The following is a 138,327-nucleotide window of genomic DNA, read 5'->3' as shown; positions in this document are numbered from 1 at the left end:
CTCGGGAAGATGGCCAGTTTTTCTGTCTTTTATCTTAGACTCATATATAATCAGCTCAGAGCACAAATCAAAATAAACTGGCCTAAATAACTGAATTCTAGGAAGCAAAGCTACATCTTTTTTCATATGCCAAAGCTTCTGTTTCCTCATGTTGTTCTTACTTTTTAAATAATAAATGGCTCTCGGCATCTTAGGAACTAGATGGGGTCCCATCTAGGTAGAACCTGCTATAATTTTTAGAATCATTCTTATAATTCTTACCTCACTTAAAATATTAGGAAACACAGTAATAGAAAAAGACAGGCAGAACTCGTCAGCAGGTTTTCACAGTGAAATTTGTCTTCCAGTGAATTGCTATTATTTTCAAATTGCCTGTAGTCAAAAAGCTTTTCCACTGATGGAGGTTTACTTTTTTTTTTTTTTTTTTTTTGAGACAGAGTCTTGCTCTGTCACCCAGGCTGGGGTGCAGTGGCCGGATCTCAGCTCACTGCAAGCTCCGCCTCCCGGGTTTAGACCATTCTCCTGCCTCAGCCTCCCGAGTAGCTGGGACTACAGGCGCCCGCCACCTCGCCCGGCTAGTTTTTTTTTTTTTTTTTTTTTTTTGTATTTTTTAGTAGAGACGGGGTTTCACCGTGTTAGCCAGGATGGTCTCGATCTCCTGACCTCGTGATCCGCCCGTCTCGGCCTCCCAAAGTGCTGGGATTACAGGCTTGAGCCACCGCGCCCGGCCTGGAGGTTTACTTTCAAATGAGCTTTTGTTGAATTCAACACTCTAGATTCTCTCTGACATTTTCCTGTTTTTTTGGGGGAAAAAAAAAGCAGATATTCCAAAAATGGCAGAAATCTGAGTTTTGTAAACTTTTTCATCTATGTTTTTCATCTTCAAAAAACATACATAAAGAAAGGTACCATCTCATTCTGTTATTAAAGATAGCTACTTCTGAAATGTCTTAACAGAGTTTCAAGATTGCAAAGTAGTATTGCACAGCTGGTTTTCTTACATGTGATGATAGAGGAGAGAGGAAGACTCAGACTTAGGCATGTAGTAAAATATGTACAGTTTCTAGCATCAGGGTACTATTTATAGTCTATAGCCTACATTACTTGCAAATGGGAAAAATATTTTATAATTATTTTTGTACCTCAAAATAATTATTATATTCTATTGTATTATTCAAATTAAAGTTTATTATTTGGTTCTTAGTATGATATTCTGTTGAGTGTGATGAGGGTGGGACCTAAGTACGTCATGTGCCTTCTATCCTTTTTTTCCTAGCCCTAGAATGAAAGGAGAGAAATAAAGTTTTGGACCCCATAAGTTACTCTTTAAAAGAGAGGAAAGTACATATTCCCCAAGAAACCCTTTCCACTAAGAGGCTGGTGGTTCTTGCTGAATCATACTAGGCTTGGCTTTTTGCTGAATTACAGCCCATTCATGCTGAATTATAACCCATTCAGAAGTTAAATCACCAGTGCATAGTGTAGGACATCACATATAGAAAGCTCTCAAATACTTGTTGACTGAATAATTAAACATACAGTAACTGGTAGAGCAAGTGACTTCTGAGGTCTAACCTCATATATTCAGTTCCCGTCTAATTATTATGTTATTGTGTGCTAAGCATATGCCAGGTACTTAGGATGCAAAGATACATAATGCACAGGCCTGGCTCTTAAGGAACTCTAACAGAAGTATACACAACTAAACACAATAATGTGATTGATGTCATCAGTGGAAATAAAGTACTAAGCAATAAAAGAAGGCAATGGAATGTTTGTATCCATGTGAATGAGATGTTTCCTGCCTCATTTGGGAGAAGCAATCAGAATGGATCCCAAAGCTCAACAGCTAGCAAGATGCCCACGGCTCTGCCACGTGTGCCACACACATCACATGCATCCAAGTAGATGGAAGCCAAGGGACTGCTTTCCTCCTCTATGGCTTAGTGCACTTTCAGAAAGGTGCTAGCAAACAGGCATGATATCACAATAGTTGATATTGTGATAACAGGCATGATATCACAATCTTCTTTCTAATGGCAAAAATGAAATAGTGATTAGTTCCTGTATTAAGAACATCTCTCTCTTAGATGAATAGTCATCTTGTCTCTCTTTTCTTCATCCTATAAAATTCTAGGCTGGCACGGTGGCTTATGCTTGTAATCCCAACACTTTGGGAGGCTGAGGTGGGAGGATCACTTGATGCCAGGAGTTTGAGACCAGCCTGAGCAACATACCAAAACCCTGTCTCTACAAAAAAAAAAAAAAAATTTTTTTAATTAGCCAGCTGTAGTGGCACATTCCTGTCATCCAGCTACTTGGGAGGCTGAGAAGGGAGGATCACTTGAGACCAAGGGTTCAAGGTTACAGTATGTACTTTATGATAATGTTCAAACAGTACTCCTGGCTATTAAGATGGTCTCAGAGCAGCAGAGCAAGGGACTTAGTGACGTGCCTGTAAACTACCTTAACATGGAGCTTCAGGAGTATGAGAAGAATATAAGACAGCACACAACAAAATGAATGTCATCAGTTGAGTGTGGAGTGTGTAGAGAAGTTTGCACATTTGTTGCCATCAAAACTTTTTCTTTAAATGAAATCTGAATACCAAATACACCTAGGGGCTGATTTGGTGGTTGTGGTGAAGGAGGAAGGAGATGGCCGGTCATGGTGGCTCACGCCTATAATCCCAGCACTTTGGGAGGTGGAGGCGGGCGGATCATGAGGTCAGTAGTTCGAGACCAGCCTGCCCAACATGGTGAAACTCTGTCTCTACTAAAAAATACAGAAATTAGCCAGGCGTGATGGCAGGCACCTATAATCTCAGCTACTCGGGAGGCTGAGGCACAAGAATCACTTGAACCCAGGAGGTAGAGGTTGCAGTGAGCTGAGATCGCACCATTGCACTGTAGCCTGGGCAAAAGAGCAAATCTCCATCTCAAAAAAAAAAAAAAAAAGAAAACCCTAGGCTAAGGACATAAATAGACAATTCTCAAAAGAAGATATACAAACCGCCAACAAACATGAAAAAATGCTCAATATCACTAATGATCAAGGAAATGCAAACCAAAACCACAATGTGATGCCACCTCACTCCTGCAAGAATGGCCATAATTTAAAAATCAAAAAATAATAGATGTTAGTGTGGATGCAGTAAAAAGGGAACACTTCTACACTGCTGGTGAGAATGTAAACTAGTCCAACCACTATGGAAAACCGTGGAGATCCCTTAAAGAACTAAAAGTACAACTACCATTTGATCCAGCAATCCCACTACTGGGTATCTACCCAGAGGAAAAGAAGTCATTGTATGAAAAAGACACTTGCACACGCATGTTTATAGCAGCACAAATCATAATTGCAAAAATGTGGAACCAACCCAAATGCCCATCAATCAACAGGCGGATAAAGAAACTGTGGTATCATAGAATACTACTCTGCCATGAAAAGGAATTAATTAATGGCATTTGGAGCAACCTGGATGGGATTGGAGATGATTATTCTAAGTGAAGTAATTCAGGAATGGAAAACCAAATATCATATGTTCTCACTCATAAGTGGGGGCTAAGCTATGAGGATGCAAAAGGCATAAGAATGACACAATAGACCTTGGGGACTCAGGGGGAAAGGGTGGGAAGGGGGTGAGGGATAAAAGACCACAAATTGAGTATATACTGTTCAGGAGAAGGGTGCACCAAAATCTCACAAATCACAACTAAAGAACTTACTCATGTAACTAAACACCACCTGTTCCTCAAAAACCTATGGAAATAAAAAGAAAAGGTGGCATATGGCATGGAAGTAGTGTATCTTAAGATGAAATTTGAAGTATGAAATTTAACTACCTGTCAGAACTGTTCCCAGGAAAACCTAGAAACAACCCAAATATCCGTTCACAGGAGAATGGATAAATAAATTGTAGTAAAGCCACAAAGGAATATTATATAGAATAAATGAACTACAGTTTCTTGCAACAATATATTTCTTAGAGCAGTAACCTTTTATAAGTAAAAGACAGCTAACATATACACTCAGAAGGAAAGCAGGGGAATGATGAACTCTAGTCAGCATGGTGGTTACCAAGTTGGGGAGGAGCGGCTGAGATGGAGAGGAGGCCACATAGATAATCATCAGGATTCATCATACCATATTAGATTATTATCAGATTCTAGTTTTCATGTAGATGATGAGCCACAGGGGTTTATTCCTTAATAAACTATAAATAAACATACAATTTAAAAAAACTATAAATAGTTAAATAAAAGAGGGCCACTGGTGAGAGAGTGTCATCTTGAGCCAGAGAGTATGACCAACCCAATCCTGTGCAACTGAGGTAAAACAAAACTAAGTTTATAAATATGTAACTAGAAGGAAACGCTCCTAAATATAAGAACAATGATTATCTTCAAATGATGGAACTGGGTATTGTATATTCTTCTTTCTGTATTCTGTATTTTCTGATTTTTCTACAATCAACACGTTATTTGTATCATCAAAAAAATTTGTTTTGTTTTGTTTTGTTTTGTTTTTGAGACAGGGTCTCGTTCTGTTGCCCAGGCTGGAGTGCAGTTACACAATCTTGGGTCACTGAAACTTCCGCCTCCCAGGCCCAAACGATCCTGCCACCTCTACCTCCGGAGTAGCTGGGACTATGGACATGTGCCACCACACCTGGCTAATTTTTGTTACTTTTTTTGGTAGAACCATGTTGCCCAGGCTGCAAAAAAAAAAAAAGAAATCTTTATATCTAGCAAAATAATTTCTTCATATCATCTAATACCTAGTCTTTATTCACATTTTTCCAATTGTCTCCAAAATGGTTTACTAGAATTAGGATTCAAACTAAGTACAACACTACATTTAGCTATTGTATCCCTTACACTTTTTTTTTTAAGTTGGAGATGAGATCTCGCTGTGTTGGCCAGTGTGGTCTTAAACTCCTGGCTGCAAGTGATCCTCCCCGCCTCAGCCTCCCAGTGTGCTGGCGTTATAGGTGTGAGCCACTGTACCTGGCCTACACTTTTTTTTTTTTTCCGAAACAGAATCTCGCACTGTTGCCCAGGCCAGAGGTGCAATGGTGTGATCTTGGCTCACTGCAACCTCCACCTCCCAGGTTCAAGCAAGTCTCCTGCCTCAGCCTCCCGAGTAGCTGGGATTACAGGCACCCACCACCACGCCCAGCTAATTTTTTGTATTTTTAGTGGGGACGAGGTTTCACCATGTTGGCCAGGCTGGTCTCGAACTCCTAACCTCGTGATTTGTCTGCTTCAGCCTCCTAAAGTGCTGGGATTACAGGCATGAGGCACCACACCCGGCCCACTTATTTTTTTAATGGCTATACTTTCCCCACTGTTCTCCCAAGCCATTGATTTGTTGGAGAAACTGAGTCATTTGTGTTGTAGAATGCTCCATGTTACAAATTTGGTTGGCTGATACCATGTAGGATTGTTGAACATGTTCCTATGTAACTCAAATTGCCTTTACACTGGTAATTAGATGTAAAGGCTGAGTAGACTCAAGTTCAGTTACTTTATGCTTCTTAGGTGGTGCTAAGAATCAGTCGGCTCCCTCTGATCCCTCCATTGCAAAGCTCGCCTTCAACCTTTCATTTAACTGTTGGAGCAGCTGTGATCATCATGCTGAGAGGCCTTCTTTTATTTAGGGTTGCAAAATAGTTCCTAATTCTGCCATTCGTTATCTGTTTTTTGACTGAAATTCTGTAAAGAAGAACTTTCTCATTGAACTATTTGATTACTCTCAAAATCAGTTTATACAGGGAAGGTGAGAGGAAGAAAAATTCTTTTATCAGTTTTCAAAAAAATAAACAAGGGCCCTAGCAACCTTCTATAGTAACCAACAAGGTTTTCTTTTTTTTTTTTTTTAAGTATCATGAAACCATGGAGATTTTTTAAATTTGTATTTATTTATTTTTAATTTTAAAATTGTATTTAAAATTTTTTATCTATTTATTTATTTTGAGACTGGGTTATGAAACTGGCTAATTTTGGTATTTTTGGTAGAGACAGGGTTTCACCATGTTGCCCAGGCTGGTCTGGAACTCCTAGGCTCAAACAATCTGCCTGCTTGCTGGGATTATGAGCCTTGAAACCATGGCGTGTTACATATTTTATATGTATCAATTAATTGCAAACATTATTTATTTTGATGTTTGAGCTGTCCGGCAAGAGTTCCTTTAAACTGGCTCCTGTGAACTGTAAAAAAATGTTTTAAATTGTGCTAAAATACACATAACATAAAAGTTACCATCTTAACCATTATTTGCAACAAATTATTTTTATTGTAAATTAACAATTTATAATTGTATAAGTTTATGGGTCACAGAGCGATGTCATAATTGTTGGGTACAATGTGGAATAACAAAATCAAGCTAGTTAACATAACCATCACTTCAAATACTTAATATTTTTGTGATGAGAACATTTGAAATTTACTCTTTGCAACTGTGAAATGTATAACACTCTATTATTAGGCCAGGCACGGTGGCTCACACCTGTAATCCCAGCACTTTGGGAGGCCGAGGTGGGCGGATCACCTGAGGTTGGGAGTTCGAGACCAGCCTGACCAAAATGGAGAAACCCCATCTCTACTAAAAAATACAAAATCAGCCGGGCATGGTGGTGCATGCCTGTAATCCCAGCTACTTGGGAGGCTGATGCAGGAGAATCGCTTGAACCCGGGAGTCAGAGGTTGCGGTGAGCCGAGATTGCGCCATTGTACTTTAGCCTGGGCAACAAGAGCAAAACTCCGTCTCAAAAAAAAAAAAAAAAAAAACACTCTATTATTAACTGTATTCACCATACTGTACAACAGAACTCAAAGTATAAAACGTATCCTTCCTGAGATTTTGTACCTTGACTATCATTTAAATTTTTTTTTTTTTTTTGGAGACAGGGTTTCACACTTGTTGCCCAGGCTGGAGTGCGATGGTATGATCTCGGCTCACTGCAACCTCTGCCACCTGGGTTCAAGTGATTCTCCTGCCTCAGCCTCCCGAGTAGCTGAGATTACAGGCACCTGCCACCACCTCCGGCTAATTTTTTGTATTTTTAGTAGAGACAGGGTTTCACCATGTTGGCCAGGCTGGTCTCAAACTCCCGACCTCAAGTGATCCAACTACCTTGGCCTCCCAAAGTGCTGGGATTACAGGTGTGAGCCACTGCACCCAGCCTTAAAATTTTTAAATGAGACAAAATATCAATTTCAAAGCAGCATAAAAAAAAGTGAGCATAATTATTCATACTCAGCTCATAATAGAGCAAATGGGTTAATAGAATAATAATTCATGCTATTACATGTTCAATGAACTGGCAGCAAGAGAAAAGTGGTCAAAGAAAGGCAGAGGAAACTGGTAACAAGAGGAAAATTGGTCAAAGAAAGGCAGGGAGGGCCCTGGAGCAGCACCAGCCCCAGAGTGTGGGCCTGGGACTTGGGCCAGAACTGAGCCCTCCTGCAGGCATTTGGCTGCCCTGGGGGCCTGCTGCCTAAGGAAGAGGACAGGTGGGGCCCAGCACCTTGTGCCACCTCCCGCTCCACATACACTCTCCTTTCCCCTCACTTTGGAAAGAGTATTTTTCTAGCGCCTGAACTGGACAGTTGTTTCTAAAACTATTTTGGTACCTGCTCCTGGGCCAGTCCCCAGCCTGTCATGAGTGTGTATGTGTGGACATGGATGTGACTGGGAGCTCTGCTGGGCACCCACAACTGGGGCCTAGTCAGGTCTGTGTGTTGCGGGGGGTGGGGGCGTCAAGATGAGTTTCCCTGTAGATTGTACCTTGGGGTTTTTTTCTGCCATTTTGTTAAAATTAGCGCCATTTTAATATTTAAAATACTGATTTTTAATATTGAAAATAAAAGCATTTAATATCTCTTAAAAAAAAAAGAAAAGAAAAGAAAGGCAGGGAAACTTTGTCTTGTAAGAATTAGAACCCAGGGACTTCATAATCATCTAGCATTCATTGGATGTTGTATCTATGGTTAGAAATGTACATGATTGGAACTCCTGGAATCTTGGAGATTCTTCTTTTAAGGTCCTGGTCAACCGTGGCCACAATGCAACATTTGTGCTGAGTTTCTCTCTGTACTAAGCAGTCATCTGCATCGGTTCCTTTGTGTGTGCATGGTAATCATTCAAACCTTGGATCCGTGGAGATCTCTTAGAGCCACTCAATACTTCTGCCCCAATTTCTCAATTTCAGCCATTACACAATCAGTTATATAAGGGATACACTTGGCCTACAGACAGTTCATCATTGACTGCACTGAGTCTGATTTGGCTTTAATGGAAAAGTTGATAAAGTTGGTGTCAACAAGGATGTGGTAAGGTGGCCCAGCTGTGTATTATATTGGAAAAATAAGCAGGAAGGGTGTTGAGGAACTTCTCTTTCCTTTAGTATGTTGGATTCTTTCTTTTCTTCCTTTTTAGGTTTTAATCGATCCCTTTCTTTAAGCCTCTGATGTCTGAGACTAAGCATTGGCTTCATGGTTGCATAATTCCTTGATTTCTTTTGCCTCTGCACACTCACATCACACTCTTATTTCTTCCAGAATCCCATCTTAGCCTTTTTTTTTTTTTTTTTTTTTTTTGAGACAGAATCTCGCTCTGTCACCCAGGCTGGAGTGCAGTGGCATGATCTTGGCTTGCTGCAACCTCTGCCTCCTGGGTTCAAGTGATTCTTCTGCCTCAGCCTCCCGAGTAGATGGGGCTATAGGCACGTGACACCACGCCTGGCTAATGTTTGTATTTTTAGTAGAGACAGGGTTTCACCATATTGGCCAGGCTGGTCTTGAACTCCTGACCTCAGGTGATCTGCCCGCCTTGGATTCCCAAAGTGCTGGGATTACAGGCATGAGCCCGGCCCATCTTAGCCATTTTTAAGTATACAGTTCAGTGGTGTAAAGTACATTCACATTGGGTTTTTAAATATAATGTTTTTATCTGCCCTTCATTTGTGTTTAGCGCATGTTGTAAAACTGCATAAGGCTATCAAGTAACCTGAGGAGTTATAGGCCAGGCGCGGTGGCTCACAACTGTAATTCCCAGCACTTTGGGAAGCCCAGGTAGGAGGACTGCTTGAGCCCAGGAATTTGAGGCTACAATGAGCTATGATGGCACCACTGCACTCTAGCATGGGTAAACAGACAAAAACCTTGTCTTAAAAAAATGAAGAAGTTAGGCCAGGAGCAGCGGCTCACACCCGTAATCCCAGCACTTTGGAAGGCGGAGGCAGGTGGATCATCTGAGGTCGGGAGTTCGAGACCAGCCTGGTCAACGTGGCGAAACCCTGTCTCTACTAAAAATACAATAATTAGCTGGGGATGGTTGTGGGTGCCTATAATCTCAGCTACTTGGGAGGCTGAGGCGGGAGAATGGCTTGAACCCAGGAGGCGAAGGTTGCAGTGAGCTGAGATCGCACCACTGCACTCCAGCCTGGGTGACAAGAGCGCAACTCCATCTCAAAAAAAAAAAAAAAAAAAAAAAAGGCCGGGCGCGGTGGCTCAAGCCTGTAATCCCAGCACTTTGGGAGGCCGAGACGGGTGGATCACGAGGTCAGGAGATCGAGACCATCCTGGTGAACACAGTGAAACCCCGTCTCTACTAAAACTACAAAAAACTAGCCGGGCGAGGTGGCGGGTGCCTGTAGTCCCAGCTACTCGGGAGGCTGAGGCAGGAGAATGGCGTGAACCCGGGAGGCGGAGCTTGCAGTGAGCTGAGATCAGGCCACTGCACTCCAGCCTGGGCGACAGAGCGAGACTCCGTCTCAAAAAAAAAAAAAAAAAAAAAAAAAAGAAAAAAAGTTACAATAAGAAGTAGCTCTTAATGAAGACTTTTTAAGGTTATTAATTTTTCTTTCACCATATTCTTTTTTCCCCTAGCTTTATGAGGTATAATTGACAAATACAATTGTATAAAACTAAGGTGTACAAAGTGATTATGTTATATATGTCTATATTGTGAAATAATTACCACAATCAAGTTAGTTAACACATCTATTGCCTTACCTAGTTACCAGGTGTGTGTGTCTCTGTGATGAGAATGCTTGAGATCTAGTCTCTTAGCAAATTTCAAGTATACATTATTATCAAATAATGTCACTATGCTACATTAAATCTCCAGAACTTACTCATCTTATGACAAAGTTTTTATCCTTTGACCAACATCTCCCCATATCCCCTACCTCTTAGCCCCTGCAGCCACTATTTTACTCTTTCTGTGAGTTCATCTTTTTTAAATTTGACATATAAGTAAGATTATATAGTATTTGTCTTTCTCTGTCTGACATATCTCACTTAGCATCATGCCCTCAAGGTTTATTCTTGGCTATTACGAATAATGTAATTGCAAATAGCAAGATTTTCTTTTTGTGACTGAATAATAGTCTATTGTGTCTCTATATGTACATGTGTGCATGTGTATATGTATATATATAACAATGTATCCATTCATCTACCAATGGACACTTAGGTTGTTTCCGTGTCTTGGCTATTGTGAATAATGCTGCCAATGAACATGGGAGTGCAGATGCCTTTTTGACATACTGATTTCATTTCTTTCAGATATATACCCAGAAATGGGCTTGCTGGATTATATGGCAGTTCTATTATTAATTTGTGGAGCAATCTCCATAATGTTTTCCATAATGGCTTCTAGCAACAGTGTACAAAGGTTCCCTTTTGCCCATATCCTTGCCAACACGTATTATCTCTTGTCTTTTTGATAGTAGCCATCTTAACAGGCATGAGGTTATATCTCCTTGTTGTTTTAATAAAGTCACATTGTCGTGCAACTAATTTCCAGAACTCTTTTCCTCTTGCCAAACAATCTTCACACCCACTCCTGTCCTGTGAACTTTGTTTTTAGAGAATGGAGTCTTGCTGTGTTGCCCAGGCTGGACTCTAACTCCTGGATGCGAAGTTTCCTCCCACGCCAGCCTCCTGAGTAGCTGGGACCACAGGTGCGCACCCCCATGCCTGCTGGGACCACAGATGCGCACCCCCATGCCTGCTGGAACCACAGGTGCGCACCCCCTGCCTGCTGGGACCACAGGTGCGCACCCCCGTGCCTGCTGGGACCACAGGTGCGCACCCCCGTGCCTGCTGGGACCACAGGTGCGCACCCCCGTGCCTGCTGGGACCACAGGTGCGCACCCCCGTGCCTGCTGGGACCACAGGTGCGCACCCCCGTGCCTGGCTCCACATTGTTGTTGTTTTTGTTTGTTTGTTTGTATTTTGAGACAGAGTCTCGCTCTGTCACCCAGGCTGGAGTGCAGTGGCATGATCTTGGCTCACTGCAACCTCCACCTCCTGGGTTCAAGCAATTCTTCTGCCTCAGCCTCCCGAGTGGCTGGGACTGCAGGCATATGCCACCACACCCAGCTAATTTTTGTATGTTTAGTAGAGATGGGGTTTCACCATGTTGGCCAGGCTGGTCACAAACTCTTGACCTCAGGTGATCTGCCCACCTCGGCCTCCCAAAGTGCTGGGATTACAGGCATGAGCCACTGTGTCCGGCCTACATTGTACTTTTTAATGTAACCTAAGAACAAAGGAATCTTTAATATTCCTTTACCAGCCAGACACAGTGGCTCATGCCTGTAACCCAGGGCTTTGAAAGACTGAGGTGGGAGGATCACTTGAGCCCAGGAATTCAAGACCATCCTGGGCAGCATAGCAAAATGCCATCTCTAAAAAAAAAAAAGAAATAAAAATTATTGCCCTTACATGGTGGCAGATGTGTGTAGTCCTAGCTACTCAGGAGGCTGCGATGGGAGGATCGCTTGAGCCCAGGAGTTCGAGGCTACTACAAGCTATGATCATGCCACTGCACTCCTGCTTGGGTGACAGAGCAAGACTCTGTCTCAAGAAGAAAAGAATAATTCTTTACCCTGATCATTTTATTTCAGTGAGAAAAAGATAAGGATGTGTTTAGATGGAATCATTCAAATGCCTTCCAAAGCAGGTACCCAACAGCAGCCACCGTGCCTGGCTTCCTATGACTTTTGACATGACTCCATCAGTCTGATAATTTCCTTGCTCTCTGACGCAAGTTGTCTCTGACTCATCTTGTTCCTTTTCTACCCTAGACTTGGAATCATTCATTCTTCTGAGGAAAGCTAGGGTCCATATTGATTTTTAAAATCTTTCTTTCTTTCTTTCTTTTGTTATTTCTGTCTTTTCTTTTCTTTTTTTTTTTTTTTTTTTTTTTTTTTTGAGACGAAGTCTGGCTCTGTCACCCAGGCTGGAGTGCAGTGGCACAGTCATGGCTCACTGCAACCTCTGCCTCCTGGGCTCAAACCATCCACCCACCTTAGCCTCCTGAGTAGCTGGGACCGCAGGTGTGTGCCACCATGCCTGGCTAATTTTTGTATTTTTGGTAGAGATGGGGTTTCACCATGTTGCCCAGGCTAGTCTTGAACTCCTCAAGCAATCCTCCTGCCTCAGCCTTCCGAAGTGCTAGGATTACAGGCATGAGCCACCACTCCTGGCCTTAAAATGTTTCTTATAAGTGCCTCTTCCTTCTTGTATGACTAAGGCATTTGTACCTAGGAATTTACTTAAAATTTTTGATAAACATATGACAAAATATTCAATCTCCAGGATAAGGATGATATTTTTAAAATATAGTCAGTCTCACTAGAAAGCAAAGATATGCAACTATAAATTTTGTCACTTCTGTACTGGGTAAATGTTAAAAATTTGAGAATAACCAGCGGGAAAAGAGTAGAGAAAACTCTCATGCACCAAGTATTAGAAAATAAATAGATACTACCTTTGCTTGGCAAGCAGTATGACAAATGTATCAAAATGTAGACTATCCTTTGATCCATCATTTCCAAATCTAGGAATGTATTCTAAGGAAATAGTTGGAGATATATGCATAAAGATATAGGCACAAACCTGATGATTAAAATATTGTTTATAGTAGTGTAAAAGGGAAACAACATAAATGATTGTTCCCAAATATATCCCTAGCATCTAACATGCAATATGGTAGGTATCCAGTGAATATTTGTTAGGTGAACTAATATGTGAATATCCAGCTACAAGATGTTGGTTACATAAATACAGGTGCATCTATAAAATATAATATTTTGCAATCATAAGCTGGGCACAATGGCTCATGCCTGTGATCCCAACACTTTGAGAGGTCAAGGCAGGAGGATTGCCTGAGCCCAGGAATTCAAAACCAGTCTGGGCAACATAGTGAGACTCTATTGCTACAAAAACATTAAAAATTAGCTGGGCATGGTGGCCCAGGCTTGTAGTCCTGGTTACTCAGAGGGCTGAGGTGGGAGGATTGCTTGAGTCCAGGAAGTCAAGGCTGCAGTGAGATCTGTGATCACACCACTGCCCTCCAGACTGGGTGACAGAGTGAGACCCTATTTCAAAAAATAATAATACTTTGCAATCATTAAAAAATGGTGAGGTAGATTTACATTTAATGACTGTGTTAGGCAGAATAATGGTCCCACAAATATGTCCATATGCAAATCCCTGGAACCTTAAAATACATGCAACTACATGGCAAGGGGGAATTAAGGTTTCAGACAGAACTAAAGTTGCTAATAAACTGGCCTTAAAATGGGACAGTTATCCTGGGTTATCCAGGCAGACGTGGTGTAATCACAGAGGTCCTCGGAAGAGGGAGAACCAAAGTCATGGCAGCATGAGAATGACTCAGCTGAAGCTGCTGGCTTTGAAGATGGAGGAAGAAAGCCATGAACCAAGCAATGTAGGCTTCCTCTAGAAGCTGGAAAGGGAAAGGAAGTGGATTCTCCCCTGGAGTTTCCAGAAAGGACTGCAGTCCTGCCAACAATATGACTTTGGCCCAGTTAGACCCATTTTCAGACTTCTGACCTATAGAACTGTAAGATAAATTTGTGTTGTTTTAAGCCACTAAATTTGTGATAACTTGTCACAGCAACAATAGGAAACTAAAAACACTTTAGAAACATTTATAAGACATACTGATAAGTCTTAAAAGTAGGTTACAAAATAACTTTGTGTTGTTGTTATAGTTTGAATATATCCTCCAAAACTCTTATGTTGGAAACTTAATCTCCACTGCAACATTGTTAAAAGGTAGGATCTTTTGGGAGGTGTGTAGATTATGAGGGTTCAGCCCCCACGAATGGATTAATGCCACTATGAAAAGGGCTTTGGAGAGCGGGTTTGCTCTGTCTTGCTCTTCTGCCTTCCTTCATGGGAGAACTCAGCAAGATTTTTGTCTTCCCAGCCTTCAGAACTGTGAGATAATAACTTTCTGTTCATTATAAATTACCCAATCACAGGTATTCTGTTATAGCAGAACAAAATGGACTAAGACACATGTGATTTCATTTGTGCATATACATTTGTCTGTATATGCATAAAGACATCAAGAAGGATGCTCATGAAAAGTTAAATTTAGACTTTTATTAATAATCATTATACATCTATCTAAGAGTAGCTGAAGAAAAGATATTTTCTTCTGGTATAACCAAAAGACTGGAAGTAGGTGATTACTGGCATAGGTTCCTGGAAGGAGAAATGACCACCCAATGGTCTTGGGGACCCAGTGAATCCACAGTAAGATGAACTTTGGCCAGGACTGCATTTATTACCTCGTCCGCCAACTCCAACAAAGGAAACCAGGATGACATTTGGGTCTCTGTGTATAAATATTAACTAAAACCCTGTGTCTCATAATCCTCAAAATAGTTGGGTATTCCCTAGTGTACTGTCCCTGAGTAAATGGTGATAGGTCCTTTTGGGAAAGGACTGAGGATATCATTAATGTACATGTATTTGGTAGTCATTACATGACTGTATACATTTGCCAACTCTCATAGCAATGTACATTTTAAATAGGTGGGTTTCTTTGTATAATAAAGCTATTTTTGAGGGAGTGGAGTGAGGGTTGAAAAATTACTATTGGGTACAATATTCACTATTCAGGTGATGGGTACATTAAAAGCTCAGATGTCCCCACTACGTAATATATGCAGGTAAGAAACCTGGACTTGAAATTCAGAGGATCATAGAGGCTACTGTGAGCAACAAGCCAAAAAACCTAAAGAAATTGACAAATTCCTAGATGCATATGACCTACCAAAATTGAACCAGGAAGAAATCCAAAACCTAAACAGACCAATAATAAGTAACAGAATCGAAGCCATAATAAAAATTCTCCTAGCAAAGAAAAGCCCAGGACCCAATAGCTTCACTACTAAATTTTACCAAATATTTAAAGAAGAAATAATACCAGTCCTATTCAAACTATTTCAAAAAAGAGAAGAGGAGGGAATCTTTCCAAACTCATTCTATGAGGCCAGTATTACCTTGATACCAAAACCAGACAAAGACACATCAAAAAAAGAAAACTACAGGCCAATATCTCTGATGAACATGGATGGAAAAATCCTCAACCAAATACCAGTAAACAAAATTTAACAACACATTGAAAAGATCATTCATTATGACCAAGTGGGATTTATCCCAGGAATGCAAGGATGGTTCAATAGATGCAAATCAATCAATGGGATACATCATATCAACAGAATGAAGGACAAAAACCATGTGACTACTTCAACTGACAGTGAAAAGAATTTCATAAAATTCAATATCCCTTCATGATTAAAAAAAAAAAACTAAAAAAACTGGGTATAGAAGGAACACACCTCAACACAATAAAAGCTATATATGACAGACCCACAGCTAGTATCATATTGAATGGCTAAAATGGAAAACCTTTCCTCTACGATCTAGAACAAGACAAGGATGCCCACTTTCACCAGTTTTTCGACATAGTACTGGAATACCTAGCTAGAACAATCAGATAAGAGAGAAATAAAGGGCATCCAAAGTAGAAAAGAATAAGTCAAATCATCCTTGTCTGCAGATGATATGCTCTTATATTTGGAAAAACCTAAAGACTCCACCAAAAAAAAAAAAAACTGTTAGAACTCATAAATTCAATAAAGTTGCACCAGTACCATTTCTACATGCCAACAGCAAGCAAACTGAAAATGAAATCAAAAAAGTAATTCCATTAACTACAAATAAAATGAAATACCTAGGAATTAAGTAGTGAAATATCTCTACAATAAAACCTATAAAACATTGATGCAAGAAATTGAAGAGGACACGCACAAAAATGGAAAGATATGCCATGTTCATTGGTTCGAGGAATCAATATTGTTAAAATGTCCAAACTACCCAAAGTAATCTACAAATTCAATGCAGTCCCTAGCAAAATACTAATGACATTCTGCACAGAAATAGAAAAAAAAAATCCTTAAATTTATGTGGAACTACAAAAGACCCAGAATGGCCAAAGCTATCTTGAGAGAAAAGAACAAAACTGGAGGACTCGCAGTACCTGGCCTCTAAATATACCCCAGAGCTATAGTAACCAAAACAGCATGGTACTGGCATAAAAACAGACATGTAGACCAATGGAGCACAATAGAGAACCCAGAAATAAATCCATACATCTACAGTGAACTCATTTTTGGCAAAAGTGCCAAGAACATCTACTGGGGAAAGGACAGTCTCTTTAAAAACTGGTACTGGGAAAACTGGATATCCACATGCAGAAGAATGAAACTAGATTCCCATCTCTCACCTTATACAAAAATCAAATCAAAATGGATTAAAGACTTAAATCTAAGACCTCAGACAAAGAAACTACTACAAGAAAACATTGGGGAAACTCTCCAGGACATTGGTGTGGGCAAAGATTTCTTGAGTAAAAACCATAAGCACAGGCAACTGAAGCAAAAATGGACAAATGGGATCACATCAAGTGAAAAAAGCTTCTGCACAGCAAAGGAAACAATCAACAAAGAGAAGTGACAACCTACAGAACAGAGAAGATATTTGCCAACTACCCATCTGACAAGGGATTAATAACCAGAATATAGAAGGAGTTCAGGTCCAGGCTTGGTGGCTCATGCCTGTAATCCCAGCAATTCGGGAGACTGAGGTGGGTGGATCATGAGGTCAGGAGTTTGAGACCAGCCTGGTCAATATGGTGAAACCCCATGTAGCAGGACAAGCCGCAGACAAAACCCCTCAGACATGGAGTTAAAGAAGGAAGGGGTTTATTTGGCCGGGAGCATCAGCAAGAGTCCTGTCTCAAGAGCCAAGCTCCCTGAGTGAGCAATTCCTGTTCCTTTTAAGGGCTCACAACTCTAATGGGGCTCCGCATGAGAGGGTCGTGATCAATTGAGCAAGCTGGAGGTACATGACTGGGGGCTGCATGCACTGGTAATTAGAACAAAACAGAATAGGACAGGGATTTTCACAGTGCTTTTCTATACAATGTCTGTAATCTATAGATAACATAACTGATTAGGTCAGGGATTAGTCTTTAACTACCAGGCCCAGGGTGTGGCACCGGGCTGTCTGCTTGTGGATTTCACTTCTGCCTTTTAGTTTTTACATCTTCTTTCTTTGGAGGCAGAAATTGGGCATAAGACAATATGAGGGGTGGTCTCCTCCCTTACCCGTATCTACTAAAAATACAAAAATTAGCGGGGGGTGGTGGCACATGCCTATAGTCCCAGCTACTCGGGAGGCTGAGGCAGAAGAATCACTTGCACCTGGGAGGCAGAGGTTGCAGTGAGCCAAGATGGTGCCACTGCACTCTAGCCTGGGCAACAGAGCATGACTCCATCTCAAAAAAAAAAAAAAAAAAAAAAAAAGAAGGCGCTCAAACAACTCGATAGGGAAAAAAAGTAATAATCCAATTTGAAAATGGGCAAAAGATCTGAATAGATATTTCTTAAAAGAAGACATACAAATGACCAATGGGTATAAGAAAAGGTGCTCAACATCATTGATCATCAGAGAAATGCAAATTAAAATTAGAGTGAGAGATCATCTCACCCCCTTAAAGTGGCTTTTATGCAAAAGACAGGCAACAACGAATGCTGGAGAGGATATGGAGAAAAAGGACCCTCGTACACTGTTGGTGGGAATGTAAATTATCACAACCACTATGGAGAACAGTTTGGAAGTTCCTCAAAATACTAAAAATAGGATGACCATGTGATCCAGCAATCTCACTGCTAGGTATATGCCCAAAAGAAAGGAAATCAGTTTATCAAAGAGACATCTGCACACTTCTGTTAATTGAAGCACTATTTACAATAGCCGAAATTTGAAAGCAGCCTAAGTGTCCATCAGCAGACAAATGGATAAAGAAAATGTGGTACATACGCACAATAGAGGACAATTTAGCCTTAAAAAGAATGAGATCCTGTCATTTGCAACAGCACGGATGGAACTGGAGGTCATTATGTTAAGTGAAATAAGCCAGGCACAGGAAGACAAACTTCACATGTTCTTACTTATTTGTGGGAGCTAGAAGTTAAAACACTTGAACTCATGGAGATAGAGAGTAGAATGATGGTTTACTAGAGGCTAGAAAGGATACGGGTGGGGCATGCTGTGGGGGTGGTTAATGGGTACAAGAAAATAGAAAGAATGAATAAGGTCTAGTGTTTGATAGCACAACAGATGCTAAAAATAAAAATAGCCAGGCACAGCGTTGCAGGGCTGTAGTTCCAGCTACTCAGAAGACAAACAGGAGGATCCCTTGAGCCCTGGAGTTCAAGACTACAGTGAGCTGTGATCATATTACTACACTCCAGCCTGGGCAATAGAGCAAGACCCTGTCTCAAAAAATAAAAAAAGAATAATGATAATTTAGTTGTACATTTTAAAATAACAAAAAATATAACTGGATTGTTTTTAACATGAAGGATAAATGCTCAAGGTGATGACTATCCCCATTTACCCTGATGTGATTATTACACATTGTATCCCTGTGTATGAGATATCATGTGCCCCATAAATATATATACCTACTATGTACCCACAAAAATTAAACATTATAAAAAAGAAACCTGTACTTATACTCCCTAAATATATAAAAAATTGAAAAAAACAAACAGTAAAGCTATTTTTTAAATCTCAGGTTTATTTTTTCCAGTCTCAGTAGTGCTCACTCTCCATGGTCACAACTACTAACCAGAGACTAGAATTAGACCTGGGTATCATTCCAGGGTGTCAATGAAATTGGAAAAGAAAATTATAGGAACACCAGAGACAAAGAGAACTCAATCATTGGGGGAGGTGGGCACAAGCTGCAAACAATCAAAAATCACATCGACAAACAACATCGGACTTTTTTTTTTTTTTTTGAGACATTTTGTTCTTGTTGCCCAGGCTGGAGTGCAATGGCATGAGCTCGGCTCACTGCAACCTCCGTCTCCCGGATTCAAGCGATTCTCCTGCCTCAACCTCCTGAGTAGCAGGGATTACAGGCACCCACCACCACACCTGGCTAGTTTTTTGTATTTTTAGTAGAGACAGGGTTTCACCATGTTGGACAGCCTGGTCTTGAACTCCTGACCTCAGGTGATCTACCTGCCTCAGCCTGGGATTACAGGCATGAGCCACCGTGCCTGGCCGACATCAGACTTCTTAGTAGCAACTCTGGACACTAAAATAATGATGTGATGCCTTAAGAATTCTGAGGAAAATATATTTCCAACTAAAAACTGTCATTCAAATATGTAGTAGAACAAATATCTTTTCAGACATGTATATAGCATAAAATTATTTGCTGAATAATGTACTCCCTCAAAAATATGGGAACAAATTCAGGGAAAAAGACATGGTGGTATAAGAAACAAGGGCTCCAACTTGAGTACAAGAGAGATGAAGGGGGCTGGGCACAGTGGCTCACACCTGTAATCCCAGCACTTTGGGAGGCCAAGGCGGGCAGATCATGAAGTCAGGAGTTTGAGGCCAGCCTGGCCAATATGGTGAAACCCCATCTCTACTAAAAAAAAATACAAAAATTAGCCGAGCGTGGTGGCACGTGCCTGTAGTCCCAGCTACTCAGAAGGCTGAGACAGAAGAATCACTTGAACCAGGGAGGTGGAGGTCACAGTGAGCTGAGATCGTGCCACTGCACTCCAGCCTGGGTGACAGAACGAGAGTGTCTCAAAAAAAAAAAAAAAAAAAAAAGAGAGAGATGAAGGGAATACTCTGACTAATGGTGGGGACATATTTCAAGACAGGTCAGAAGCAGGTCAGAAGGCTCCAAGATAGGCTCAAGCAAGATTAAATACACAAATACCTCATTTATCAACACATCAATAACATGTTTATTAACACTGTGAGAATTCAGAGATGAGTTACATAGAAAACTAAGCAAATGAGAAGACAATTAGAAGGTGTACAAGAAAGGAAAAGTATTAATAAGATACTTCGGCCGGGCGCGGTGGCTCAAGCCTGTAATCCCAGCACTTTGGGAGGCCGAGACGGGTGGATCACGAGGTCAGAAGATCGAGACCATCCTGGCGAACACGGTGAAACCCCGTCTCTACTAAAAAATACAAAAAACTAGCCGGGCGAGATGGCGGGCGCCTGTAGTCCCAGTTACTTGGGAGGCTGAGGCAGGAGAATGGCGTAAACCCGGGAGGCGGAGCTTGCAGTGAGCTGAGATCCGGTCACTGCACTCCAGCCTGGGCGACAGAGCGAGACTCCGTCTCAAAAAAAAAAAAAAAGATACTTCATGGATCAGTCATAAAAACTATTTATTTGGTCCTAAAACTGAACACTCATTCAACCAAAAATTGACCCAACTGTATTAGGAGGATGGGGAGATAGGAACTATCCATGTGTGGGGGGTATGTGTGTGTGAGAGAGAGTGTGTGGGCACCAGATCCTCATATTTCATTGCAATATGATAAATGCAATGCATTTAGACGGAAACTCTCATATTTAGTTCTGAGAAGCAGAGGAAGCTGAGCAAAGCAAAGAATCAAAGAGACAAGCCGTATTTGTAGGAAGCACTTTGCCCTGCAGAAGAGAAGACATCATTGTGAACAGTTCCACAGCTGCCCATCAAATAAGATGGAGAAGAGTCAATGCAAAATTTGGAGTCAGGTAAATGCCTGCTAAATAGGTGGGCACATGGCTGTGGGGTCCCCCTACATGTATATTCATCAGAATAGCTGGTCCAGGAAAACTCTTCCTTAAAGAAGAGCAACCACACAGACAACACAGCTGAGAGTCTATAGAAAATTAACAGAAGAGGAAAAAAAAAAAAAACAGAAGGGAAAGGAACAAAAAAATCACATGGTGGACAGAATATTAATAGAAAATAGATAACTAGGATATTCATGTATAGGAAAGCTATCACCAAACATTTTACTCTGACAGTGTATTAGTCTGTTCTCACATTGCTATAAAGAAATACCTGAGACTGGGTAATTTATAAAGAAAAGAGGTTTAATTGGCTCACGATTCTGCAGGCTGTAGAGGAAGGCAGCATCTGCTGGACTTCCGAGGAACCCTCAGAAAACTTACAATTATGGTGGAAGGCGAAGGGGGAAGGGGGAAGCAGGCTCATCTGATATGGCCACAGCAGGAGGAAGAGAAGCAGGGGAGGTGGCATACACATTTAAACAACCAGATCTTGTGAGAACTCAGTCACCACACAGTGCCAAGCAGGGGATGATGTTAACCATTCATGAGAACTCAGTCCCCATGAGCCAGTCACCTCCCTTCATGCCCTACCTCCAGTAGTAGGGATGACATTTCAACATGAGATTTGGGTGGGGACGCAGATCCAAACCATATTGGATAGAAAGGTAGAAAGTAGTATTAGTACATTGATACTAGCTCGGTGCAAAAGTAATTGCGGTTTTTGCCATTACTTTCACTGACAAAAAATGCAATGACTTTTGCACCAACTTAATACATTTAAGACAAATCAAATAGTAGGACTGAGTGTATTTTGCAATACCAAGTTAAACACAAAATGTAGGAAAAAACCACTAATTTCATAATTGAATTATAGTGTGAAATGATAGATGTGTTTCCAAAAATTAAAGGTTAAGGGCATAGAGTAAGACCCTGTCTCAAAAAAATTAATAATAATGTAATTGTACATTTTAAAATAACAAAAAGAATATAATTGGATTGTTTGTAACATGAAGGATAAATGCTAGAACAAAAATATAAACCTTCCAAAATGTTGGAAGTAACATACACAAAATAAAGCAAATGGATAAACTCATGGAGGATTTTTTTTTAAGGTTTAAAGGAGAGAGAATGACATAAAATAATGTGATAGATGTATGCTCAAACATACCTCTGGTGTCAAAAATGCAAATAGGCTTAACTCACCTATTAAAAGAAAAAGATTGGCAGATTGGACCACAAAGCAAAATCTAACTCTGTGCTGTTACTTCTACTCAGAACAAAGTGATGCATAAAGGTTGATAATAAAAAGATGGGCACTAGTACAATTAGGCAAATGCAAATAAAAAGAAAGCAGGTGTCACAATCAAACAAGGTTGAATCCAGGTCAAAATCATTAAGCAAGTCAAAGAAACACACTTTGAATGATAAAGGATCCATTTCTCAATGAAGATATAACAGTTATGAATATGCAGCAAAGAAACTGGCATCAATATTCAAAAACAAAAATGGTAAGAGTCACAAGGACAGTAGAAACGGAAGATTACAGGTCATGAGAGTTGACATGAAAAAGGAGTAAAGCTTATAGGCAATCTAAATATCACAAATAATAAAGAATAGATTGTAAATATAGCTTACGCCTTGAAAACAAAGAATAGGATCCATAGCATGTTCAATAAAACTGACTGTACCTTAGGTCACAAAGAAAACAACACTAAACACTTACACGGGTGCTTACTATGCCCCAGCCATCCTTCTAAGCAATTCATGTATGTTAACTCACTTAATTCCAACAACTTTGAAAAGTACATATATTATGATTCCCATTTTGCGGATGAGGAGACTAAGGCACAGAATGGTTACATCACTTTTGCCAAGATTGCAGAGAGCATGCTAGTGAGCAGCAGAGCTGGAGTTTAACCCAGGCAGCCTGACTCCCAATCTGTGCTCTTAACCACTAGGCCAGAGACTTTTTTCAATAAGGTCTCAAAAGTAGAACCACTGCAGATAGTTTCTAATCACAATGCCCTAAAAGCAGAAGTTAATAGTAAAAACAAAAAAGCTTAAGAACTCTGCCACCTAAAATTTAAAAAGAAAAAAATAAATGAACGAACCAACCAATCAACGAAAGAAACAAACAGTTAGCAAACAAAAACTACCTTTTTTTTTTTTTTTTTTTTGAGACGGAGTCTGGCTCTGTCGCCCGGGCTGGAGTGCAGTGGCCGGTTCTCAGCTCACTGCAAGCTCCGCCCCCCGGGTTTATGCCATTCTCCTGCCTCAGCCTCCCGAGTAGCTGGGACTACAGGCGCCCGCCGCCTCGCCCGGCTAGTTTTTTGTATTTTTTAGTAGAGACGGGGTTTCACCGTGTTAGCCAGGATGGTCTCGATCTCCTGACCTCGTGATCCGCCCGTCTCGGCCTCCCAAAGTGCTGGGATTACAGGCTTGAGCCACCGCGCCCGGCCGAAAACTACCTTTTTAAGTTCTGGGTAAAAGACAATCCAAACTGGACTAGAGTTAAAGCTCAGAAAACAAGGTCTTTAATTTTTATATTAATAAACAAAAAGATGAGTGACTTAAGGATCTTATCAAGAAGTTATAAAAACATAATTGAAATAAAAATAAGGAATCCACAAAGAAAAATGAAATTAATGAATTTATGAATAGAAAAAACTGTACTACCAATAAATAAGTGAAAGAGCTGGTTCTTTGAAAAAAAGGTAAACCAATAAAACAGAAGAGCCTTTAAAACAAGCAAAAGAAATGAAAACATACAAAATATTATAGATCTTAGATAAATTCACAGAAGTGGAAAATCCTGGTTACAGATTATGAACATTAATAATTTTGACAGATATTGCTGATATGCCATATACAAAAGATTTTGCCAATTTCCATCTCCACCAGCAATGAATGGAACCGATTGTTTCCTCACATGTTCAGCAACATAGTATTAGCCATTTTTAAAATGTGTCAACCTAAAAGATGAAAAGTAGTGCCTCTGTATAGTATTATAGATAAATGTCTATTTTTTTTGTTTTGTTTTGTGGTTATAGTCTTTGCCAGAATTGGAATCTGTTTTGCTTGAGTCATGATAAGAAGTTGGAAATTTTTCTCCTATTATGTATGCTATATTACTTTAAATAATATTAAACCTATTTTTCTATAAGTGCTTTGTTGGATTCCTCTATGAAACTGTCTGGTCCTAGTTTTTTTGTTTTGTTTTGTTTTGTTTTGTCTTTGAGACAGGATCTCACTCTGTCGCCCAGGCTGGAGTGCTGAGGCATGATCACGGCTCACGGCAGCCTTGAACTCCTGGGCTCAAGTGATCCTCCCACCTCAGACTCCCAGGTAGTTAGGACTACAGGCATGCACCACCATGCCTGGATAGTTAAAAAATTTTTTTTTGTAGAGACAGGGTCTTGCTATGTTGCCCAGATTGCTCTTGAACTCCTGGCCTCAAGCAATCCTCCTGCCTTGGCCTCCCAAAGTGCTGGGAATACAGGGCAACATTCTTGATTTCTTCTGTAGTAACTGGTCTGGATTTTCTGTCCTTTCTGAAACCAGTTTTGTTATCCTTTTTTATGGATAAACCATCACTGTAATTCACATTTTTTACAACAAAGCATCCTGCATCTTTTTTTTTCTTTTTTTTTTTTGAGATGGAGTCTCGCTCTGTCGCCCAGGCTGGAGTGCAGTGGCGCAATCTTGGCTCACTGCAACCTCTGCCTCCCAGGTTCAAGCCATTCTCCTGCCTCAGCCTCCCGAGTAGCTGGGATTATAGGTGTTTGCCACCATGCCTGGCTAATTTTTGTATTTTTAGTAGAGACAGGATTTCACCATGTTGGCCAGGCTGGTCTCACACTCCTGACCTCGTGATCCGCCTGCCTTGGCCTCCCAAAGTGTTGGGATTACAAGCATGAGCCACTGCACCTGGCCCTTTTTTTTTCTTTTTGAAACAGAGGTTCGCTCTGTCCCCCAGGCTGGAGTGCAATGGAATCTTGGCTCACTGCAACCTCCACCCCCGGGGTTCAAGCAATTCTCCTGCCTCAGTCTCCCGAGTTGCTGGGATTACGGGTGCCTGCCACCAGGCCCGGCTAATTTTCTTTTGTAGTTTTAGTTGGCTAGTCTGGTCTAGAACTCCTGACCTCTAGTGATCTGCCCCCCTTGGCCTCCCAAAGTGCTGGGATTACAGGCGTGAGCCACTGCGCCCTGCCCATCCTGCATTGTTTTGTTCTGCTATCTCATGTTGTAAACATCAGGTGGATTGCCTGACAGGCCCCTTACCCTTTCTTGGAGTGGCATCCTGCCCCCTATGCCACTTCCACCTAATCAGAAGCTCCTGGTAGCCATACCTTTCCTCACAGTTGTTTGACCTAGGGATGAGCACCTGTCCCAAAATAGGTCAATCACAGATCCTTCCCTAGAATTTTGGAGGTAGGTGTAAGGGTTTCCAGTCTTAGTCTGGACTGGTCTCTTCAGTAAAGAAGGTATTTTTAAAAATTGCTAATTATAACAAGGCCATATTTTTAACCATGTAACTTGGGGAGTGGAGAAAACTAATCCACAGAAAGGGGAACAGAATGAAGTAGATCTGAGATACATAAATGAGACAGAGACAAAATTGCCTGGAATCCATGTGACTTTTTAGTTCCTGATTCTGGTTCCATCTTCTTGGGACCTGACTGCAATCCTTCCCTTGGATTCTGGGAGTTATCCCGACCTCTGCTGTACAAACTCTTCTGTTTAAACTAGCTTAAGTTGATTTATAGTGCATGTAACCAAAAATTCTAACATATTCTTCAGTTCTAATTCCCACTGCCCCTCTTCTGGCTCTGTGCTGTCAGGGCAGCTCACTCCACCTTCCCAGGCTGTTAGAGTTCATCTCTAACACTATAGTCATGCCTGCCTTTTTCTTTCTTTCTCTTTTTTTTTTTTTTTTTTTTTTTTTTTGAGAGAGTCTCGCTCTGTCACCCAGGCTGGAGTGCAGTGGCATTGTCTCAGCTCACTGCAACTCTGCCTCCTATGTTCAAGCAATTCTCCTGCCTCAGCCTCCTGAGTAGCTGGGACTACAGGCATGTGCCACTATGCCCAGCTAATTTTTGTATTTTTAGTAGAGGCGAGGTTTCACCATGTTGGCCAGGCTGGTCTCAAACTCCTGACCTCAGGTAATCCACCAGCCTCGCCCTCCCAAAGTGCTGGGATTACAGGTGTGAGCCACTGTGCCTGGCCATGCCTGACCTTTTCTATTTATCCATATTCTCATCAAGTCCCTGTTTCCTCCACCAAATTTTCCCTGACTATTCTAAATTTCATTGATTTCTCCCTCCTCTGAATTTCCATGTTGCATTTATATATTGGAAGAGCTGAAAAATGTTACCCCCGCTATGCCAAATCACTCTCAAAGCTTTTTTAAATCTCAAGCCTCTGAGTGAATTTCACATGGAATCTTTTAGTCCTCCTGCTTCTGCAGTGAAATTCCCACAGCTTTGACCCATGGTTACAACCTCATGAACCTATTCAAGACTAAATCGGCTGGGTGCGGTGGCCCATGCCTGTAATCCCAGCACTTTGGGAGGCTGAAGCAGGTGGATCACCTGAGGTCAAGAGTTCAAGACCAGCCTGGCCAACATGGTGAAACTCTGTCTCCACTAAATATACAAAAAAAAAAAAAGATAGGTGGGCGTGGTGGCAGCCACCTGTAATCTCAGCTACTGGGGAGGCTGAGGCAGGAGAATCACTTGAACCTGGGAGGCAGAGGTTGCAGTGAGCCAAGATCGTGCCATTGCACTCCAGCCTGGGTGACAAGAGTGAAACTCCATCTCAAAAAAAACAAAACAAACAAACAAAAAGGACTAAATCTACTATTAATTTATTATTTCACTAATTCCAGCACAATTTGCAACAAAACAAGTTTTGCTCGAGGGAACTGTTCAACATTAATTAAAAAACAAAATTATTATACTTTATAAGCATAAAACCCGAATAGTACATAAAATGTCCATTATAAGTTCACAGTATAAACAAATGGTGGTATATTCATAAATGGAATACTATACAGCAGGAAAAAGGATAAACGACTGATGATATGCAGTAACATGGATGAATTCAAAACCATTGTGTTGAGAGAAAGAAGCCAGACATAATATATAAATACATACTGCAATGATTCCATGCACATAAGGTTCAAGAACAGGCAAAACTTATCTGTGGTGATGGATGTCAGACTGGAGGTTACCTCTGGGAGCATATGGAACACAAAGGGGAAAGATGGACCTTTAGAAGTAATGGAAATCTTATACATCTTGAATGGATAGTGGTTAAAGGAATGTGTGCAAAGGGTAAAATTCACCAAGTGGTGTGCATCTTTCTGTATGTCTAGAATCCCTTAATTTTTTTTTTTTTTTTTTTTTTTTTTTTTTTTTTTTTTTTTTGAGACGGAGTCTCGCTCTGTCGCCCAGGCTGGAGTGCAGTGGCCGGATCTCAGCTCACTGCAAGCTCCGCCTCCCGGGTTCACGCCATTCTCCTGCCTCAGCCTCCCGAGTAGCTGGGACTACAGGCGCCCACAACCGCGCCCGGCTAATTTTTTTGTATTTTTAGTAGAGACGGGGTTTCACCGTGGTCTCGATCTCCTGACCTTGTGATCCGCCCGCCTCGGCCTCCCAAAGTGCTGGGATTACAGGCGTGAGCCACCGCGCCCGGCCCCAATTTTTTTTTTTTCAGACAGAGTCTCACTGTGTCACCCAGGCCTGGAGGGCACAATCTCCACCCAACCAATTCTCCTGCCTCAGTCTCCCAAGTAGCTGGGACTACAGGTGCAAGCCACCATGCCAGGCTTTTTTTTTTTTTTTTTTTTTTTTTTGAGATGAAGTCTCACTCTGTCACCCAGGCTGGAGTGCAGTGATGCAATCTCGGCTCACTGCCAGCTCCACCTCCCAGGTTCATGCCATTCTCCTGCCTCAGCCTCCTGAGTAGCTGGAACTACAGGTGCCCACCACCATGCTCGGCGAATTTTTTGTATTTTTAGTAGAGATGGGGTTTCATCGTGTTAGCCAGGATGGTCTCAATCTCCTGACCTCGTGATCCACCTGCCTCAGCCTCCCAAAGTGCTGGGATTACAGATGTGAGCCACAGCACGAAGTTTTTTTATTTTTATTTTTTTTGTGTGTGTGTATTAACTAGTTATGGGGTTTCACCATATTGGCCAGGCTGGTCTCGAACTCCTGACCACAGGTGATCCTCCTGTCTTGGCCTCCCAAAGTATGGGGATTACAGGCATGAGCCACTGCGCCTGCCTAAAAATTTTAAAAGATGCAAATGTGCTGCTATGAGAGTTTGCCCCAAGGCTAAACAAGCACAACTGGGCTGTCTCCATAGTTAAATCTGTGGGTCTGTCTTCTGTTTCTAAAACTGGGCCACGTAATATCCCTTTTGAGATCAGTTCTCAGTGTTGTGAATATACATGAAGAGATTTTTAAAAATAAATTCTTATATACATACACATACATACATGCATATACAAATAATACAGTAGTTCTCCCTTTTAACAAAATGTTCCTCTTTCTATCCTAATGGTAGTATATTAAATAATAGTCTGCATATTCCTTTTTTCACTTAAGAATAGATTTTGGTAATCAACTTTTTAAAAGATTGCATAGAATTTGATTGCATGGATTTACTCAAAATAAGAGAAATGTACAACAAAATCATTTTTTGAAATTTATGCCGGCCGGGTGCGGTGGCTCAAGCCTGTAATCCCAGCACTTTGGGAGGCTGAGACGGGCGGATCACAAGGTCAGGAGATCGAGACCATCCTGGCTAACACAATGAAACCCTGTCTCTACTAAAAAAAAATACAAAAAACTAGCCGGGCGAGGTGGCAGGCGCCTGTAGTCCCAGCTACTTGGGAAGCTGAGGCAGGAGAATGGCGTAAACCCGGGAGGCAGAGCTTGCAGTGAGCTGAGATCCGGCCACTGCACTCCAGCCCGGGCGACAGAGCGAGACTCCGTCTCAACAAAAAAAAAAAAAAAAAAGAAAGAAAGAAATTTATTAGTTTTTGGCAAAGATTAAAACATTTGATAACATAAGTTGCCAAGGATATTGAGAAATAGAGACCCTCATGTATTGCCAGTGGAATATAAATCAGTACTTTCTATGGAAGGCAATTTATCAAAGTTGGAAATACACATATTATTTGGTTCGGCAATTGAGTTAGGTTGAACATATTTCACTGGTTTAAGAGCCTTATATTTCCCTTCCTGTGAACTATTTGTTCATATCTTTTGCCATTTTTTCTAAGATGTTATTGTTGTTTCTATGATCTGTAGGAGTTCTTTATAGATTAGGGAAATTTACTCTTTGTGAAATGTATTGTAAATTTTTTTTCCAGTTTCATCATTAGTCTTTTGATTAATGCTGTTTAAGCTGTTGAAATTATCAATCATACTTGGAAAGGCCTTTCTTAGTCTATGTTTTTTTAATCTCAGCCAATTTCTTCTAGAAATATTATGACTTCTTTTTTATATTTAAAACATTTATTCACTAGAAATTTATCCTTTTGTAAGGTGTGAGATACAATTTTATTCTAGTCTAGATAATTATCTGTTTGTCTTAAACCATTTTTATTCTAGTCTAGATAATTATCTGTTTGTCTTAAACCATTTATTGAATAATCTAAACTTTCCTCACTGATTTGAGATCCTTGCATATTCAACCAGAAAAAGACAGGAACCATAATGGAAATATGAATGATGATTATAAACAGGCAATTTACACAGGAAGAAACTTAAAAGACTAGCAGATATATGAAGAGATGCTCAAATTCCTTAGTCATCAGAGCAGTGCAAATTAAAATAATAATGAATGGCAGAAATTAAACTGTATTTATTTGTAGCAATACGGTGGGAGAAGAGGAGGTGATACAGGAACCCTAACACCACTGGCGTGACCATTTTGGAGAATAGTCTCTTAATGTGTACACATGCCTGAAGATCCAGTGGTTCTTTCCTGGGTCTGTGTCCAAAGTAAATTCTCATATAGACTCAAAGAGCACATGACTGAGGATGTTCATAGTTGCACTGTGGTGGTGGTGGGGCTAGGGGGTAGTTGGAGGCAATCCAAGCATCCATCACTGAGGAAGTAAACAGGCAAAATATGCAATTGCAGATTACTACTCAAAAGTTGTAAAAAAAAAAAAAGTTGTAAACTGAATATATTATACACAGCAGCATGAGTGGATATTCAAAATATGGTGTTGAGCAAAAAAGGAAACAGAATGAGATATATAACACAATAACAAACTTACAAATTTAAAATATATACATGTAAAATAATAATATATACAAGGTCACATACAAAAAGTTAAAATTGGCCGGGCACGGAGGCTCACATCTGTAATTCCAGCACTTTGAGAGGCCGAGGTGGGCGGATCACCTGAGGTTAGGAGTTCAAGACCAGCCTGGTCAACATGGCAAAAACTCATCTCTACTAAAAATACAAAAATTAGCCAGGCATGGTGGCAAATGCCTATAATCCCAGCTACTCGGGAGTCTGAGGCAGGAGAATCGCTTGAACCAAGGAGGCAGAGGTTGCAGTGGGCCAAGATTGCGCCACTGCACTGCAGCCTGGGCGACAGAGTGAGACTCTGTCTCAAAAAAAAAAAAAAAAAAAAAGTTGAAATTGTAGAATTTTTGCCATTGGAGGCAATGAATGAAAATAAAGAGGAATTTCAAAGAGAGAGAAAAAGACTGATGATGATAATGTGCCACAAACTGTGAAATATGATTAATTCAACCTTCTTTGCCTGAAGTGAAAATTAAAAATAAAAAGCTCATTAAGGTTACCAATCTCTCTGCTCTCATCTTACTAGAATTCTTGGTAGCATTCAACAGTTAGTTGGCTACTCCTACTTTCTTGAAATGTGTTTGTTGTAAGATCATGTCACTTTTCTACTGAAAATTTTCCCAATGGCTTCTGGTTTCATTTACAGTAAGATCCAAACTTTTTGTTTTTGTTTTTATTTTTGAGACAGGGTCTTGCTCTGTTGCCCAGACTGGATTGCAATGTTACGATCACAGCTCATTGTAGCCTCAACCTCCTGGGCTCAAGCAATCCTCCCACCTCAGCCTCCTGAGTAGCTGGGACTACAGGTGTGTGCCACCAAGCCTGGCTAATTTTTTTATTTTTAGAGACAGGTCTCATTATGTTGCTCAGTCTGGTTTCGAACTTCAGGGCTCAAGTGATCCTCCTGCCTCGGCCTTCCAAAGCGCTAGGATTATAGGTGTGAGCCACCATACCTGGCCAGATCCAATCTGTGCCATTCCATGACCTGGCCCTTCGCTCCCTCTCAGATTCCATCTTTGCCCACCCTGCTCACTGCACTTTGGTCACCCTCACCTTTCTTCCAACTCACCAAATCACTCCCTCCATAGGCTTTGTGCTTGCTTTTCTTTCTCTCTGATACTCTTCCTTTGGATCTTCACAGGGCATTTTGGTCTTTAAACTTAAATGTTGTCAAGAAGGGATAAGTAACTTGATCTCACAGGGTATTTTATTATGTATTTATTTATTTGCTAAACAAAACAAGAGTGCCTGATCTGACCTTACAGCATTACAGTTAAATAATATTAAAGGTATTTTGGCCGGGCGCGGTGGCTCACGCCTGTAATCCCAGCACTTTGGGAGGCCGAGGCGGGCGGATCACAAGGTCAGGAGATCGAGACCATCCTGGCTAACACTGTGAAACCCCGTCTCTACTAAAAATGCAAAAAATTAGCCGGGCGAGGCGGCGGGCGCCTGTAGTCCCAGCTACTCGGGAGGCTGAGGCAGGAGAATGGCGTGAACCCAGGAGGCGGAGCTTGCAGTGAGCCGAGATCGCGCCACTGCACTCCAGTCTGGGCGACTAAGCGAGACTCTGTCTCAAAAAAAAAAAAAAAAAAATAATAATAATAATAATAATATTAAAGGTATTTTGACTTTGTATTCTACAGGAATTGACTTTGACCTCTTCTCAGCTTCCTTGAAGGGCCCCCACTACCCAACAAAAGCATTTTGGATTTTCCAAATTTACATGGAAATGCATAAGTAGGTGTGCTCTATTCCTAGTCCCCAGTAACAAAATTACTTTCTCATCACCTGCTCAGTCTCTACTGGAAGAGACCGAACTAACTTTCAAATTGGTAATTGCAGCCAATTAGAAGTTTGTGAAACAGTTTTGAGAGTCACAAGCAGCATTTTAAAAACATGCAATATATTACCGTAGAATCTCATGGAAAATGTCAGTGTACCACACTGATCCTTATCCAGGAATACAGACACTTTAACTGCTGATGAAGAGAAGGACAGGGAGGGAAGGGTGACTGCAGTCACTGGAACTCCTAGGTTCCTTTGTTGGACAGGTAACATTGTACAGCCTAATTTTAGGTTATCACAACTATCCGTGACTTATGAAATGAAGTAAAGGAGAATTTCATTCGGTGATTAAAAAAACTCATAATTTTCAACTGGGATACACTGAAGAGCTTTAGGTATGTTTTTGGGAAAACACCATCATGTGTGTTGTGTGTGTGACGTGTGTGTGAACTATGAGATATTAATCAAACTAGTATAAATTGCTCTCAAATAGATTGCTTTATTATTAGAAGAAAAAGGAATAAGAAAGTGAAAAATACAGAAACATATTCCAATTTAGCTGCTGGGTCTGGAATTATAGTGGAAATATTGAGAAAATGTTAACTCTATCATCAAACATTGACTTTACATCTCATTCTAAAAAGAAAAAGCACTTTTCCTGCAAATAAAAGCTTAATACCTTCAAAATTAAAAGGACATCTAAGGCTGGGCGTGGTGGCTCACACCTGTAATCCCAGCACTTTGGGAGGTCGAGGTGGGCGGATCATGAGGTCAGGAGTTCGAGACCAGTCTGGCCAACACACTGAAACCCTGTCTCTAAAAATACAAAAATACAGAATTTTCTAAAAATTTCTAAAAATACAAAAATTAGCTGGGCGTGGCGGTGCGTGCCTGTAATCCCAGCTACTCAGGAGGTGGAGGCAGGAGAATTGCTTGAACTTAGGAGGCGGAGGTTGCAGTGAGCCAAGATAGCACCACTGCACTCTAGCCTGGGCAACAGAGCAAAAAGAATCCATCTGGGGAAAAAAATAAAAGGATATCTGAAAATTTAGCATGATGAACTTGTCGATAAACCCCTCCTATATGTTCCTAAAAAAGGAGGGGGGTAGAGTTATTGACACAATTTCTCAGTTTTTCCACAAATCTTTTTAATTTTTTTTGTTACATAAATTAACCCATTTATTATAGGCTAGTGATGTCTCAAAGAGTAGAGGAGCGTCTACTGGTCTTTCAATTGCTTCAGTTCTTTACCTTGATAGCGGAAGTGGTATTGTAGGTCCAGACAATGTGGTTCCTGCATGAAGACACCGCTACTGTCTTCATACAGGAACCACAGTGCCAGATCCCCACAGCTCATCTCTGCATCTTGGTTTTGCCACAGAAAAGAGCAAATGTACTTGGAGTGCTGGCTGATTTCAATTTTCTTCACCATTTTCCGGAGGGAGGCCCCACAGCGGGTCCTATATTTACCAACGATTCCAACTTCTTGGTTCAGCCATGTCACCGTGAACTATGACCCAGCTCAGAGAGCTATTCCACAAATCTTAAGGAGAAAGACAATCAGTGTGCAAAAGAAATATGGGTCATAGTAAGTGCTGAAAAACTGCATCCGGTATTTATGGGTATGGTGCACATGCTTTCAGTGACAAATCAGCTGATAAATGAAAAACTATACTTCTTGGCAAAAACACAGTATCAGTGTATTACCTACCACAGAATATTTACAGCAACAATAACTATGATGTAGTAACAGTCCAACTTGCTAAGAGTACTAATACTGAAAGTTGCATAATATTTTTATGCCAGATATGTGTAGCAAGATAATTTTATAGAGGAATTATTGACTGTATAGAGAAAAATATATTCAGAATTTTAAAATAGTTCCCTTGGCCTCCATCACGGCAAGTAGTAGCAGCATCAGGGCGGCAGCAGTGATCAGAATGCGGTGAGGGAGATCGTGGACATTCTGTTTGTAGTCCCAGTTACTCCGGAGGCTGAGGCAGGAGAATGGCGTGAACCCGGAAGGCGGAGCTTGCAGTGAGCCGAGATCCTGCCACTGCACTCCAGCCTGGGCGACAGAGCAAGACTCCATCTCAAAAAAAAAAAAAAAAAAAAAAAAAAAGAAAAAGAAAAAAGAAAAAAAAGAAAAAAAGAGAGATTTCAAAAATTCTGAATATTGGCTTACTGGAAACTCTGGCTATTTGTGTACAGCTTTGTGAGCAAGAACTTAACCCAGAATTAATTAATAATCAAGGAAATATCACTGGTTATTAAGGAGCTTCGAAAGACTACCAAAGCACTAAAGGCTGCTGAAAACATGACAAGCTAACTTTCTGGAGAAATCCTGATATGTCGAGCTCTTCAAGAGGATTTGAAGACTGCGTTGTAATCAAGAATGTACAGTGAAACTACTGCATGCAGCAGTGTAGAAAAATTGTCCTTTTTAAAAGAATTATAGAATCATAGCTTTATAAATCAGTGGGAAAGTGGCTTATAGAGCGAACTATCAGGTGTGTTCACATTGCATCTTACTCACTTTTTAAAATGGCACCAATGTATTGGCATTGCTATGTTTATATTTAGCATTCCTTATTTATAGCTCTAATAGCTTTAATTTTCTGAGCAGTTTATTACATGTTTATATCTGCTATGCCTGGCTGAAGTATGGTGGAACCCATTAGTAATACGGTGTGGTGGTTATATGACTTGACGTTTCCTTTATAAACTAATTTTGAATTGTTTATGCACAATAACTATGGATTTATGTTGTACTCTAACAGGATTTCAGCCACCATTTGTGAATTTTGATTTAGGTTCATTATATCAGAATCTTGTGTTTTAAATTAAGAACATGGAAAACACTTCTTGTAATCTGCCCTTTAACAAAGAACATAGAGTTTTCAGTTTGTTGGGCAGTTAATAGGGTGAACCAGATCATTTTTATTGATTTAAAAAATTAATTTGATTAAACTTGGTATTTTATGAAGAGAATAAATTATTACAGCTTAGTACTTCATTTACACAGAAAAATGATTGTGAGGTATGAAATTTATCATGATATTGGACTAAGATTAAAGAAGAATTTATTGCTATGAAGAACATGCATATGCATTATTACTATTCACGACAGCCTATATATCTGAACTAGGGTTTTCAATTTTGATCAGTTTAGAAAAGAAAAAGATCGGCCAGGCGCGGCGGCTCAAGCCTGTAATCCCAGCACTTTGGGAGGCCGAGACGGGCAGATCACGAGGTCAAGAGATGGAGACCATCCTGGCTAACACGATGAAACCCCGTTTCTACTAAAAAATACAAAAAAAAAAACCCCAAAAAACCCAAAAAACTAGCCGGGCGAGGTGGCGGGCGCCTGTAGTCCCAGCTACTCGGGAGGCTGAGGCAGGAGAATGGTGTAAACCCGAGAGGCGGAGCTGAGATCCAGCCACTGCACTCCAGCCTGGGCGACAGAGTGAGACTCCGTCTCAAAAAAAAAAAAAAAAAGAAAAAAGAAAAGAAAAAGATCAGGCGCCACAGTGGATCAGATGTTCATGTACCACTGTCCTCACGAATACTGGAGTGCAATAAACCTATGAACAGGCAAGAACTTCCATGGCGTTAAAGAAAATCTTTCCTAATGTGCTTCTATATGATATTAACATTTTTTTCTACACTGTATAACAAAATATTTTATATTAACTCTGTTGCGTCTGTTGCTTTTACTTTATCCTAAGCAGTAGGTAAGTATTGTGAAACTTGTATTTCAGATATGCACATATGTGTTATGTATATATGGGTGTACATTCTGGGTTACAGTGTAAAATTTCTTACTGTGGGTTGTGGATCAAAAAGTTGGAAAACTCAGTGGGTTAGAAGTTAGAAGATAATGTTGGACAAGTAACACACCTGTACTAGGATTTGGCCCACAGACCATCAGTTTGCAGTCTCTGAGCTAAACTGTGGAGGATATTGAACATGAGTATACATTCATAGAACTTAGTTTGTAGGTAAGTTGCAGCCAGAGCAGAGAATGATATAATAAAAACTCTTTTAGAGATATTAATATGACCCCGTCTCAAGACTGGCGGGGATAGAGACTGAAGGCAGGTCATTTAAGTATCACAAAGACAATCTAAAAATGAGACCCGAATTCGTAATCAGAAAAGGAGCAATGGGGAAGGAGATAACGGAGGTAAAACATGGTGCTGAGGAGAAAAGATAGGGTTTTAGAGTTGGGAGAGATCTTTGGAATCATAGATTTCATCACCATCTTCGTCCAAGTAGGGAAAGTAATAGGAGAGGAAAAAATAGTACCCTCTCAGAATTTGTCTATGACGTCACAGACTTAATAAAAGAGCTTTCAACAGTTAATCCAGTTAATGCAATTAACAGAAGGCTTGGATGTGAAGGGCGACCCCTCAAATTTACTTTTTATTCAATGGATTAAAATGGCCAGTAATTCTCATCCTTTCAGACCTGACTTCCAATTAATTAATTACAAGTGAGCCTATGGGGCGTGCCCAATCAATTCCTTCCCCAACCTGAAATGGGTCCTTTAGCATTCTTTTAAACAGTACGTTTCCTGAAATACCACCAAACCCTCTTAAGAAGTTTTCTGTGATTTCAACAGTTTAGGCCTTCTGAATGAGCCCAGAACTCTTCACCTGCTTGTTAATTTTCCAACTGCAAAGCGTTATTGAACATTTAATGACCCTGCCCCACGCAACGCCCACTGCGGCCGGGCGAGGGAAACCAGAGTAGGTCGAGGAAGGGGAGGCCTGCGCTTTCGGGAGGGAAGCCGCTGGGGCTAGTCGGGCTGAAGGTGGGCACTTCCTTTTTTCCCTCAATACTTAAGGCTACGGGGACACAGGCCTGGCAGGCACGACGGCCGGCGCGTCTGTCCACCTTTGCCCAGAGTCCGCCTTGAATAATCAGCTAACAACCCCAGTTCCCTTGAATCCAGCGCGGGAGACCCGGCGCCATGGCTAGGTCGGTCTCAGGCACATCCCGATGCTCGCCCCGGGAAGCTCCTGGAGCGCCTCTGGTTTCCGGGTACGAATAGGAAGCTGCTCGGGAAACCCCAGAACCCTCCCTTTGAGAAAGGGTGCAGACGGCGTCTCCGTTTCCACGGAAACAGGCCGAGCCATGTCGTCACTTCCGCCGACCTGTCTGGACGCCAGACTGTTGGGAGGAAAAGAGGAAAACTGAGCAACAGCCACGACAGTGGACGCGAGCGTCTCCTCTGTGCGCATGCGCCCGCTCAGCGGCCTGCTTCTATTTATGTGGGGGATCCAACATGGCGGCCGCGGCGACCCTGGCGATGGCGGTGAAGCCCATCAGAACGTAGTAGCGGGGAAGGGGACGCGGTCCGCACTCACCGTGGCGTCGGCGGAGACGGCTGAGGGTGGTGGAGGGAAGAAAAGCGACGGAGAGCAAGAGGAAGGGCGGGCAGGCACGCAGCGCGGCGTAGAAGCGAGCGCCGGCTCGAGCTAAAGCAGAGGGCCAGAACAGTGGGGATGGCGGAGCCGCGCAGAGTAGCGTTCATTAGCTTGTCACCGGTGCGGCGGCGCGAGGCCGAGTACCCGGGGCCCGAGCGCGAGCCCGAGTACCCCCGCGAACCCCCCCGGCTGGAGCCGCAGCCGTACCGCGAGCCGGCCCGGGCGGAGCCGCCGGCCCCGCGGGAGCCTGCCCCCCGCTCGGACGCGCAGCCCCCGCCGCGGGAGAAGCCGCTCCCCCAGCGCGAGGTCAGCCGCGCCGAGCCGCCCATGTCGCTGCAGCGCGAGCCCCCGCGGCCCGAGCCGCCGCCGCCGCTCCCGCAGCTGCCCTTGCAGCCGCCTCCGCCGCGGGAGTCGGCTTCCCGGGCTGAGCAGCCGCCGCGGCCGCCGAGGGAGACGGTGCGCCTGGAGCTGGTGCTCAAGGACCCCACCGACGAGAGCTGCGTGGAGTTCAGTTACCCGGAGCTGCTGCTGTGCGGAGAACAACGGGTACAGAAGATTCCTCCCTCCTGCCCCAGACCCCGAGAGCCTCAGGACCCGCCGTCTTCCCCAGCTGGTTTGCACCTTGGGACGCCCACCGAGCGCGTCCGGGTCGCCCCGAGGGTGGGGTGCGGGGGGCCGGGGCCGAGCGGGTGGACGGGGCGGTGAGCGCTGCTTCCTCCACTCCCTGGGGTGGCCGAGGCTCTCACCCGGCCGCACCGAATCCCCAAACCCCCGGCGCTCGCTCCCAACGCCGCGCCGAGCCTGTTTTCTTGTGCACTTTCCGGAACCTCAGATTTTCCTTCTTTCCTTTCTGCACCCCACACAAAATCCTGGGGCCCTGCAGGCCGTGTGGCTGGGTTCTCCCTGTGGCGCTACAGCTGTCGTTCCAGTAGAAAGGAAGAGAAAACCTTGGGGGACACGCCCCCCAGTCTGAAGCAGAGAGATTGTGTAACCCCTCTCGTATCATCCTCATCCTCATCACTGTTTGTTTTGCTGGGCGCCGTGGCTGCTGAGGTGTGCTTGCGTGCCTGTGATATTTTTCTTAATCGAAGGGAATTTAAGAATAATTAAAGGTTTTCAGAGACTAAGGATCCCACTTTAGGAATGGAGAAGTGGGTTAGTTAATCTGGTTACTAATTTTTCTCTCGTGTTGGTATTGGAAAACCTTTTTAGCTTTCCTTTTTTGTGGAGTTTGTTCATATTGTAATTGAATGGGAAGGTGTCTCCTGTTTTATTTGACACCTACCCGTCATATTATTTAAATGTATTATCATTAGTTTATAGAAGAACATTGTACTCGGCCTTTGTAATTTTCGGAGGATGATGAGAAAAATCTCAGCTTTGAATTTTTTAAAACAATTGAAAATATATAGGTATGCTTTTGATGTAAGAGGTGAACAATGGAGAAAGGATAGGGCTTATGTTGGTAATTGTAATTTTTATTGTTGTGGGTTGGTGGATCTTCAGAAGTAAGTTAGAAAAGGAAATGATAGATTAACAGTAAAGAAAGAGAACAGTTTTTCTCTGTTGCTTAGCAATTATGCCCGTTATTAGGCTTTGCTTTAGCTTGGGTCTAATGGACTCCAGAAGTCACTTGTTTTTTCATCTTCAACTACCTTTATGGTCAAAATGACTGACTGCTTAGTCACAAAGTATCATGTTGAACAGTTTCACTAGATTTTGTTTACTTTATGGCCAGCTAATGTTTTGATCATTATTTAGAAATGTTGTGTCGTCCAATCATTACAAAATGTTTTAAATCAAAATGAATTGCTTAAAGGTAGAGATCACTTTAGTCACTTCCACATAACATTTTGCTCTTTAGACTCACTTGAGTGCCCCCTCTTTATAAATGTGATGTCACTTTTTTCCCAAAAGAATATTAAAAATATTGGATTGGAGCATTTTCCAAACACTGTATTTGAGCTGCTAATCTAAGTTGGTTTGCAGTTTTTGTAATTTTCATAAATTGCAGGAGAGAAGCATTCTCTTTGTGTAAAAAATACATAGCAATAACTACCTTTACTGAGTTCTTACTGTGTGCTAGACACGGTTCTAAGCACTGCACGTGGTTTTTCTAGTAGTCCTACAGAACTCCATGGGGTAAAATCTATTATCCTCACTTTACAAACGTATGTAATTTTATTAGTACTTCTTTCCATAGTGATATAATTTCTTAGTAAAACAAAATTTCTTAATATTAACTCATATAGTTTAGAGGATTCTGCCAAAATGACGTAAAATGTAAGTCACGGTAGAACTACAAAGACCTTCATTATGTCCCTATTTATGCTGTAATAGTCACACGATGGCAAATTAATAATAGATGTGTATCATTTAATTATAAAAAAGTTTGACACCCTAGCTTTGTTAACTTGGTAACACCAGAACTACTACTTTCGTGTAATGGGAGAAAGAGGAATAATTCCATTTAATTTTTCTGTTTACTTATTAACAATGTAGGTGTCTATTGGCCCAATTTTCTCGTTGTATATCAACCTTCTATCTTTTTTCATATACCTCTGAACAAAACAAAATCCATTGTATATAATCACCTTTGCAACAAAGATTTGCCACATTTTCCTGTGATTGCTGCCAGTGAATACCCTTATTATGCAAGAAAGCATAGAAAACATATGTTTAAGTAAAATTGTCATGGTTTCATGAAGGGAAATCCTAGAAGAGAGACCATCAGAAAGCAAAATGCGAACATTAGAATTGGTCTGGAAAGTTGGTGGTTCCCAAAATTAGAAGAATTAGAGGAGGAAGGACTACATTTTTGAAATAGCCATCTATCAGTAAATAAGATTTTAGTGCCAGATGCTGAAATTGGTAGATGTGGGGCTATTAAAAAACAAAACAAAACAAAAGGTGTATTACATATGGATACCATTCATATGGGTGCATTTAAATCAGTTCCCTTCGTAAATACTAAATGAACAGTAAAACCCTGATTTACTGAAACACAATCAGAAATTTTTCTGTGCTCTATTTTTAATGCGAAAAGCACAATTAATTTGTGCTGGGAAAATACGAAAAACAAAACCACAGGTTAGCTCAACCTTTAAGCTTATTGTCTCTATGCAGTACAGTGCTGTGATTGAGGTGGTTTAGGATGATGACCGGCATTGGAATCATCTCTATCCTGAATGATTAATTTGGTCACCATTTCTGGCTGAAGGGTAATAGTGCATTTTAGAAATAAATTTTGGCAATGATTGATATACAAAAAAAAGGTTTAACTCTTAGTAAACCAGAAAAATCAGTTAACCAGAACACCCATTTGTGAACATGCTTAATTGAACATTTACTGTAAAAAGAAAAATAAGTGTTTATAGTATGTTAATATAACTGTACTATTTGAGAATTCCATGGCATTTCATTGTTTGCATATTTTGGATAAAATTTGTGAAAGAATCTCCTGAAAGTGGTGTTGATGAGTTAAGATCAAAGGACAAAATTACTGCATCAGTTTTGCATGTGGGTAGTTGATAATTTTCAGATATTTTTTCACCTGAAAAAACCAAAAAAGCTTAGTCTTGATTGGGGAAGGGTGTTTATTCTTAACTGTAAAAGAAAAGTGAGTCTGTTTTCTTAAATTTGTTTTTGTAGGCTGTCAAGAGTAAATAAGAGCTGTACTTTTGATACCTACATAAAGTACATAAAATATTTTAGAATGGCATATAAGGTGATTCTTATTAAAAATATAGATCCATAGGTTTATATTTATACATATAAAATGAGTCATACCACAGAGGAAGTATTTGGGCTTCACAGTGCATGAGGGAGCAGTTTGTAATAGACATGGCGATTGCTCACTGTCCTTAACCTGAGCCTCTAGTTAAGGTTATACCTGCCGGGCGTGGTGACTCACGCCTGTAATCCCAGCACTTTGGGAGGCTGAGGTGGGCAGATCATGAGGTCAGGAGATCGAGACCATCCTGGCTAACACGGTGAAACCCTGTCTCTACTAAAAATACAAAAAATTAGCCAGGCAAGTTGGCGGGCGCTTGTAGTCCCAGCTACTCTGGAGACTGAGACAGGAGAATGGCGTGAACCCAGGAGGCAGAGCTTGCGGTGAGCCAAGATCGCACCACTGCTCTCCAGCCTGGGCAACAGAGCAAGACTCTGTCTCAAGAACAAACAAAAAAGGCTATACCCTGGACATGCCTAGGATTCCTTATTATTCTCACTAGTTGATTCCTTTTTGGATCATGTTTATGTTTTTCATTGGTAAAATTTTTTTTGAGGGGTGACGAAGTCTCTCTCTGTCTCCACCAGGCTGGAGTGCGGTGGTGCGATCTCAGGATCTCAGCTCACTGCATCCTCCACCTCCCGGGTTCCAGCAATTCTCTTGTCTCAGCCTCCCAAGTAGCCGGGACTACAGGCAGGTGCCACCACACCCGGCTAGTTTTTGTGTTTTTAGTAGAGACAGGGTTTCACCGTGTTGGCCAGGCTGGTCTTGAACTCCTGACCTCCCAAAGTGCTGGGATTACAGGTGTGAGTCACTGCTCCCGGCCTTTCATTGGTAACTTCTTTTTTTTTTTTTTTTTTTTTTTTTTGAGACGGAGTCTTGCTGTGTCGCCCAGGCTGGAGTGCAGTGGCCGGATCTCAGCTCACTGCAAGCTCCGCCTCCCGGGTTCCTGCCATTCTCCTGCCTCAGCCTCCCGGGTAGCTGGGACCACAGGCGCCGCCACCTCGCCCGGCTAATTTTTTTGTGTTTTTAGTAGAGACGGGGTTTCGCCGTGTTAGCCAGGATGGTCTCGATCTCCTGACCTTGTGATCCGCCCGTCTCGGCCTCCAAAAGTGTTGGGATTACAGGCTTGAGCCACCGTGCCCGGCCTCATTGGTAACTTCTATTGGGGTGAAGTATTCTATAAATTTATTACTTTTTTTTTTTTTTTTTTTTTTTTTGAGACGGAGTCTCGCTCTGTCGCCCAGGCTGGAGTGCAGTGGCCAGATCTCAGCTCACTGCAAGCTCCGCCTCCCGGGTTTACGCCTTTCTCCTGCCTCAGCCTCCCGAGTAGCTGGGACTACAGGCGCCCGCCACCTCGCCCGGCTAATTTTTTTGTATTTTTAGTAGAGACGGGGTTTCATTGTGTTAGCCAGGATGGTCTCGATCTCCTGACCTCGTGATCCGCCCGTCTCGGCCTCCCAAAGTGCTGGGATTACAGGCTTGAGCCACCGCGCCCGGCCAAATTTATTACTTATTACAATGATTTTAAAAATTAATTCTAAAGTTAACTCCTTTAAAGAAGTATCCCTTTATTCTAATGTCCCAAGTGTGATGAATTGTCTCGTATTCATTCTGTCCACATTTTTCTATCATGTTTTTTAGACCAATCACTTATCAACTTTTATATCCAGGATGAAGTATCTCAGTTTCTAAGTGTGCAAATCTTCCTTCTGCATTTTTTCTTGCCCTTCAGAGTCTATTGAATCTGTGTCAGTATTTCAGTTGTAGTATACGTTAATTTTTAATTACCTCAGTCAGTTGTCTGAAATTGGATAAAAGTAGTATTTTTATCCTTGTTTTGGTTTTTTTGTGCATTGAAAACCATATATATGTTTGTATACTAAAGTAGAAGACTTAAGGATGTGATGGCTATTTTTGTTTGTTTTGTTAAATAGATGGTTAATGTGGGCTTCTAGCTCTGTGTTTGTGTGTTTTAAACCATGTATTATAATAAACTTTCACTCTCCCCTACTAGAAGAAAGGCATGGTAATGTAACCTTTTTGCAGCTATTTCTCTTTTCTAGCTTTGTTTAAAAGTAGTGTGTATTCCCTGAATGGATATCCATTGACAGGATATTGGTGATATAATGGTTGTTGATACTGGACCTCAACAGAAAACCTTAGCTGCTATACACACTCAGTGTTAACTCACAGGCAGATGATTAAGTGTTGATTTTAATTAATAATCTAGAGCTCCTTTTAGAAGCATTTCCTGATCAAAGCAGTTAATCTTTGCTAGTGAAGATATCACTCTAGAGCCATAAGTGAGATTTTCATGTTTAGCTAGTGTTCCTGGGGATTTTTTTTCCTTGTTATTTTGGATAAGGTGACCATATGATCATTTTGCAGGTAAAGACAATTTGGATTGTTGAGTTCTTACTCATCAAAACACTATGAAGTGTATATGAGTCCATTACAACTGTAAATATTTTTTACTATGAACCAACTTTTTTTAGTTTTAATACTTCTGACTTACTTGTTAGTATTAGGAAAAGTCTCTTATTGATTAAATTTAAAATATAGTTTCTGAATAATATAATTGTATAACCTATGTTATATATTCTCACTAGTTTATTTCCTTTCGGATCACATTTATTGAAATAGAATTGAAGTGTTTGTTATATAATGATAAATAAATAAACAATAATACTCTTTGTAATACTAATGGATACTTCTGTTTCTTTTCCCATTCACCTTGAATCAGAAGAAGCTCATTCACACAGAAGACCCATTTAATGATGAACATCAGGAGAGGCAAGAGGTGGAAATGTTGGCTAAGAAATTTGAAATGAAATATGTGAGTATAATAAACTGATCACTTTTTTTAGTCCTATTGACCTGTTTCCTTTCTGTGACTGGTCGAGAGGGCCTATAAATATTCGTTGCCTGCCTTACCTTGTTCTCACAAATTGAAACCAAGTGAATGGTTAGATAGTCAAATAAAGATTCCAATAGGCTTGTGATAAAGTAGTCATCATTCATTTTTATGTTTATTTATTTATTTTGGAAACAGGGTCTTGCTCTGGCACCCAGGCTGGAGTGCAGTGGTGCAGTGTTGGCTCACTGCAACCTCTGCCTTCCAGGTTCAAGCGATTCTCATGCCTTGGCCTCCCAAGTAGCTGTGACTACAGGGGCAACACCACACCCAGCTAATTTTTTGTATTTTTAGTAGAGATGGGAATTCACCATGTTGGCCAGGCTGGTCGTGAACTCCTGACCTCAAGTGATCCATCCTGCCAAGTAGCCATCATTTATTATAGTCTTTCTAGAGTCCAGGCAGTTTGCTTTTCATATATTATCTCCAATCTTTGTAACAAAACCACAAGCTAAGTAATATTGACCATATTTTACAGATGAGGAAACTGAGGCTCTGAGTTCAAGATTAAGTAACTGATATAAGGTCACACAGTGGCAAGAGTAAGCTACAGGTCCAGGTCTGTGTAGCTCTAACTCTATTCGCTTTCTGCCACCATCGAGAATGCTATTTTAATTCCCTTGAAATAGTAGTACTCAAACCTTTCTGCCTCTTAAGAGTTTGACAGTGAATATGTGTACTTCTAAGCCCGTAGCATCAGACTCAGAACCAGCATGATACCTCTTTGAAAGTGTCCGGTTTATGCTAAATATTCATGTACATTTTATATTCAGTGCCACAATATATTGGTGTTTGTTTGAATACAAAAATAATTTTTAATTACCTGATTAACTTGCTTAACATTTTTCTCAAATTTTCCAGTATTACTGACTTTGTAGAAAGCCCCACTCCTCACCCCACATTTACACTATGGCTTTAAGTACTCTTGGCACTTTGCTAAAACATAACCCAGTTGAGAAGCAACACTTTACCCCTCTGATTCCTCTGTGAGCATTGAAAATTATCCCACGAGAGGAAGGATATCAGCTCACACTGGCCTAGTCATTCATACTACCCTCAAGATACCACTGGGATCTTGACCCAATCATGCTGGCTCCTTGTAATTAAGAAACCATTTGAGGGTAGAAGAAATAGATGAGAATAGATTGGAATTGAAATCAAGTCCTAGGCCATACTTTGCCATCTTCTAATTGTGTCCTTTTGGTGAGGTTTTTAGCTCTGGGCTACAGTTTTTTTTTTCTCTCTCTCTCTTTTTTTTTTTTTTTTTTAAGACAGAGTCTCTGTCACCCAGGCTGGAGTGCAGTGGTGTGATCTCGGCTTACTGTAACCTCCACCTCCCGGGTTCAAGCAATTCTCCTGCCTCAGCCACCTGAGTAGCTGGGATTACAGGCATGCACCACCATGCCTGGCTAATTTTTGTATTTTTAGTAAAGATGGTTTCACCATGTTGGCCAGGCTGATCTCGAATTCCTGACCTCAAATGATCTGTCCGCCTTGGCCTCCCAAAGAGCTGGGATTACAGGTGTGAGCCACTGGGCCTGGCCAAGGCCACAGTTTTCTTACCTATAAATTGAGAGGTTCAGGTGTTTCAGAGACCCTCTGGTTCTCTATTCTGTGACCATATAATAACAAATTTAAGGATGGACTGATGGGTATTTAAATAGAAGGAATAGCAAAAGTTGTTACACTAATTTGTAGTATTTAATTACAATGTAATACTTTGAGACTATATTATATCATGATATATACATTGTAAAATCCTATAGAATGTATAAATCCTAAAATCCTAACATATATAAATCCTAAAATACTGTGTTTTTTATACAAGTTATACATTGGTTACACTTAATGTTTTAACCAACTAGTACACTTATGTGGCTCAAAATTCAAAAATTAAAAATCTTCCTTTTATTGTATTGCCCACCCATTGAATCCCACTTTCTAGGCAAGTAACATTCCTGTGGTACTAGAGATATATCTCTGTACATATACATCTATTCCTTTCCCACCCCCTTTTGATACATATTATAGAATACTGTACACACTTAAGCTCTTTGCTTTTTATTTACTGCATCTTAGTATGTTTGGGTGGGAGGTCATATCAGGACAAAGTGCTTTCTCTCCATTGCTGTTTCACTGCATGGAACTCTCACACTGTAACCAGTCCCCAAATGATTTAGGTTGTTTTCAAAAATTTGCCCTTATTAATAGTGCTGCAGTAAATTAGTCTGTAAAATGGCATTTTGCACAATTTCAAATTTATCTCTAGGACAGATTCCTAGAAGTAGACGATTCAGGTCGGAGGATTTATGCATTTATAATTTTAGTATATATTACTAAATATATATGTATATTATATATAATATATATATTTAAAATAAATATATATTTAAAATATATATTATACATATATATATATTTAGTATATATTACTAAATCACCAGTTCTACTCCCTCCAGCACTATATCAGAGTGTGTCTTTTTTTGGGGGTTTTTTTTTTTTTTTTTTTTTTTTTTGAGACAGAGTTTCACTCTTGTTGGCCAGGCTGGAGTACAGTGGCGCAGTATTGGCTCACTGCAACCTCCACCTCCAAGGTTCAAGCGGTTCTCCTGCCTCAGCCTCCCAAGTAGCTGGGATTATAGGCACGTACCACCACGCCCAGTTAATTTTTTGTATTTAGTAGAGACAGGGTTTCACCATGTTGGTCAGGCTGGTCTCAAACTCCTCACCTTAGGTGATCCACCACCTTGTCCACCCAAAGTGTTGGGATTATAGTTGTGAGCCACTGCACCCAGCCTAGAGTGTCTGTTTTGCCGTGGGTTACAAAATCAAGGATTAGAATTGCCCTTTGCAAATGGAAAAATTCCTCTTTATAATCCTATAAGTAAAGTGATTCAGTGTATGATACACTGCCTTAAAGTTAGCATTAAGTCTTCTTAGTTAACCCTAGGATAGTATCTGGCATAGAAAGACCAACGTTCTGAAGAAGTTATTTGATGCGTGAAACTGAGTTTCAGTTGACTTAGATATATTCAAGCCTTGTTATTTTATATACAGTGATAAAATATTACTCTTGTTATAATCTAAATTAATGGGCTGTATTTCTTCTCTGGATTTTTATTTTGGTGACTTACTTTCTTATTTCCATTCTAATTAGAGATTTTGTGTACATTAACCAAAAAGCATGCCCAAGTGTTATATCTATGAGTATTAAGTGTGTGTGTGTGTGTGTGTGTGTGTATTTATTTATTTGTTTGGTAGAGACAAGGTCTTGTTGTGTTGCCTAGGCTGGTATTAAACTCCTGAGCTCAAGCGATCCACCTGCCTCAGCCTCCCAAAGTGCTGGGTTTGCAGGTGTGAGCCACTGTACCCAGCCTAAATATATATAAATATATATATATATGGTAATTATTTGGAACCTTTTAAGAAAATCATCAGGCCAAAAGTGACCTGAGAGAAGATAGAGTGTCCTGCTAGGTGCTATAGGCCTAGAACTCTAGGCTATCACAAAATCTCTCTTCAACTACAATAATCTTGATTGGTGTTTGGGGCAGGTGTTGCAGCAGTTGAAAATCAGTGATATCAGAAATTATAGGGAGTATAGGCCAGGCGGGGTGGCTCACGCCTGTAATGCCAGCACTTTGGAAGGCGAGGCGGGCGGATCACCTGAGGTCAGGAGTTCGAGACCAGCCTGACCAACATGGAGAAACGCTATCTCTACTGAAAATACAAAATTAGCCAGGCATGGTGGCACATGCCTGTAATCCCAGCTACTTGGGAGGCTGAGGCAGGAGAATCGCTTGAACCCGGGAGGCGGAGGTTGTGGTGAGCCGAGATCACGCCACTGCACTCCACCCTGGGCAAGGAGAGCGAAACTCCATCTCAAAAAATAAAAAAAAAAGATTTTAGGGAGTATAAAATTGTAAAAAGAGCACCCTGCATTGAATTTATGGGGTTCCCCCCTCCATTGTGTCCTATTTTTATGGCCATGTTCTGTTTCCTGTTATGTTGTTCTTATGTTCAGGTAATGTGACAGTTCATATTCAGCATCAATTACTAAATGGTTTTTTGGGAAAAGATCAATATGACTGTTAAGTACTTAGTTTTACCTAGATTATACTAAATTGGTTGTTGTATATAAATCTTTTTAAATAGCTAAGTCCAAGTTTTGACATTTCTACAACTGTGTAGGCTCCAGATTCGTCTTGATGGTTAGAAAGGAGGCAGGATACAGGTAAAAGAGGCTCCCATACCTCTCTTTATTCCCAGTTAAGGCTCCAGAATGTTTAGGCGAAACATCGTGGTTTTCAATTCAGTTTTTAGATGGTCTCTAGGTAATATATACCTTTTATGAGGCCACTTGTACTCTCTACTCTATACTCTAGAGTAAGATGCTTCGATTTGATGGGTATAGACTTGTTCTCTTGGCCTTCTAGGACATAGGATAACCTATAATTGTTGAAAGATTTCTCTTAGTGATTTTTTTTCTCACCCCATTACCCCAGCCATTCTGAAAGATGATGCTGTCTTAGAATTGGATATAAATTCAGTAATCTAAATGAAAGCACCTAGCACAATACCTTGTGCCTAGCAGGGGCTCAGTTAAGACTATTTGAATCTGAATGACTCTGAATAGGAAGGCATATATTCTGCCAGACATTTATTAATATTCATGAAATCACATTATAACTTTAAAATCTGCTTACTGTGCTATATAGACATTGAATACCATCTTTCACGCTTAGTTCTATGTGGTTTTGGACTCTCAGAGCCCTAGTAGTTTCATATTTGTTTTAAAAGGAAGGGTAAGGGTAGATTTGATAATAGAAAAGTTATTCTGAGCAGTCTTATAAAGGAAACAGTTGACCACAGGGAATAACACTGTTTTTACTCAAAGACAAATTATTCTTCTAAATACTCTTGATTTTCTTGAGACCCTGTCTCTAATAAGAATAATAAAATCGGCCAGGTGAAGTAGCCTATGCCTGTAATCCCAGCACTTTGAGAGGCCGAGGTGGGCAGATCACCTGAGGTCAGGAGTGCAGCCAGCCAGGCCAACGTGGTGAAACCTTTCCATCTCTACTAAAAATACAAAAATTAGCCGGGCATGGTGGTGGGCACCAATAATTCCAGATATTCAGGAGACTGAGGCAGGAGAATCCCTTGAACCCAGGAGGCAGAGGTTGCAGTGAGCCGAGATCGCGCCATTGTACTCCAGCCTGGGCGACAAGAGCGAGACTCCATCTCCCAACAAAAAAAACAGAAAACAAAAACAAACAAAAAAGAAATATATATATTTAAATGAAAAGTCTTGATTTTCTTTTGTATGAGTTGTAAAAGTGATTCTTTCCAGATAATGTTTTAAAGAATGGCAGTATCTTGGAATAACTAATTTCTGATGAGTAACTTCTTCACAGTAAATACTACTTGGCTGAGTGGAAAGAAATATAATTTTATCTTAAAATAATTATGGATTAAACTGTCTTCAAATGTGAAACTGATACCAAGTAGTTGTTTTGAAAGCATTTGTGTACTGTTTCTGGGAGTTGTAAGAAGTCAATTACTCATATTATTGGTTGATCATCCACACTTGCTGAGGGGTTAGAGCTTCCTTGGGAACTTCATAGGCTAGTTTTCCTGTTTGTTTTGGCCTTATGTTAGGCCTGGTCCCTAAGGATCACCTCAATATAGAGCTTTGGGAAAACTTGTTGACACCACCACAAAGTAAATCCTACTTGCAAAACACAAATACCAGTGGATTTAGGGTTTTGTAGACCAATAATGTATGATATTACATGTACAATAAAGACATAAAATAATGTTTTAAAGCAAACTGGGGTAGGGGAGAGAGCCTTAAATAAAGGTCAAGGAGGAATTCCTAGCTCAAATAATAGTTTCTTTATTGAAGTTACCAATTCTAATCACTTGCTGTGACATGCCCTTTTAATTCCTTGGCCTCTTTGAATTGAATAAATTCTCTTCAGCCTTCTTTAATCCCTTAGGAACAATTGAGAATCCGCAGTTTTAGGATATTTAGGAGGAAGGACTGGTATCCATATGTGGTGATTATAGAAATTGTGTATAGTATTTTTGTGCTGTGTAGTCAGCTCTTGGCTATATTTCCACTGCCTTGAAACTCAGCTCCTTTCTATTGGTAGGTTGAAGAAATGGGCATAGATGTAAAGAGATAAGGTGGTGGCAGGGCTGGGACAAATAGGGAGTCTTGTGTCGACAGGATGTTTTCTTCTCACTTGTAGGACTGGAGTGTTTTTTAGCAATCAGGGTCATTCTTGCTCTGTCTACTAGAGGTGATCAATGAATGTTGGTTTTTAGTTTGGTTTACTATTAGCTGGAGGCAATTCGGGGTCAGGGGGTCCAGTACTAAGAACATCTTGTTTGTTTGTTTTCCAGTTTAGTGTTACGGTGTAATGAGGCTGCATTGGCCTAAAACACCGATTGTCAGGTTAAGCAAGTACTAATGACTCAGTGAGGAATATTCTTCTGAGTCACAGCGGGCTAGTGCCTAGAAGAGTAGATAAGAAGGAGGTTCTTCACTTTAGGTGTAGCAAAATTCAAGGGTTTTTTGTTGTTGTTGTTGTTTGGAAAATAAGTTTTGATTTTTAAAGATCTACTTAATTTATAAACTATGTAATATCAACTGCAGAGGTTCAGAGAATTTATCAAGTAAGATTTTGATTCTGCTGCAGTAAGGATGCTGAAAAAGAGAGTAATTCAACAGAGGTCTTTCTAGTAGGGAAGACACTATAATTCTTTGCCAATGTAACTTGAATTTCTTTAGGTTAAATTTTAATGTTTGTGAATTAATTTATATGTACCTTTCTGGCAGCTGTCAAAAGTTTGGTTCCAGCTTATACAATTTACGCATTATTGAATTTTAGCACGATTAGGGAACTGGAGGGTGGAGAATAGAAATGGGGTGGTAAGGCAGGAGGCCGGTCAGGGTTAGAAGTTTTCCAGGAAGACCGCAAGTGAGGAAAAGCAGACTGTACCTAGAAAACTACTCTAATGGCCTCTGTGATGAAGGAGGGAACTGGATTGTCCCTTATAGTTGGCAGAAATCTGTTTATAAGTGGAGCAATGCTTGTGGAACCCTAGTTGTTGGAAAGTGAGTCAAGAAAGAGGTACTCAGGTATGGGTGTGTCAAATACAAGTTATCCAAAACTCTTTCCCCACAGTGGGACTGGGAAGTAGAGCCAAATGAGGAGGAGTTCCAAACTCTGGTAGTGAACATTTGGTGGGCCAAACCTAATAAAATAACATTTATTGAGTGGGTAAGTACATGTCCTTAATAAAACTCAGATACAAAAGGTCATGTGATAAAAAGAAAATCTCCTTCCTGCTCCTTACTCCCAGCTAACCAGGTCACTCCTTAGAGACACTGTAAGTTTCTTGCCCCAGAGAGCTATGTGTATGTGGGCAGTCACATATTTCAAAGATTTTTTTTTTTTTTTTGTTCACTGAAAGAGGATATATAAATACAGATAAATGAAAAGATCAAAATAAAAATCAGCAAATCACCTGTAAGTCCACCGCCAAGCAGAACCACTGTGAATAGTTTGATGGTTTAAAGTATATCCTTTCAGGAATTTTAAAAATGCATGTGCAATTACATATGTACTTTCTTGCACTATAAAAAAAATTTTTTTTAGAGCCAGCTGTGGTGGCTCACACCTGTGATCCCAGCTACTTGGGAGGCTGAGGCAGAGAAGATGTCTTGAGCCTAGGAGTTCAAGACCAGCCTGGGCAACATAGCAAAACCCCGTCTCTTAAAAAAAAAAAGTTAGATCACCTGAGCAATACATGAATATGTTCCTTTTATTAAAAACAAATTCAAATAATACATATTACATCAAAGTCTTCCTGTACCACTGTTTCCAGTTCTGTCCCTTCTCCATCGTAATGACCATGGTTATCTGTTTGTTGTGTATTCTTTGAGCATTTTATACATATCTATAGATATATATTGCTATGTTTTGTTTTTCATAGATGAGATCATCCTGTTCGTATGATAGTGGAAGAAACAATATCTTGTTATTTAGATGTTGTCTCCATAATTACCATTTAAGTTGAGACCTTTTCAGATGCTTAGTGAACACTAATAGCACCTTTTCGTGAATAGCCTGAGCTGTACATAACATTTAGGAAACTGTTCTTTTTACCCTGTATATTAATAAATACTATCACAATTTTAAAAAATGTATTTACTTATTTATTTTGGGGACAAGGTCTTCATCGCTCAGACTGGAGTACAGTGGTGTGGTTACAGCTCCCTGCAGCCTTGACCTTCTGGGCTCAAGTGATCCTCCCACCTCAGCCTTCCAAGTAGCTGGGACTACAGGCATGCACCACCATGCCCAGCTTTTTTTTTTTTTTTTTGGTAGAGACAGGGTTTCACCATGTTGCCCAGGCTGGTGTTGAACTCCTGGGCTCAAGCAGTCAACCTGCTTCAGCCTCCCAAAGTGCTGGGATTACAGGCATGAGCCACCTCACCCAGCCTACCACATTATTCTTCAATGGCTATTAACATTGAATAGATATGTGGTAGTTTGTATAATTTATACTTTTATAATTGATATGCTTGGTGAAGATCTTATACTTGTAAGATCATTTTGGGGGGAAGCATTTTGGTTAGATTAATACTATTATGATCAAATAAAGCTTTAAGTCTTTTTTTTTTTTTTTTTTTGAGACGGAGTCTCGCTCTGTCGCCCAGGCTGGACTGCAGTGGCCGGATCTCAGCTCACTGCAAGCTCCGCCTCCCGGGTTTACGCCATTCTCCTGCCTCAGCCTCCCGAGCAGCTGGGACTACAGGCGCCCGCCACCTCGCCCGGCTAGATTTTTGTATTTTTTAGTAGAGACGGGGTTTCACCGTGTTAGCCAGGATGGTCTCGATCTCCTGACCTCGTGATCCGCCCGTCTCGGCCTCCCAAAGTGCTGGGATTACAGGCTTGAGCCACCGCGCCCGGCCGCTTTAAGTCTTTTATTTGCTCCCCTTGGTAAGATATATACTTATTTAACAATACTAATCATTTTGCTGCTTAGATTAGATTATGGACTGAGAACTATTATGGTTTCTGGTGGCAACAAACTAGTCACTTTGTCTAGACATAGATGTTTCTAAATCTCTAATTACCCATAAATTGTTTACACGTCTGCATATATCTGATTGTGCCCATTACAACAGAACCTGTTTGTTTAGCTTTCCCAGGTAAATCTTATAGGCAGCTGTTTATGCCTAGACAAAAAATATGATAGGAGAGCAGAAAAAGATCATTGTCATTGTGATTTTAATTAGAAAGCATCTTGAGAAAAGATTGAAAATGTAGGCTGATACGTGAAAGCTGGGAGGATTAAGAGAATAGCAGGAGACTATCCCAGATGGGGAGAAAGCACAAGGAATGGTAAGAAGGTGTGTTTGGGGGAGAGTTGGTAGACAGTTCGAATGGATGAAGTGTTCATGTTGGAAAATTGTAAGTAAAAAGTTGGAAAGGTGGTTTGAGTCAACATGTAGAAGGCATTTAACTGGTGCCATGTTAAGGGTTTTCAATTCTTATAGGTGGAATGCTTCTGAAGCATTTTGAGCAGGGGAAATGATAGGGTGTTTTCAAAATATTAATTAGGTGGTAATTATGCAGGATAAATTTGAGGGAAGAGGCCAGGCGCGGTGGCTCACGTCTGTAATCCCAGCACTTTAGGAGGCCAGGGCGGACGGATCACCTGAGGTCAGGGGTTCGAGACCAGCCTGGCCAACATGGTGAAACCTTACCTCTACTAAAAATACAAAAATTAGCCGGGTGTGGTAATGTGCACCTGCAGTTCCAGCTACTCGGGAGGCTGAGGCAGGAGAATCACTTGAACCTGGGAGGCAGAGGTTGCAGTGAGCTGAGATCATGCCCTGCACTCCAGCCGGGGCGGCAACAGAGTAAGAGTCCATCTCAAAAACAATTTGAGGGCCGGGCGCGGTGGCTCAAGCCTGTAATCCCAGCACTTTGGGAGGCCAAGACGGGCGGATCATGAGGTCAGGAGATCGAGACCATCCTGGCTAACACGGGGAAACCCCGTCTCTACTAAAAAATACAAAAAACTAGCCGGGCGAGGTGGTGGGCGCCTGTAGTCCCAGCTACTTGGGAGGCTGAGGCAGGAGAATGGCATAAACCTGGGAGGCGGAGCTTGCAGTGAGCTGAGATCCAGCCACTGCACTCCAGCCTGGGCGACAGAGCGAGACTCCGTCTCAAAAAAAAACAAAAACAATTTGAGGGAAGAGAGGCTAATTAAGACATTCATTATGTTTAAGTGAAAAACAAAGGCCAGCATTCTAGAATTGACAGAATGGAAAGGAAACTGTAGATGTGGTTAATCATGGCAACAAAGATTTGTGGGGAGAGATACTTGGAAGCAGAAATTATGAGAGTTTTGAAATAGCATTATTGAGGTATAATTTAAATAAATTTAATTCATCCATTTTAAGTGTACAGTTTGATGGATTTTAACAGATGCATACAATCCTGTAACCATTACTACAATAATGATACAGAACAATTGCGTCACCCCAGAAAATTCCCTTTATAAACAGATCTGTCCCTCCAGACTTAGCCCCTGGCATCCTCTGATCTGGTTCCTGTGACTCTAGACTTTTTTGGTGTTTGTTTGTTTGCCTTTTCTAGGGTTTCCTGTAAATGGAATCTCATGTCTTCTGCATCTGGGCACTTTCACTTAGCATAGTACTTTTGAAGTTCCTCCATGTTTTGCCTGTGTCCCTTTTTATTGCCGAGCAGTAATCCACTGTATTCCTACTGTGGATTATGTACCACAGTTGTTTATCCATCCATCAGATGATGACCGTCAGGTTGTTTCCAGTTTTTGGCTGCCATGAATCAAGCTGCTGTAAACATGAGAGTACAAGTCTCTGTGTGTGAATACACATTTTCATTTCTCTTGGGCGCATGTAAGAGTGGGGTTGTTAGGTCCAATGGTAACTGTATGCTTAATAAGAAACTACCTGATTCGCTGAGAGAGGGCATTAAAAGAAAAAAAAGAAACTACCAAAGCATTTTCCAAAGTAGCCACATAATTTTGCATTCTTGCTAGTGATGTATGAGAGAACCAATTGCTCCATGTCCATGTTAGCATTTGATGTCATCACTCTTAATTTTAGCCAATGATGGTTTTAAGGCAGAAAAAATAGGATGAACAAAATAGGAATGTCAAGTGGGAGAAGCTAATTTGGAGACAGATGACAGTGGGAACACTAATTTCAGTTTTGCTTTATTAGAGTTTAAGGTGTTTTCAACTTAAAAAATGACCCTATAGGTTCTATAACTTCTCATATAGAATTTTTAAAAGAATGGCCTGTTGGAGTTAGGCAGTCATGAGTTTGAAGATTGGTTTGCCTACTTTCTGTGTGACCTTAGATAAGTTACTTGTCCTTTCCGAGCCTTCGTTTTTCTCATTTGTCAAATGTGAACTAATAGATAGTTGTACTTAGTGTAGGATCTGATGCAAGGTTAGCATTCAGTGAATGGTAGCTTGGTATTTAAATATATATTTTATGCCCCCAGTAACTTGTGAATTTCTTGCAAATCTGAGCATTTTTTTTCTTTCTAGCTGTTTTATTCCCCAATTGTGTTAGTTCCCCATACCACTAGTCAGAGTGATTTTATTAAACACTGATCTTGTCAGTTGCTTCCTTGTGCCGATGCCTTCGGTGGCTTCCGCAAGTGCTTAACTCCACTTGTCCTTGTCTGGGTATGATTATCTTAGGAAGAAGCCTTGATTAGGTCCTCTGTTGAAAAGATCTCCTTTCAACCTTTTTCCTTTCTACCATTTATAACTACTGTAGTTGTTTGTTTAATCTTTCTCTTCCCCTCTCTGTACTTAACTGCTTGTGTATAACTATAAAATCCATGAAGGCTGGCACATGGTATAAGTGCTCAGTAAGTTTGTTTAATAGATTATCTTGTTTTAAGTTACCAGAAGACAAGGACATTTCATACTTAAATTCTTTCTGGTATTTTAACATATTGCTTTCTATGGCGTAAGTTCTTAACAGATATTTTTGACTCTAAGTAATGGTTTGAAATAAGCTATATAGAATCACTGGGTGAAATAAGATGAAGAGTTTTTAAAATTATTTTAGCATATTTCTATTGTAACAGTAATACTTCATAGGAAATTTGGAAATCATAGAAAAAGCAGAAGAAGAAAATGTAAGAGTATTGCAAAGTCTCTTGGCAGATGCTTTCAGATTGCTTTCGAAAAGGGTTTTATTGGTACACTCTTTATCAGCAGTGTTTGAGCAGTTCTATTCTCCATCTTTTCAGAATTTAAAGATTTATAATTTGATAGAAGAAATCGATAACTTACTGTAATCTCATTTATTTATTGATCATTTTCCATTGAGTTGTAATGCTGCCTTTTTCATCTTTAATTGTTATATGCTAGGGTAGGTTTCTGAAAAATGCTGTTCATTAATCTTTTTATTCTTTTTTTTTTTTTTTTTTTTGAGATAGAGTCTCGTTCTGTCGCCCAGGCTGGAGTGCAGTGACGCGATCTCGGCTCACTGCAAGCTCTGCCTCCTGGGTTCAGGCCATTCTCCTGCCTCAGCCTCCCAAGTAACCGGGACTACAGACGCCCGCCACCACACCTGGCTAATTATTTGTATTTTTAGTAGAGACAGGGTTTCACTGTGTTAGCCAGGATGGTCTCGATCTCCTGACCTTGTGATCCACCTGCCTGGGCCTCCCAAAGTGCTGGGATTACAGGCGTGAGCCACCGCACCTGGCCATCTTTTTATTCTTATATTCCTGCCTCATCTATTTTAACTCCCATAACGTTAAAAATATTTCGTATGTGGCAGGACTAGGCCTCTTCATTAGTTTTGTCTGTGGATTTTCATATATTTCTTAGATCTCTTCCTCTCTGTCTCATTTTAGGGCGAAATCATCCCTCATGTCCTTAACTGCTTGTGTGTAACTTTTTCTCAATAGACTATCTCCTACCAACCTCTCTCTTTCCCTTTCCTGAATGCTGATTCTCACCATAATTCTATAACATAATGTAAAGGTCTCAGTCTGCAGACCTGCCCAAATGGGAAAAATAAGGACAATCTAATATGTATTTTGCATCTGAGCACACGGGTATGTTGTATGTATATATGTGTATATGTATGTATTACACCTGTGTGTGTATATACACACACACACACACATATATATATGTATGCATGTTGTTTAAGGTTGCCAGCTGGTATTTCTTGAGGATTGTCATTGTTCTGGGATTATACCCTCAGTGGCCTTATTTAGCAAGATGTTGCCACCCTATGTTGGTTCCTAGAATTGTACTTGAAACTTTTACCTAACTTGTAAAATCTAAAAATATGGGAGCCATTACTTATATTTCACACCACAATGTCTTTCTTGGTGATGATGGTGTAGTAATCGCGTTGTTTTGTCCGCCGAAAAGCGTACAGTGGAGTCACAGCTTATATGGGAGTTAGGTTTTTTTTAGCATCACTATGTAATAGTAGCTAGTCAGAATTGCCTTTGCAAGTTACTTGTAAAGTGATGACACCATGTTGGAGATGTCTTTCATAAGTCTGGCATAACTTTTTTCCCTCAAGCACTGGAACAGATCACTGTTTCTTTGCGTTGAAACAAGGCGAAGCAATTTGCTTTTATTTAAGGGCCATGTTACATACAACTTACTCATCTTTAAGCATTAGAATCACACTTTTCATTGAGAGGTGTGCGGTTTGAGAGCTGAAACCAAAGGAGGTAACTAGAGATTTACATCTTGCATCTCATGCTCTCTATGAGGCTCACTGTGGCTTAGTGGTGGCATGTTGTTTGGCAGAATCCTTTGCACTCATTGTTTTCTTGATTTTGTTTTTGCTTTTGTTTTTTGAGATAGGGTCTCGCTCTGTCACCCAGGATGGAGTGCAGTGGCATGAACTTGGCTCACTGTAGCCTCAACTTCTGGGTTCCTCCTGCCTCAGCCTCTCAAGTAGCAGGGACCACAGGCACATGCCACCATGCCTGGCTAATTAAAAAAAAATTTTTTTCTGTAGAGACAGGTCTCATTATGTTGCCTAGGCTAGTCTCAAACTCCTGGGCTCTTGGAATCCTCCTGCCTTGGCTTCCCAAAGTGCTGAAATCACAGGTGTGAGCCACTGCACCTGGCCTTCTCTTCTCTTTCCAAGCATCCTCTTCCCTGCTACCCTACCAAAAAAATCATGGGACAGGGAAGTCTTAGAAGATGCTTAGAAAATTTAAGATGGGTACCATAGCTTGTGACTGCAGTCCTGGCTACTTGGGAGTATGAGGCAGGAGGATCGCTTGAGCCCAGGGGATCAAGGTGAGCTATAACCATACCATGGCACTGTAGTCTGGGCTACAGAGCCAGACCCTGTGTCATTTTTTTTCTTTTGGAGACAGAGTCTCGCTTTGTTGTCCAGGGTGAAGTGCAGTGGTGCCATCTCAGTTCACTCCAACGTCCGCCTCCCCAGTTCAAGCGATTCTTGAGCCTCAGCCACCCAAGTAGCTGTGATTACAGGGGCATGCCACCACACCTGACTAATTTTTGTATATTTAGTATAGATGGGGTTCAGCCATTTTGGCCAGGCTGGTCTCAAAGTCCTGGCCTCAAGTGATCCCCCTGCCTTGACTTCCCAAAGTGCTGGGATTACGGGCATGAGGCACTGTGTCTGGCCCAGACCCTGTATCAAAAAAAAGAAAAAAGAATTATAGACTTAAAAAGTTGCAAATATACTACAGAGAAATCCCATGTGCCCCTTGAACCCAGCTTCTCCCAGTAGTAATATCTTACATATCTACAGTTATCCAAACTAGGAAATTGACATTGGCGTAATGCAGTTAACTAGATAATAGATCTTAACTCAGATTTCACATACTCATTTCAGTTTTTACATGCACTCATTTTTCATTTTCTTGTATGTCTGTGTGTATAATTCTAATTATTAAAACAAATACTTTTAGGCTGGACCTAGTGTCTCACACCTATAATCCCAGCACTTCAAAAAAAAATTAAAAATTAGCAGGGCTTTATGGCATGCACCTGTAGTCCCACTTACTCAGGAGGCTGAGGCAGGAGGTTCACTTGAACCGAGGAGGTTGAGGCTGCAGTGAGCCATGATCATGCCACTGCACTCCAGCCTGGGTGACAGAGTGAGACCCTATCTCAAAAAACAAACATGCAGTGAGCCATGATCATGCCACTGCACTGCAGCATGGGCAATAGATCAAGACCCTGTCTTTAAAAAAAATAATAATAATAATTTTAAGCATAATTTTAGGTTTACAGGAAAGTTGCAAAGACAATACAGAGAGTTCCCACACAGCATTCACCCACTTTCCCCTGTTGTTGACATCTTGCAGTGTTGACATCTTGCAGTGTTGTTGACATCTTGCAATTTATACATTTGTTACAGCTAAGGAGCCAACATTGGCACACTACCATTCAACTCCACATTTTATTTGGATTTTACTAGTTTTCCCCTAGTGTCTTTTTTCAGTTCCTGAATCAGCCAGGTTACCATATTACACTTAGTCATTATTTCCCCTTAGGTTCATCTATACTGTGGCAGTTTTTCACATTTTCCTTGTTTTTGATGATTTTGATAACTTTGAAGAACACTGGTAACTCATTTCATAGAATGTCCATGAATTTGGTTTTGTCTGATGGTTTTCTCAGGGTTAGGCTGGAGTTATAGGTTATTGAGAAGGTCACAGAGGTGATGAAGTGCAGTTTTTGTCACAGATCGTGGATGTGTGCGGTCAGTATGATGTGTCCCTGTTGATGCTGACTGTGACCACCTAGTGAGGGAGTGTTGGCCAGGGTTTCTACTGTGAAGTTCCTCTGTCCTGCCCCTTTTCATACTCGTTGCAACAAGTCACTAAGTGCAACTTGCACTCAAGGTGTGGGAGGTCTTAAACCTCCTGGAGAGGGGGATTGTCTACAAAGATTAATTGAATTCTTCTAACAGGTCTTTTTAAACTTGATGAAAACAGCATGAGTACCGAATCAGTCTAACATGTCTGTTCTTTGCAGGGTGGGAAACCCCGTAAACACCGGAAGGATCGGCTACAAGATTTAATTGATATAGGCTTTGGCTATGATGAGACAGATCCATTTATTGATAACTCAGAGGCTGTGAGTAATGTATCTTTAATATAGCAGCTGATTCATTGTTTGTATGGGATAGTAGAAGTCAAGGGTAAAGTAACTTAAATAGTGCAGTGAATGTTTTTATTTGTGCTTTTAAAAGCCATGTTCACTACTTAAAGATTTTTTTACCTTTTTTTTTTTTAAAGAATACTGCAGATTGAGAATTTTGTAATTTCGGGTTTGTCTATGGTGAGTTGTTATTACACTGTTAAAATAGACCAAGTTTTATGAAACTTTTTTCTGTAAAAGGCTACATAAGTATTTTAGACTTTGTGAACCCTATGGTTTCCATTACAATTACACAAGTTTACCATTGTAGCATGAGAGCAGCCATAGATAATACCTAAAGAATAGTGTGGCTGCATTACAGTGAAACTTGACTTATGGTCTGGGAAATTTAAATTTCATATCATTTTCATGTGTCATGAAATATTAATTTCTTTTGTTTTTTTTTTCCAATAATTTTTAAAATGTAAAATCCATTTCTAGCTTGCAAGCTGGTGGGCTAGATTTGGTCAGTGAATCTCATGGTTGCTGACTCTGTACAATGTCTTTATTTTCATATGCTCTGCTCCTTTCCAGTTACTGAAAGAACCTCTTGGGATTCTCTAATAGTTGCTCATTTTCAGATGTCTAATTGTAGCGTTGACTGCATCATCACCCCTTGCTCAAACTGAGAACAAAAATAAGTTTTTAAAAAGGAAAAAGGAAAATCAAATGCTGAAAAACATTATGTTAAGCTAATGATTCTCAATCAAGGATGAGAATATTAGTACACTTATCTTAACTCAGACTTAAGGAATTAGGATTTCTGGAGGTGAGGCCTACAGAGATTTTAGTGTTTTTTTTTTTTTTTTTTTTAAATATAAGATTAACATGCTTATGGTAAAACAACAATAAAGTACAAGGTGATTATGAAGTAGAAGGTAAAGTACACAAAGGTCCCACTCCTGAGAGGTAAATACTAAAAATCTTCTTGTGTAGTTGTCCAGAAATTTCAGAATTTCAGTGATACATATTAGTACATGGATATAATCCTAATGGCTGTTAGCGAATGTACCTAAAGAACATAGTGTATTTGTCTAGTCCTGTTTGATGTACATCTAAATTGTTTCTGGTTTTATGTACATACAAATAATTGAGCATCTGGATGCTTTTATCTACTTAAGGAAATGTGTATGAAGGGTATTTGGAGAGTGCATTTATATGGGTAGGGTAAATTTCTAACAGTGGAATTTATTGGTCAAAGGGCATATATTTGCATCTTGATTTTTACTGATATTCCCAAACTTGGGCAGGTGTGTTTCAAAATGACTTCCAACATAAGAGCCATGCAGTCTTAAATATTGGTGCTACTAGGTTGAAATTAATCTGGCAGACATCTCAAATACCTATTTAATTCTTTATTGCTGCCATGCCTTATTACCAGGATGGTATATTGAATGCCAGTCTTTATCACCAGTCTGTTTTGATTGAGCCCTACAGCTTTTCCCCTGGAATCCCCCTTTCTCTTATAAAAGGAAGAGGAATTTAGGAGAGCATTTAAGGACTGTAGCAGCCCCTTGATCACATAGCAAATGAAAGACAGCAAGTCATGTTTTGCAGTAGAGAACGTGTATGTTCTTCCATTCTTGTTTATATACTAGAGTAATCTAATCCCTGGGATTATGATATCCTCTGCGATGTGCAGTAATTAAGGATATACAGAAAGTGATGCTAGGTGACTATTACACTCCCCACAAATTATATAGTATGTCTTTTTTCCTGTTGCTACACTGCTTGCTTATAAAGTTGATGACAGAACTTATAAAGTTAGTAGAATGACAGTAAGGACTCCAACCTGAGGCACATTGGATACTCTGTCAAACTCCTAAGTTGCTTCTGGTGTCCTGACATGATCTTATTTACCATACTAGGCAGCCTGGTCTGTAGAAGTAATATATTGCCAGCGCCCTTTGGAGTAAAGTGGGCTTTGTATTACAAAAAAGATTGTCAACCAATAAATCAGGGCATGGAATGTTTTTCCAGAGTCTTGACCTTGATTTGTAACTCAGTGAAGAAGTCTAGATTATAATCTTAATTCAGTTTCTAATTTGCTGTGTAGCCAGGAGCAAGTCTTTCAGCACTGCCCAGTCTTCTCTGCTGTGACTTGCTTACCTCACAGAATTATTGAGCCTTAAATAAGGTAATGAATGTCAACTAGCTGAAGAACGTGAAGCAAGTGCAAAGCATCAGTAGAAGTGTTAATATTATGTGTACATTTTGAATTCTAAATAACCCAAGAAGGAACTTAGCCATATATAAATGGGCATCACATGTACTCACACTTAAATAGCTTTTTTTAATTAATAAACTTTATTTTCTTAGAGCAGTTTTAGAGTCACAGCAAAACTGAGCAGAAAGTACAGAGCTTCCATGAACACCTTGCCCCCATGCATACACTACCTTCCCCGCTCTCAGCATCCTGTACCACAGTAGTACATTTGTTATAGTTGATGAGCCCGAATTGTGACACATCATTGTCACCAAAGTCCATAGTTCACATTAGGGTTCATTCTTGGGGTTGTATATTTTGTGGGTTTGGACAAATGAATAATGACATGTATCTACGATGGTAGTATCACACAGAAGTATAGTATCACTTCCCTCAATATCTTCTGTGCTCTGCCTATTTATTCCTCCTTCCCTCCTAATCACTGGCAACTACTGGTCTTAACTGTCTTCATAGTTTTACCTTTTCCAGAATGTCTTATAGAGAAAATCATATAGTATGTAACTTTTATAAATAGCATTTTCAATATCTCCTTTTGTAGCATTTAGGATATTTTCATGCTGACTTTTGTAACCCATAATTGGATTATACATCAACTTAAAGGACATGACTGGTATTTTTAAAGAAAATGAACTCAAATAGAATCGGAATTAGTACGTCATTGGTAGACTATACGGTTTTTATTGTGTGTGTATGTGTGTGCTAGATTTTGATGGGTAATGTATTTTCCACTTGGATTGTGGTGAAGAAAAGTTGAAAGCTACTGTTAATTAATAAGTTAGGATAAATTTTGTAGATACAAATTGTTTAGTCATACAACTAGTTTCTGAACAAGATAGGTTCCTGTTTTATAAGAAGAAATTGAACTGAAATGCAGGTTGCTTGACTTACAAAATAACTTAGTATCTTTGCCCTTGACATATTGTTTTTTTTTCATGAGATAATTCAGACATAAAACAACTATGGTCGAACCAAATGATTCTTGTTCTTTTTATTTATCGTATTGCCAATAAGCTTTCCACGTTGGCATATTTTTGATATATTCTGAATCATGCACTAATTACTAAAAATAAATACCTGAAAATAAATGCTTTTGAAGATTATTTTTAGTCTCATATTTATGCTACCAAATTGTAAAAGAGCTGAAAGAAAATGTTTTATTTATTATTAATGATACCAGGCATGAATCACACTTTATTTATTTAGATAATCTCTTTTAAATTTCACTAGAACTTTGTGAAGTAATATTGTCCCTGTTTTATAACCGTCCAAAATTGATGTTAAGTGATTTTCCCTGGGTCATAGTAGCTAGTCATAGGCAAGGAATCGAAATCCAGGACTTTGAATTCTTAAGTTCAGTGTATTACCTCTTAATACATTCTACTGAAATGGCTAAACTAAGTATTCATAAAGAGTGTATTCCCCTGAAGAGTGTTCGGATAGGAAAAGCTCAGCAGAATACTGCATAAGAAAACAGACTTTGAGCACATCAGAATTGCCCTGGATACCTGGGGATGAACATGTTTCACTCCCACGTGAAGCTGCTTGATATAGTAGATGGGTTGGAGGCAGCCACTGACTTTGCCATAAACGTGTATAGAATTGCTTTGGTAAGGTACTTACCCGGCTTTCACTTTTAAAGTGGGAGTAATATTTGCCTTTTTTACCTCACAAGGGTATCATGAGGACCAAATGAAATAATTTATATGAAGAAGTATTGAAAATTATAAAACATGGTACAGAACAATGTAGGCAAAGAGTACAGGTGTTTTTATCTTGTCACAGTTAGTTTTCAGAATTATTACAGTCTTTTCACTTTTAATCCTTCACTCCTCACATCACTTCTTTATTTGCAGATGGTCCTGCCCCTTTTCTTCAAGATCTTTATAGTAGTGTAGCTCTTTGTAGTAGATTTTTCTAGTAGTGTATCAAGTAGAGCAATAAGAAGGTAGTTCATTTTTTTCTTTTACCTTTCTTCAATCATTTTATTTCTTTTTAATTCAGTGTAATTGAACTGGACCCTCTTCCTTTTTCCATTCTCCATATAATTGAAAAGGATACAGGTTAAAGTTACAGCTTTTGTAGTTAGCCTTAATATTCTTACAGTAACTAATAGAGTATGTATATTCCTTGCCCATGGCAAAGAAGTTTCCCTAAAAATCTGACTTTCTTAAAGACTAGTTAGATAATGTGAAGAACCTCGGAAGTAGAGGTCTGGAGATCCCAGGTAACAGATATCTTTCTGCAATCAGATAAGTTCCTTTTTTATTTCCTACTTTGAACACCTTCATTAGTTAAGTTGTTCTTCACTTAATGTTTGCTTTTTACCCATCTTTATCAGGTGAGGTAATGGTAAACCTTAAGATCCAGCCTTTGGGGACATAAGTGTGATTTAAACAAATTGAGTTCCTTTCTCCAAGCAAAGTGCCTCCTCATTCTAGGTCCTCAAGTATGTGCTTTCTGAACAGGGCAGTTGTTTTTCTGTGCTATTCTTCTTTTAAAATATGTGCTATTCTTTTTCTAAAATGTATTTGCTGTTTTTCTTTCTTTCTCTTTTTATTTCTGAGACACAGTCTCACTGTGTCACCCAGTCTGGAGTGCAGTGGTATGATCTCGGCTCACTGCAACCTCCACCTCCCGGGTTCAAGCGATTCTCCTGCCTCAGCCTCCCAAGTAGCTGGGACTACAGGCACCCCCACCCCACCGGCTAATTTTCTTTTTGTATTTTTAGTAGAGATGGGATTTCACTATGTTGGCCAGGCTGGTCTTGAACTCCTGACCTCATGATCCTCCCGCCTTGGCCTCCCAAAGTGCTGGGATTACAGGCGTGAGCCAACATGCCTGGCCTAAATTAAATGTTTTTAAAATTTTCTCCACTTAAAAGCATATGGCTAAGACAGGAAGAAAAAAGTTTCTGTTAAATAAAATGTTGTGTTGTTTTTTGTTTTTTTAGACTGAGTTTTGCTCTTGTTGTGCAATGGTGCAATCTTGGCACACTGCAACCTCCACCTCCCAGGTTCAAGGGATTCTCCTGTCTCAGCCTTCTAAGTCGCTGGGATTACAGGCGTAAGCCCGGCTACTTTTTGGTATTTTTAGTAGAGACGGGGTTTCACCATGTTGGCCAGGCTGGTCTTGAACTCCTGACCCCAGGTGATCCGCCTCCCTCCACCTCCCAAAGTGCTGGGATTATAGGCTCCAGCTACCATGCCCAGCCAGTTTTGTTATTCTTTATAAAATCTCCTTATGGTAGGAAATGAAATTTACTCCTTATCTGGACACTTAGTCATCTTTTTAAACTTGATTTCTCATCAGAACCATTTGTCATTAAGAATAGTAGCAGTGGGAAAAAAAAAAAAAAGGAATAGTATCAGTGATCCTTAAATTTTTCTCAGCAGGTGATATATTTAGAATTTATTATTTCAGAAGTTTTTTTCTTATACCAAATTATCAGAGCTAATTTTTATTCCAGATAGTAACTTTTTCTAAATTTATTTTACAAACATCCTCATTGCAGTCTGTGTTGCAGTTAGGATTTAAGGGAGATGCTGCCATGGTGGATGAATTTCTTTGACATTTATAGAGTTAAAGACAATAGGATATAGCTGAAACTTTTTTTTTTAATCTAGTATGACGAATTAGTTCCCGCTTCTCTAACAACAAAATATGGAGGCTTTTATATCAACACTGGCACTCTACAGTTTCGCCAAGCTTCAGATACTGAAGAAGATGATATTACAGACAACCAAAAGCACAAGCCACCCAAAGTGAGTTTATCAAACATTGCAACAGTAATGAGAATGTTCAGTTATTAGGATTTTTTTTTAATGTTACTTGTGTCACAAGTGTGAATGTAAGGAAAAGTAAAATACAAACCATTGTGTCATGGATATATAGTTACATGCTTTAAAATTAAATTATGTAGATACGGGAAAATTGGTATTTACATCATAGAATTATATTTTCTTTGAAAAACTTCTCTTTACAAATGTGGGCTAATAATTTACTGTTACTGGGAGAAGGTTATATTTCTCGGATAGGTTAAGACTTCCTATAGAAATGACTAATAGCTGTTACCTTTCCTGAGATGTCATTTGTAGCAAACTCTATAGAATTTGTATACATTGTCTTTGGGAAAGATAGAGTGTCCTTAGATAAATGTTTCTTTTTTTTTTTTTTTTTTTTGAGGCGGAGTCTCACTCTGTCGCCCAGGCTGGAGTGCAGTGGCGCGATCTCGGCTCACTGCAAGCTCCGCCTCCCGGGTTCCCGCCATTCTCCTGCCTCAGCCTCCCGAGTAGCTGGGACTACAGGCGCCGCCACCACGCCCGGCTAATTTTTTTGTATTTTTAGTGGAGACGGGGTTTCATTGTGTTAGCCAGGATGGTCTCGATCTCCTGACCTCGTGATCCGCCCGTCTCGGCCTCCCAAAGTGCTGGGATTACAGGCTTGAGCCACCGCGCCCGGCCGATAAATGTTTCTTGAAGTGTGGTCCAAAGACTTACTTATACCGGAATCACCAGAATGCTTGTTTAAAATGCAAATTATGAGGTCCTAACCCAGATAACTGAATCGAAACCGGAGGTGAGAGTGCTCTTGAACCCCAAGGATCTGCATTTATAACAAGTGATTGTAATGCACACTGACATTTGAGAAAAACCACTGCTAATGCTGGATTGCTAACATCAAAGAGTAAAGCATTGATACTTTCATAAATGATCATTCTTTTACCATTTTGCAGGTCCCCAAAATAAAAGAAGATGATATTGAGATGAAGAAGCGGAAGCGGAAAGAGGAAGGGGAAAAGGAGAAGAAGCCAAGGAAAAAAGTACCCAAACAACTGGGGTACGTTCAGTTAAACCTAAGAAGGGAACTGGTGTCACAGTATAACTGTCTCTCCCTTTAGAAAGATATCTTGCCATTAACTAATTCAACTTAGCTGAGTCTAATTTAGTACGTTATTGACAAATATTAGTGACTTATATTTAATACTACTGTAGTATTTGTTCATAAGTAGAAGGCCTTGTAATCTTAGAGACTGAGTGTTTTAGATGAAATTTATAGATTGGTTCATTAAGTATTTTGCTCATTATAACTTTTACCAACAAGAACCAGTTTGAAAAGATGTTATAAACATTGAAAAAACTGTTCTAATCTTTTGGTACTAAAACTAAGATGCCTGGGGAATGAGGATTAGCAGTAGCCTATATGGGAACAATTTATGGTTGTTCTAATATTTAAAATTTTTATTTGATTGATTGATTGATTGATTGGAGACAGATTCTCATTCTATCACCCAGGCTGGAATACAGTGGCCCAATCTAGGCTCACCGCAACTTCCGTCTGCTGGGTTCAAGCGATTCTTGTGCCTCAGTCTCCCAAGTAGCTGGGATTACAGGTGTATGCCATCACACCCAGCTAATTTTTCTATTTTTAGTAGAGAATATTTTAGTAGTGAAACATGAGGGTTTCACTATGTTGGCCAGGCTGGTCTCAAACTCCTGACTTCAGGTATTCCGCCTCCCTCAGCCTCCCAAAGTGCTGGGATTACAGACGTGAGCCACCCACTGCACGCAGCCAAAATTTTCATTGATTGTATATAGCTGTTCTTTTTTTTTTTCCCTCCTTGAGACAGGGTCTTCTGGCACAATCATGGCTCACTGCAGCCTCAACCTCCTGGGATCAAGGGATCCTCCTGCCTCAACTACCTGAGTAGCTGGGACTATAGGCATGTACCACTATGCCTGGCTAATTTTTATATTTTTGTACAGATGGTGTTTCGCTGTGTTACCTAGGCTGGTCTTGAACTCCTGGGCTCAAGTGATTCACTAGCCTCAGCCTCCCGAAGTGCTGGGATTACAGGCATGAGCCACTGCACACAGCCAGTATATAGCTAGTATTAATGATATTGCTGCTAAAAACGAAATAGAATTTCTCAGAAGCCTTACATCAGAAGAACAAAATATTTGTATAATGTAGTCAAAAATTACCAATTGCCTTGACTTCTCTGTGGCTTTTTTCACAGAGCTAAGGGAAAGACACTTGCGAGAGGCCGAATTTTCTTACTCTACTTAGCAGTGGAGGCGCATCTGAATTTTGGGTTATCAATATCCATAAGGTTGATGTAGGGGGTATTTCTCTCCCTCTAAAACTTGGGATTACAGTCATTAAAAAATTAGGAGAAAAAATGTATGTATTACTAATGGTTGTCTTAAATGTTCATTATTTACAAGTAGACTTCTTTGGGAACGTAGGCTACAAGTAATCCCTTTTATTGAATGTGTTGTTTTTCAACTTTATAACTTATTCATGTATTCAGCTAATATTTATTAAGTACCCTGCTGTATACGAGGCACTGATGTAGGGTTTGGGTTGTATAACAGTGACTGAAACATGGGGCTGCCTTCAAGATGCTAATAACCTTTTAGGTTCTGTAGTGCACATAGAAGCATTTAAGCTATAGGATTTAGAAAAGATTTCTAGGAGGAAGTAATAGCTAAACTGAGCTGTTTCCACATTTTCTTCACTATAATGGCCATTTACCTATTTGCCTTTCATGGGTGACATTCCAGATTATTCTGAAGAAGATGCTATTGTAATGGTATAAGTTAATAAGAAATTAAGAAAACTGCTCTGTCACCTGTCAAATGATTATTTTAATTCTGTGCCTGCTTATTTATTTGACACTTTAAAATCACACATAGCCTAACTGATCATTTTTTTTCTTCACAGAGTTGTGGCTCTAAATTCACACAAGTCTGAAAAAAAGAAGAAACGTTTTAAAGATTCTCTTTCTCTGGCTGCCATGATCAGAAAATTCCAGAAAGAGAAGGATGCATTAAAGAAGGAGTCTAACCCCAAAGTCCCAGTGACCTTGTCAACCCCCTCTCTAAATAAACCCCCATGTGCTGCTGCAGCACTGGGGAATGATGTCCCGGACTTAAATCTGAGCAGCACTGATCCAGACCTTCCCATTTTTGTTAGCACAAATGAACATGAGCTGTTTCAGGAAGCTGAAAATGCCCTAGAGATGCTAGATGATTTCGACTTCGACAGATTACTGGATGCTGCTTCTGACGGTAGCCCCCTATCTGAATCGGGGGGTGAAAATGGAACCACCACCCAGCCAACCTACACTTCTCAGGTTATGCCCAAAGTGGTACCTACACTCCCAGAGGGTCTACCTGTACTTCTTGAAAAACGTATTGAAGACCTTCGTGTAGTAAGTGTAATAATTCTCTTGCTTTTTATTTGCTGCACAAACATGAGAATTGATGCTTTTGTTTGTTTTTATTTTCCACATAACACTGATATAATTGCTTTTGTTTTTTAAAAGATAATAACCTACAATCCCAACATTTTTATAACTTTTTATTTTCCATGTTTCCTTTTAGACCTTTCTTTTTTTTGAGACGAAGCCTCGGTCCATCGCCCAGGCTGGAGTGCAGTGGCGTGCTCTGCTCACTGCAAATTCCACCTCCTGGGTTCAAGTGATTCTCCTGCCTCAGCCTCCTGAGTATCTGGTATTACAGGCGCCCACCACCTCCCCCAGCTAATTTTTGTATGTTTAGTAGAGATGGGGTTTCACCATGTTGGCCAGGCTGGTCTTGAATTCCTGACCTCAGGTGAACTGCCTGCTTCGACCTCCCAAAGTGCTGGGATTACAGGCATGACCCACCGCACCCGGCCTAGACCTTTTCTTTTAAATAGAAATAACTGGCTGGGCGTGATGGCACATGCATGTAATCCTAGCACTTTGGAAGGCCAAGGCGGGTGAACCACTTGAGGTCAGGAGTTTGAGACTAGCCTGGTCAATATGGTGAAACCCTGTCTCTACTAAAAATACAAAAAAAAAATTAGGTGGGCGTGGTGATGCGTGCCTGTAATGCCAGCTACTTGGGAGGCTGAGGCAGAGAATTGCTTGAACCTGGGAGGTCGAGGTTTCAGTGAGCCGAGATTGTGCCACTACACTCCAGCCTGGGTGACAGAGCAAGACTCCGTCTCAAAAAAAGAAAGAAAACCCAAATAAATAAATAGAAATATCTTAGTGATAACATCAATAGAGTTGATTCTTTTATTATTAAATAGGATTCACCTGACTCTAGAGTAGATGGCATAGGTATTTTGTTATCCCATGTGGCCCCATCTCTATAATCTTAGTTTCTTTTAGGTTTTAAAAAGTGCTAATGATGCAATTCAGGTTTTTCAAGGTGTAATTATTAATAATGGCTTATCATTTATTTAGCAAGAACCAGTCCTGTGTGTTAGTTCCTTATTTATAAGATAGGGACTGCAACACCATCTTTTTTGGCTGTTACGAAGGTTAAACATGGTGATGAGCATGAAGTCAGACACATGGTAGGCAGTAACGTGTATAGAAAGTGAGACATCTCCTTTCTGTCTCCTTTCTGTTACCTTGGAAATCACAGCAAGAATTAATAAACCTATGGATAATCAAAATACACAAGATAGCCAAAGTATTTGCCTCATTTTGTGAATTTAGGAAAATAAATTATATGTATTGTATGTATATATATATCAAATATGAAAGAGAAGGGTATGTATGCTGAATTTCAACACTCAAACTGCATACCAAGGATACAAAGTTAAGTGAATTATAGCCCTACCCTCAAGGAGCTTATTCTTTAGTAAATAGATATGGAAACAGTATCTTGTTTTTTGAACTGTGGATTGAGACTTATCAATGGGTTGGAAATCACAATAGAAGGTAAAGGCCAGCATATTTAAAAAATGAAATAAAAATGGCCAGGTGCGGTGGCTCACACCTGTAATCCCAGCGCTTTGGGAGGCTGAGGTGGGCAGATCACCTGAGGTCGGGAGTTTGAGACCAGCCTAGGCAACATGGTGAAACCCCATCTCTACTAAAAATACAAAAATTAGCCCCGCATGGTGGCAGGCGCCTGTAATCCCAACTAGTTGGGAGGCTGAGGCAGGAGAATCGCTTGAACCCGGGATGCAGAGGTTGTGGTGAGCTGAGCCTGCCACTGCACTCCAGCCTGGGCAACAGAGCAAGACTCCATCTCAAAAAAAAAAAAAAAGGCCGGGCGCGGTGGCTCAAGCCTGTAATCCCAGCACTTTGGGAGGCCGAGACGGGCGGATCACGAGGTCAGGAGATCGAGACCATCCTGGCTAACACAATGAAACCCCGTCTCCACTAAAAATACAAAAAAAATTAGCCGGGCGTGGTGGCGGCGCCTGTAGTCCCAGCTACTCGGGAGGCTGAGGCAGGAGAATGGCGGGAACCCGGGAGGCGGAGCTTGCAGTGAGCCGAGATCGCGCCACTGCACTCCAGCCTGGGCGACAGAGCGAGACTCCACCTCAAAAAAAAAAAAAAAAAAAAAAAAGGATAGGAATACGTGCTAATACATCAAAAGTAGGTTCCAAAAGTATTGTTGTATGACATTTTTGTTTATATACGTGTGTAACTACTGGATGACTAAATCTAATTTTCTATAGCTAGGTCATATAAAAAGTCTTGCGGTTATAAAGTTTAAAATTCTATCAGAAATTCTTCTAGATGTTTTTACTCAAAGGAAATCTATTTTTTATTCACATTAGGCTTTGGTAAGTACTATAGATACATCATGGAGACATTATAACTTAATTTGCAGTTTGATACCTTTTATGACCTGTGATGGTGATTGAATTTAAAAATAGGCGGTACTAATTTATTATTCACATTACTTTTTAAAAAATATTGTTTTTATACAAAAAACTAGCCGGGCGAGGTGGCGGGCGCCTGTAGTCCCAGCTACTCGGGAGGCTGAGGCAGGAGAATGGCGTGAACCCAGGAGGCGGAGCTTGCAGTGAGCTGAGATCTGGCCACTGCACTCCAGCCTGGGCGACAGAGCGAGACTCCGTCTCAAAAAAACAAACAAACAAACAAAAATAAATAAAAAATAAAAAATATTGTTTTTGCCTTCACCAAATCATCAGTTAAATGACCTTTTAAAAAATCCTTTATTTCAACAGTTGTACTATTGATTCCATATTACTTTTTCACTACGTTTGACTTTTTAACTTCCTCTTAGAGATTACCAACTCTACTGATTTTTTTGTTGTTGTTGACTATATCTAAGATTATTTTTTTTCCCAAAACATAGCACACTGCCTCCAGCCACACATTTCAGCTGGATGATTGACTGTATCCTGGTCAGCAGTCCTCATGGAATGTAGCTAACTCTATTAATAATTATGTCAGTGACTCCTTAAGGACAGAGTCATAGATCTATCTTCTTGGATTCAAGTTAGATATGGCACCAGATTCTTTTGTCTGCTCGTAGAAGTCTGCAGCTTCAGTGTGGGTCGATCACACGATTTGGACCTTTTCTTTTTTTTTAATCCTACACTATTTTTGTTTGTTTGTTTTGAGACGGAGTGCAGTGGTGCGATCTCAGTTCTCTGCACCCTCCACCTCCCTGCAACCTCCGCCTCCCGGGTTCAGGTGATTCCTGCCTCAGCCTCCCAAGTAGCTGGGACTACAGGCGCGTGCCACCACACCTGACTAATTTTTTGTATTTTTAGTAGAGATGGGGTTTCATTGTGTTAGCCAGGATGGTCTTGATCTCCTGCTTCAGCCTCCCAAAGTGCTGGGATTACAGATGTGGGCCACTGCACCCGGCCGATATTTAAAAAATCTGTAAAAGTTGTGATCCTAAGAATATGAAAAACAAACAGATCAATTCCCATCAAGGTTAAGAGCCTCTGGAGGGACCATGGGCCTGCTGACACCTTGATTTCAGCCCAGTGATACTGACTTTGTACTTTGGACTGAGGAAGGATAGATTTCTCTTGTTTTAAGCCAAAAAGTTTGTAGTTTGTTACAGTAGCAGAAGGAAACTTACACAGTACCCAGCTGAACTTGAATCTCTCAAATGGCTTTGCCTCTCTGTTCATCACAACTCATTTGGTGTTCTGATAGGAACTTCTTTTTTTTTTTTCATTAGATATTAATCTCAAAGTAATTGTTTATTGCAGCAGGGCACAGTGGTACATACCTATAATCCCAGCTACTTGGGAAACTGTAAGGTGGGAGGATTGCTTGAGCCCAGGAGTTTGATACCAACCTGGGCAACATAGTGAGGCCCTATCTCAAAAAATAAAACAAAACAAAAACCAAAAAACCTTTGAACATGTGTCCTAAGAATACAAAATAGAGTAATCGCTTATTTTGAATTATGACCATCTTTCTTGTTTCTCTAGGCTGCCAAACTTTTTGATGAAGAAGGAAGGAAAAAATTCTTTACACAGGATATGAATAATATTCTTCTGGAGTAAGTAATTTTCTTTAAAAAAAATTAAGAATGATTCATTAAAAAATGTAATAGGCCTTTGAGCTACTGGGTGATTGGCAGGTCTTGGGCATGAGTTCTTCCCTTTAAGCCTTACAGCATGTGTGATTCACATTTGTTTCTCAGCAAAATTATGTTTCTGCATGTATTGGTTTTCCTGGACCACTTAGGATAATCAAAATAGTTACAACTGCCAGAGCAAGTGACCACTGTAGAGGTTGGATATTTAGCTAGACTTAAATGTACTTCATGTCACCTTATGTGAAAGTGTCTTTCTGGGAAATGTTAGAGCATTTATATATGGATTTGGCATGATTTTCCATCTACTTTTATTACTTACACTGGGGAATAGTAATTCCATTGATACTTAGTGAGGTTAATTATAATTTGTACAAACTTTTATAGTCAAATGGAAAGTACAGTTTTGTAAAGAAATTGTGGTTGTGAGGTAGGATAGAGATAATGTAGAGGAGATAGCAGTTAGATTGAGAATAAGGTGAAGGTGGATATATAATATAGATTGTATTTAAATTAGCAAATTTTGTATTTAACTTAGCAATAATTTTGCACTCAGAGTTTGATACTAATGAAGCAGTAGGTTCTAAGGTTGTGGTCAAATAAACCGAACTTGTAAACCTTGTTCTCGACTTAAATTTTTTTTTTTTTTTTTTTTTTTTTTTTTTTTTTTTGAGACGGAGTCTCGCTCTGTCACCCAGGCTGGAGTGCAGTGGCCGGATCTCAGCTCACTTCAAGCTCCGCCTCCCGGGTTCACGCCATTCTCCTGCCTCAGCCTCCCGAGTAGCTGGGACTATAGGCGCCCACCACCTCGCCCGGCTAGTTTTTTGTATTTTTTAGTAGAGACGGGGTTTCACCGTGTTAGCCAGGATGGTCTCGATCTCCTGACCTCGTGATCCGCCCGTCTCGGCCTCCCAAAGTGCTGGGATTACAGGCGTGAGCCACCGCGCCCGGCCTCTCGACTTAAATTTTAACCATTGTTTCCAGGAATCAGCTATATAATTGGATGCAGAACTGGTCAAAAAGTAATCATGGGGAAAATAGCAAATTTTCACCTTTCTGGTGAAAATAATATTTGCTTATTCTTAGTGATTTAGTAGCATCATATATTATAGAAAGACACAGGAAAGGCCAGGCATGGTGGCTCATGCCTGTAATCCCAACACTTTGGAAGGCCAGGGTGGGAGGATCACTTGAGCTGAGGAATTTGAGAAAAGCTTGGGGAATATAGTGAAACTCCATTTCTATAAAATCTACAGAAAAATTAGCCAGGTGTGGTGGTGCACACCTATCATGTCAGCTACTCGGGAGGCTAAGGTGGGAGGATTCATTAAGCCTGGGAGATTGAACCTGCAGTGAGCTGTGTTCGTGCCACTGCACTCCAACCTGGGTGATAGAGTGAGACCCTGTCTCCAAAAAAAAAAAAAAAAAAAAAAAAGAGAGAGAGAAGGAAAAGGGAAATAACGGGAAAAGGAAAAAAGGAAAAGGAAAGTAGTATTTATAATACTATAATTGCCATCTTTTAAATACATAATGGAGATAGTTTCTCATGAGATGTGAAGAAGGGCTGGTTGAATCATTGCTTCTGATAATGCTTGTAATATATTACAGTCTATTATTTTGGAGTACTTAAAAATAGACTCAGAAAACATATAGTCTGCTGCTAGTATAGTGGCAGAGGAGTTTCTCATTTCTGTTCCTAGTTATTTTAACCAGGAATTTTCAGATGGAGTCTTTCTGCCTGGCAGCCAGACAAATGCTTTCTATCTACACCAGCTCCTTTTCCCTAGTTCCCTTTAAAACTCCAGACTCAGTGAACAGTGCAGCCATGACTTGTCAGAGCTGTTCCAGATTCCATAGTCAGGGATCTGACCAACTCTTCTTTTTCTTTCCACCTGTGAACCCAAAATGTGATCAGGTCCTTCTCTTGTGACTGAGGCTGTTCTTTTTTATTTTACTCTTCTGTAAAAGGGAGCAACTGTTTCTGTCCTGGGAGAGTCAAAAGACCATCCTTGGGACATAGCTTCTCAGATAAGCAGAATATCAGCATTCCATATACAGGCTTTCCTATTTATTCCTCTCATGTCTATCTTAAAACGAATCTTTCCATTTTTTGGAGCCCATCTGCTTTTTATTTCACAGAGGGTATGCCTCCAATTTCACAAGTACTAGTGTTCTGAGTTGAAGTTTTTCCCTTTTAGTCACTTTCTTATTCCCTCAGCCTCTTTTTCCACTTTCCTAAACAAACATGTCTTATTTTCTGTATTGAGTTGCCCTCCTAAGAGAATATGGAACATGATTATTTAGAGTAGGAACTCCTGTGAAGCTATCCAGTTGTATTGGTGATGCCTCGCCATTGCTTCCTTATACTAGGGGAAAAAAAGATCAGTTTGTTGGAATAGGGAACCCTCTTCCCCCTTTTTTGCCTGATTGAATTTTGCCTACTCAGAACACTAGATCAAGAGATACACAACATGCTGACTCGATTTCCTTGCCTACTACCTAGAACAGACATTGCTCATAATTTTTTTTTTTTTTTCTTTTTTGAGACAGGGTGTCGCTCTGTTGCCCAGGCTGGAGTAGTGATGTGCTCATGGCGCACTGCTGCCTTGACCTGCAGGCAGTTGCCACTGGGCTGAGGGGTAGTATAATATCTCTTTGAGGAAAAGAGCTTTTGGTTAATTACAAATTTATTGTGCTTTACCTGAAAACATAGAGTTTGCCCCTGTAACCCAAAAAATATTTCCAGCTTGTTCATGGTTATAGAAGTTCTACTCTTAGACTAATAGAATACTTTTATAGCATTACTATTTATTGGTATGGGGCTGGGCGCAGTGGCTCACACCTGTAATCCCACACTTTGGGATCAAAGGCCAAGGCGTGTGGATCACCTAAGGCCAGTAGTTCAAGACCAGCCTGGCCAACATGGTAAAACCCCATCTCTACTAAAAATACAAAAAACTTAGCTGGTCATGGTGGCGGGCGCCTGTAATCCTGGCTACCTGGGAGGCTGAGGCAGGAGAATCGCTTGAACCCAGGAGGCAGAGGTTGCAGTGAGCCGAGACCACGACATTGCATTCCAGCCTGGGCTACAAGAATGAAACTCTGCCTCTAAATAAATAAACAAACTATTTATTGCTATGGGTTCCCCCCCCCGCCCCATGAAAAATACTCTTTAGGAAATCATGAAAAGATAAAATGAGAACAAGAACTGGCTTTGCTTTCTTGTCTGTACAATGCCACCTAAAACAAATTCTATATTGTTCATTGTTGTTAACTTTTTTGGCCAGCATTGAGTTACAGCTACAAGAACTAGGCCCTGTCATTCGCAGTGGTGTCTACTCCCACCTTGAAGCTTTTGTGCCATGCAATAAAGAAACACTAGTAAAACGTCTAAAGAAGTTACATCTCAATGTCCAGGTAAGAGGAAGAACAATAATATCTACATCTTGGGTTTCATAACCTGTAAAGACAACTTGTTTTTATTTGGGGCCTTTGCACATTAATTGATTTAATATAAGTACTCACTTTTTTTTTTTTTTTTTTTTTTTTTTGCTTTTAATACAGGGTCTTTCCCTGTTTCCCAGACCGGAGTGCTGTGGCGTGAACATGGCTCTCACTGCAGCCTTAACCTCCTGGGCTCAAGCAGTCCTCCCACCTCAGCCTCCCAAGTAGCTGGGACTACAGGCTGGCATCATCACACCTGGCCATTTTTAAATTTTTTTTGTAGGGACAGGGTCTCACTATGTTGCCCAGGCTGGTCTTGAACCCCTGGCAAATTTGAAGTTATTTAATATCCCTTTGGCTATGGAAGAAAGATATCTTACCCTTGCTTTTCTTTATATGGTTTTATCACATATATTTGTATCCCTAAACATTTTATTTAGTTTTGCATGTTTTTGAGCTTCATATAAAGAAATACTGTCTGCTTTCTTCTGTAGCTTGTAATGTCCAATATTGTGCACCTGAGATTCATCTTATGTCTACATATAGCAGAATTATTTTTTTTTGGAGACAGAGTCTCGCTCAGCCCAGGCTGGAGTGCAGTGGCGTGATCTCAGCTCACTGCAACCACCATCTCCCAGGTTCAAGCAATTCTCCTGTCTCAGCCTCCCGAGTAGCTGGGATTATAGGCACCCGCCATCATGCCCAGCTAGTTTCGTATTTTAGTAGAGACGGGATTTCTCCGTGTTGGCCAGGCTGGGGTCTTGAACTCCTGACCTCAGGTGATCCTCCCAGCTCAGCCTCCCAAAGTGCTAGGATTATAGGCGTGAGCCAACGTGCCCAGCCGGAAATACATTCATTTTTACTGCTGGGTACACAGCGTTCCATTGTGTGAATATATCCCAATTAATTTGTCCATTTGACTATTTATGGATATTTGGGTTGTTTCCGGGAAGAAGTCTAAGCTACATAATTCTTCAAAAGTAATCATCTAGGAACGATGATACTGGATGTTCACTTTTTTTTTTTTTCTGGCCACTGCGCCTGGCCAGATGTTCACATTTTTAAAAATAAGATTTTATGTCGTATGTGTTATCATATTTATTTACTGGTGTTCATGGAATAGGTTAATATGTACATTTTTAAACATAGGATTTTACGTTATATGTGCTGTAATATTTACTGGTGTTCATGGAATAGGTTAATATGCTTATTTGTAATATTCGTGTTTTTAAAATCTTTTCTTTACCAAAAATCACATTTTAAAAACAGTTGTTTTGGCTCGGTAGCTCACACCTGTAATCCCAGCACTTTGGGAGGCTGAGGCAGGCACATCACTTGAGGCCAGGAGTTTGAGAACAGCCTGGCCAACATGGCAAAACCCTGTCCTACTAAAAATAGAAAAATTAGTTGGGTGTGGTGATACACACCTGTAGTCCCAGCTACGCGGGTGGCTAAGGCACAATAATCACTTGAACCCAGAAGGCGGAGGTTGCAGTGAGCCAAGATGGTGCCACTGCACTCCAGCCTATGTGACAGAGCGAGACTCTGTCTCCAAAAAAAAAATTGTTTCAGTGAAGAAAAGTAAAGTCTTATAATATTTCTGCACCTATAATGGTGATAAAAGTATGTTTTAAGTAGTTACATATATATAGTTGCTTGCAAGATGAAAGTAGTAAATTGATTGATTAAAACTATCAGATGCAAGCCTACTTTCTTTTTTGTCCGGAAAACCCACATGAATAAGAGTTTTCGGGTTCCTTTCACTTTGTCCTTGACCTTGCATTTTTACTTGCAGCCTAAGTCAGAATTACTAACCGTAAGAGAATAGGATACCAACATCTGGTTGGTAGTCACCCAAACCAAACACGTGTGTTCGTGTTCCAGAGCAGTGTCTCTTCTTAGGGCACTGGTTTCCCATCATAATGGAGATTAACCAGTAGTAGTCTATACAAGTAGAAGACAATGATTTTGTTTTATGTTATCTATATGAAAGTGTCCATGGGGCATTTTTAAGAGTGTAATGGAACACCATTAATAACTATGCTGGGCAACAGGGAAAAACTGGGACTCTTCTTGGGTAACTTGGAAATGTCAGTCTAATTGTGTATCTAGTGTGTATTACAAAAAGTCAGTGTTGTAGGAGAAATGTCCATATTTAGATATGCTAATATTTCAAATCTATAATTGGTATCTAAAACATAATTTTTATCTTTTGAGGGACCTGCTTACAAAATTTTGTAAATATGTCTGATAAAAACTTTTAGTATGTTTTTCTTTTTAGGATGATCGTTTAAGAGAACCTCTGCAAAAACTGAAACTGGCTGTTAGCAATGTCATGCCTGAACAGCTATTTAAATACCAGGAGGACTGCCAGGCTCGTAGTCAAGCTAAGTGTGCCAAGTATGTATCTCTTCTGTTTGGACTGGCTTTTGTATTTGAGAAGTGTATGTATGTATGTATGTATGTATGTATGTATGTATGTGTGTATTTTGAGACGGAGTCTCACTCTGTTGCCCAGGCTGGAGTGGAGTAGTACGATTTTAGCTCACTGCAACTTCTGCCTCCCGGGTTCAAGTGATTCTCCTGCCTCAGCCTCACAAGTAGCTGGGATTACAGGCACCTGCCACCACACCCGGCTAATTTTTGTGTTTTTAGTAGAGAGAGGGTTTTACCATGTTGGCCAGGCTGGTCTCAAACTCCTTACCTCAGGTGATCCACCTGCCTCAGCCTCCCAAAGTGCTGGGATTACAGGCGTAAGCCACCGTGTCTGGACGTGCATTTGAGAAGTGCTTTTAGCTGTTCTGATGTTAAGTGGACCTCATTCTCAAGTAGAAATCCACATATACCACTGACATGATATAATTGAGTATTTTGTAAATGGCACTCAGTTGCTTTGGAGTCAGAGACAAAAGGTGTTTGTTAATGGATTGTACGGAGGTGATCAAGCAAGAGCTGACACTGCTGAGACATTTCACAACCCCACCTTGACTTGCTGTGGTTGAATGCAAGTATTTTCTGAACTAAAAGATGAATGTTGGTGCCTTTACATTGTAATTTGAAGTCCTTGTTTACCAAACTACTTTATAACTCCTTTCAAATTCGAAGTATTTTCTGGAAAGGTAGATTCCCTCTTTACCCTCTCTTTTAACATTCAACTAGGCAATTCAACAAGTGTTTATGGAGCATATTATATAGGCAGTGATGGTTTGAAAGTTTGTTTTGTAAAGTGGTTTTCATTTTTAGATTGCATACAGATGAAGAACGTGAAAAAAATGGATCCGAAGAAGATGATGATGAGAAACCAGGAAAACGTGTCATAGGACCAAGAAAGAAATTCCACTGGGATGATACCATCAGGTAAGATTTAATTAGTTTTCACTTTTAATGTATAATGCAGAAGTAAGATTCCTCATTTAAAAAAAAAACCAAAAAACTCTGTAATAAATATAAAACTAGATTGGAAGCAACCAAAGATTAGTGTGTAGGAAAAAATTATTCAAGAGAAGATTAACTGGGCTCTACTATCCTCAGAGTATTATTGATTTTATTTTCATATACACTGTAATACTTTTTATAAACTGATCTAATAATGGAGTGAGTCATACTGGTTTCAGAAGGTGAAGTACTTTCAACATATTTCTTCTTGAGCCATCTTTCTCAATAGTATTTCTGTACCCCAAGTAGAAAACCATCCCTTTCAATCTTTGGTGCTTTGATTAAAGATACCAAAGGAAATTGTTTCATATTGGGGGTTTGACTGTGGTGCAATGAATGATACATGTTAGAAATTGTTATTTTCTGAATTTTTCACATAATCTATATTATTGCTGCCAAATTTATGTTCTTCTAAAAAAAGTTTCAAATTTAATTTTCAATCTGTTTAGAACTTTGTTATGTAACCTTGTTGAGATCAAATTGGGATGCTATGAGTTAGAACCAAATAAAAGCCAGTCTGCTGAAGATTATCTTAAGTCTTTTATGGAGACGGAGGTGAAGCCCCTGTGGCCTAAGGGCTGGATGCAGGCAAGGTAAGAAATGCAACTTATGGGATTTTATTTAATTTTATTATTATTGCTGTTATTAAAGATATACATACACATACACATACATGACATTGATTTTGCTAAGAACCTAATGTATTCAGCATGCTGTATAGTCATCTCAGATGATCCTTGCTTTGAAGACCTTAAGCACTTAAATGACAAAACAGTCATGCATACACAGAGATAGATGTAAAGGTGATATTTTACTTAACATTTTTTTTTTTTTTAATTTTTATTTTTTTTATTTGAGACAGAGTCTCGCTCGTGGCCCAGGCTGGAGTGCAATGGCACAATCTCGGCTCACTGCAAGCTCCGCCTCCCGGGCTCACGCCATTCTCCTGCCTCAGCCTCCCAAGTACCTGGGACTACAGGCGCCCGCCACCTCGCCCAGCTAGTTTTTTGTAGTTTTTAGTAGAGATGGGGTTTCACCGTGTTAGCCAGGATGGTCTCGATCTCCTGACCTCGTGATCCGCCCGTCTCGGCCTCCCAAAGTGCTGGGATTACAGGCTGAGCCACCGCGCCCGGCCTTAACATTATTTTTTAACACCCAAATTTGCTAGTAGAGAAAAAGAGAGAAGACTGGGTCCCAAATGGTTATGAAGTTTGGAAGAGGAACTTCATATGGGTAACATGAAGATAAGGAACCAAATACAGGATTAGAGCATAAGCAAAGAGACATAGCCTTAGGTTCTATTGAAAATAGTCATTGTAGAGGCCGGGCGCAGTGGCTTATGCCTGTAATCCCAGCACTTTGGGGGGCCAAGGCAGGCGGATCGCCTGAGGTCAGGAGTTCAAGACCAGCCTGACCAACATGGAGAAACCTCGTCTCTACTAAAAATTCAAAATTAGCCGGGGTGGTGGCGCATGCTTGTAATCCTAGCTACTTGGAGGCTGAGGCAGGAGAATCGCTTGAACCCAGGAGGTGGAGGTTGCAGTGAGCCGAGATCGCACCATTGCACTCCAACCTGGGCAACAAGAGTGAATCCATCTCAAAAAAAAAAAAGAAAAAAGAAAATAGTCATTGTAGGCCAGGTTCCCAGTGGCTCACACCTGTAATCTCAGCAGTTTGGAAGGCCAAGGTGAGAGGATTACTTTGAGCCCCAGGAGTTTGAGAACAGTTTCAAAAAATAAGTAAATAAATAAAATATTCAGTGTAGAGAAGTATCTCAAGAAACTAAGAGTCACTCTGTTTAAAATCTCAAGGGTTGGCCGGGCATGGTGGCTTAAGCCTATAATCCCAGCACTTTGGGAGGCCGAGACGGGCGGATCACAAGGTCAGGAGATTGAGAGCATCCTGGCTAACACGGTGAAACCCCGTCTCTACTAAAATATACAAAAAATTAGCTGGGCAAGGTGGTGGGTGCCTGTAGTCCCAGCTACTTGGGAGGCTGAGGCAGGAGAATGGCATAAACCCGGGAGGCAGAGCTTGCAGTGAGTTGAGATCTGGCCACTGCACTCCAGCCTGGGCAACAGAGCGAGACTCCATCTCAAAAAAAAAAAAAAACCTCAAGGATTAAGTAAAGAATGTCGCCCGTTGCGGTGGCTCACACCTGTAATTGCAGCACTTTGGGAGGCCGAGGCAGGTGGATCACCTGAGGTCAGGAGTTCGAGACCAGCCTGGCCAACATGGTGAAACCCTGTCTCTACTAAAAATACAAAAATTAGCTGGGCATGGTGGTGGGCACCTGTAGTCCCAGCTACTCAGGAGGCTGAAGCAGGAGAATCACTTGAACCTGGGAGGCAGATGTTACAGTGAGCCGAGATTGTGCCATTGCACTCCACCTGGGCAACAAGAGCAAAACTCTGTCTCAAAAAAAAGAGTTAAGTAAAGAATGTAAAAATTAAATTTGGCTAGTTCTACCCATGATCTTAAATTACTCCATCTTACATCAACAGAAAAGCTCTGTTGACCAGGTGTGGTAGCTCACCCCTGTATTCTCAGCACTTTAGGAGGCACAGGGCCACGGTGTGAGGATTGCTTGAGGCCAGGGGTTCAAGACCAGCCCGGGCAACATAGTGAGATCTCTGACTCTGCAAAAAGTTTTAAAAATTAGCTGGGCATGGTGGCACGCACCTGTAATTCCAGCTTCTTTGAAGGCTGAGTTAGGAGGACCATTTGAGCCCAGAAGGCCTAGGTTACAGTGAGCTATGAATAAAACTCTCCATAAAATAGATTATTGAGTATATTGTACCATTATAACTTTTACTTGGTAAATAAGCAAGTAGTAGTCTGTTGAAAATTAAATTACTTTAAAAATAAAACAATTATGTTATTATCTGCTATAAAAAAATAATAATTGTGTTCTTTAAATTTTTCCAGAATGCTTTTTAAGGAAAGCCGGAGTGTTCATAATCATCTTACTTCTGCTCCGTGAGTAAATGCAGACTCCAGATTGCTTCATTTATTCACATTATGTGCTTTAGTGATCAAAAGTATCATTTATTAAATGCTAGTTGGAATAGGACTTAAAAAGATCATTTTGACCATTGACTATTTAGATTTCAGAACACATTTATCTATTGAAATAATTGTCAGGCTACTCTCTAAACACCTACTAAATGCATAGTGTGACACATAACGGCCTGGGATTCTGGTAGTAGGGAAGCGTGAAGGCTCAGGGGTTTTCCTTTGTTCCTGGGCCTTCTACCTGCCAGTCTTTTTCTCCACCTCTTAACGTCCATCTGCATTTGTAATCCACAGCCCTCTGCTGTCTTGAGTTTACCAGGACAGATCCATATGCACACCCACCCTTGCTGTGCTGCAGAGTGTTTTCCATAAAATTCACCGACTCTTGAGGTCTTTCCTTCTGTTCAAAACAGGGTATTTCCTTAGTGATGTGATTACTAGAGAAAGATCTTTTATCTTACCCACATAAAACAAAAAGGCAAGTTTTTTCTGTGGTCACCTTTTTGGTTGACTATTGGTCAATTCCAGAACAGTTTTATTTTTCCCTACAACTTGGGGCACCTTCTCTGTAGCCTGCAAGGGTGGCATTAAGGGTTAAAACCTGGCAGAGTGGCTCACGCCTGTAATCCCAGCACTTTGGGAGGCCGAGGTGGGTGGATTGCTTGCCTAGGAGTTAGAGACTGGCTTGGGCAACATGGCGAAACTCCTTCTCTACAAAAAATACAAAACTTAGCAAGGCATGGTGGTGTGTGCCTGTAGTCCCAGCTACCCAGGAGGCTGAGGTGGGAGGATGGCTTACGCCAGCCAGGGAGGTGGAGGTTGTAATAGTGGAGATCATGCCACTGCCCTCCAGCCTGGGGGACAAAGCAGACCTTGTTTCTAGGGGAAAAAAAGGGGGTTATTAAAATATAAAATTAGCAAGTTACTGAGAATTTACTGAACACTCTTAATTCAATATTCTGCTGAGAGGTCTGTTTAACATCTTTTGGGCAACATTATAAAATTCCTACTCTCCTTGTATGCAATTATATAGGAGTTTTTTAGTTTTTAGGAAGGACATTTCGTTATTACAGTTGACCCTTGGAACAACACAGGAGTTAGGGATTTCACCCCCTCACCCCACACACAAAAATCCACGTGTAACTTTCAGCTCTCCCAGAACTTCACTGCTGATAGCCTACTGTTGACCTGAAGCCTTACTGATAACATAAATAGTTCATGAACACATTTTGTATATTTTATGTACCATATACTGTATTCTTAACAATAAAGTAAGCTAGAGAAAAGAAAATGTTAATAAGAAAATCATAAGGAAGAGAAATTATATTTACTGTTCATTAAGTGGAAGCGAATCATCATAAAGGTCTTCATCCTCAGGAGTCAACTGTATATCATCAGGGATGTATTGAGTTGGTTGTGGTTTTTGGTTCTTAGTGTTTTTTTAGTATAAGTTCTAAGTAGTTTGGTTTCATATATTATAGGCTTACTTGTTGCAAGTGTTTTTGTTGTCTTTGAAATAAATTTTATATACATATGTATATGTTTGTGTCAGTAGTATTTTTGGCTTTAATTTCCCTGTACAGTAGTCCCCCTTATCCTCAGACAATATACTCCAAGATGCCTGCAGTGGATGCCAAAACTGCAGACAGTACTGAACCCTACATAGACTATTTTTTCCTATACAGACATTCCTATGATAGATTTGAGTTTACAAATTGGGCGCAGTAAGAGATTGACAACAACAATAATAAAAGAGAACAGTTTAACAATATACTATAATAAAAGTTATGTGAATGTGGTTTCTCTCTATTTCTGGAATTTTCCATTTAATATTTTCAGATCTCAGTTGACCACAGGCAACTGAAACCGCAGAAATTGAAAACTGTGGATAAGGGGGGGCTACTGTAGTTCCAAAGCCATATATGCATTACAATTCAGGTACAAATAATGCATTCCTTTAATTCTAAAGGTGTTTACAAAAGATGTCTCCCTCTCTTTTTTTTTTTTTTTTTTTTTTTTTTTGAGATGGAGTCTTGCTCTGTCACCCAAGCTGGAGTGCAGTGGAACAATCTCGACTCACTGCAACCTCCATCTCCCAGGTTCAAGCAATTCTTCTGCCTCAGCCTCCCGAGTAGCTGGGACTACGGGCGTGAGCCACCACACCTGGCTAATTTTTGTATTTTTAGTAGAGACGGGGTTTCACCATGTTGGCCAGGCTGGTCTCAAACTCCTGGCCTCACATGATCTGCCTGCCTCAGCCCAAAGTGCTAGGATTACAGGCTTGAGCCACTGCACCCAGCCTCCTTCTCCCTTTTTAAAAATATCTTTATTATGATCATTAACTTTGTGTTTTGTTTAACTTTGTGTTTTGTTTTGTACTGTAAAGTAGGAATCTATGGGATAAGTGGGCCTAGAGGTCGTTTCCCTAAATGGCCTTCATCAAAAACACTTAGAAAATTACTGTTGCCTAAATGAAGTTGTAAGTTGACAGTTTTAATCAAGATTCTTGTTAATCTAGTTAGTGACATTTTAGCCAAGTGAAGTAGACAAGGTGAAGTATTTTAGCTTGTCAACACTTATTCAACAAACATTTGAATACTTTGACTTACTATGGAACTCGTTAGTTTTTTTTAATCTTTGAACTTTTTCATAGTTTTCCAAAACTTCCAAGATTCCATAGTAATTTTTCTTGCCCTTTCTCTCCCTGTCATTTTGACATTTTTTATTTGAATTTTTACATTACAAAAATTTTTCTTTAAAAGCTCAAGGGTTTTTTTGTTTTGGTTAAGTTAAATCTCATTCACACTTTCTTTGCATGGTTTAATTTGAGCCTGAAGTTCCTTGAAGCTCTTTTAGGAGGGGGGTTGTTTTACAGTTTATGTATTTACATTTAATTTTTAGAAAATTGTATTATCTACATTTCATGTTTTACTGGTTGTTTGGCCTTTCAGTTAATCTGAATTGGGGAAAATGTTGCTACACACTTAGTATAAACTGAGCACTTAAATATGGTTCCTTCAAAGAGCTTTCCAAATAGCAGAAGGAATTATTTACCACATAATTACAAAGCTATTTATTATAATTTTCTAATGAGCAATATAACTGCTACTGAAATAGCCTTTTAAAATCATTTTATCTTAGGGCAAAGAAAAAGGTGATTCCTGCACCTAAACCCAAAGTAAAGGTAAGTATTAAAACAAAATCTTTAATTAGTTATAGTTGGTGAATGTGAAATACATTCGTAAGATGAAAAAGATTTGTGGTATTTAGCAGAGGTCAGTAGGCACTATAAGATAGGTGTTTTCAACTTCATAATAATCTTAGAACTTTTGTATTTGGGAGAATAGATTCCTGTGTAGCAGTGGGAAATATGCATATGCCAATTATAAAGCTTAACTTTATTAATACCGGAAATGCTAGGTAAACTATAACAAATACTCTTTCATAGCACAGCTGAGATTGAAAATATGTAAGAAAAATTCCTAAGACCAAAACCAAAAAAGGAGCTGACAGTGTTAATCTGTCGCTTAAACTTTGGTTGCCCTTGGAGACATTTGGCACTTTCTACCCATCACTTTATGGTTTCTTTTTATGTTTCTTCTCAGAGCATAGCAGTTAGGGTTTTCTTGGGCTTGTACAGGTTAAAACTTGGGATGAAATCTGTGTAAAGCTGGACCTTCAAACTATAACGTATTTAGTAAAAGAAAGGACTAGAAAAAAATCCAGCCACCAGCAGAAGACATTAAGAAAAGTGGCTCTTGGCCGGGCGCAGTGGCTCACGCCTGTAATCCCAGCAATTTGGGAGGCCGAGGTGGGCGGATCACGAGGTCAAGAGATCGAGACCATCCTAGCTAACATGGTGAAACCCTGTCTCTACTAAAAATACAAAAAACTAGCCGGGCGTGGTGGCGGGCGCCTGTAGTCCCAGCTCCTTGGGAGGCTGAGGCAGGAGAATGGCGTGAACCCGGGAGGCGGAGCTTGCAGTGAGCTGAGATTGCGCCACTGCACTCCAGCCTGGGAGACAGAGCCAGACTCCGCCTCAAAAAAAAAAAAGAAAAGTGGCTGTCTTGGACTGGGTTCTGGTTTGGAGGAAGAATGTCCTTGCTGAAAATTTTTCTTGGCTTAGGAGTTTAAGTTACACTACCTCTACAATCTGAGAAAACCCCAAGCGGAAAAAGTAACTTAGTTATTGGATTAGTAGTAACCCAGGGCCTCTGGCAAAAGTAAATTCTATGTGGCATAATGTGCCCTCTTCAGAGGCCTCAAAGGCCTTCCTCCTATAAACCATGTCACACCTGAACTTACAGTCTGAAATACAGAATACATGAGAGGATAAGTTACTATGAGTGACAGTAGGAACAATAAACAACAGTTAGATCCCTAAGACAGACAAGTAGTGCATTTATGGAATTTAATACATAAAATAATTTTACTTAAAATTTTTTAATATTTAGAGAAATAGAAAAGGGAATAAAAGATATCCTATCAAAATAGACAAAGTAGATTTGAAAGAGAATCAAAATATAACCTCTGGAAGTAAAAACTATAGTCATTTGAAATTAAAATTTTAATGAAAGCCCATACCTTTTAGGTTTTACACTTTGCTCTGTAGCCTTTGTCTTTTTGGGTTTTTTGTTGTTGTTGTTGTTTTTAACAGATGAGTTTCTTTGCTTGTAAGATTGTGTCCAGATGGTCAATATTTATTATTCTGTGGCCTTCCTGACTTTTTTGGTGTTAGAGCCTCTTTAAATGCAGGGTAAATAGTCTTCTTTTTCTTTTTTCTTTCTTTTTTTTTTTTTTTTTTTGAGACAGTCTTGCCATGTCACCCAGGCTGGAGTGCAGTGGTGCGGTGCGATCTCGGCTTACTGCAACCTCCACCTCCCAGGTTCAAGCAATTCTCCTGCCTCAGCCTCCTGAGTAGCTGGGAGTACAGGCGCGTACCACCACGCCTGGCTAATTTTTGTATTTTTAGTAGAAACAGGGTTTCACCATGTTGGTCATGCTGGTCTCGAACTCCTGACCACGTGATCCACCTGCCTTGGCTTCCCAAAGTGCTGGGATTTCAGGTGTGAGCCACCGTGCCCAGCCAGTAGTCCTCTTTTTCTTAATAACCTACTACTTTGTCTTCTGATCCAAATAATATTGAGCCAATCTTTCATTAAATCTCTTGAGTTTGGACTTTGTTTTGACACTTCACTTTATTTTTATTAGAATACTAAAGTTTTAATAGCCTCCATAAAGGATTGGTTACATTTTGATACATCTGTTCAAACATATGATTAATAGAATAATTGGATAGGAAATTTATTAAATTCTAACACTGGATGTGTTAGAATGATATGGGGGAGTCATCAGTTTTTTTGTTTGTTTCCTTCTCTATGGTTAAATTACTTTTTCCTTTTCCCAAAATGGAAAAGCTATATTGTTGATGTGGTTTTTTTCCTACTGTAACTCCCCATACTGTTTCTAGTTACAAAGGTTAAGATAAGGAAATGCCTATAATAGAAGATGCAAATAACACAGAAAAGTAAGGAGAAAAGTAAAAGTATCTATAAATTTCTCCTCAGTGAGAGAATAAAAGCTCTTGGCTTTCTAGGACACATCTTCCTTCCCTTCCTCTGAAACTCTGTTCTTCCCTCCCTCCCTTCCATTCATCCATCCATGCATCTATCCAATTAGCTATCCATTTATTTAGTCTTTTATATAAATGGGACAACCTGCTTTTCTGACTCAGTTATGTATCCTGAACAATTCTCTGCCAGTATAAATCTACACAGTATTCTATTAGAGTGCATTTGATGTTTTTATAAATAAAAATTAATAATCAAAAAGTCACTTTAAAACAGCAGTTTTATAGTAGTAATACTTCCAACATTTGGATACATTTCCCACCCTTTATTTTGTACTTTTTATAATGGTATTTTCACTAATTACGTAAGTGGATGGCATATCAAAACAAACGTGTCTCATTTGTATTACCTATTCTTCTTAGCAGACATTTGTGACCTTAATGTAGTACACTTGTACTTCCAATAGGCAGTGAGGTTTTTAATCAGGGGTTTTAGAATAAAAGCTTAGAAAAAATACTAAGGAAGTTAGAGTGTAACAGTATTCTTAACAGCTTGCTTATGTAATACCTTAGGAGGTGATGGTAAAGACCCTTCCTCTCCATTCTTTCCCCACTATGCTTAAGGTAAGTGCTATGGTTGTATAAATCAGTATATAATATAACACTCTAGGTTTGTTTGGGTTTGTTTAAGAAACTAATTGAGGAGACTTTGATATGACTTTTATGTAATAGGTTTTTGCTTCTCAATCTTAATAAAATGAGTCAAATACTTTATTTATCTTTAAAAATAAATAGATGCTTTTTAATTCTTTTGCTCTTTGAATATTGTAAACTGTGCTCTAGTTATTTTCCTTAAATATTAAGAAGGTTGATTCTTTGAGAAACAGACTCTAACAACTGTTAGGTATTCAGAGTTGTAATTCTTAATACCCTTGTTTTCTTAGCATAGAGCCCTGCTCACAGCGGACACTTAATGGATATATATTGAATAAATGACAAATGAATAATTTACAAATAAATTACAGATTCACCATAACAAATAGCATAATTTATATATGCTTGGATTGAATCATCTGCCACTTTGACGTACCAGTTTTTCTATGTACTGGCTGTAGGGTAGCTGCAGGACAGGGCATACAAAGAGGCAGAAATGCATGGAAGCAGAAAGTGAAGGTCAGCCTCCTAGCAAACCATCCCAGACGAGAAGGGGAGAGTCTTAATATAAAGGCAGAATTTCTCCTGAGTGCAGGGGAATAAAAAGAGAATAATCTGAACAGATGGATTTGGAACAGGATGTGAAGATCTGATGCAGGTGAGGGAGGCTCATCAGTAATGTTACTAGTATATGAATGTTCCTTCCACTTGGTGTTAAGCTTACCAAGGTATGACAGCTATGTGCAATATATCAGATACTTTGTCTTGTGAGGACAGCTCAGTCAGGAGCTCTGTCATCTCAAAAATTATTTTTGTTTTGATAGTCCCTAAACATTTCCAGTAGAAAAACAATTTTAATTGTCATGAAAATCTCTTAGTTATTTAAAATTAACTTTGTAATTTTTTATTCACCATTTCTATTTTTTTCATATGATGCTTTACATTAGGAGTATAGTCCAAAAAAGGACCAGAAAACTCCGGCATCCCTGGTGGCTTCGGTTAGCGGTCCTCCAATGAGCTCCAGCACAACTGCCGTTGTTGCAGCCAGCTCTAGCTCTGCACCAGCCCAAGAAACCATCTGCCTCGACGACTCACTAGATGAAGACCTTTCTTTCCATTCACCTTCACTGGATCTTGTTTCTGAAGCTTTAGCGGTTATCAACAGTGGGAACAAGGGCCCTCCTGTTGGCTCAAGGATAAGCATGCCAACCACAAAGCCTCGTCCAGGACTGAGAGAAGAAAAATTAGCTAGTATCATGAGTAAGCTGCCACTGGCTACTCCCAAAAAACTAGATTCTACTCAGCCTACACATTCTTCAAGTCTTATTGCTGGTCACACAGGGCCAGTACCAAAGAAACCCCAGGATTTAGCTCATACTGGCATCTCTTCAGGCCTTATTGCTGGTTCTTCCATTCAGAACCCTAAAGTTTCTTTAGAACCTTTGCCAGCCAGGCTACTTCAACAAGGACTTCAGAGGTCAAGCCAGATTCACACTTCTTCCTCTTCACAGACCCACGTCTCCTCTTCTTCCCAAGCCCAAATTGCTGCCTCTTCTCATGCTCTGGGAACATCCGAGGCCCAAGATGCTTCTTCATTAACACAAGTAACAAAGGTGCACCAGCATTCAGCTGTCCAGCAGAACTATGTGTCTCCATTACAGGCCACCATCAGTAAATCCCAGACCAACCCTGTGGTGAAGTTAAGTAATAATCCCCAACTCTCCTGTCCCTCCTCGCTTATTAAGACTTCAGATAAGCCACTTATGTACCGCCTTCCTTTATCTACCCCCTCACCTGGAAATGGTTCTCAAGGGTCCCACCCCCTGGTTTCTAGGACAGTACCTAGCACCACTACCTCCAGTAACTATTTAGCCAAGGCTATGGTGTCACAGATCTCCACGCAGGGTTTCAAATCTCCCTTCTCGATGGCTGCCTCCCCAAAACTTGCCGCATCTCCCAAGCCTGCCACATCTCCTAAACCCCTGCCCTCGCCTAAGCCTTCTGCCTCACCCAAGCCCTCTCTGTCAGCTAAGCCTTCAGTATCAACTAAACTTATTTCTAAATCCAACCCCACTCCCAAGCCTACTGTATCCCCAAGTAGTTCCAGTCCAAATGCACTAGTAGCCCAGAGTAGCCACTCCAGCACTAACAACCCGGTCCATAAACAGCCCAGTGGAATGAACATCAGCAGACAGTCTCCCACCTTGAATTTATTGCCCTCTAATCGCACTTCAGGCCTTCCATCTACAAAAAATCTTCAGGCCCCCTCAAAGCTAACAAACTCATCATCCACTGGAACTGTTGGGAAGAATAGCTTGAGTGGAATTGCAATGAATGTACCTGCCAGCAGAGGTAGCAACCTTAACTCAAGCGGAGCTAATAGGACTAGTCTATCTGGGGGAACAGGAAGTGGAACACAGGGTGCTACCAAACCATTGTCTACTCCACATAGACCATCCACTGCCTCAGGGTCTTCAGTGGTAACAGCCAGTGTGCAGGTATGTATGTTCTGTACATCCATGTGATAAACTGTAAGATTGCATAGTGTCATCTTTCTTGTAGGTAACTTTAATAAGCTTTTTATGATATGTGGATTGTTCTCAATAGGCTTATTACAGCCTGTGGCCATGGAATATTCCTGATGCTGACATCATAGTGGTAGGCACACTTGTAGATGAGGTGTTTGTTGGGATGTGGATTTTTTTTTTTAAACAAAGTAACAAAGGTGCACCAGCATTCAGCTGTCCGACAGAACGATGTCTTCATTACAAGCAACCATCACTAAATCAACTTTAAAATTGTTTGAAAAAGCACAACTAAAATGCATATTTCAAACTTTCTTACCAAAATTCAGAACAAAGTAGTAACTTAGGAATTTAACATTCACTTAACTCTTCCCTTCCGTTTTTCTCCTGCCAGCTTTCTTATTTTTAAATCAAATTTTTACATTCCTGTTATTTTTTAATCATTTATCTTCTCAAAATTTTTATTTTGCATTAATTTTATAGTGCTATATAATTTTCTGTGTCAAATTAGTGTCAGTTGTCCTTTTATTCCACAGTTTTCCCATTCATGAATTTTTAGTTTAAACTTATCTCTCAATTAGCTGAGTGCCTCACTCAAGCAATCTTTTTAAGAAGGGTAGCCTGGCGTGGTGGCTCATGCCTCTAATCCCAGCACTTTGGGAGGCCAAGGCAGGAGGAACACTTGAGGTCAGGAGTTCAAGACCAACCTGGCCAACATGGTGAAACCCTGGCTACTAAAAATACAAAAAAATCAGCCAGGCATGGTGACGCATGCCTGTAGTCGCAGCTGTTTGGGAGGCCGAGGCAGGAGAGTCGCTTGAACCCAGGAGGCAGAGGTTGCAGTGAATGATATCACGCCATTGCACTCCAGCCTGGGTGACAGAGCGAAACTCCATCTCAAAAAAAAAAATAGTAATAAATTTTAAAAAGGGTAGCATGAATGCTATTTTACCTTAGCTCATGTGCACCTGGTAATTTCTTTCTGTGCTATCACACTTGAGTAGGCATAACCTTCTTGGGGCACTAACTGTTCCACTTCAAATTTTGTAAATACTCTTCCACTGACTCTTGCTTAGTATTTAGGATTATGGAGAAGTCTGAGACCATTCTCAGACTTTTCTCATTCTCCTTTTGTTCCCTTATCATTAATGTGTTTTCTCTGCCTAGTTTTCATTAGTTGTATACCTAGAACATAATAATAGCATTCCATCTCAGACCTGGTTATTTATTTTAGATCAAGAATATTTTATTGTATTATGTGTCTGATTACTGTTTCTGATGCATTTATCCTAAGTTTTTTGAGAACCCTTTATTATATTTATTTATTTATTTATTTTTAAATTTTTCCCTGAGACGGAGTCTCACTCTGTTGTACAGGCTAGAGGGCAGTGACGCAATCTTGGCTCACAGCAGCCTCCGCTTCTTGGGTTCAAGAGATTCTCCTGCCTCAGGCTCCCAAGTAGCTGTAATTACAGGCACCTGCCACCATGCCTGGCTAATTTTTGTATGTTTATTTATTTATTGTTATTTTTTGAGACCCAGTCTCCTCTGTCGCCCAAGCTGGAGTGCAATGGTGTGATCTCGGCGCACTGCAACCTCCACCTCTCGGGTTCAAGCAATTCTCCCTACCTCAGCCTCCTGAGTAGCTGGGATTATAGGCACCCACCACCGTGCATAGAGACAGTATTTTGCCATGCTGGCCAGGCTGGTCTTGAACTCCTGACCTCAGGTGATCCACCCACCTCGGCCTCCCAAACTGCTGGGATTACAGGCATGAGCCACCATGCTTGGCCTAACTTTTATATTTTTAGTAGAGTTGGAGTTTCACCATGTTGACTGGGCTGGTCTCAAACTCCTAACCTCAAGTGATCCGCCTGCCTCAGCCTCCCAAAGTGCTGGGATGATAGGCATGAGCCACCACACCCAGCCTATGTTTTGTCTCTCTGTCTTCCATATTATCTTCTGTTATTGTTTTACTCTCTCTGCCACTTCTTTGTATTCTGACACTTTCTCAGATTTGTCCTTTATGTTAATGGTTTAGATTCTTTAACTTTTTTTCCCCTGAAAGTAATATGTGTTCATTGAAGTCAAATTTAGAAAAAAGAAAATAAAAATCACCTATTAATCCAACACTGTTTACGCTTTGTAGGTACTTTTTAAGACTTTTTTCGATAAAATGTGTTTTATATATTTCATTTTATAACTGTCCAAAAAAAAAATACCATTTTATGATATGCAAGTTCTTAGGTTCTTAAATATTCTTTGAAAACTTAACTTTTATTGATTTATGGAATTGTGTTGTCTAAGGAAGTACTCTTTGTACTGCCTCCTATTTATGTGGAACAGCAACATCTAATGAGAAGAGTTTCCCCTTGCTGTATGTCAAGGTTTACTGCTGTTCAATACAGTCTAAGGGTTGATACTCAATATACATTGCGTACATTCAGTATACGTATATTCACATCATCATTCTGCCACTGATGTAGGCATAGGAATGACTAGATGTCAGAATTCTAATGTAGAACAAATTCAGCTAACTGGTAATTCATTAATTGAAATCTAGGATTAACTGATGTTTTATGTATGTACATTTACTTTCATCAGAAATAAAATAATAAAAACAAATTGATATTAGGGATTATATGTTAAAATGTATATGGAGATGAATGAATAAAGACCTTCCCTTATGAAAAAAAAGTATGTGGAAGATTGGAGTTAGTCTGCATTACTGTCTATATTATCTTTATTAAAAAATTTACTCTTTTTAAGATTCTTAATTTGATAAAAGGAATAAGTGAAAAGATAGCATAAATGGCAGTTCCCTGCCCCATATCCTCCTCCTAGGGTTAACTACTTTTAACCCTTTCAGCATTTTCTTCTTAGTGTTTTTAAATAAGAATAATAAATGGAAAACTCTTAATTTTATCAATTTTATAAAAATTTGGGGAGTTATTTCTGGAATTAAAAACTCCTTTTTATTTTCATTTGCTTCATTTTCTTTGAACTTAAGATTAAATCTTTCTTCATCCTTTGTCATCTCTACAATCTGTCAGTTCTATTTTGTTCCCAAAGATCTTCCTGTATTTGATCATTTATCGCAAAAGAACCCCTGTATCGTCTAACAAATAATTGGTTTGTCAGCCTGGAGGCTACTTGGCAAAATATGCATTTCTGAAGACTAGCTACTCCCTCCTGGTTTTCTTCCTCTCCCAAATGGCTTTATGATTTGGAGACTGAAGTGTTCCTGTCTTCATATCTGATCTTTTTTCTTTTTTCTGTCTTACTGGTTTGACTGAAGAAAAGTTTAATAATTCATTAAGGGCATTTCTACCCCTTGACGAAACTAAAGTTCTTTTTGTTTTAACGTAGCATCTCAGTGAAGTCTTACCAGCTATCTTGTGGCCTCTAGAACCTGTCTATAGCTCTCCAGTACTGAAAACAGATTTCCTATCTATGCGTGTAAAGCATTCACCTTCTGTCTGAAAGGCATCTGTGGGTGTCTACTCATTTGCAGAGTGAAAATGACAGGTCCTTTAACAAATGGCAAAAGGTAAACTCCTTCTGGGTTCAGGTTGTTAGCTCTGCTTGCTTTCTATTTAATAACTTTCCACACAGGGGTTTCCTCCTGTTTCTTACCCTTCAATTTACTGATTTTCTTTGAATCTTGTCTTTGCCACTTTATAATTCCAAACATCATTCATTCATTAAGCAAATGTTTATTGAATGTTTACTATGTGCCAGGCACTCGTCTAGGTGCTGGGGAAATAGGGATGAACAGCATACTCAGCATTCCTGCTCTCATGGAGCATATAGTCTATGTAGGAAGACAAGCAAAAATACAAGTTTTATGAAAAAATAAAATTTGTAGGATAATATGATAAAGAGTTATTGCTGCCAGCATAAAGAAGGTGAAGAAGGTTTGAGGAGGTAACATTTGATCTGAGAATTGAATGAGCAGAAGCCAGCCATGTGGAGAAAAGAGGGGAAAAATAATTCAGGCCAGAGGGAACACTTGTATGAAGACACTGAGATGGAAAAGAGCCTGAAGTGAAGGCCTGCATGTCTGGACCATGGAGAGAGAGTGGTAGGTGATGAGATCAGAGAGAGACCAGAACCATGTCATGGAGGACCTTGTGAGCCACAGTAAGGACTTTGGATTTTATTCTCTGTGCAGCGGGAAGCTATTGGAGTTTCTTAAGCAGGGGACTGGTATGGTCTGATTTGCATTTCAAAAGGTTACTCTGAGTGTTGTGGGAAATAGGGGATCAGTGCACTCACCAAAGTAGAGTATGTGGTTTAAAAAAAATTTAATTGCAGCCGGTCGCAGTGGTCACACCTGTAATCCCAACACTTTGGGAGGCCGAGGTGGGTGGATCACAAGGTCAGGAGAGCGAGGTCATCCTGGCCACCATGGGGAAACCCCGTCTCTACTAAAAATGCAAAAATTAGCTGGGTGTGGTGGCATGTGCCTGTAATCCCAGCTACTTGGGAGGCTGAGGCAGGAGAATCACTGGAATCTGGGAGTCGGAGGTTGCAGTGAGCTGAGATCGCGCCACTGCACTCCAGCCTGGCAACAGAGGGAGGCACCATCTCAAAAAAAAAAAAAAAAATTAATGCCCACTATGGGAAGAGCAAGGTTTCCCTTCAATGTTTTTTTCCCCTGGGAATAAAATGTAGAGGTCACGGAAACTATTTTTGACTGTGGGGCATAATCCTGAACTATTTAGCTGCTTCATGCTGACTTCTTGTGCATGATCCCAGATTATGTCAACATTGGAATACCCCACTGCTGAAAGGTCTCCATCTTTTAGGTTAGAGAGATTTGCAAATACCCATGTCACATTTAGATTATCTGATGCTTCCATTTATATTTATAAACAAAGTGGATATAGAAGTTACTTGAAAGTGTAAAATGTTAGGCAGTTATGGCATAGTATCACTTTTTTATTGCTATACTTGAGTTATTTAATTTTGGAAATTGCCCTGCCTAATTTACATCTTGCTTTTTTTTTTTTTTGAGACAGGGTCTCGCTCTGTTGCCCAGGCTGGAGTGCAGTGGCGTGGTCTTGGCTCACTGCAACCTCCACCTCCAGGGTTCAAGCACTTCTCCTGCCTCAGCCTCCTGAGTACCTGGGATTACAGGCAAGCGCCACCATGCCCGGCTTATTTTTGTATTTTTAGTAGAGACGGTGTTTCACCATGTTGGCCAGGCTGGTCTTGAATTCCTGGCCTCAGGTGATTCACCCACCTCAGCCTCCCAAAGTGCTGAGCTAATAGGAGTGAGCCATAGTGACTGGCCCTCATTTTGCATCTATTTTAATGCTTCAATTGCACTCCTCCAGAAAAGCTTTAAAAGATTCCTTTTATTAACAGTATTTAATGTTCCTCACTAGGGAACTCCAGTTGGGGCACACAGCCTTGGAGACTCTTTATCATTCCAAGACTGCAGTAGAATTATGATTAAAAGAAGAAGCAACTCTGGTTAATTTTTTTTTTTTCCCGAGATAGGGTCTTGCTGTGTCGTCCAGGCTAGAGCACAGTGGCACAATCTCGGCTCACCGCAACCTCCGCCTCCCAGGTTCAAGCGGTTCTCCTGCCTCAGCCTCCCGAGTAGCTGGGACTACAGACATGTGCCACCACACCTGGCTAATTTTTGTATTGAATTAATTATTGTAATTTCGTATTTTTAGTAGAGACAGAGTTAGTAGAGACCACCATGTTAGTCAGGCTGGTCTCGAATTCCTGATCTCATGATCCGCCCACCTTGGCCTCCCAAAGTGCTAGGATTACAGGCGTGAGCCACTGCACTGGCCAACACTGGTTCATTTTTAAGTTGATGCAGGATCTTTTCTATCCTGGTTGCATTAAGATACTATTATCTCTAACTTGGTAATTTTTTTCCTAAATGCACTCACTTTGTATATCGTGGTTGGCACAGTACAGGAAAAGACTGGCAAATAAAAACTGTCAGGTTCAAACATGGAGTAGTGAAGGTTTGTACTTACGTGTAAGAGAAAATTTTGGCAAAAAAGAAAGAATGGGTTTGTTGACTATAATGTCATCATTTTATGATACTTGAAAACTAAGATTTCAAGCCTAAGTGACTGGAAAGAATGGAATTCCTTGGTGAAAGCAGTTGACAGAAGATGGGGGAACCCATTGGAGATGATGATTTCAGCTTTGGATATGTAAAGTTGGTGCTAGATATTCAAGCGGAATTATTCAGTTAACTCTCAGATATACAGGATGGAAACAGATGAGAGGCCAGAACTACGGATATAAATTTCAGTTGTAAAATTTGTTATTTTTATTAACAAATAAAGGAGAACAGGGGAGGGAGGCAGTTAAAGAACCAGAAAGAAGGCCGCTTGTGGATATACTTCATTTGTTTGTTCAGCAGTGGCATAACCTCTTAAGTGTACAAATATATGTAATGTTATGTGGTATGTGTGTGTGGAAAGATTGTCTGCATTTTTCTTATACATTAAGAAATACCCCACCAGCAGCAAAAGGACCAAGATTTTTAAAATAATAAGTCCTTAATTATAATGCTTATTGATACACATAATAAAAGTGGAAAGAGCTAACATGTATTATTTTTAAAATAGTCAACAAATTCCATTTTCCTGATCAAATTTAGATTTAGTGGGACACGGTGGCTCATGCCTATAATCCCAGCACTTTGGGAGGCCAAGGCAGGCAGATCACTTGAGCACAGGAGTTCGAGACCATCCTGGCCAACATGGTGAATCCCCATCTCTACTAAAAATACAAAAATTAGCTGGGCATGGTGGCACATGCCTGTAGTCCCAGCTACTCAGGAGGCCGAGGCAGGAGAATTGCTTGAACCCAGGAGGTGGAGGTTGCAGTGAGCCAAGATCGCAGCACTACACTGCAGCCTGGGCAACAGAGTGAGACTCCCGTCTCAAAAAAAAAAAAAAAAAAAAAGCAGGGAAACCAAAAAAAATACAAAGTTAAAGTTTTGACCAGGAAAATTTGGATTTGGTAAAATAAGACTACAAAAGAAATCTCAGAATGACAGAAACTATAATAGATAACATATGATAATGAGAAAATTTGATTGTATCAACTCCCTGTTGGTAAGTAACTGCACATAGAAAAGAACAATGTTGGCCAGGCATGGTGGCTCATGCCTGTAATCTCAGTGCTTTGGAAGGCCTAGGTGTGAGGATTGCTGGAGCCCAGGAGTTCGAGGCTAGCCTGAGCAACATAGACACCGTCTCTACAAAAACATTTTAAAAAGTTAGCTGGGTCTGGTGGCACACGCCTGTAGTCCCAGCTACTTGGGAGGCTGAGGTGGGAGGATCACTTGCACCCAGGAGTTTGAGTCTGCCGTGAGCTACAGTTGTGCCACTGCTCTCTAGCCTGGGGAACAGAGTGAAACCCCGTCTCTCAAAAAATAATAATCTTTTTTAAAAAAAATCAAAATGGAAAAAATGTAATTGTTGTGTAGAAAACTGTTCAAAGAATTAAACTAGGTATAGGAAGATATTTGCCAGGCGTTCTGGCTCACGCTATAATTCTAGCACTTTGGGAGGCACAGGCAGTGAGGAGATCGCTTAAGCGTAGGAGTTCGAGCCCAGCCTGGGCAACATGGTGAAACCCCGTGTATAATAAATACAAAAAATGTTAGCCAGGTATGGTGGCATGTGCCTGTAGTCTTAGCTACTCGGGAGGCTGAGGTGAGAGGATCACTTGAGCCTCCAGGAGGTTTGAGATGGCAGTTAGCTGTGATTGCACTGCTATACTCCAGCATGGGCAACAGGAGACCCTGTCTTAAAAAGGGGGCGGAGTTTGGGCAGGGGGAATATATTTAAGTAAGTTCTCTGTGAAAGCCCATCCAGGTCAGCATATTTCTTATTTATTTTATTTTTTTAAAGTCCTCCCTGCAGTCCAAATATGTTAGCATATTTCTGATTTCAGTGTTTTTATTCGTAAACATGGCGTCAAAGCCCAGGTAGAGGAGTGTGAAAACACTGTCCAGTTTATCTTTTACCTTAAGGAGTGTAATTTCAGAAAAGTAATAAAGTGAAAATTGCTTTCAGGAGTTAAGTGACTGGAACAAAGGAAACTGAAGTCTGTCATTCTGTTTGATAATAAAAGGAAGACAAATTAGATAGTGGCTAGGAGTTGAGGAAGAGCTAGAATAACGGCGTGGTTATAAAAAGAAATAATAAGTTTCTGTATCTGAGAAGGCAGAGGAAACATGGAAAAGGTGCAGTAGTAGATATTTGTACAAGAAAGTTGTATACGGTGAGAATTCATGGTGTAAGTCAGGTGGTTAGCTTTGGAGAAGGGCAGGTGAGGCTCATGGCGAGGAAGAATGCCTCGGCCTGGTCTCTAAGCTGATGTGATGACAGTAAAGGATACTGGGTAGGGCCCTGAAAGCAGCAGTCTAGAGCAGCCGCTGCAGGAAAGATGATGAGACAAATAGTAAAGTGAGCATTTTCAGAGACCCAGCCAAAATTGCACGGGATTGTTTACTCATGGTTCAGGTATTTGGGCTAGGAGGCAAAAGTGGAGGAGTGCAAGTGTAAGGTTGGGAATTAGTAGATTGAGAGAGTGCGTGAGTGTTCATATAAGTGCCACTAAAATAACAGCGTCTGAGGAAACTACAGTGGTAATGAAGAGCCTGTCTCACAACGTTTCTGTCAGAGCAGATGTAAGGCATAGTCTTGCATCTGTGAGGATATTATAGAAAATAAATCAATTTGGATTACTTTATTTCTTACGTATTTTGACCCCTGGTTTCTGCACAGTCCACAGCAGGAGCATCATTATTGGCTAATGCCTCACCTCTGACTCTCATGACATCACCTTTGTCTGTAACAAATCAAAATGTGACTCCTTTTGGGATGCTGGGTGGCCTTGTTCCAGTGACCATGCCCTTCCCGTTTCCCTTGGAGATATTTGGCTTTGGAACGGACACAGCTGGAGTGACAACCACCTCGGGATCTACCTCAGCCGCTTTCCACCATAGCCTAACTCAGAGTAAGTGGGGCTCTTCTATTTGCTTGGGCTGTCTAGCTTGACAGAACAGGAAACCTTATAAATTTATTCTAATTAAGAGTAGTCCAGTTGGAGTTAATGAAGATTATAGTTTTTTCTTAAGAAATGCAGTTTATATGTATATATAGTAAGTAAAATTATTGGACACTGGGGTTTTATATACAGTTTTTAAGCTATCTATACCACATTTCCATCTTAATGAAATTTTTAAGAGGAAGTCAATTGTGTTGGGTTATGTGCATACACATACATTAAAATAAGTAAATTTTTAAAAACGTGCTCTAGTTTTAGAAGGCCTTCGAAGTCAGGTGCTGTGCCGGCATTACGTAAATCAGTTTTCATTTTTGAACTAAAAGGGCTCCAATCTGGATTTAAAGATGACTGACAAGTCTGTTTTCCTCTCAGATTTACTCAAGGGTTTACAGCCAGGAGGAGCCCAGCATGCAGCAGCGCTTTCCCACTCACCTCTGCCTGCACACTCACAGCAAGCATTTCACGGTGAGAACGCCGTCTCCTTCTTCCTCTCGTTCTTATTTGTATAGGCTTGTAGATATGGATTATACTTTTCTGAAAACATTGTGAATTGAATCACAAAGGCTGGAAAATGGAAATTTTCATAGACTGAATCCTCATTCCTCATTAGCAACAAATTCCTTTTAAGAGGAAGGAAATAGGTAAACGAGATCTTCTGTAACCTAAAAGCCTTTTTGAAGGTGTTTATTACGTGGAAATGATGACTAATGAGAGGATTCATAAGATGGTTAAAAGTTATGTACAGTAATGATAGTTGCTTACATTTATTGAAAGCTTACTAAATGCCACATAGTCTTGTGACAGCTTACATGGATAGCTTAGTCCTTAGATGACGGTCTCCATTTTACAGATCACGAAACTGAATCAGAGAGCTAAGCAACTTGCCCAAGGTAATACACAACTTGCCCAGATAACAAATGCTTGATCTGAGATTCACACCCAGGAAGTCTGACTCCATGACCTATATTCTTAGTCATTAAATGTCTTGGCATTTTAGCAGAGATGAAATTAATATGATCCTGCCAGGCACAGTGGCTCGCTCTTGTAATCCCAGCACTTTGGGAGGCCAAGGTGGGCAGGTCACTTGAGGTTGGGAGTTTCAAGACCAGCCTAGCCAATATGGTGAAACCCCGTCTCTACTAAAAATACAAAAGTTACCTGGGCCTGGTGGCACGTGCCTGTAGTCCCAGCTACTCGGGAGGCTGAGGCAGGAGAATTGCTTGAACCCGGGAGGTGGAGGTTGCGGTGAGCCGAGATCACGCCACTGCACTCCAGCCTGGGCAACAGAGTAAGACTGTCTCAGAAAATAAACATTAATATGATCCAAGCTGTATGCATTATGTCCTTGTAGGCAGCCAGATCGCTCTGAAATCTGACATTAGGCAGTCAGATTAGGCAGTGTGCCAAACACACTGGGCTCCAGCTTCTCGTTTTCCCCAGCAGTTGACCTCCATAGACGCTGATATTATTCTGAAGCCCATTTTCAGGATCTTTTGAGCAGAAATAACTGCTCAGCTGCCCTCTTAACTTTGAAAGTTGACTAGGCCTCACTTTTTTTTTTTTTTTGGCCACTGAATCAAAATGATCTTTGAACCAGTTTACATTAACCACAGTGCAGAGATGGGAACTGAGGAGCAATCTTGAGGCAACAGATTGCCATTAATCCTCCGAAAGAACTAAGTGGTGAGCTGTCCCAGTCTTACCCTTGAGAATGAGCATAAAACCACAGTTATGTAAAATGGGTAACAGAGAGTCGTGGCACAAATGTCAACAATCCCAATCTTCCTGAACTCTGACTAGTTTAAATATCTAAAGAGAATTGCCCTGTGACTAAAGCAGTTCCTCCCTGGGTGTAGACAACTGTTCGGTATAATGAATCCAGCTGAGGGTAGTGTACTCATGAGCAGATTGGCATGAATGTGGCCACCTGCAAGGAATTAAACAAGCAGGATTCTCATGGCTCCAAAAGACCCCAGTGTTCGCTCTTACACGAACTATCTCGTTTATCAATGCAGCACTGCTGTTCCAGAGGGAGAAAGGAAACATGACTGTCAGTATTTTCCAAATAACTAAAGTTAAAAAGTTTAAAATTTTTCAACCAGCCTTGGTAGCTCATGCCTGTAATCCCAGCATTTTGGGAAGCCAAGCAGGCAGGTGGCTTGAGTCCAGGAGTTCGAGACCAGCCTGGTCAACATGGTGAAATGCTGTCTCTACAAAAAATTTTCTGGGCATTGTAGTGTGCCCCTGTAGTCCCAGCTACCCGGCAGGCTGAGGTGGGAGGATCACCTGTAGCTGGGAGGTCGAGGCTGCAGTGAGCTCTGATTATGCCACTACACTCCAGTCTGGGTAACAGAGTGAGAGTCATTCTCAAAAAAAAAAAAGAGTTTAAAATTTTTCCCTTAAGACCCATTTTAAAGTATAAGTCACTGAACTTGAGGATCAGACTTGGATTTTTGAATTACAGAACTGCCGGTTTGAATAGGTTTAACTTGTTTGAACATCACTTTCTCTTGCTTGTAAACTGGAGACAACAAATGTTTTAAGGACTTCATATGAGAATTTAATAAAAAATAATTGATTTAAAGCTTCTAGCATGGCACCTGGTGCATAGTAAGAGCTCAATTAATGTTAATTAATTTTATGTAGTGTAAAAGCTCAGTAAAATTTTTCTGTAAAGGGCCAAATAGTAAATATCTTAGGCTTTGCAGTCCATATGGTCTCTGTCACCACTACTCAACTGACCATTGTAGTGAAAAACAGCCATAAGAAGTATTTAAACAAATGAGTATGACTGTAAATAAAACTTTACATACAAAAGCAAGCAGGGAACCAGATTTGGCCTATGGGCTGTAGTTTGCCAAACCCTGGTCAAATTTGTTCCTTTTCACCTGTGTATTTCTGCCATTCATGCCTCTTCCCTCAGAATAAAAGGTTTCCTTTCCCTGTCCTTTGCTGTCAGACCTGGGTTGTCTTTGAGGCCTCATTTTTCTTGCTAAGGCCATGACCTGTTGGAGACTTTCTCCATATTCTGTTGGCTCTCCAGGTCATGGGGCCCTACCCTTGCCCTGGTATCCCCCTTTCCTCTCCTCCTGGCCAGTTTTTATAGGTAATTTAGTTGAGGATTAAATGCAGTAATCAACAGTTTTTCTGCAAGCATTTAAACAGCAGTGTGTAAAAATAGAAATTATTTTGAGCTGGTCTGGTGGCACACACCGGTAGTCCCACTACTTAGAAGGCTAAGGCAAGAGGGTCGCTTGAGCCCAGGAATTTGAGGCTGTGGTGTGCTATGATCGTATCTGTGCATAGCCACTGCACTCCAGCCTGGAAAACATAGCAAGACTCTCTCTTTAAAAAAGAAACAGCCGGGCGTGGTGGCTCATGCCTGTAATCCCAGCACTTTGGGAGGCCGAGGTGGGCGGATCATGAGGTCAGGAGTTTGAAACCAGCCTGACTAACATGGTGAAACCCCGTCTCTACTAAAAGTACAAAAATTAGCCGGGCATGGTAGTGCACACCTGTAATCCCAGCTACTCGGGAGGCTGAGATAGGAGAATTGCTTGAACCTGGGAGGCAGAGGTTGCAGTGAGCCGAGATCATGCCATTGTACTCCAGCCTGAGCAACAGACTAAGACGCTGTCTCAAAAAAAAGAAAAGAAAGAGCATTGTCCCATTAGCAGACTTTCCTGTTACCTAAAGCTAGGTTAGAATGAGCACACAGACTCAGCTGAATGTTTTTCACTACAGATTAAAAGTTTGCTACATTTGTTTACACAATCAGGAATTATGAAATGCTGTGTCCCAGGTTGAAATTTTATTTCACTTACAAAAAAAAATGAAGTTGACCTGTCTTCTAAAGGAATTGAAAGATGTAGTGGGTCCCTCTGAGGTAGGAATTGTGTCTTCTGGTTCCTTTATAACCCTCTTACAGCATTTGACACAATTGGCTGGGACGTAAATAATAAAAACTTATTGAAATGGTATTTATAGAACACTGAAAACCACAGTCATTTGAAAGAAGAGGATCATTTTTCTTGAGTTTTTATCTCCATGATGTTTTATCAACCTCTATAATGCTATATGGCATGCAAGATATTAAAAGTTTATATCTTTTCAGAGATGTCAGTTCTTTTTGCTTTGTTTTTCTTACCTGGTTTTTTTAACATATGGACCCATACCAATTTAATATCTCTTTTTCTCAGATGGAGGCCAAAGTAAAGGGGACACTAAATTACCACGGAAATCTCAGTGACTGCCCAGCAAGCAAAGGAGACGAAATGTTTAGTTGACTGATGGAATCTACCTGATGGGAAAGTACTTATGTGGTCATAGGGCTGCTGTTTCTGTCGATGTTTACATTCTCTCGTCCCAAGCACTGTGGTGAGGAGGAAAAAGAAAAGAAAACATTACTTGAGCAAAGCCAGGTGCAGGAGGAAGAAATGCTTTTGTGCAAAGTTAGTGACCTTTGGTCTCTTCTAAAGAATGACAGAGTTACCGTATTAATAGACTTGAAAGAGACTCAGTTGTCAAACCCACAGAAATACAAATTTGATTTTTCCCGGGGGAGGAAGAAGGAAGTCAAGAGAATTTGGGTAAACTCCATCCATCCTGGGGGTTGGATCTGAACACTTAATAGACATAATTGCTAATAAAAGGCATTAAAAACTGGAATTAGGCCAGTTTGTCAGGAATAATGATCATGTCTATTTGAGTGGACTGTGTAGCAAATTTGCCACAAAAAATAATAACAATAGTGATTCTATCTCCGATATACAGTAGCTGAAGAAATACCATACCCTCAAAAATCCTGAACAAACTTGAATCTTCTCCAGTGTGTAGCAACTCCCCTAAATCAGTGGACTAAAGATCCTTCAGGAAAGTTATTTTAGCACAGTGATATATATTATTAAATCATCTAGATTTTTAAAAATCAGGAAGTTGAGCCTGTTGCTCTTAAGAGATGAAACCTAGATGTCCCCTTTTTGTAAAAGGGTCAATTTCATCTTCCATTCAGAAGCAGGTACTTAACTCTTTTCTTCAGGTGATTTGTGCATCTAGTATTGACTGGTTAATTCTTATTTCCATTCTTGATGTTAAAATGTGACTGTGTTCACATTTTTCTCTTGAGAAATGGGGATCTTTACAGGGTTATTGCTTTGCTGCTATTAGCCCTTGCAGCAACATAAACTCTTAAGTTTCCCCAATTCATCTAACTTCACAACTTCTCCTTCTGTTCTTTTAGCTAGTGGTCCTTCAGGTGATTATTAGCTATTGGTATAAACAGGTAGAAGTGTACACTGTGTTTCTTCATTGGTCATTCAAATGGCATGAATATAGTTTTCGAATTTTTAAGATGGTATTTTAAAGGGAGGAATCACATTAGGATCACAATCACAATGTATTTTTACTCCTTGTATCCAGTGTAGTGAAATTGTTTGGAGCATTTGAGATCCTAAAGCTTTACTAATATTTACTCAGTGTATTGATATGTGAGTAAATCTGCAGAAAATAAGACTCCTTAGTTATTATAGCTTCCTTATGCAAATAGCATATTCAACAAAGGATGTTAAGGGAAAAATTTATGGTTCTCCTTGGATGCATTTGATTTGATTTTTTTTTTTTTTTTGCTGTATTATTCTAGTTTTTTAAGCTCTGTATTTTCAAACTATATCAGAGAATGGTGTTAACTCTAAATGGTATAAGCTTGATCCATTTATAATGACACACTAACCTAAAAAAATCAATAGACTGGTAGTGGCAACATTTCTTGCATATGTGTTTATTACACATTACCCTATACCATTAGATTACTCAATTAAGAGTATTAACCAGGCCCTTTTTTCTTTTATACGCAAAAGTCCCAGATATCCTACAGGTCTGTGAATAAATAACCACAGATCTGTTTAGATCTGTATGCCTATATTTTGACTTCAAAGTCACATTGGCTTGCTTCCTAGCAAAAAAGTTAATAAATAACTGAAAACTTTAGTTCCAAGAACTTGTTACAGTAAAGGGAAAGGATTATTTCAAAGGAATCACTGATATAATTTCTTGACTCTAAGAATTTAGTTTATCAATAAAACAAATATGGATATAGTATGAACCCCAGTAGATATTTTGGAAGGATACTGGAAGGATGTCGCAGAGAGGTTTGACTTGAATTCAGTATGTCTGATGAAGATTTGCTTGATTTCAGTTAGGGAAGCTTGCCCAATTTTTTTACTTTTTCAGGTGTAGTGGACCTCTTGCTTTTATGAAAATTGAATAAAAAGGTCTTTGCTTAATACTAGGGGAAGTGATGAGATTTTCCTTTGGGAAGGTAACTTGTTTTACTTCTCATACCACAAGAGAAGTCAAAGTGCATATTAATCTCTCTTCCGGAATACTTGAATATATGTGTGTACATACACACATACATTCATATAAATGACTAGTTTGAGTCAAAAAATCATTTGAATTTCTTAAAACCATCAATTCTGAATCATGCCTTGTGAAGATCCCTGGTGACTCTCATCATTAGAAAAGAACAGGTAATCAGTTCTTTTCCCTGTAACATTTTATACTAACCAGTAAAAATATCTGAAGGCCCTTGGCTCCAAGAATATAATATGGAGATTCTTCTGTGTTCTCTTTAGTCTTGATTCCTTGAGGACTGCTGTCAGATCCCTACTTTAAACCCCCATCTGCACTGACAACTTACATTCATTTCAGTCAGGACCCCTCTTTTATGTTGTATGAATCAGTCAAACATCCTTGTATTTCTGTATAGATAAAGTATGATCAGAGAGTTTCTACATGTAAATACTAATCTATTTCTTTTCTAGATCATAACATTGAAAAAGGTGCCCATACTTTATGGTCACCTGTCTTTACCGTTTTTATTACTAAAAACAAACATATAAATTGGTTATTTTTTAGCACAGAGACTTGTGACTCATACTGTATTTTTGCACTTAAAACTCAAATTATGTTATTTTTTAAAATGGTGAGTCATTGGAAAGGATATCTATAGAGCAATGTGTATTTCTGAAGAGCATTAGCAACATCCAAATGCAAAAATAATCAGCACACATGATTATATCCCACTCCTCGGGATTCTTGATTCAGGAAGATTAAGCTGTTTGTTTTCAACTGTTTTATATTTTAAATTGCCTTCACTGATATATAAGCTGTTACTGTACATACAAGTTAATCCTCAGTATTCACAAGCAATAACAGTCAGCAGAGTTGTCCTTGGAGATAGCTGTGCTGAGCCTCAGTTGGAGACTGGGAGCAAAGTGTCAAGCTCATTCAGAGCATCCAGAATAAATGCAAGCAATAATTTCCACTATAAGTCAATTATAATTCTTGTATGCTTTTGAGGTCGGAGGGTAAATGAAATCATGATTTCAAAACAGCCTGAAGGAAAAGGTTTTGGGAAAGGAAATGAGGCTAATCTGTAGTCATAAAATTCTAATACTTTGCGGGAATTGGAAGATGGTGATAGTGCATTCTTTCGTGCCCACCACCCCTCTGATGGATGTTGTTAGCCCAAATTACATTTTTCATATCATGGACATTGAATAGGGTTTATTGAATCACGAAGGTAAGGAGAAGAACCGGGCACATATGTATTGGAATACTGTGGGTTTGACACCTGGTTGAAAACAACTTATTGGACATGATTTTTAACCCAGGATATTTTTTTCCCAAAGCAGATCTAAATTGTTTACTACCCAGGGTTGGAAAGGGCAGGCACCTCTAATCTAGTCTTTCTCCTCTGATTGCCCTCTCCCACACCCCTTTCCACCTATACTTGGTTCAAGACATTTTCTGAAACAAAAATTCTACTGTTATTCAAACTGCCATTGGTTATGAGAACTCTGTGTCCTTTGGGATCATCTCTTAGAACTCCAGTGATCTATCATATTTGCTGCTACATTTGTAAAATGAACTTTGCCTGTATTGGTTGACTTTAATTTACAGTTCTTTATTTCTAGGATGTTCTGTCCTCTAATTTGACTCATGTATAGAATTAGGATACTTTATTTTAGGAGTGTACCATAAAAGCACACTGGTCCCTATGTTGTTTTTATTATTTAGGTTTGGAATTTGTTTGCTTTTTTGTTTTTTGTTTTGTTTTTTTAAAGTTGGAAATAGAAGAATGAGAAAAATCTATAATCAGGCCAAACTTGAGAACTGTCCTGTGCTTCAGCACTGTAATTCTGCTGACCTAATGTTCTCAAAAGGGCACTTTTACTTTCTGTTGTGCATGTATGATTGTTGTTTTTTGCTTTTGGGGGGGCTTTTGTGTTTGTAATAATGAAGCAGAAGAAAAGTGCAGTAGTAGATAAATGACTGATCACAAACATGTTATGCAATTTTATTTTATAAAATTTTAAGGGGAAAAGTTTAACTCTTTGTAAATCATTTCTTAGCTCTGGTAAAATGCTTATATTACTCCTCTAAAACATGCTCAATTCAGGCCTTTGTCTTTGTTAAGTGCCTTTTTTCTTTCTTTTTTCCCCTCTTTTGAAACTGTTGTCAGATTATCTTAAAGTACAGACTGATAAGTCAGGGGATTGAGGAGGAAGAATCTCACACTTGCCAACGTCATGTCATGCTGTAACCCTCTTCCTTTTCTTTCTATGTATATGGATATATATGTAAGATACGTACATTACATATATATAAAACTAGGAGCTGCTGTACCATTGCATCCTTTCCAAACACTCCCCTTTCAATGTTTGCAAAACTTCTGCCTTGTTTATTCCATTGCTTTTAGTTGATTAAAGTGGGTGGATTAGAAAAGTATCTTTTTGGCCTGGCGCGGTGGCTCACACCTGTAATCCCGGCTCTTTAGGGGGCCGAGGCGGGCGGATCACGATGTCAGGAGATCGAGACCATCCTGGCTAATACGGTGAAACCCCGTCTTTACTAAAAATACAAAAAATTAGCCGGGCATGGTGGCAGGCGCCTGTAGTCCCAGCTACTCGGGAGGCTGAGGCAGGAGAATGACATGAACCCGGGAGGCAGAAGTTGCAGTGAACTGAGATCGTGCCACTGCACTCTAGCCTGGGTGACAGAGCAAGACTCCGTCTCAAATTAAAAAAAAAAAAAAAAGAAAAAAGAGAAGTATCTTTTCACAAGAGGCCATCTTTGCCCTTTGAATATCTGCTTGTAGAAGTTGACAATAACAACACACACACACGTCAGTTACTACAAGTAAAATAAACTTAGTGAATCATTGACTGTTCTTGGATGTAACCCACTTTTCTTTGCTCTTTAATCTTGGCGTAAGTAATACAGGAGAAAGCATTGGAATAACAAGAGTACCTTACAAGTCACATTGGTAAGGTGCGCTAGATTAAACATGTGAGAAGGCTAGTGTTAGAACCATGATATGGTATCTAAATAAGTTTAGAAGGAAGTTAGCAACTTGCAATGTTAAAAATGTATCATATTTTCTTCTGGAAAATGATTTTTGAAGAAATCATATAGCTGCATATCTATCTGTTAAAAGGTTAATAAACTCAGAAGTAGAAAGACTTCAGATGCTGAGGAAAACATTCATATAATCTATAACATTTTTGAGAGATTTTCCATTTGCTTTTTATTTGCTAGATACTTACATTTGGCTTAATCTGATTTTATTGTTATTTAGATTTCTCCCTTGAGCAAAATAACATAATTTTCAGTATCTGAGATTCATTGATTTCTTGTTGAAAACAAATAGACATGTTAAGGGAGACCAAGTTGAACCATCCCTCAAACCCAGTACTAATATACCTAGTAAGTGCCCCCTTTTCAATACATTCTAATTGGAAAGAAGAGACTAGTGGCTTAAAAGGAAAAAGCAGAAGCTCCTGGTAGTGTTACCTGATAGCAAAACTTGCCAGGCAGTTGGAATTCACAAGTGTTATTCTTGAATGACTATGTCTAGGGGGAATATCGTTTAACCTTCGTGCCTCAGATTACCCATTAGACAATTGGGTATAATCATATTCACCTACCTCCCAGGGATATCAGAGACTTTACTATTTCAAAAATATTTTGAGTTTTTGTAAAATGTCCTATATAATTAAAAATAGTATTATCATCTTCCTGCAGAGGCTAGAAAATGTTTTCCTTATAATAAGTATAAAAAGCACCCTATGATTTTTAAATTTAAAAATCACTGGAATTTTAATTTAGATACGTATTTGTTATTTAAACATTATCTTTGAAGTGGGATAAAATGTTTAGTTTCAGGTTAACAAGGGAGAGAGATAACACTAAGTTTAAGTAGTTTTTGTTTTGTTTTGTTTTGTTTTTAGCCTTTTACGGTGTTATTGTGATTTTTGTCAAGGTTATGGAGCTAAAGTTAGATAAAGTTATGATGCTTGGTTGTTGGAGTTGATAAATGATCCTGGAAGATTTAACTGCCTCACTTTCCCATCTTCTCAGTCTAATTTCCTTTTATTGCTTGTTTGGGGACGGAGAGCTAAGCTTTTTAACTTTCTAAGAATGAGTAGGATGTCTCCTCATTCTTGCAAATCAGAGATTGTGTACTAATTCCATTAACTGTCGGTGTATCCAGCTCTGCACTGAAGAGGTGAACACTACACACAGCCAGCTGGGTACTCTTGTAGCCATTGCACCTTTGTAATTCATGCTTCTTCAACCCGTCAAAGAGGTGGAGCCATCAGCTGCTCAGGTTGTAAGAAAATGGGAGACGGAAGGCAGGATTCACTTTCTAACTGGGTCGGGGTGGGGAAGGTCAGGGTAGAAGGAAACATGTTTCTCCCAGCTCCCAGGAAGAGACGAAGATCATTTTATCCCATCTTCCATCCCTGCATATTAAGTAATACTACTACATAGAATTTTCCCATTATCATTGAAAATAGTAACAACAGGAAAAAAAATGGATGCTGCAGTTTTAGTTGGGGTAAATGCTGAGCAATGATTGTTGGAGTGTATGTGTAAATTTAAATTGTAGCACATATTCAGGGTCAGGAAAGGAGAATGTGGGGGATGAGGAACCAATTTTATCAGGTTCAAGTGAGTCAGTAGAAAGCACCAGGTCCAAGCAGGCAAAGCATCTGGTTAATTTCCAGAATTGGGTAAGGTCCATTGAATCTCTAATGATAGGGGTGGGTGTGTGTGTGTGTGTGTGTGTGTGTGTGTGTGTGAGACTTTTTGGGTTTTTGTTGCTTTTTCCAGATAAGGCCTTAGTTAGTAGCCTCTAAATATCAACTATGCAGACAAACATACTTCTTTTTTTTTTCACATTTCCCTGTCTTTCCCATTCTCAGATAACAAATGTTAAGACCCAAAGAAATAAGGCATAAGGGTTTTTGTTGAATGTGTGTTTGTTCCTCTAGGGAAAATTAACAGAAGCATAAAATAGAGATACTTTGTGTGTTCATCTATCCTAAAATGTGAACTCTGCATTCAAAGACTATCTACAGAGCCTTTCACTGGTGCAAAGCTGTAGTTAGTATCATGGAGTGTCTTTGGGTTGTTAATGATAAAATCATCCCAGTGTTCAATTCTGAGAGTTTTAGATTATATGACGCAAGGTTCAGGTTTATGGAGCTGAATGGGTGGTCAAACTCTAATTAAAAATAGCTTTGAATATTAATGTCGAATTCTTCTTTCTTGGTTTCCTTTAGTCTTCATTCTTTATTCAGAGCTCTTAATCATATTGCTACTCTAGAATATGAGTTGTGTATTAGGAGTCTGGGGAGGAAAGGTTAAATTGTCTTTTACATCCTCTTCTCACTCACTCTGGCAACCTATCCTGTGTGCCCATAGAACTGAAAAGTAAAGCCCTGTGCAGGCCTGCTTTAGAAGACTGTTTACATCCCAGCAGAGGACTCAAGCAGGGACTCTCTTAGGATTTTAATCAGACTGCCTTTGAATAATGTGATATTAAATTTTATTTTTCTCATAGACTCTCAAAGTACCACTTGCTTGAAAGTAGCTACTTGTGATCTTTAATTTCCTCATATTGTAATAGTTCTGCTTCTCAGTCTTTCCTGTGTATCTCCATTTCATAGTGGGTTAGTACTTAAACTTCCGACACTTTTCCAAACTGTTAAGTCAGGAATGCTTTTCAGAATCGCAGTAGTAGTATTAGGGTCTCTGTATCTAGGACTTACAGTCATTGGTGGTCATCACTGGGACTAGAGGGGGTTTTTTTTTCGTCTTCTCCTTTGTATTAAAAAATAGATTTTGCTACTGTATAATGCGGCATTTCATGACTTCCTCTTGTTACTTTTTCAAGGTTATTCTAAAGAGATGGAGATCTTTATTAGGAGCTATTTCTCATAACAGTCTGCCTTGCTTATTTTCATACTCCCCCTGAAATAAGCCTACTTTTGCAAACAGGCCATATGAATCAAATTTTATGTTTGTTCCTCACAAAATTTTCTATACATTATTTGTTCCCACTTTGCTAATAATAATATAATGATTTTATTGTAAATCTGTGTTTTAAATATTTTATAATAGAACACTAATGGAAACCTAATAAATACAAGCAAGATGACTATTACCCAAGATAACATGGAAATACTTCTGTTTTTGAAGTTAACAACACCATCTGCCCTCAAAGCACATTTAGGTGTATCAACCAAGACCAGCCAGTTGACATGTTTTTCTGTGTGACAGCCTGCCCATCAATTGTCAGCTCTTAGCTATCTTGTGTTCGCTGTGCTTGCAGCCATAAGCTTTCCTCCTTTTTTGCTTATCCCTGCTGTTTGTAGGGTTAGTGTGCCCTCTGTCAGCAAATTGGGTTTTCTTTACTGTACCTGCAGAATTACCAAGGGTTACCCCAATAGTGTCTAAAGGAATTAAAAAGAACTTCTTCTCAGTTGACAGAAGTATTACTGTTTTACATAGTTAATTGGAAAGTTGGCCGACTTTGGTCAGCTATTTTTGAGTCTTGGCTATGCCTTTGTAATTAATTACATATACCTTCTGAGACCTTCAGATAATCTATGGGCCCTTCCCCATTAGAGGTAGGTTCCCAACCTACAGATAATTTCCTGTGATCCATGGCAAGCCTCCAGAGAAAAGATTCAAGCTTTGCACTGCCCTTTTGTTGGTTGTCACTGAAAACTTACTTTATTTTAGAAAGTATCAAAAATACCAAATTGGTCTTTCAGAGAGTATGTAAATCTGGGGCTTGCCCTTACATTTCATTGGTTAAACACCCTCAAACTTAAGAAAATAAATCTCTAGCTGGTGACAGTTTTGTGCCCCCATAATATATTAATCCAGATCTACCAAGGTAGCTAAGTGATGGGCGTTTTCTCTCTTTTCTTACAAGCAAGAAAGTGCATTTGCAGTTGTGAAAACAATTACAGAACTCCAGGCCTATTTGCTGTAACTGATTGGAAATAATGATTCTGATTTTTAGTCTGGGTGAGCACATACTTCTAACCCTTCTGGTATGAATTTTGATAAGGGAAAGACTTGTTTGGTAGCCCAAGGAAAAACAGGATGTGTTTATACAGTGAATGTTCACTCTGCAGAGGAACTTCCCTCCAGTTACATCTTCCTCATACGTTAGCCACCTCCACACCTGACATAGGTGCCAACATGTTTCAAAACCAATCTTGAAGGAGCCTAAAGAGTTGATGGTCCTCTAGGTGAAAGGCACGAATTACTGTATCGCATTTGCTTATATGGAGGTGTGTTTTTGCTAACTTGAAGGGATATACTGTATTTCAAATAAGTGTGTGACTTAATATTTTCGGATTTTTTTTTCCTCCTTTAAAAACTGGACCTGAACACAAGCTTTGAGTTGATATTTGTAATAATCTCAGGACCTGAAAGATTGTAGCATTTAGTGTGTCTTAAAAATTATGTACTGTACCAGCCATGGATTTTTGTAAATATACCTGTCTCCCTTTTTTGTATTTTAGTAAAAAAAATAATAATAAATCTAAATAAAAGGGGGTGGTGATGACATGTGAATGGGTGTGGGTATGTGTGTGTGTGTGTTTGTATAAGGCTCTTTTGAGATGAACTGGTGCTTGTTTAATTTCCAGCTCAAATCGGAGCAGGAATATGGACAAACTGCTGCTACTGAACCCTGCACTGAGCCGAGGTATTTCCATTTGGTTAATTAAACGCTAGCTACCAGGAAATGACGCAGAAGTCACGTTCTTCTTCCCACTGCCATCTTGCCTTTGCATTCTCAGTTCTACGTGCCCTTTGAACTTTAATGGTAAAACATTTCAAACTTTGGGTGGTTTGCTTGTCTCTAGTTTTTAGAAAGCTCTTATTACTCCTTCCTAAGAAAAAAGAAGGACAGGTAAATTTTTTTAACCAAAATCACATATTTCATAAAACCCTGATGAATTTTGGATATGTGAGAGGGCATAAACATTCCTAAATATGGACCTGTGAATTTAGTAAATTATTCCCATGAATATACTCCTTCAGTGCAGGGATTTTTGTGGGTTTTTTTGGTTTGTTTTTTTGTTTTTAATTTTTTTGCAACAGCCTTGCTCATATTCCAGGTGTAGCTAGCAAACCCCTGTTTTTGAAGCAAGAGCCTTATTTGATTCAGTGTAGGTGTTTCCTGTCTATCCTTTGTGACAGGGCCTTTTAATGAGTGTTTTTTCTTTTTGTATATGTTACGTGTTTGTTGTTGTGTTAAATAAAGAGGAATGTACATACTACCCTCGTGTCTGTTGTGTTATTGAGTTACCTTGGGTTCTAACATCACACTGTCAGCTCTGGGGGAGTATCTCCTGCCCATATCACACTGTGCTAGGCTTACAGGGTACAAGAAGTAAAGGACACAGTCTCCTGCCTCCCAGTGTACTCAAAATTTGCAGTCACATGATAAGTTAAAAGATAATGGTTCAAAATTTGTCACAAAGCTGCGGTCTGTTGCCACCTGACATTTGAGTTCACAGTGGGGAAGAAATGGGACTGGAGTAATCTGGGGAGACTCAGTGCGATGCATGGCATTTGAGGTGGGCCTCCAAGAACTGGTGGAATTTGGCCAAATCAGGAAGGTGGATCATCTGCTGTGAGGGGCATGTTTGGACAAGTGCAGGAAGGCAGAGTGTGGGAGTCCTTGATTGTGACTCACGCTAGGTTTTTTGGGTAATAGGGTATGTGTGTATTTGATGATGCTACTATGGTCAGGACTTGAAATGTAGATGTGGGAATCATACAAAAATAATTCAACCTTAGAAATTCAGGTAAGAGGCTGGATGCAGTGGCTCACGCCTGTAATCCCAGCACTTTGGGAGGCAGAGGCGGGCAGATCATGAGGTCAGGAGATTGAGACCATCCTGGCCAACATGATGCAACCCCGTCTCTACTGAAAATACAAAAATTAGCTGGGCGTGGTGGCATGTGCCTGTAATCCCAGCTACTTGGGAGGCTGAGACAGGAGAATCGCTTGAACCAGGGAGTCAGAGGTTGCAGTGAGCAGAGATCGCGCCACCGCACTCCAACCTGGTGACAGAGTGAGACTCCGTCTCAACAAAAAAAAAGAAGAAATTCAGGTAAGGGGTGGGAGAAGGATGAAGAGAGAGAAAGCAACTTGCCAGAGAAAGTGGTTAATTCATTATTTTTAAGTGTATGTGTGATCTGCATAGAAAATATCAAAAAGGTTATTGCTGAAATGGGGTTGTAGGAAAAAATATCAAAAAGGACATACACCCCAAAATATAGAGTGATGGTATGAGTGCTTTTTATTTTTTCCTTTCAAGTGTATTTTCAGTGTGTTGTCATGAAGATGAAAAGAAGTAAGAAATTCAAAAGGCATAGACCTCATACATTAGGGGATGAGGGGGACTGTAAGTGCCTTTATCATTTAAGGACAGTTTTGTAAAAGTGTGTTCTTGTCAGCAGTACTCCTCAAGATGATTTTTGACGAAACCAGGAAACCCTGTGGTTATGTAATTGAACTGTACTTAACCATGTTTTCACCATCTTGTAAATGTAAACATATAAAGGTGTCATTGTTAAACAAATTTTTTTTAAAAACTTATATTTCTACCAAGAGTATTTGGCATGGGACACTTTTTTAATGTAATTCCAATTAACATTAAATTTTAAAAGGTGGCCAAGGCGGGTGGATCACCTGAGGTCGGGAGTTTGAGATCAGCCTGACCAACATGGAGAAACCCCGTCTTCTACTAAAAATACAAAATTAGCCAGGCATGGTGGCGCACGCTTGTAATCCCAGCTATTCAGGAGGCTAAGACACAAGAATCGCTTGAACCCAGGAGGCGGAGGTTGCAGTAAGCCAAGATCGCGCCACTGCCCTCCATCCTGGGTGATTGTAAGTGTAAATACATGTGTGTGTACATACATGCATTAGAAAATACACAAAAGAGCATACACCCCAAAATGTAGAGTGGTGGTATTAGTACTTTTTCTTATTTTTCCTTTTACTTAAATATACTTTCTATGAATGGATAACATGAGTGTTGTTTTATGTAACAAATAGGTGACTTTTTGGTTGAAAAGAGGGAGAAAGAAATGGGAAGGGGCCTCTCCCTGTCTCATCACTGGAAGAAGGGGAAAGGAAGGAATATGTTTCTTCCACTCAGACCTTAGTAGATCCTAACACTGGATTTGGCTTGGAGGGAAAATACAATAAACGGCTCGATTGAAAATAAAGATGTGTTGGCCGGGTGCAGTGGCTCACGCCTGTAATCCCAGCACTTTGGGAGGCAGAGGCGAGCGGATCACTTGAGGTCAGGAGATCGAGACCAGCCTGGCCAACATGGTGAAACCCCATCTCTACTAAAAATACAAAAATTAGCTGGGCGTGGTGGTAGGCACCTGTAGTCCCAGCTACTCAGGAGGCTGAGGCAAGAGAATCGCTTGAACCCAGGAAGCAGAGCTTGCAGTGAGCCGAGATCGCGCCACTGCACTCCAGCCTGGGCGACAGAGCGAGACTCTGTCTCAAAAAAAAAAAAAAAAAAGAAAAGAAAGATGTGTTTTGCTTTGGGAGACTGAGGTGAGAGGATCACTCGAGCCCAGGAGGTTAAGGTTGCAGTGATCTATCCTGGGCAACAGAGCAAGACCGTGTGTCTAAAAAAAAAGTTTATATTTGGTAGGGAAAAAAAGTACAAAGTACATGGGGATATAATGCGTGCAAAGCAAATCTTCCTACCCACGGTCCCATCTTCCTTCCCCAGAGCAACCACCTATCAATTTCTCCAGTTAAAAGCAATGATACGTATCTGAGTTTGTAATATAAACTTAGCATACATAGCTGGGCACAGTGGTTACGCCTTTAATCCCAGCATTTTGGGAGGCCAAGGGAGGCAGATCACTTGAGGTCAGGAGTTTGAAACTAACCTGGCCAACATGGTGAAACCCCATCTCTACCAAAAATACAAAAAAATCAGCCGGGCATGGTGACGCATGTCTGCAATCCCAGATACTCAGGAGGCTGAGGCAGGAGAATCGCTTGTGCTTGGGAGGCGGAGGTTGCGGTGAGCCAAGATCGTGCTACTGCACTCCAACCTGGGCCACAGAGTGAGATTCCGTCTCAAAAGTAAATAAATACATAAACTTAGCATACATATACACTGTATCTAGCATTTTTAAGTTAATCTTGGAGGTTATTTCACAGTACATAGAGGTCTGTCTGGTTCTTTGAACAGCTTCATAGTATTCTATAGTTGTGATACCACTTATTGATGGGTGATTAGGTTACTATCAGAGGTAAACCACAATATCCTTTATATATTTGCCATCTGTATATAATGCAAATGGACAGTCAAAAGTTTGCTTTGCCATGGACAATAAATGATCTAACTAGATTTGAGTCTGTCTGAAATCTCTACCACTGCTTCCTATACATACAAAGCTTTGAGAAATACTTGAGAAAATCAGTCTTTTGTTTAAGATTTTTGATAATTGGAAACAGGCAGAAGAGATGCCTTTGAATTTAGTAAGGGTTGGGTTAATCGTGAGATCATACACTTTTCAAAGGACAATGACAATCTCTTCTCAGGCAGGCATACTCTGACATGTCATGAGTGTCCTTACTTCAGAAAACATCGGTCCTCCATACGTGCCTAGGCATAGTTTGGTTTTTCTCCTTCTGTATATTTGCCTCTCTTGTGTCTCTGTGTTTGTCCCTCCTTCATTTCCCCATCATCTTTTCTAGTGGGTGGCGTGGTGTGAAGAACAGGTTGACGGCAGACAGACGGGTTCACAGGACCCCATTGTGAAGCTGTGTCACTCTAGACAAGATGCTTTCCCTTTCAAGCCCATTTCCTCATCTGCACAGGGATGGGACCCCAGACGGGTGTGTTGTTCGGATTAGAGGCAAGGTATGGAAAGCACCTAGCGCAGTGCCTAGCACATAATAAGAGCTTATAAATGGTGGCTACTATTATTCTGTCTCTTGTCTTTTTACTTCTTAAATGTATGCTTCCTCTTGGTCCCCTAATTTCCCAAAAGTATAGAAGTGAAGTTATAGTGTTGTTTAAAAATCTGGTATATTTATTGCTTAAAGTACAGGCGTAGATAGATAGCAGTTAAAATTGTTTCATCACAGGTATCAGAAACTCCTGGCTGAAAAAGTCAAGGGAATCTTCTGGTTCATCTGAGTAGTCTTACAGATACACGGTTTAGTTGAAGCATCATGGAGTGACTCCATGTCACCAAGATCCAGCTCTGTCTGCTCTGCCATTCCGAGGACCTGGCTCCGCAGGGAGTCCATGATAGCCTCAGTCTCTCTTTCTGTAATCAAATGCGTGCTGTAGTTTCAAACTATATGTGAGTATGTGCTGTGGATAATTTCTACTTTGTACTCAAATGCAAAGTAATGCGTCAATCATATGCCTTGATTCATAGCACATTGTCATCATCAGTCAGCTCTAGAACTCATTCCCTCACTTCATTATCCATTAAGTTTCTCCTCTTCCTTAGTCCCCACTCTGCTCTGTCCCATAGTCTCCACCCTTACTTTTTTGATATGCGCCCCTTGTTTTGCAGGCATTCTTCAAAGTAAGTAGTATTGTGTTTATGTATACAATTCTAAGTCATACCAATGGTACTGTGATAGCCATGTTTCCTGTTTTCTACTTAGATGCATCCATGTTGCTGTGCGTCCATTCGGGGTGTTGCTTCTTACTGCTGCACAGATTCCCTAGTGTGCACGCACCACGTTATACACACCTGTTCCCCTCACAGTGGATAACTAGGTTATGTTCAATTCCTTATTACCAAAAACAAGGTGATAGTTAGTCTTCCCTTCTGTCAGTTGGGTGCTGATCTTTGCTCATTGTGCAATTGCATTTTGGTGTCTTGTTGTGGATATTAATCTCTTACCAGTTTTAGATGTGTCAGTTACTTTTGTCTGTTACCTGTCTTTTAACTTTGTCTGTGACATACTTTATTGAACAGAAATCCTTACTTTTTGATTAATCTACTTTTTGTCTTATGTTTGTGTTTGGGACAGTTTACTTATGAAATATTTCCATAGTCCTATACCACAAAGATAGCCTCCAGAATTTTCTCCTATGAGTGTTATAGTTTTGCCTTCACATTTTCATTTACAATCCATCTGGCATCTACCTTTGTATATTGTGTAATGTAGGGATCCAACTTTATTATTCTATGTTTAGTGAAGCAGTTTTCCCAATGCCACCTAACAGATCAATACTTCTCCCATTAATTTGTGGTACCATTTTTATCATATACCCAGTTGTCATATATGGAAAGATCTATTTTTGAGCTTTGTTCTGTTCCATTGCTTTTTTTATTTCCACACCAGTATCTTACTGTTTTCTATTACCATAGACTTTAACAATATGCCTTAATATCTAGTAAAGAGAGTCCCATCTTTGTTATTCTATGTTGGCCCAGCTAATTATGGATTTTTATTCTTCCATATAAATTTTAGAATAAACTGTCCACTTCCATTTAAAATCCAGTTGAAATATTGATTAGGATTGAATTTGCATTGAATTCACCTTCTTTGAGGCCTGTAGAGTGGTTTAAGGAGAATAATAGAATCTTTAAGTTACAGATTGTTTTGTGTGTCTTCCAATAAAGCTTTTAAAACTTCTCTATGAAGGTCTTGTTTATACATTAATTTCTAGGTATTTTATAGCTGTTGCTTCCGTGAATTGTATCTTATTCTTTGTTTTCTGATTTGTTGTCAGTACTAAGGAATGCTGTTGATCCTTTAAAGTTGATTTTATGTCCAGCAATTTTGCTAAACTGTTATTCTAATAACTCATCTGATTATTTTATTAGCTTTTCAATGGAAGTGATCATATAATGTACAAATAACGATGGTTTTATCTCTTTCAATTTCACATTTTACATCTTGTCTTAGAGCATTAGACTGATCCTTTAATACTATGCTAAACAGTAATGGGGAAAGTGGCATCTGTGTTCCATATTTTAATGGGAACATTAAAATCTTGTTCCTTATTGATCTAAGTCTTCTCCATTAAGTATGGTGTTATTCTAGATTTTTGGTATATAGTTTTTATGAACTTAAAGTTCTATTCCTAATTTTCTGGGAAGGTTGATTATATGCATGAGTTGAATTAGATCAAGTGCTTTTCCCATAATACCTATATATGATCAACACTGACAGAATTTTTTTTTCTTTTGAGACAGAGAGTTATGCTCTTGTTGCCCAGGCTGGAGTGCAGTGGCGCGATCTCAGCTCATTGCAACCTCCACCTCCCGGGTTCAAGCGATTCTCCTGCCTCAGCCTCCCAAGTAGCTGGGATTACAGGCGTGTGCCACCACGCCCAGCTAATTTTGTATTTTTAGTAGAGATGGGGTTTCACCATGTTGGTCAGGCTGGCCTTGAACTCCTGACCTCAGGTGATCCGCCTGCCTCAGCCTCCCAAAGTTCTGGGATTACAGGCGTGAGTCACCGCACCTGGCCCAGAAATTATTTTAGAAGTGTATTTGTGGCTGGATGCAGTGGCTCATGCCTGTAATCCCAGCACTTTGGGAGGCTAAGGCGGGTGGATCACAAGGTCAGGAGTTCGAGACTAGCCTGGCCAATATGGTGAAAGCCTGTCTCTACTAAAAATACAAAAATTGGCTGGGCGTGGTGGTGGGCGCCTGTAGTCCCAGTTACTGGGGAGTCTGAGGCAGGAGAATCACTTGAACCCAGGAGGCAGAGGTTGAAGTGAGCCAAGATCACGCCACTGCACTCCAGCCTGGACAACAGAGCGAGACTCTGTCTCAAAAAAATAAATAAAATAAAATAAAATAAAAAGTGTATTTGTGGAATTATTTATTTATTTATTTAGACATAGTCTCTGTCACCGGGGCTGGAGTGCTACGGTATGATCTCAACTCACTGCAACCTCTGTCTCCCGGGTTCAAGCTAGTGTCCTGCCTCAGCCTCCCAAGTAGCTGGAATTATAGGCATGTGCCATCGCACCCAGCTAATTTTTGTATTTTTAGTAGAAACAGGGTTTCACCATGTTGGCCAAGATGGTCTCAAACTCCTGACTTCAAGGGATCTGCCCATCTTGATCTCCCAAAGTGCTGGGATTACAGACGTGAGCCACCATGCCCGGCCAGTTTTTAATTGTTTGTAATCTCCTGTGTGTTTGTTTCTGTTTTCATGCTGTGCTTTGTTTAGATGCATCATCTTACTCTTAATCAGTCTTGCCATTCTTCCTTCTCCATAACTTTTCAAAGAACCATGAATGTTTTTGGATGCATATATGTTCATTATGGTTGTATCTTTTTGATATAATATCTTTTTAAAAATATGGAACGCTTCACGAATTTGTGTATCATCTTTGTGCAGGGGCGGTGCTAATCTTTGTATCATTCCAGTTTTAGTATATGTGCTGCTGAAGCGAGCACTGATACAATGTTCTTTTACCAATATGATGTCCCTCATTTTTCTTTGTGACTTTTTCCCTGTCTGGTATTAAATTTAATATCCAGATATCTATACCCCAAATAGTATCTCGTTGTATGAATATGTCACAGTTTACCCATTCATCAGTTGACAGACACTTGGACTGTTTCCACTTTTTAGCTATTATGAATAATGCTCCTATTAACACTTGTGCACAAGTTTTTATGTGGATATATGTTTTCAGTCCTCTTAGGTATAGACCTGGGAGTGGAATTGCTGGGTTTCATGGTAACTATGTTTCATTTGAGGAATTATCAAGCTCTTTTCCACAGTAACCAAACCATTTTACATTCCCACCAGCAATGTATAAGAGTTCCAGTTCTGGCCGGGCACAGTGGCTCAGGCCAGCCACGGTGGCTCACACCTGTAATCCCAGCACTTTGTGGGGCAGAGGCAGGCAGATCACCTGAGGTCAGGAGTTCGAGACCAGCTTGGCCAACATGGTGAAACCCCATCTCTACTAAAAACACAAAAATTAGCCAGGCGTGGTGGCAGGTACCTGTAATCCCAGCTACTGGGGAGGCTGAGGCAGGAGAATTGGTTGAACCTGGGAAGCAGAGGTTGCAGTGAGCTATCGCGCCATTGCACTCTAGCCTGGGGGACAAGAGCGAGACTTAATCTAAAAAAAAAAAAAAGAGTTCCAGTTCCTCTACATTCTCATCAGCATTTGTCATTTTTCATTTTTTAAATTATGGCTGTCATCTCCCAGTGGGTATAAGTGGTATCTTGTTATTCTTTTGATTTGAATGTTCATAATGACTAATGGTGTTGAACATCTTTTCATGTGCTTAGTAAGTTCTTAGTATATGAAGTATAATATACTTATATGAAGTATAAAAGTACTTATTCCAGGAGAGTTTTCAGAGAGGCTTCTGTGCTGGTTTTAAACTTGTTAAAACCTTGTATGTCTGAAAGTATCATCTTTGCTTCTTCACATTTAAATAATAGTTTAATGGGATGTAATTTTCTAGGTTCTTTTCCTTCATCACTTAGAAATATAATTTTATGGCCATATACGGTGGCTCATGCCTATAATCCCAGCACTTTGGGAGACCGAGGCAAGCAGATCAGCCTGGCCAACATGGTGAAAACCCATCTCTACTACAAATACAAAACTTAGCTGGGCATGGTGGCAGGGGCCTGTAATCCCAGTTGCTCGGGAGGCGGAGTCTAGAGAATCACTTGAACCCAGGAAGCAAAGGCTGCAATGAGCAGAGATCGCGCCACTGCACTCCAGCCTGAATGGCAAGAGTGAAACTCTGTCTCAAAAAAATAAAATTATATATATATAAAAATATAAATTAAAAAATGTGTGTGTATATATATATAGTTTCATTGCTTTTTTGTCTCTAATTTTTCTGTTAGGAAGACTAATGCCAATCCAATTTTTATTCTTTTGTGAACTATATTCCTTCTTTCTGTAAGCTTTTAGAATTTTGTTTTCTTTTTTTTTTTTTTTTTTTGGTCTTCGATGTTCCTAAATTTCTTTTTTTTTTTTTGAGATGGAGTCTTACTCTGTCACCCAGGCTGGAGTGCAATGGTGTGGTCTTGGCTCACTGCAACCTCTGCCTCCTGGGTTCAAGCAATTCTCCCACCTCAACCTCCCGAGTAGCTAGGACTACAGGCCAGTGTTCCTAAATTTCATTACAGTATGGCAAAGTTTAGATTTTTCCTTCTCTATTCTGTTTGATGTTCCACAAGACCTTTGCATTGCGATCTTTTTATCATTAATCTTTATTATTATTATTTGAGATAGGGTCTTGTTCTGCCATCCAAGCTGGAGTGCACAGCTCACTGCAACCTCCACCTCCCAGGCTCAACTGATCCTCCCAACTCAGCCTCCCAAGTAGTTGGAACTATATGGTGCACACCACCACACCCAGCTAATTTTTAATTTTTTTTAGAGACAGGGTCTCACTACATTGCCCAGTCTGGTCTCAAAATTAATCTTTAAAACTTCACACTTAAGCTTTTTTTTCTTTTTTTTTTTTTTGACTCCCAGCATGAAATACACACACTTAAAATTTTTTAATACATTCTCTTTCTTACATCCATTTTTTCTTTTTCTGGAACTTGTATTAGGCAGATATTGACACTAATATTTTCCATCTCTCTTAAACGTTCTTTGGTATTTTCCATCTCCTTATTACTTTTCGGTACCTTCTAGAAAAATTTCTTCAGCTGATTTATTATTCATTTTTCAGCTATTCTTGTTTTTTTTTTTTGTTTTTTTTTTTTTTTTGAGACACAGTCTCGCTCTGTTGTCCAGGCTGGAGTGCAGTGGCACAATCTTGGCTCACTGCAACCTCCACCTCCTGCATTCAAGTGATTCTCCTGCCTCAGCCTCCCAAGTAGCCAGGATCACAAGTGCCCGCCACCATACCCAGCTAATTTTTGCATTTTTAGTAGAGATGGGGTCTCACCATGTTGGCCAGGCTAGTCTCAAACTCCTGACCTCGGGTGAGCCACCCACCTTGGCCTCCCAAAGTGCTGGGATTACAGGCATGAGCCACCGCATGCAGCCCAACTATTATTTTTTTTATCCACGCTACTGAGTTTGTTACCAACTTCATATCAGTGTTTCCACTGGATTCTGTGCCACTGCTTGTTCCTCGTTACCATCCTCTTATCTCTCTGAGGATCTTTGTTGTGCTTATTTTAGAGTCCTGATTTGTGTAGGACAGTTTGTCTCCTTTGATGTGATTGTACTCTTAAAATATCTGGTGATTTTAACCTCCGAGCTTGTTTTTCCCTGAGCTTATCAGCTTCCTTAGCTGGTGACATACAGTCAGGGGCATGGGCAAGGTCCAGCCCCCAGCCTGTGCTTTAGCAAGTGGGCTGGGAGCACCAGCAGCCTTTCCTAGAGCAAACTTCCAGGCACCTGAGTCAGACCTGAACTTAGACTGTGGGTCTGATTGTGCAGTTTACTGTTTTCTACCAACTTGCTCATGGTGGCTTATTTCTCTGTGTATTTAGTGATTTTTGTATGATATATCCCTGCACTTCAGAACTTTATGGACATTCCTTGAGGCCTGGATATTTTGTTTGTTTGTGTTTTTAAGACAGTGTTTCACTGTATGCCCAGGCCAGAATGCAGTAACATGATCATTTCTTACTGCAGCCCTGACCACCTTGGCTCAAGTGATCCTCCCACCTCAGCCTCCCAAATAGTTGGGCCTGCAGGTGCGTGCCACCACACCCAACTAATTTTTTAAAAATTTGAGGCCTGGATTTAAAGAAGAAGGATTTCTTCTTTAGAAAGGACTTGCTTTAGAGTCCTCTCCTTTAGAGAGGACTCGCTTTGCTTCTTCCAGTTTCCTAGGGACATTACTGACCCAAGACTGACCCTTTCAAATTAATTTTCAGCTTAGGATCTCTGGGCTGCGAAGTTAGGATGGATTTCAGCCACAAACTCATGCAAGTGGTAAGAGCTGGTGGTTAAAGACTCCTGTGGGCAGTTCTCTGGCTGGTGGTTAAGGACTCCTGTGGGGGGTTTTCCACTCTGCCACCCACCCAACACTGCAGTCAAGGCAGAAAAGCTTCTTCTCAGCAAGGTCAGGGATGCTTTTTTCATTCTCAGCAATTTCCTGTCTTTGAGGCCCCAGCATTAGGCAAGAGTGCAAGAATCTTTTTTTTTTTTTTTTGAGATGGAATGTTGCTCTGTTGCCCAGGGTGGAGTTCAGAGGTGCAATCTCAGCTCACTGAAACCTCTTGCCTCCCGGGCTCAAGCAATTCTCCTGCCTCAGTCTCCCGAGTAGCTGGGATGACAGGTGGGCACCACCATGCCTGGCTAATTTTTGTATTTTTAGTAGAGATGGGGTTTCGCCATGTTGGCCAGGCTGATCTCGAACTCCTGACCTCCAGCAATCTGCCATCCTTGGCTTCCCGAAGTGCTGGGATTACAGACATGAGCTGGGATTACAGGCATGAGCCTTGATCTGCTGTCCCACCATGCCTGTCTGGGGCCTTCTTTCCTTTTGGTTGCCTGAGGCAAATTAAAAATCCAGATTCTAAAGCCAGTTGCGCAGATGCCCACCTGTAGTCCCAGCTACCTTGGAGGCTGAGGCAAGAGGATTGCTTGAGCCCAGGAGTTCAAGTCCAGCCTGGGCAACATAGCAGACACTCCATCTCTAAAAAATAAAAAATGATAAGAAATTCCAGCCTCTAGGCCACCAGGGATTACCATAGGCCCTCAAGGCAAACACCGCTGTTCCTTTCTCCTTCCAGGCCCTCCTTCTCTGACCTCCAGTTATTCTGGTCTTCTTTACTTCCCTGTTAGCTCAGTCATGCTTTAAAGTATTTTTTTATGTATTTATTAAAATTTCACCCAACACTCAAAGTAGTCTCTATTGACAGAGATTTCTCTGCACATCTAATTATCCATAATTTCAAAAACAAAAATTCTGACCAGGCGCGATGGCTCATGCCTATAATCCCAGCAGTTTGGGAGGCTGAGGCGGGCAGATCACCTGAGGTCAGGAGTTTGAGACCAACCTAGCCAACATGGTGAAACCCCGTCTCTACTAAAAATACAAACATTAGCCGGGCGTGGTGGCGGGTGCCTGTAGTCCCAGCTACTCAGGAGGCTGAGGCAGGAGAATCGTTTGAACTGGGAGGCAGAGGTTGCAGTGAGGCGAGATGACAATACTGCACTCCAGCCTGGGCGACAGAGACTCTGTCTTAAAAACAAAACAAAATTTCACCCAACACTTTAAGCTAGCCTATATTGACAGAGATTTATCTGCACGGCTAATTTTCCATAATGTCAAAAACAAAAATTCTGGCAAAGTGCTGGGATTTTAGTCACAGTGGCTCATGCCTATAATCCCAACACCTAGGGAGGCCGAAGTGGGCGGATCACTTGAGGTCCGATGTTAGAGACCAGCCTGGCCAACATGGTGAAACCCCATCTCTACTAAAAATACAAAAATTAGCCAGGTGTGTTAGTGGGCACCTGTAATCTGAACTACTCAGGAGGCTGAGGCAGGAGGATCACTTGAAGCCGGGAGGCGGAGGTTGCAGTGAGCCAAGATCATGCCACTGCACTCCAGCTTGGGCGACAGGGTGAGACTCCATCTCAAAAAAAAAAAAAGAAAAAGAAAAGAAAAACATCCTCTATATATTTTATATAAAAAGTCATATTAACGTAAGGATGTAATATATAAATATGTAATAATTCTGTATTAGCTATGCCTTCACACAGCCCGCTTCCTAAGTCAGGCTGTCATGAGGCACCTGCGGCACATCAGGTATCCTGGTGTGAGGAAGGGGTTACTTTTTATAATGACAATTTCTTTTACTAAAATGGGACTCTTTCTGTGTCAGTTTCACCAGAGACCCCAAAGGCTGAGAACAAAACAGTAGGTGCCAAGTACTTCCACATTCTAAAGGCAGGAGGAGCTGGATCACCTTCGCAGCTCATGCTGAGATTGTAAAACCATTAGCTCCACATTGGGAAGGATTAGCCTGGCATCCACATCCTGGCCTTGGCGGAATGTGAGAGGATTGCTTTGGAGCAGTTGTCTGTGTGCTGGACATGGCCCTTCTCCCTAGGCAGGAGGGGGTGGGTGCCTCATCTTCAGCTCATGCTAAATAATGGAGCACTTCAAGAGGACCTTTTGGAAAGTGTGACATGTCTTCTGGAGTTTGAGGGACACGCGGACTGGGATTTGACTCCCTGTCGGTGGCTAGCCCCTGGATATGGCCGCCTTTGGCGTGGTTCGCACTCTCAGAGTTCCTGCAGGCCTGCCATGGTTTTCTAGAAAGGGAGGCGGCCTTGTTCCAGGCAAAGGGAACACCGGAGGGATGGGGTAACCTCAGTGGAGGGGAGGACTTCTGGAGCCTAAGGGGCTGGGCAGGTATCCTAGTGTCCAGCTGGAGAAGGTGTAGCCTCCGGGGGACAGCAGGTGGCCTGGGGGTGGAGACTCTGCAGAACCCATGAGAAGACACCTAGGAGAAAAGAAGCACCATTTGGAATCTGTCACTCCCCGACTCAACTCATGGAGTGAAACCTGACCTTCCTTCCCCTGCTTCCCCAGGACAGCAGCAGGCCAGGGACACCAGCCAGCGAGGCCGGAGGAGGCAGTATGAGAAAGAGGAATGACACTGACCGTGACCCCACACACTCCAGGCTGGAGAAGGAGAGAGGCTTTCAAGTCAATGACATTTGAAGTTTTGAGATGACACTGGATAAGACTGACTAATACCTAGAAAAGGAGACTTTTCTTTTTTTCTTTTTTTTTTCTTTTTTTGTTTTTGAGACAGAATCTTGTGTCACCCAGGCTAGAGTGCAGTGGCGTAATCTCGGCTCACTGCAACCTCTCCCTCCCAGGTTCAAGTGATACTCTTGCCTCAGCCTCTGGAGTAGCTGGGACTGTAGACACATGCCACTACGCCTGGCTAATTTGTGTATTTTTAGTAGAGATGGGGTTTCATCATGTTAGCCAGGCTGGTCTTGAACTCCTGACCTCAGGTGATCCACCCACCTCAGCTTCCCAAAGTGCTGGGATTACAGGCATGAGCCACCGCGCCCAGCCAAGACTATTTTTTAATAAAACAAAAACAAAACAAAACAAGAAACTCTTTAACCTGTTTGTTACCCAAAAGAGGCTGGAAAAACTATAAATGTCATCCAGGCCTAGGAAAGAACATATCATTACAACTGATTTGTAGGGGCACTCCTGAGAAAGCAAAGTTATTTTTTGTTCATACCTTAGCTCCTTCAGCAAAAGGCTGCATGGGAGTGTAGAAGGACAGGTCAGGGAAACAGGTGGGCCATGTCCCCTGGCCCTCTTGGCCCACTTCCAGGCCAGGGCAATCTAAGCCAGCAATGGGAAGATGTTTCATTGGAACTTTGGAGTTTTCATGTTATACCATCTGGACTTTTGCTTTTTTTTGAGACGGAGTCTCACTCTGTCGCCAGGCTGGAGTGCTGTGGCGTCCCACCACACCCAGCAAATTTTTGTATTTTTAGTATAGACGGGGTTTCACCATGTTGGCCAGGATGGTCTCGATCTCAATCTCCTGACCTCACGATCTGCCCACCTTGGCCTCCCAAAGTGCTGGGATTACAGGCGTGAGCCACCGTGCTCGGCTGGATTGTTTTTAAACAACCAAAGAGGAAGATTGTTCTGCTATTTCCTGGAAGGGCTGTGTAAACCACCCCCGGTTTCACACAGGACAGAAAGAAGTCACCCAGGAAGCTGACAAGTGGCAGTGATGAGAAGGAATCGCTCACTCTCTCCTTGCATCCAGCAGGTCCAACTTGCCTGTTATGAGCTTCATAATATTCTGAGTATTATCATGTACTGCAGTTTCCATGCCGCAGGATGTCATCAGTGGGTTCACTCGATTAAAAGCAAGACCTTCAAATAACAGAAACTACCATGTAATGGAAAGAAGCCATGAAAAATCTCATATACAAGAATTGTTGGCCGGGTGCAGTGGTTCATACCTGTAATCCCAGCACTTTAGGAGGCCAAGGTGGGCAGATCACTTGAGGTCAGGAGTTTGAGCTCAGCCTGGCCAACATGGTGAAACCTTGTCTCTACCAAAAAATACAAAAATCAGCTGGGTGTCAAATTCAAAATTAATCACCTAGTTTTCTTTTACAAAAGAGTCAAGCATTTCTCATATACTGAGCTCTCCTTTGATGACAAGAGGCTGTCAGGAGTGTGCTGCCCTGAGGTTCACAGCATATTTTTGGCAATCAGGTTTCGTTCCCAAATTTTTGTATGCTACTCTCCGTATTACAAGGACTAGAATTATGGAAACTGCATTTCTTAATATCTCTTGCCTGCAAGCTTCTGGACTGAATTTTTTTTTTTTTTTTTTTGAGACAGAGTCTCACTCTTATCACCTAGGCTGGAGTTCAGTGGCGTGATCTCGGCTCATTGCAACCTCCACCTCCCAGATTCAAGTCATTCTCCTGCCTCAGCCTCCTGAGTAGCTGGGATTACAGGAGCCCGCCACCACGCCTGGCTAATTTTGGTATTTTTAGTAGAGATGGGGTTTCACCATGTTGGCCAGGCTGGTCTCGAATAGATGTGATTTTTTTGTACTCATGCAAGTTCTCGTAGGTGCAAGGAAAAAGTGGTATTATTATTTTGGAGGCCATGGTAGACCTAAAATCCCACAGTAGCCTCCAAGTGATCCATTAGCCCCATCTCAGTGCTTTGGGGCCTCTGCCATCAACAGGGGTTTCCTGCATTTTCCTGACCTGGGTGATAGAAGCAACCAACCTCCCGTACTCTGAAGCACTGTGTGGTGGCAGGCTCCCCCTAGCCCCTAATTCCCGCTGCCGTTCTTATGATGTCATAAGCATTTAAATACCCTGCACTCAATTCCTGTCTGCTTGAAAGGCCTACAGTGGTTCCCTTTTTCTTGCTAAACCCAGACTAATATGGATGCCTAGCTGATATTTGGGAAAAAATGGAGATCCTTAATGGGTCTCTTTAAGTTAAAAATTTTTTTAAGGTTTAATTAGACATGAACTGCCAATTTTAAAAGAAACTTATACTATGAAGAGAGAAATTTGAAAAATGAATGTTTAGAAATGTTTATCACTGTGCAATTTTGTTGCCTGAAATAATGTGCTAAAGATTTTTCAGAATATGGCTGGCTGCGGTGGCTCACGCCTGTAATCCCAGCACTTTGGGAGGCTGAGGCAGGCAGATCTCCTCAGGTCAGAAGTTCGAAACCAGCCTGGCCAATATGGCGAAACCCTGTCTCTACTAAACATACAAAAATTACCCGGGCACAGGCAGGAGAATCACTTGAACCTGGGAGGCAGAAGTTGCAGTGAGCCGAGATTGCACCATTGCACTCCAGCCTGGGCGACAGAGTGAGACTATGTCTCAAAAAAATAAATAAACAAATAAGATTTTTCAGAACAATGAAACATGCTGAATTACGTTGTTGTCAATAAAATACACAATAATCTTTCTTTACTGAGAGAAATTAGGACTTTTTTTAGTGTTGATAAAAATATTTTCAAAAATATTTTCAAAACATTTTCAAAACATTTCAAAAATGTTTTTAAAACATTTCTATTTTTTCATATTTTATAATGCTTCAGTAGTAAATGTATATAATTTAAAAATAAATACAAAGGCTTACAGGGGAGTGACAAGACTTTCACTGATACGAGTACATAATTAAAAAGTTTAGAAATCACTCTTTTTTTTTTTTGAGACAGTCTTGCTCTGTCACTCAGGCTGGAGTGCAATGGCGCGATCTTGGCTCACTACAACCTCTGCCTCCTGGGTTCAAGTGATTCTCTTGCCTCAGCCTCCTGAGTAGCTGGGATTACAGGCGCCCGCCACCACGCCCGGCTAATGTTTTGTATTTTTAATAGAGATGGGGGTTCACCATGTTGGCCAGGCTAGTCTCGAACTCTTGACATCAAGCGATCCACCTGTCTCGGCCTCCCAAAGTGCTGGGATTTGAGGCATGAGCCACCGTGCCTGGCCGAAATCACTGCTTTCAGACACAACATCTATAGCATCACACTCAACAGAAATGCATGCACACACATATACTCTGATGTGTACTCATTTTCATCAGTCCTGACACTTGCCCTCCAAAATCTCCCCCCAATTATGGTAGCACATCCAGGTTGCCAGTCCTTGCTGTAGTTGAAGAGTAAAGATGGGGCCCTCGGAGTCTGTCCCCACAGTTTCACTGGGCATAGTAAACTGTTGTCCCAGAACTTCTTTACCTTCACACAAGGCTTGAAGGACAGGATGAGGAGACCTGACAATGGCTGGGGAGTGAAGGTAGGGTTTCTCTAGTTAAAAACATGGGCATTGCACTGGGCGCGGTGGCTCACGCCTGTAATCCCAGCACTTTGGGAGGCTAAGTGGGGTGGATCACTTGAGGCCAGGGGTTTGAGACCAGCCTGGTCAACATGGAGAAACCCCATCTCTACTAGGAATACAAAAATTAGCCGGGCATGGTGGCATGTACCTGTAGTCCCAGCTACTCGGGAGGCTGAGGCAGGAGAATCGCTTCAACCCAGGAGGCAGAGTTTGCAGTGAACCAGGATCTGCCTGGGCAACAGAGCAAGACTCTGTCTCAAAACAAACAAACAAACAAACAAAAAATGGGCATTGCCCCATACAGCATATGTGCACACACATGTTGAAAATGGCAGAACCCTCCTATCATTTGCCTCTCAGCTCAAATATCACTTTCTCAGGAAGGACCTCCAGAACACATTACAAAGCAGCAGGTCCAGTCCCCACAGCCCTGGCTTTATTTTTCCCCATAGCACACATCACGCTTTGACAAACTTTGTTTTACTTGTTATTTATCATTGTCTGCCCGTCTCTCGAACAGAAGCTTTGTGAAGATAGGAACTTTTACCTGTTTTGCTTGCTCTGATTTCCTTAGCACCTAAAAGAGTGCCTAACTCATAGCAGGTGTGCAGTAAAATTCATTGAATGATAAAATATTTGCCTTCCCAGGCTTCCTTGAAGCCAAGACATGGGCACATCACCCAGGCCATGCCAATTAGAACCACCCACTTGAGAACATGACCCAGATGATGACTTAGACTCATCCTGGCACACATGGGAGCAGAGAAGCCAGCCACTGCCAGTGTGCTGCAGCAGTAGCTTTGGTGCAGGTGTCCAGGTCTGGCCCAGGGCCACTGTGTCAGCATTGCAAACTGTGGTGACTGTGCCTGGGGATGTTTTCACTGGACCAGATCTGTGGCAGGATTTTGGGTGAGGTTGTTGGCTATGTCACTCCCAAGCCTGGTCTCTAGCCTTACCATAAAATTGTGAGAAGCACCCTGCATCCTTTTAATAAACGTATTTTCTTCTTCTTCTTTTCTTTTTATTTTATTTTATTTGTTTATCTTTTTTGAGACGGAGTTTCACTTTTGTTGCCCAGGCTGGAGTGCAATGGCGCAATCTTAGCTTACCGCAACCTCTGCCTCCCGGGTTCAAGCGATTATCCTGGCTCAGCCTCCTGAGTAGCTAGAATTACAGGCATGTGCCACCACACCCAGCTAATTTGTATTTTTAGTAGAGACGGGGTTTCTCCATGTTGGTCAGGCTGGTCTCAAACTCCCAACCTCAGGTGATCCGCCCACCTCAGCCTCCCAAAGTGTTGGGATTACAGGCGTGAGCCACCGTACCCAGCCCAGAGCCAACATTTTATTATTTACTCTGTGTATTAGTCTATTTTGTGTTACTATCAGAGAATACCGCAGACTAGGTAATTTATAAAGAAAATTTATTTATCATAATTCTGGGGGCTGGGAAGTCCAATATCAAGGTGCTGGCATCTGGTGAGGGCCTTTGTGTTATGTCAGAAGGCAGAAGGACAAGAAAGCAAAAGGGGCCCAAACTCACTTTTATAACAAGCTCACTCTAGTGACAACGAACACTCTGCAATAACAATAGTAATGTACTCTGTCCTCATGACCTAATCACTTATTAGGCCTCACCTCCCAACACTTGCACTAGGAACCTAGTTTCCAACATATGAACTTTGGGGGATACATTAAAACCATAGCACTCTGCCTGAATGAACTAATAGCATAGAATGGAAGGTAAGAGTCTTCTGGCAGTTCAGTAAATCCAGAATTCTTATCACCCGTTACCACAACAGTTATTGAAGACTTATTTCCAGAAAATTATCCCATTTCTTCAGGGCTGGCTAAAATCTGCTGCATCTTAGAAAACTGCTTGAATTTCTATCACAAGGAGAATAACTGATAGAATTCTCCCTAATCCCTCCTGTGTATTTGCCCTTTAAAACCATATACTTGTGAGCTAGAGGTTGATAAACATGAGTGTGAGTGGGACAGATTAATTCATTATCCTTAAGTTATATAGTTTCCTCTTCTGTTGACTCTGGAAGTGTCAAGATTCCAGCTAGGGCTTGAAATATTATATCAAAAGGAGCTGTATTCATCTATTTTCACCCTGCTATAAAGAACTACCTGAGACTGGGTAATGTATAAAGAAAAGAGCTTTAATTGATTCACAGTTCCACATGGCTAGGGAGGCCTTGGGAAACTTAAAATCATGAGGGAAGGTGAAGAGGAAGCAAGGCACGTCTTACATGGTGTCAGGGGACAGAGTGAAGGGGGAAGTGCCACACTTTAAAACCATCAGCTCTCATAAGAAATCACTATCATGAGAATAGCAAGGGGGAAATCCACCCTCATGATCCAATCACCTTCCACGAGGCCCTTCCCTTGACATGTGGGGATTACCATTTGACATGAGATTTTGGTGGGGACACAGAGCCAAACCATATCAGGGGCCACAGCTAGAGCCAGTGGACCCTGACAGGGACCTAGGACAGAAGAGCTGCTAGAGTGAGAAGTCCTGACTGAGCAGTTGCATCCTGGCTCACGTGGAAGATGAGACATAGGTCATCTAGCTTGTACTGGGAAAGAGTCCAGGGAAAATTAGGATGAATCATGACTCACACCAAAGATGAACCAGCATCAGCATTATGAAACTCACAAAAACATGTTAAATCAGAAATCAGATAGTCAGGTATGGTGGCACATGCCTGTAGTCCCTGCTATTCAGGAGGCTGAGGCAGGAGGATTGCTTGAGCTGGGGCGGTCGAGGCTGCAGTGAGCTATGATCATACCACTGCATTCCACAACAGACTGAGACCCTGTCTCAAGAAAAAAAAAAAAAAAGGAAAAGAAATTAGAAACCTGTCAGTAGAAACTAAAGATTAAACTCAAATGCAGAGGTTTTTAGCAGCAATTTAAAAATAATGAACTTCAGGCAGGCCGTGGTGGCTCACACCTGTAATCCCAGCATGTTGGGAGGCTGAGATGGGAGGATTGCTTGAGCCCAGGCATTTGAGACCAACCTGGGAAATATAGCAAGATCCAATCTCTGTATATATATTTTTTTGTAATTATAAACTTCAAGGCCAAAGGCAGAAATTAGTGTGAAATAAAGCCAGGGAACGATTTAGAGGTCAGTATGGCCAGTTGCTGTGGCAAAATATTTTTTTTTTCAAAAATAAGACTTGTTTCTTTTTTCTTACAGGGGCCTTGCCTTAGAGATGTCTCTGAACAATTTGGACCCTGACAACAAGGGTAAAGGAGAAATTGGAATACTCTTGTGATTCCCCCAGTCAACCACTGTTCCAGTTGCTCATCTGCTGAGACAGCAGTTCTTGACCCCAGCTACACATTAAGCTTGAAAAAAAGAATATTACTGTTGCCTGGACCCTAGCCCAACTTGTGAATCAGAATTTCTGGGAGTGGGTCCCAGTCACTGGTGTTTTTGAAAGTTTCCCTGGGTAATTCTAATGTATATTCAGCACTGAGCCCCACTGGCCTGACACTTTCATTCCCACTGAAACAGAAGTAATCCACTACAGAGAAGAGAAGGTTGTTCCATTCTAAGCCATAGGAGTTTTTAGTTATCATAGCTCCAAACCCATAGGAACTGGCAGGAGAGCATTCTTACATGGGCGATGGAGGTAAGAGCTTCAGGAAGTCTCCGAACATCTTGTCCCAGTATGTTTCTACTTGTACAGCTATTCAAAATGAGGGCCAAACCCTTCTTTGGAATCCAACTTTGCTCTAGGCTGGTTGGCTGCCCCCAGACCAGGATTTAGCACCCACAAACTGAGAATGTGATCAGAGGATTGGGGCCACTAACATAACTGGAAAGGAAAAGCAGAAAAACATTCTCCCAAATCCTGTTCCATTAATTCACCAAATAGCTGTGGCCATGGCTGGAAAGGTACCAAGGTGCAATGATTAAGAACTCTAGCTTTGGGGTGAGATAGTCCTGGGTTCTCATGCTGGCTCCACAAGGCCCACAAGTTGTGCACTCTGGGCAAGGCACCATATGAGCCTGAAGTCCCCAACTCCCCCACCACCAAAAATCCTCAGAAGAGAGTTGTCTTGTAGTCAAGCCCTTACAACACCTCTCATATTATAAGGTGCCCTCTCAATTACTTGGAAAAATAACTATTTGCTTCAAATGTACATCACCTTAGATGACCTCAATTAATGCAAGTTTGGGGTATCTATAGAGGCCAAAAATCAAACAAAATCAGTTTTTTAAGTGACAGAGAAATTTTTCAATTTTTAAGTGTATGAGAAATTCAGAACATTTATCATTCTTAACTATGTTTTAAGTGTTAAGTATATTTTCATTGTTGTAAAATAGATCTCCAGATCTTGTAGAACTGAAACTGTGTACTCATTAAACAACTCCTTTTTGCCTCTTACCTCCAGCTCCTGGTAACCACCATTCAACTCTCTCTATCTATGACTCTGACAACTGTAGATACCTCATATAAGTGAAATCATGTAGTATTTGTCCTTCTGTGACTGGCTTATGTCACTTAGTGTAATGTCTTCAAGGTTAGTCATGTTGTTTGTCATGTGACAGGATTTCCTTCCTCTGTAAGGCTGAATATTACATGCTGTGGATAGAGCACATTTTATTTATCCATTCATCCATTGATGGACACGTGGGCTGTTTCCACCTCTTGGCTATTGCGAATAATGCTGCCATGAATGAATGTGGGTGTACAAATATCTGTGTGAGTTTCTACTTTCAATTCTTTTGGATATATACCCAGAAGTGGGGCTGTTGAATCTTATGGTAGTTCTATTTTTAATTTTTCAAAGAACTGCCATACAGTTTTCCATAGCGGTTGCACCATTTTACAATACCACTGTTGGGTTTTTCTCACACCTCTTCAACACCAAATGAGGGTACTTGTTTTTTTCCCTTCCTGA

At 40.5% G+C, this 138,327-nt stretch overlaps 1 protein-coding gene, 1 long non-coding RNA gene, 1 other non-coding gene and 2 pseudogenes across 12 annotated transcripts; 1 reads left to right on the top strand and 4 right to left on the bottom strand.

Annotated features, from left to right (window-relative positions):
* Positions 1 to 7,834: 7,834 nt before the first annotated feature.
* LOC105471437 (rRNA-processing protein FCF1 homolog pseudogene) lies at positions 7,835 to 8,587 on the bottom strand (annotated as a pseudogene).
* A 21,281-nt stretch (positions 8,588 to 29,868) lies between these two features.
* Positions 29,869 to 37,044, bottom strand: LOC139362719 (uncharacterized). Its single transcript, XR_011621919.1, has 3 exons — positions 37,030 to 37,044; positions 31,412 to 31,501; positions 29,869 to 30,130 (listed from the first exon to the last, which is right to left on the bottom strand). It is a non-coding gene; the product is annotated as an uncharacterized lncRNA (long non-coding RNA).
* Positions 32,575 to 36,686, bottom strand: LOC139362485 (large ribosomal subunit protein eL43-like; annotated as a pseudogene).
* Positions 37,045 to 37,311: 267 nt separating the features above from the next.
* Positions 37,312 to 138,037, top strand: LOC105471299 (ubinuclein 2). 10 transcript variants are annotated; one of them, XR_981071.3, is made up of 19 exons: positions 37,314 to 38,108; positions 44,042 to 44,134; positions 60,299 to 60,400; positions 66,314 to 66,451; positions 67,423 to 67,526; positions 69,414 to 69,903; positions 73,905 to 73,975; positions 77,299 to 77,428; positions 79,737 to 79,855; positions 80,699 to 80,812; positions 81,340 to 81,483; positions 83,819 to 83,869; positions 87,047 to 87,089; positions 90,048 to 90,098; positions 91,076 to 92,626; positions 101,434 to 101,665; positions 102,089 to 102,181; positions 105,916 to 106,093; positions 136,613 to 137,821. XR_981071.3 is itself a non-coding variant. In XM_011723701.2 (18 exons), exons 1-18 carry the CDS (start codon positions 37,641 to 37,643, stop codon positions 105,963 to 105,965), a joined length of 4,041 nt encoding a protein of 1,346 aa, XP_011722003.2. In that variant the 5' UTR covers positions 37,314 to 37,640; the 3' UTR covers positions 105,966 to 110,892. The 10 variants fall into 10 exon arrangements, 7 of the variants coding, with proteins under 7 accessions (XP_070950497.1, XP_011722005.2, XP_070950496.1 ...); XR_981070.3 differs by lacking the exon at positions 136,613 to 137,821 and adding an exon at positions 115,732 to 116,926; XR_981069.3 differs by lacking the exon at positions 136,613 to 137,821 and adding an exon at positions 115,732 to 116,924 and having other exon boundaries at positions 105,916 to 106,167.
* LOC112424863 (U6 spliceosomal RNA) lies at positions 123,420 to 123,523 on the bottom strand. The gene has a single exon (XR_003015801.1). It is a non-coding gene; the product is annotated as a U6 spliceosomal RNA (small nuclear RNA).
* Positions 138,038 to 138,327: the final 290 nt, after the last annotated feature.

This window comes from Macaca nemestrina, chromosome 4, assembly GCF_043159975.1.
Source record: "Macaca nemestrina isolate mMacNem1 chromosome 4, mMacNem.hap1, whole genome shotgun sequence".
In the NCBI taxonomy this organism is placed as follows: Eukaryota; Metazoa; Chordata; class Mammalia; order Primates; family Cercopithecidae; genus Macaca; species Macaca nemestrina.
Note: the sequence above shows the minus strand (reverse complement) of the source record. Positions and strands in the feature narration are given on the sequence as shown.

Excerpts from the sequence above, each read along its gene's own strand:
- LOC105471299 (XM_011723699.3), top strand. The coding sequence starts at position 37,641 with ATGGCGGAGCCGCGCAGAGTAGCGTTCATTAGCTTGTCACCGGTGCGG. Across the intron at positions 38,109-44,041 it reads TGCTGTGCGGAGAACAACGG|AAGAAGCTCATTCACACAGA; the intron begins GTACAGAAGATT and ends ACCTTGAATCAG. Across the intron at positions 81,484-83,818 it reads AAGGGCTGGATGCAGGCAAG|AATGCTTTTTAAGGAAAGCC; the intron begins GTAAGAAATGCA and ends AAATTTTTCCAG.